General features: G+C 40.2%; 7 protein-coding genes and 1 pseudogene across 8 annotated transcripts; 2 read left to right on the top strand and 6 right to left on the bottom strand.

Moving 5' to 3' along the window:
• Positions 1-1,500: 1,500 nt before the first annotated feature.
• Positions 1,501-2,719, top strand: LOC122722248 (rxLR effector protein Htp1-like). Its single transcript, XM_043952442.1, has 2 exons — positions 1,501-2,149; positions 2,652-2,719. The coding sequence occupies exons 1-2, from the start codon at positions 1,501-1,503 to the stop codon at positions 2,717-2,719; spliced, it is 717 nt and encodes a 238-aa protein (XP_043808377.1).
• Positions 2,720-73,885: 71,166 nt separating this feature from the next.
• Positions 73,886-78,373, bottom strand: LOC122722179 (RNA-dependent RNA polymerase 1-like). Its single transcript, XM_043952247.1, has 5 exons — positions 77,936-78,373; positions 77,193-77,729; positions 75,261-77,113; positions 75,005-75,155; positions 73,886-74,902 (listed from the first exon to the last, which is right to left on the bottom strand). Exons 1-5 carry the CDS (start codon positions 78,008-78,010, stop codon positions 74,054-74,056), a joined length of 3,465 nt encoding a protein of 1,154 aa, XP_043808182.1. The 5' UTR covers positions 78,011-78,373; the 3' UTR covers positions 73,886-74,053.
• A 136-nt stretch (positions 78,374-78,509) lies between these two features.
• On the bottom strand, positions 78,510-81,581 carry LOC110604765 (annotated as a pseudogene).
• A 6,342-nt stretch (positions 81,582-87,923) lies between these two features.
• Positions 87,924-93,118, bottom strand: LOC110605292 (two-component response regulator ORR21). Its single transcript, XM_021743740.2, has 6 exons — positions 92,538-93,118; positions 91,330-91,482; positions 90,855-91,253; positions 90,662-90,738; positions 88,519-89,667; positions 87,924-88,376 (listed from the first exon to the last, which is right to left on the bottom strand). The coding sequence occupies exons 1-5, from the start codon at positions 92,725-92,727 to the stop codon at positions 88,519-88,521; spliced, it is 1,968 nt and encodes a 655-aa protein (XP_021599432.1). The 5' UTR covers positions 92,728-93,118; the 3' UTR covers positions 87,924-88,376.
• A 578-nt stretch (positions 93,119-93,696) lies between these two features.
• On the top strand, positions 93,697-95,358 carry LOC110605011 (glutathione S-transferase U10). The gene is made up of 2 exons (XM_021743301.2): positions 93,697-94,118; positions 94,890-95,358. Exons 1-2 carry the CDS (start codon positions 93,789-93,791, stop codon positions 95,259-95,261), a joined length of 702 nt encoding a protein of 233 aa, XP_021598993.1. The 5' UTR covers positions 93,697-93,788; the 3' UTR covers positions 95,262-95,358.
• Positions 95,359-97,892: 2,534 nt separating this feature from the next.
• Positions 97,893-101,064, bottom strand: LOC110605618 (receptor-like protein EIX1). The gene is made up of 2 exons (XM_021744250.2): positions 98,047-101,064; positions 97,893-97,953 (listed from the first exon to the last, which is right to left on the bottom strand). The coding sequence occupies exon 1, from the start codon at positions 100,868-100,870 to the stop codon at positions 98,051-98,053; it is 2,820 nt and encodes a 939-aa protein (XP_021599942.1). The 5' UTR covers positions 100,871-101,064; the 3' UTR covers positions 97,893-97,953; positions 98,047-98,050.
• A 2,103-nt stretch (positions 101,065-103,167) lies between these two features.
• Positions 103,168-113,522, bottom strand: LOC110604562 (phragmoplastin DRP1C). The gene is made up of 17 exons (XM_021742792.2): positions 113,168-113,522; positions 112,656-112,957; positions 112,429-112,492; positions 111,890-111,997; positions 110,998-111,099; positions 110,649-110,699; positions 110,446-110,507; positions 107,387-107,477; positions 107,209-107,273; positions 106,919-107,113; positions 106,670-106,789; positions 106,495-106,565; positions 105,620-105,845; positions 104,426-104,476; positions 103,888-104,134; positions 103,591-103,730; positions 103,168-103,458 (listed from the first exon to the last, which is right to left on the bottom strand). The coding sequence occupies exons 2-17, from the start codon at positions 112,785-112,787 to the stop codon at positions 103,333-103,335; spliced, it is 1,851 nt and encodes a 616-aa protein (XP_021598484.1). The 5' UTR covers positions 112,788-112,957; positions 113,168-113,522; the 3' UTR covers positions 103,168-103,332.
• A 136-nt stretch (positions 113,523-113,658) lies between these two features.
• On the bottom strand, positions 113,659-120,802 carry LOC110604563 (microtubule-associated protein 70-2). 2 transcript variants are annotated; one of them, XM_021742797.2, is made up of 11 exons: positions 120,200-120,802; positions 119,993-120,078; positions 118,759-118,824; positions 118,499-118,669; positions 118,222-118,392; positions 117,941-118,096; positions 117,689-117,835; positions 117,528-117,599; positions 116,896-117,435; positions 116,625-116,812; positions 113,659-114,235 (listed from the first exon to the last, which is right to left on the bottom strand). In XM_021742797.2, the coding sequence occupies exons 1-11, from the start codon at positions 120,441-120,443 to the stop codon at positions 114,196-114,198; spliced, it is 1,881 nt and encodes a 626-aa protein (XP_021598489.2). In that variant the 5' UTR covers positions 120,444-120,802; the 3' UTR covers positions 113,659-114,195. The 2 variants fall into 2 exon arrangements, with proteins under 2 accessions (XP_021598489.2, XP_021598488.1); XM_021742796.2 differs by lacking the exons at positions 119,993-120,078; positions 120,200-120,802 and adding an exon at positions 118,932-119,954.
• Between the last annotated feature and the right edge of the window lie 23,377 nt (positions 120,803-144,179).

Here is a 144,179-nt window from a genome sequence, read left to right as displayed (position 1 = left end):
TGTGTGAAATCTTTGACATATGGGGCATTGACTTCATGGGACCATTCCCACCTTCCTTTGGCAATACCTACATACTTCTAGCTGTGGATTATGTGTCCAAGTGGATTGAGGCCAAGGCAACAAGGGCTGATGATGCAAAAACAGTTTGTGATTTTGTAAAATCCCACATTTTCTCAAGATTTGGACTGCCCAAGGCTATAATCAGTGACCGAGGCACCCATTTTTGCAACAAGGTGGTAGAAACTCTCCTAAAGAAGCACCATGTTATCCATAGAACCTCCATCGCTTATCATCCTCAAACAAATGGGCTGGCTGAAGTATCAAATAGGGAGATCAAGTCAATCTTGGAGAAAACAGTCTGCCCAAGTCGCAAGGACTAGAGTGTACGCCTCAATGACGCCTTATGGGCATATAGAACAGCATATAAAACTCCAATTGGGATGTCTCCATATAGGCTGATTTATGGGAAAGCATGCCATCTACCCGTGGAACTTGAACACAAGGCCTATTGGGCTGTGAAGAGCTGTAATCTTGATGAAAAAGAGGCTGGAGTTCACAGAAAATTACAAATTCAAGAGCTTGAGGATATTCGACGAGATGCATATGAAGCTTCTTGGGATTACAAAGCAAAGACCAAAGCCTTCCATGACAAAAACATCTCCAGAAAACACTTCCAGGTTGGTGATAAAGTCTTGCTTTTTGATTCAAGGTTCAAATTATTTCTTGGGAAGCTTCGGTCTATGTGGATTGGGCCATTCTTGGTTGAGCATGTCTATCCACATGGAGCTGTTGACATATGGAGCCCACAAACAAGCAAAGTTTTCAAAGTTAATGGGCATCGTTTGAAGAGATTTTATGAAGGTTTTACTGTTCATGTTGTGGAGGAGGTTCCCTTGGATCCCCCTTCCTTAGATTGTTGAGCAAGACACTGAAGTCCAGCCCAATACAGAAAACAGGGCACTACTGGGAGGCAGCCCAGATGTGGTGATTTGCCCAAATCACCGGAGTGATTTGCCCAAATCACTAGGGCGATCACCTGACTGTAGAGTAGTAACAAGTGATTGGGGCAGTGATTTGCCCAAATCGACAGGCCATATCGACAGGGATCACCTTAGACAGAACAAGATCAACCAGGCGGTTGCACCAAATAGGTGATTTGCCCAGGTGATTTGACCAAACTACCAGCCAAATCACCAACTCAAGCATATCATCCGGAAAGGCGTGAACAGTCACGTGAACAGTACCAGCCAAGCAGTCGCAAGGAGGAAAGTGATTGGGGCAGTGATTTGCCTAAATCACTGGCCAAATCACCCTGTCAAGAACCCATAGAGCCAACATTTAATGATCAGGGCAGTTCACCTACCCAAATCACTTTAAGTAATTTTTTTCCTTATTTTTTTTACTTTTACGCAATCTTTCTATTTTCATCGCACTATTCTCTTTCTTCTTTTCCGACGCTCAATTCCACCGACAACCACCACCGGAGAATTCAAGATCACCATGGTTAGAATCAAAATGAAGGCCATTGGCGGATCATTCATGTGGAAGAAGCTAGGGCTATCGAGACCACCCAGTCCCTCTGACAGTGACGACGAAGCATGGGACACCACTCCACCAGTCCCCACCAGCACTGAAACGCCACCGGCTACTGGAGCAGCGACCGGACGCTCCGACTCACCGGCCGTCCAGACTTATCGCCAGCGCAAAAGGACGACGATGATCGTGCCACCACCTTCCTCTTCAACAATCGCAATGGAAACCCAGGGGGGCGAAATACCTCAAGAAGACACCCCTTTTGCTCCCCTCGGCAAGAAACGGCCAAGAACGCCGTCACCACCCTCACCGTCACACCCAGAGCAAGAAACAGAGACTGCCATTGCCATACATCCCGCAGGACACAAAGAAACTGATGCACCCAGCGATTTGCCCACTGATATGCCCACTGACTTGCCCGATGACTTGCCAAGTGACGCGCCCAGCGATTTGCCCACTGACTTGCCAACTGATGCGCCCAGCGATATGCCGAGTGATTTGCCCAGCGATCTGCCCAGACCAACATGCCCTGATCACATCACTCAGGCCCTAACATTCAATAAAGTTTCTGAGCAGACCGGGCTGGCCAAAATATCATCCCTTCCATACCATCCAGGTAAGTACATACATCATGGCACCCTCCGCGCACTGAGACTCCAGAACCAGGTATGCTCCCTCATCTCTGCTATTGGTTGGGAGAAATTTTTCTTCCTTCGCATGCCCTCATTCCTTGAACTCACACAGGAGTTCTTCACCACATTTTATTTTAGCAGACCTGCCATGCACAACCTGCACACACCAAGCACAGTGGGGTTCAGATTATTGGGACAGCGATTTCGCTTGTCCCTACAGGAATTTAGCATTGCCATGGGCTGTGAATGCCCTCAGTCTACTTGGGACTTCCCTGCAAAGTTCAACCCAAGTTCTGCATACTTAGAGTTAAGTGATAATCCCCCAGACACATACTCACCCACCAGGTCCAAGGACCTTTACCTCAGAAACCCCAGCCTGAAATACATCCACAGATTTCTGGCTTACACATTTTCTAGAAGGAAGGATGCTTCCAACATCCTGACCAGAACTGAGTTATATATCCTTTGGTGCATGCACATGCACAGGAAGATCCATCTTGGATATTGGGTTGCCACCCAACTATCCAGCATCATACAGTATAACAGGCTCCTGATTTTTGGCCCCTTGATCACTGCCATTGCAGTGAATCTCAAATTATTGCACCCAACACATACTGACCTCTCCCCCACCCCCAAAACAACCCCCTTGGACCTACGCACATTAGATGACATGGGGTTGCTTTGCAAAGTGGGGGATATTTTTTCAATTGCACCTGCAAGTCCAGTAACACCACGCCATGAGCGTATTTTCAGGAGGAAGAGAGCCAACAAATGCACCACCACCCAGCAGCCAGCCTCCACAGATGCCCCAGCAGATGGGACAACACAGGCAACAGGGCAAGAACCAGCAAATGAGCCACTTCCAGTAGCCCCCCAGCAGGATGCCCATCAGCCACCCGAAGACGAAGCCCCCAACCAGACAATAGAGGCTCGTCTCAATAGAATTGAGGACCGAATGCAAAAGATGGAGCACCAATTGGACCTGTTGGTAGACCATTTTCTGCCCTAGCACCGTGACAGACAGTGATTTGACCAGTGATTTGCCCAAATCACTGACCAAATCACCCACAGGCCAGGAAGTCCCTTTCCCTTTACTTCTTAAACTTTTTATATATATGCTTATACATTGAGGACAATGTGTGTTATAGGTGTGGGGGTATTGTTAGGTTATTTTTGCATTGATTCCATCATCTATTTGTTCCTTTTTGTTTCTTTTTGTTTCTTTTTGTTTCTTTTTGCATTGTTCTTACCCCTTTTTGCACACACCAGAATTTTTTTTCACACTTTCTGCACACACACACAAAATTTTGTCTTAGCTAATTGCTCTACTCAACATAGATAACAAGGTTAAAAGAGCTTCCTTATCTCATGACCCCATTGATTTGTCACCCCTTTAAGCCTAAGTTGAATCATTCACAGTATGTTACCTTCACTTAGGGAGTTTTTCTCTTGAATTGAATCCTTAAATTTACCAAGGTCAAGGGGAATAAAAATATAAATACATGGAAACACAAAGTTGGTGTAACTCCCTATGAGTTAATTTGCCCAAATCATCATAAAAAATCAGCACAAAGCACAAATCATAAACCTGTTCCAATGGTCTAAGACTATGAACTGTGCCTAAAAGCCACTTGGAGAAGTGACTGACTGAGTAACCGGGGGTGTATCACCCATGTACACAATCGCGTAAAAAGGTCAGTGATTTTTTCAAGCAAATAAATTTCAATGGTCTAGACTATGAACAGAGCTAGTAGCCACTTGAACAAGTGACTAACTGAGTAACCGAGGGTGTATCACCTATGTACACAATCACGTAAAAAGGTTAGTGACTTTTTCAGGCAAGGATAAGAATAAGTGCTGCTGAAAATAAAAACAAAAATAAAAAGAAAGAGAGAAGAAAAAGGGGCAAGTCACTCCTAGGGGTTGCATTAAGACTAACATAAAGGAATAAGTATGATTGAGTAAAAAACCTTTCTCTTGACCATGGTAGGTGAAAGGAAACAAGGAAAGGAGGGGATGACCTTAAGTGCATGTACTTTATACTGTGATAATTCAGATTAGGAGTCTAGGGGGGGCTGATTAAGTGGTATTTAGGCTCAAAAGAAAAGGGGGGCTTGATTGGCTAAGTTATTTGTTGCTTGAGGACAAGCAAAAAGTTAGGTGTGGGGGTATTTGATCAAGCATAAATTAGCCACATTTTTATTATCTTTTTTATTGCTTATTTACACATTTTTTAGCTTAATTTATGGTTTTTATCTTATTTTTACAGAAAAGGAAGAAATTGGAAAAATGGAGAAAAAGTGCAGAAAATGACAGAAAAGTGATAGGGTCAGTGATTTACCCAAATCACTGCCCAGATCAGGCTGAAGCAGAAACCTGGAGGCAACAGGCAGAAGTGATATGGGCAAGTGATTTGCCCAAATCACTCGCAGAAAATGGCCAAATCACTCGCAGAGACAGAGACAGAAACTGGACTGAATCCTAGAGAGCGATTGGGGCAGATTGGGCAAGTGATCCGCCCAAATCACTCGCAGAAACTGCCCAAATCACCTTGACAGCAGAAATTGACAGCAGAGGCGGGAAAACAGCAGGGAACCAAATTTCGATTTTTCAGAAGTCCAAATCCAACTCAATCACTACCAATACAATTCCAAGAGCCACGAAAGAGTTTCTCACCTAAGGAATTCCAGTTGCAATTAAATTCAACATCAAAAGAGGAATCACAAGCCAAATTAAAAAGGGATTTCAAAACCCTAAAAGGATGGAATTCTTCAGCTATAAAAGAGCAACCTCCAAACCAGCAAGGGGCATCTTCAGATTAGCTACTCAGCATCTTCTCCCCTCGCCAGAAACCCTGCAGCTTCTTTCCTTTTTCTTTCTTTTCATCTTTTGTATATTTAGTCCACCATGAGTGGCTAAATCCATTCTTTTCTAGTTGAAGTTGGTGAATTTCAGATTTTTGTGATGAATTGGGAGATTTAAATCTCCATTGTTAAACTTCTATTTATTTTCAATATTTATGCAATTTGAGCTTTACATAATTATTACTTGCTTTTAGAATCAATAAGGGCCCATTGTTTTTAAATTGCTTAAGTAATATTGTTTGAATGATTTAGGTCCGTAATTGCTTAGGTTGTTCAAATACACATTTAATCAAATTGCATAATCTAAACTTGACCACGCGGTTGGCAAGGATAGAATTAGGTTTCTCTAAGTCTTAATGCAGTTAACAGTTCTTCGATGCCAAAGGCCCCAAGGACGTTCCTTGGCAACTTGTTAACTAGTGTTTGATTAGCGAGCGTTTCCTAATCAAACTAGAACTAAGGAGGAATTTGGATTGTGAGAAGCATCTTCCACATCCTAAACTAATTTATTGGAATAAATAGGAGTGTTAAAGAATCAATGATCAATTCTAAACAATCTGAAATAGATCCATACTTCAACTAGAAGCTTTTCTCTTATTGATTTACTCATCTTTAAATTATTGCTTTCTTTTGCTATTTAGTATTAATCCATCAACTCAAAACCCCCTCTTTTAATTACTTGCTATTTACTTGACCTAGTCATTATTAGGAAAATCATTGGTGTCAATTCCCTGTGGTTCGACCCTATTGCCACTATCTACAAATTTATTTGTTGATTGATAATAGGATTATTTTTTACGGCTTCGACAACCGCCTATCAACAGTACCTGTTGCAACTGCTGGTGGACCACTTCCTGCCCACAGACCATCACAGACAGTGATTTGGCCAAGTGATTTGCCTAAATCACTGGCCAAATCACCCCTAGGCCAGGAAGTCCCTTTCCCTTTCCTTCTTAATTTATATATATATATATGTTCACACATTGAGGATAATGTTTACATTAGGTGTGGGGGTATTGTTAGGTTATTTTTGCATTGATTACATTATCTTTTGCTTTCTTTTTGTTTCTTTTTGCATCTTTTTACCTTATAAACACACACCAAAAATTTTTTCTTTCACACATTTTTTCTTTTGCACACATTTTTTCACTTTCTGCACACACACACAAAATTTTGTCTTAGCTTTTGCTCTACTCAACATAGATAACAAGGTTAAAAGAGTTTCCTATCTCATGACCCCATTGATTTTTCACCCCTTTAAGCCTAAATTGAATCATTCACAGTATGTTACCTTCACTTAGGGAGTTTTTTTTTTCTCTTGAATTGAATCTTTAAATCTGCTAAGGTCAATGGAAATAAAAATACAAATACATGCAAATAAAAAGTTAGTGTAACTCCCTATGAGCTGATTTGCCCAAACTATCATGAAAAAAGAAAAGAAAAAGAAAAATCAGCACAAAGCATAAATCATAAACCTGTTCCAATGGTCTAAGACTATGAACTGAGCTAATAATCACTTGAACAAGTGACTAACTGAGTAACCGGGGGTGTAGCACCCATATGCACCTTCGTGTAAAAAGGTTGGTGACTTTTTCAGGCAAGAATAAGTTTCGATGGTCTAAGACTATGAGCAGAGCTAGTAGCCACTTGAACAAGTGACTAACTGAGTAACCGGGGGTGTAGCACCCATATGCACCTTCGTGTAAAAAGGTTGGTGACTTTTTCAGGCAAGGATAAGAATAAGTGCTGCTGAATAAAAAGCTTGTTTAAAAAAGAAGGGCAAGTTACTCTTAGAGGGTTGCATTAAGCCTAATATAAAAGAATAAGCATGATGGAATCAAAAACCTTTCTCTTGACCATGGTAGATGAAAGGAAACAAGGAAAGGAGAGGATGACCTTGGTGCATGTACTCTATACTGTGATACTTCAATTTAGGAATCTAGGGGGGCTGATTAAGTGGTACTTAGGCTCAAAGGAAAAAGGAGCTTGATTGACTAAGTTATTTGTTGCTTGAGGACAAGCAAAAAGCTAGGTGTAGGGGTATTTGATCAAACATAATTTAACCACATTTTTATTCACTTTATTATTGTTTAATTACACATTTTTCAGCTTAATTTATGGTTTTTGTCTTGTTTTTACAGAAAAGGAAAAAAATAGAAAGTTGAAGAAAAAGTGCAGAAAAAGCTGGAAAAGTGATTAGATCAAAGTGATTTGGCCAAATCACTGCCCAGATCAAACTGAAGCAGAAACCTGGAGGCAACAGTCAAAAGTGATTTGGGCAAGCGATCTACTCAAATCACCCGCCCAAATCACTCGCAGAGACAGGAAGCTGAAAATTGGACTGACTCATGGAAAAGCGATTGGGGCAAGTGATCTGCCCAAATCACCCGCCCCAATCACGTTGACAGTAGAAAATACAGCAGAAGAGGGAAAGTGCAGAAATTCAAGATTTAAAATAAAGAAGTCCTAACCCCTCTCAAACACTTCAAGATCAATCCTAGGGCATCTCAAAGAGTCACTCTCAAGATAGACCTCCTCAAGAAGAAGATTTATTCACAATTAAAGAAGAGATCAAAAACAAGGACCAATCCAATTTAGGATTCCAAAACCTAACTGGATTGGGATTCCTCACCTATAAAAGGAGGCAGCCCAAACCAGCAAAGGGATCCTCTCTCCAGCTTCGGGATCACTGCAGATTCTTGGCAGAAATTCTCCTTCTTTCTTTTCTTCTTTCTTTTGTGATTTAGTCCACCATGAGTGGCTAAATTCCATCTTTTCTAGTTGAAATTGGGAAAATTCATAAATTCATATTTGTGATGAATTGGGAGATTTAAAACTCCATTATTAAACTCTTATTTGCTTTCAATATTTATGCAACTTGATCTTTCTATAATTATTGCTTTGCTTTTGGAATCAATTTAGGCCTATTGCTTTCAATTGTTTGAGTAATATATTGTTTGAATGATTTAAGTCCGTAATTACTTAGTTTGTTTAAACTAAAGTTTAATCAGTTGCATAATCTAAACTTGACCACGCGGTTGGCAAGGTTAGAATTAGGTTTCTCTAAGTCTTAATGCAGTCAACAGTTGTTCGATGCTAAAAGCCCCAAGGACGTTCCTTGGCAACTTGTTGACTAGTGTTTGATTGGCGAACGTTTCCTAATCAAACTAGAACTAAGGAGGAATTTGGTTGTGAGAAGCGTCTTCCACAACCAAAACTAGTTTATTGAATTAAAATGGGAGTACTAAATAATCAATGATCAATTCTGAACAAACTGAAATAGATCCATACTTCAACTAGAATCCTTCTCCCATTGAAATTCTCATTCATTTAAATTATTGCTTTCTCTTGCTTTTTAAGATTTAAATCATCAAAACAAAACCCCCCTCTTTTATTTACTTGCTATTTATTTACCTAGTCATTATTAGAAAAATCTTTGGTATCAAATCCCTGTGGTTCGACCCTATTGCCACTATCCGCAAGTTTATTGTTGATTGTTTAATAGGTTTATTTTTGACGGCTTCGACAACCGCTATCAATACCCACGAAGCAGGTATTACACCAGGCCCGAGTGACAATGGCCTTTATCTCTTTCCTTTGCAGCCAGTGCAGTCATTCTCTCCAAAAGCTTTCCCAGCAACAGTTTTATTATGGCATGAGCGGTTAAGGCATGCAAATTTTCGAGTTGTTCATGATGTTCTTAGATCTAATAATATTTCTTTTGTTTCTAGTAATAAATTTCATCATTGTCATGTGATAGGCGGTTGTCGAAGCCGTCAAAAATAAACCTATTAAACAATCAACAATAAACTTGTAGATAGTGGCAATAGGGTCGAACCACAGGGAATTGACACCAATGATTTTCCTAATAATGACTAGGTCAAGTAAATAACAAGTAATTAAAAGAGGGGGTTTTGAGTTGATGGATTAACACTAAATAGTAAAAGAAAGCAATAATTTAAAGATGAGTAAATCAATAAGAGAAAAGCTTCTAGTTGAAGTATGGATCTATTTCAGATTTGTTTAGAATTGATCATTGATTCTTTAACACTCCTATTTATTCCAATAAATTAGTTTAGGATGTGGAAGACGCTTCTCACAATCCAAATTCGTCCTTAGTTCTAGTTTGATTAGCGAATAGTTTGATTAGGAAACGTTCGCTAATCAAACACTAGTTAACAAGTTGCCAAGGAACGTCCTTGGGGCCTTTGGCATCGAACAACTGTCAACTGCATTAAGACTTAGAGAAACCTAATTCTATCCTTGCCAACCGCGTGGTCAAGTCTAGATTATGCAATTTGATTAAATGTGCATTTGAATAACCTAAGCAATTACGGACCTAAATCATTCAAACAATATTACTTAAGCAATTTAAAAGCAATGGGCCCTTATTGATTCTAAAAGCAAAGTAATAATTATGGGAAGCTCAAATTACATAAATATTGAAAATAAATAGAAGTTTAACAATGCAGATTTAAATCTCCCAATTCATCACAAAATCTGAAATTCACCAACTTCAACTAGAAAAGAAGGAATTTAGCCACTCATGGTGGACTAAATACACAAAAAGATGAAAAGAAAGGAAAAGGAAAGAGGCTGCAGAGTTTCTGGCGAGGGGAGAAGATGCTGAGTAGCTGATCAGAAGATGCCCCTTGCTGGTTTGGAGGTTGCTCTTTTATAGCTGAAGAATTCCATCCTTCTAGGGTTTTGAAATCCCTTTTTAATTTGGCTTGTAATTCCTCTTTTGATGTTGAATTTAATTGCAACTGGAATTCCTTAAGTGAGATACTCTTTCGTGACTCTTGGAATTGTTTTGGTAGTGATTGAGTTGGATTTGGACTTCTGAAAACTTGAAATTCGGTTTCCTGAACAATTTCTCGCTCTGCTGTATTTTCTGCTGTCATTGTGATCGGGGTAGTGATTTGGGCAAATCACTGGTCAAATCACTTTCTGCAAGTCTGTCTTGTCTCTGCGAGTGATTTGGGCAAATCACTGGTCCAATCACTTTTGCTGTCATTTTCTGCACTTTTTCTCCAACTCTTCAATTTCTTCCTCTTCTACAAAACCATGACAAAAACACAATTTAAGCTAGAAAAATGTGTAAATAAATAGTAAATAATATATTAAAAACCTGGCTAAATTATGCTTGATTAAATACCCCCACACCTAGCTTTTTGCTTGTCCTCAAGCAACCAATAACTTAGCTAATCAAGCCCCCCTTTTCTTTTGAGTCCTAAATACCACTTAATTAGCCCCCCCAGACTCCTAATCTGAATTATCACAGTATAAAGTACATGCACTAAGGTCGTCCTCTCCTTTCCTTGTTTCCTTTCACCTACCATGGTCAAGAGAAAGGTTTTTGACTCTATCATGCTTATTCCTTTATGTTAGTTTTAATGCAACCCCTAGGAGTGACTTGCCCCTCTTCTTCTCTCTTTCTTTTTATTTTTATTTTTATTTTCAGCAGCACTTATTCTTATCCTTGCCTGAAAAAGTCACTAACCTTTTTACGCGATTGTGTACATGGGTGATACACCCCCGGTTACTCAGTTAGTCACTTGTTCAAGTGGCTACTAGCTCTGTTCATAGTCTAGACCATCGAAACTTATTTGCTTGAAAGAGTCACTGACCTTTTTACGCGATTGTGTACATGGGTGATACACCCCCGGTTACTCAGTCAGTCACTTCTCCAAGTGGCTTTTAGGCTCAGTTCATAGTCTTAGACCATTGGAACAGGTTTATAATTTGTGCTTTGTGCTGGTTTTTCATGATAGTTTGGGCAAATCAGCTCATAGGGAGTTACACTAACTTTGTGTTTGCATGTATTTGTATGTTTATTTCCCTTGACCTTGGCAAATTTAAGGATTTAATTCAAGAGAAAAACTCCCTAAGTGAAGGTAACATACTGTGAATGATTCAATTTAGGCTTAAAGGGGTGACAAATCAATGGGGTCATGAGATAAGGAAGCTCTTTTAACCTTGTTATCTATGTTGAGTAGAGCAATTAGCTAAGACAAAATTCTGTGTGTGTGTGCAAGAAGTGTGAAAAAAAATTCTGGTGTGTGCAAAAAAGGGGTAAGAACAATGCAAAAAGAAACAAAAAGAAACAAATAGATGATGGAATTAATGCAAAAATAACCTAACAATACCCCCACACCTATGGCAAACATTGTCCTCAATGTATAAGCATATATATATAAAGAATGAATGAGGAAAGGGAAAGGGATTTCCTGGCCTGTGGGTGATTTGGCCAGTGATTTGGGCAAATCACCGGTCAAATCATTGTCTGTCATGGTGCTGGGGCAGAAAATGGTCTAGCAGCAGGTCCAATAGGTGCTCCATCCTTTGCATTCGGTCCTCAATTCTAGTGAGACAAGCCTCTACTGTCTGGTTGGGGGCTTCGTCTTCGGGTGGCTGATGGGCATCCTGCTGGAGGGCTGCTGGAGGTGGGTCATTTGCTGGTTCCTGCCCTGTTTCCTGTGTTGTTCCATCTAGTGGGGCATCTATGGAGGCTGGCTGCTGAGTGCTGGTGCAGATGTTGGCCTTCTTCCTTCTGAAAATACGCTCTTGGCGTGGTGTTACTGGACCTGCAGGTGCAATTGAAAAAATATCCCCCACTTTGCAAAGCAACCCCATGTCATCTAATGTGTGTAGGTCCAAGGGGGTTGTTTTGGGGGTAAGGGAGAGGTCAGTATGCGCTGGGTGCAATAATTTGAGATTCACTGCAATGGCAGTGATCAAGGGGCCAAAAATCAGAGGCCTGTGATATTGTATAATGCTGGACATTTGGGTGGCAACCCAATTGTAACGACCCCAAAATGGACCGTCACCGGCGCTAGGATTCACTCTTACCCTTTGAAGAACAAAGGCTGGCGTGACCCCAAACTTGAAGAAATGAAGATGCAAGCTTCACAAGTTCTCAAACTCCACAACTTCTCAAAACTAGTTAAAACTCACCATAAACTTATTTTTCTTTGAAAGATTTGATTAGAAACTCAAGAAAATCACCAAGGGGAAACATGTGCTTGTTCCTGACCCAAAGGAGAGCTTAAGCACCTCCATAGTCGGCCATATCCACTTAAAAAAAGTGAACCACCGCTTCACGTTCGGTGGCCAAAGCTACATGTAACACCTCATCACGTTCGGGGGCCGAACATTGAGTTTAGGGGGCCGAACATGAGCTACTTTAGGCGGCCGAACTTACACTTTAGGGGGCCGAAAGTGGCAAAACTTTCCTTAGCCTTGTTTCTTCAAAACTTATTCCTTTGCTAAAACAAAAGCTTAAAACATCTAAAAACATTTTAGAAAACCTCCACTCTCCCTTCAGGGATGCTCTGACATCCTCGATTCCACCAAACGATAGGAATTCTGATGTCTGAACATGCCGGGTATTACATTCTTCCCCCCTTAAGAACATTCGTCCTCGGATGTTCCTAAAACAAATTAGAAACATACAAAAAGGAGGAAACGAACCTCAAAACAGATATGGATACTGCTGGAGCATAGACTCCCGCGTCTCCCACGTGCACTCTTCTACATTATGGTGGTTCCATAGGACTTTCACCATCGGAATCTCCTTGTTCCTTAGCTGTCTGAGCTGTGTGTCCACAATCCGCACTGGCTGCTCTACATAGGTGAGATCTGTGTGAATCTCCACCTCAGGCTCACTCAGAATCTGAGTCGGATCTGACACAAACTGCCGTAGCATAGAAACATGAAAGACCGGGTGAATCCTCTCCATCGAAGCAGGTAAATCTAGCTTATATGATACATTTCCGATCCGCTGCACAACCTCAAAAGGTCCAATGTACCGTGGAGCTAATTTACCCTTCTTCCCAAAACGAACCACACCTTTCATCGGAGACACTTTCAGCAATACCCAATTACCCTCCTGAAATTCTAACTGTTTTCTGCGAACGTCGGCATAACTTTTCTGTCTACTCTGAGCTGTTCTGATTCTATCTCTGATCATGGGCACCACTCTACTAGTAATCTCGACTAACTCTGGCCCTGCCAGAGCCTTCTCTCCTATCTCTTCCCAACAAACAGGGGATCTGCATTTCCTCCCATACAACGCTTCATACGGAGCCATCCCTATGCTAGCATGATGGCTGTTATTGTAGGCAAACTCCACCAAAGGTAGATGCTGCCTCCAAGAACCGCCAAAGTCTAACACACACAATCGAAGCATATCCTCTATGGTCTGGATGGTCCTCTCTGACTGTCCATCAGTTTGTGGGTGGAAAGCAGTGCTAAACTCTAATCTTGTGCCCATCGCACTCTGCAGACTTCGCCAAAATCTAGAGGTAAACTGAGGTCCTCTATCTGAGACTATTGATACTGGAACACCATGTAATCTCACTATCTCATCTAGATAGACCTGAGCCAACTTATCCACAGAATAGGTACTCCGAACTGGAAGAAAATGAGCAGATTTCGTGAGTCTGTCCACAATCACCCATATCGAGTCTATTCTGTTGGACGCTGCTGGTAAACCCACTACAAAATCCATAGCTATGTTTTCCCATTTCCATTCGGGAATCGGTAATGGGTTAAGCATTCCTGCTGGTTTCTGATGCTCTAGCTTCACCCTCTGACAAACCTCACAGGTTGTCACAAACTGCGCTACTTCTTTCTTCATAGCTGGCCACCAATAGACCTTTTTTAGATCCTGGTACATCTTGGTGGCTCCTGGGTGAACACTATATCTCGCATTATGAGCTTCCCTCATAATGTCTTCTTTCACACTGCCACGATCGGGTACACAAAGTCGACTCCCATAACGAAGGATCCCTTTACTATCAAATCTGAACTCTGCACTGTTGCCTGACTGAACAGTCCTGGCAATTTTCATTAATTCAGGGTCCTCGTGCTGTCTTTGAGCTATCTGCTCCAGAAATACAGGTGTCACTCTCATCTGTGCTATCAATGCACCTGTACCAGACAACTCGAGCTGTAGTCCCTCTTCTAAGAGTTTGTAAAGCTCCATCACAACTGGTCTTCGCTCTGCTGATATATGGGATAAACTGCCTAGTGATTTCCGGCTGAGGGCGTCTGCCACCACATTCGCCTTACCCGGATGATACTGGATCTTACAATCATAATCACTGAGCAATTCGACCCATCGTCTTTGCCTCAAATTCAGCTCTCTCTGACTCAAGATGTACTGTAAACTCTTGTGATCAGTAAAGATCTTGCATTTAACCCCGTAGAGGTAATGCCGCCACATCTTAAGTGCAAAGATAACTGCTGCCATCTCTAGGTCATGGGTGGGGTAATTCAACTCATGTTTCTTCAACTGTCTAGAAGCATAAGCTATTACCCGATCACTCTGCATCAATACACAGCCCAATCCCACTCGGGATGCATCACAGAACACTGTGAAATCCTCATGACTTACAGGCAGAGCTAAGACTGGTGCTGTAGTCAATCTCTTCTTGAGCTCCTCAAAGCTCTCTTCACATTGGTCAGACCAGACAAACTTCTGGTTCTTTTGAGTCAATTTGGTCATAGGAGCCGCTATCTTTGAAAAGTCCTGAACGAACCTCCTGTAGTAACCTGCCAGTCCCAGAAAGCTTTTAATCTCAGTCACTGTCGTGGGTCTGGGCCAGTTAGCTACAGCTTCTATCTTCTTGGGATCTACCTCAATACCCTCTGCTGATACCACATGTCCCAAGAAGGAAATGCTCCTTAACCAAAACTCACACTTCGAGAACTTGGCATACAAACCATGCTCTCTCAGTGTCTGCAGAACTATCCTCAGATGCTGGGCATGCTCCTCTGCATCTCTGGAATACACTAATATATCATCGATAAACACAATGACAAAGTGATCCAGAAACTCACTGAATACCCTGTTCATGAGATCCATAAATGCTGCAGGGGCGTTAGTTAACCCGAACGGCATCACTAAGAACTCATAATGCCCATATCTGGTCCGGAAAGCTGTCTTAGGCACATCTGCCTCTCTGACTCTCAACTGATGATACCCGGATCTCAGATCTATTTTCGAGAAACAACCTGCTCCAGCTAGCTGGTCAAACAGATCATCAATCCTAGGTAGAGGATACCTATTCTTGGTAGTGACCTTGTTCAACTGTCTGTAGTCGATACAAAGTCTGAGGGATCCATCCTTCTTTCTGACGAAGAGCACTGGAGCACCCCAAGGTGAGGTACTAGGGCGGATGAAACCCTTATCTACCAAGTCCCGCAACTGCTCCTTCAATTCTTTTAACTCAGCTGGCGCCATCCTGTAGGGAGGAATAGAGATAGGTCTGGTACCTGGCAATAATTCAATGTCAAACCCTATCTCCCTATCAGGTGGTAGTCCTGGCAAATCGTCTGGGAACACATCGAGAAACTCTCGGACTACTGGTACTGCGGCTGGTTCCCTCACCTGACTGTCTAGCTCTCTCACATGAGTTAGAAACCCCTGACAACCCCTCCTAAGCAAACGACGAGCCTGAAGGGCTGAAATCATACCTCTGGGTGTACCTCTCCTGTCTCCTCTGAAGACACACTCTGACCCATCCTGGTCTCTGAGACTCACTATCTTCTCTCTACAGTCCAAAGTCGCACTATATGTAGATAACCAATCCATCCCTAGAATGACATCAAAATCCGTCAAATCTAGAACCACAAGGTCAGCTGGAAGGTATCTACCCTCTATGAACACTGGACTGAAACGACAGACTGACACTGCCACTGATGGGTCACATTTAGGTCCACTGACCCAGAGAGGATACTCTAACTCAGAACTGATCAAACCCAATCTCTCTATGGCTCTCGAAGCAATAAAGGAATGAGAAGCACCGGGGTCCATCAAAGCATACACATCTGAACACCCAATGATGAGATTACCTGACACCACTGTGTTCGACGTGTTAGCCTCCTCCTGTGTCACAGTGAAAATCCGTGCTGGGGCTACCGGATTTCCACCTCGGGAACCTGCTGCTGAAGTAGAGGCTGCCCCTCTCCCTCTACCTCTACCGCTACTCTGAGGCATGACTGAAGCTGCTGGCCGAACACCTGGCTGTACCACACTGCCTGAACTCATCTGCTGGGATGGTGCAAAAGTCATCTGAGGACAATCCCGAGCAATATGCCCTTCCTGTCCACATTTAAAACAAGCTGTAGATCCCAACCGACAAACTCCGCCATGTGGTTTTCCGCATCTTCTGCAGACTGTAGCTGTGCCAGAGCTTGAGCCACTACCTATTCCCAGACCTGACTTCACTTTACTCCAGAACTTACTCTTTGTTCCTTTTGCTCGATCCCATCTCTTGCCACCTGCGGCTGCTGCACTAGGGGCCTTAGAACTCGAAGCCTGTGCCTTTGACTGTTTCTGAATATTGGCACTAGCCTCCATTTTCCTGGCTGCATCTACTATCGTATGAAAACTCTCCTTTTCTGCTGGAAGAATCAAGGAAGAATACCTGGGATGCAATCTCATAGTATATCTCCTTGCCTTCTTCTGGTCAGTATCATAGGCTTGACCCACATACTGAAGCAAATCCAGGAACTTATCTGTGAATTCATCAACACTCATTTCATCTGTCTGTCGCAACTGTTCAAACTCTATTACTTTCATCTCCCTGGAGCTATCAGGAAAAGCCCACCCTGCAAATTCATTGGCGAACTCTCCCCAAGACATATTGTCCATCCTGGGTTCCACATAATTCTTAAACCATTCTCTGGCCTTCTTGCATTTTAACGTGAAACCTGCCATCTCAATGGCTCGACTATCATCAGCTCCCAACTCACTGGTTATCATCCTAACTGACCTGAGGTATTCAAATGGATCATCTCCCGTGTTATACTTAGGAGCATCCAATTTCAAGTACTCCGTCATTTGTACCTTACCTCCAGATGAGCTAGGTTGATGTCTGTCAACAACAGGGGCTACTGGTTCTGGTGGTAATACTGGCTCATTTGGTTCTGGGTGTGCTGCACTAGGATGAGTAGGGGAAGATGGATACATAGGATATGGTGGGTAATAAGAAGGATAAGGCATATATGGCATGTAAGGAGGATAGGGGACAAAACTCGAGTACTCCGACATACCTCCCATCTGATACTCTGGGTAGCCGAAGCCTGACGTCTGAGCGCCTCCCTGCGACTCTCCCATACCTTCCTCAAATCTGCCTATACCCATACTGTCATCCCTCGACTGCTCAATCTCCTCCTCTGATCTTCCTCCTCTTGCTGTCCCTCTTCTGCTCTCGTCCACAGACCTCCTAGGGTCTATTGACGTACCTTCCCTGCTAGATCGCTGAGACCTTGCCCTCGGCAATGCAGGAGAACGAGCAGCTGGTCTCTCACTATCTGGTGGGACTCCAGTCAATCGAGCTGATCGACGAGTTCCTCGCATCTTTATTCTATCTGGAAAACAATACATAACATAACACTTAGCACATAAACATCACATCTCAATACAGCACATGCATAACTTATGGCATGAAACAGATAGGACGCAACACCCTATCCTAGTGGACATGATTTCCTATTGTGCTTGACCACCCTCTATGAGCCCGACACTAGCGCTATAGGTCCGATCATGTGAACCTAGGGCTCTGATACCAATCTGTAACGACCCCAAAATGGACCGTCACCGGCGCTAGGATTCACTCTTACCCTTTGAAGAACAAAGGCTGGCGTGACCCCAAACTTGAAGAAATGAAGATGCAAGCTTCACAAGTTCTCAAACTCCACAACTTCTCAAAACTAGTTAAAACTCACCATAAACTTATTTTTCTTTGAAAGATTTGATTAGAAACTCAAGAAAATCACCAAGGGGAAACATGTGCTTGTTCCTGACCCAAAGGAGAGCTTAAGCACCTCCATAGTCGGCCATATCCACTTAAAAAAAGTGAACCACCGCTTCACGTTCGGTGGCCAAAGCTACATGTAACACCTCATCACGTTCGGGGGCCGAACATTGAGTTTAGGGGGCCGAACATGAGCTACTTTAGGCGGCCGAACTTACACTTTAGGGGGCCGAAAGTGGCAAAACTTTCCTTAGCCTTGTTTCTTCAAAACTTATTCCTTTGCTAAAACAAAAGCTTAAAACATCTAAAAACATTTTAGAAAACCTCCACTCTCCCTTCAGGGATGCTCTGACATCCTCGATTCCACCAAACGATAGGAATTCTGATGTCTGAACATGCCGGGTATTACACCAATATCCAAGATGGATCTTCCTATGCGTGTGCATGCACCAAAGAATATATAACTCAGTTCTGGTCAGGATGTTGGAAGCATCCTTCCTTCTAGAAAATGTGTAAGCCAAAAATCTGTGGATGTATTTCAAGCTGGGATTTCTGAGGTATAGTGTAATACCCGGCTAGACTCCGGTATCGGAATTCCTACCGTCCGGTGGAATCTCGGATGTCGGAGACCTCTAGAAGGTAGAATCATGTTTTATAAAATGCTTTCATGAATTTTAATGGTTTTAAGTATGAAATTAAATGAGTTTTTGCATGAAAAGTCCTTGGGGGAAAACCCAGGTTCGGCCGCCGAAAGTCAAGTTCGGCCGCCGAACATGCATGCGTTTTGGAGGCACGTTAGGCCCCCGAAAGCATGAGTGAGGGAAGTCAAGGTTCGGCCGCCGAACCTCATGTTCGGCCGCCGAACATTGCATGGATACGGAGGCACATTCGGCCCCCGAACGTGGTCTGGCCAGCCACTATAAAAGGGTCCCTTTGGTCCGCACGGGCGAGCTTTTTCTCTCCCATTGTCGGCCAAGGTGAGTCTCCGCCGCTCCTCCCTCAATCTTGAGTGTTTTCCCTAGATCTTTCATGGTTTTCACGAGTTTTAACTTCTATTTTGAAGATTTGTGAGCATAGAGCAAGTTTTGGGTGCTTGGAGGTTCAAGGAGCTCAATCTCTTCATCTCCAAGCTAGGATCGTCTTCCCTCTCATTTCTTCAAGAGGTAAGCTCAGATCCACCCTTATTATGTGTTCTAAATGAGTTTTATGCAAGATCTATGGGTAGAAATGCATGTTAGGTTATATGTTGAGTTATGAGTTGATATATGTGTTTTTGAACAATGTGGTTAATGTGTATGTGTTGGATGTGTTGTAGATGGGGTTTAAGGTAGTTTGAGACCCCTAGGAGCTTGTGGTATGAGTATGCATGTTGTAGAGTAGGATTTATGCATGATTGATGATATGGGAGGCAAATGTGCATGTTTGAACCAAGTTTCTGCCCTTTGGCAGAAACCAGGTTCGGCAGCCGAAGGAACTTTCGGCCGCCGAACCCCCTTGTGGAGGCAGCATTCGGCTGCCGAAGCTTGCCCCCGAAAGAGGAGTTTCGGCTCTGTCGGGCAGTTTCGGCCGCCGAAGGTGCCCCCGAACATGCATGAGTTTCGTCTCTGTCGGGGAGTTTCGGCCGCCGAAGGTGCCGCCGAACCTGCCTGACTTTCGTCTCTGGAGGGACTTTCGGCCGCCGAACCTGCCGCCGAAAGTGCCCTGTCCAGCCATTTCATGCATGTATTCTTATGGTTAATTTATGATGTTCTAGGGGGTTTTGGGGAGTAGTTTATAGTTATGTTCAGGTATGTTTGGTCCCTCATTTGAGTCCACCTGCGTAGGTTCGGACCCGAGGAACCGAGGACCCCAGCAGTGAGTTCAGCTGCTTCGGTGTTGTCAGAGTCAGCCAGAGGTGAGTGGAACTAAAACTTAATCTTTTAAATTAAATATTTTTATCATGTTTCATGCATCATGATTATGCAATAGGATGATTGCATTAGTTTCACGAATATGTCGCATTGCATCTATTATTGTTGATGTGGGTGAATGTTGGATGACCCAATTAGTCCAAGACAGGAAGACCAGGACCCCATGCTACGGCCTGGCACAGAGTAAGAAAGACCAGGCCCCAGTCTACAGGCCTGGCACAGAGTAAAACACGGTTATGGGACTCGAAGACCAGGAGCCCAGAGGAGGCCCTGGGAAAATGGTAAGTAATGTATGTTATGACAGGAAGACCAGGCCCCATTCTACAGGCCTGGCACAGAGTTAACTTGGACTATTTGGTGACGAGTTCACCCAACCCTTATGTGAATTGTTTGTGTTATGATGCATTTCATAGAGCATAGTGTTAATATGTTTTTAATAGCTCTACTCACTGGGCTTTTAGCTCACCCCTCTCCCTTTTCCCCCAGGCTTTCAGGTACAGGATATAGTGCGGGAGTCCGGATAGAGTAAAGAAGTCATGCTTATGTAATAGCTAGCAATGGACATGATCAAAATTGTAATGTAAAAGTACAGTATAGTTATGTAATGAGTTTTATGGATGTTAGTATGTGCTTGACCATAGAATGTTGTATCCCTCTTTATACATGATCTTAGAGATTTTGATGATGTTTATGTAAACCAGCTCAACACAGGTTATGTTACCCCTTGAGGGCACAGATGAGATCCCACAGAGGGATCAATGTTATGTTAATGTTTATGCACAGGTTGAGTTTGGTTGATGAGTATGCAAAAGAAAGTTTTAATTTTTATGCTTATTGTTGATCATGTATGGGATTATACAGGTTTACAGGTCTTATGTCAGGCTTGCTACGGGTCCCGGCGGCCTTAAGTCGACCCGGATCCTAGCGCCGGTAGCGGTCCGATTTTCGGGGCGTTACAGAATGGTATCAGAGCCCTAGGTTCATATGGTCGGACCTAGAGTGTCGGGCTCATAGAGGTTATAGAAGGTCAAGCACAATAGGAAAAGATCATGTCCACTAGGATAGGATGTGGAGTCCTGTCTTGCATGATGATGTGAAATGTCATGATTTTATGCATGTGCATTAATGATATGCTATGATATGTGATGTATGTGATGAGGGTTCATGTGTGCCCACATGAACCATATGATGCTAATATTGCTTGTGATGTGCACTGTTTTTCAGAAAACAGGATGAGAGGAACTCGTCGATCAGCAAGATTGACTGGAGTACCACCTGAGGATGAGGGCATGAGCGCCCGTCCTCCAACATTGCCTAGGGCAATGTCTAGCAGGTCCAACAGGGACAGAGTAGCAAGAGACCCTAGAAGGTCTTTGGATTTGGGGAGAAGCAGATCAGTAAGGGGAACAGTGCAGGGAGGAATGTCTGAGGATATGGAAGTAGATCAGAGGAGGGATGGCAGTCTCGGTGTGAGCATGCCGGAAGAGGGCATGGGAGAATCAGAAGGAGGCATTCAGGCCTCGAGTTATGTCCAGCCACATCACTACCCACCCCATTCACACCATCCAGGGTATTCGATGGGAGGTACATCGGATTACCCCAGTTTTAGCCCTTATCCCACACAGATGCCATACCCACCATACTACCCACCATACTCTCAGTACCCGATGTATCCACCACCACCCTACTATCCAAATCCAGCAAACCCTACCTCAGAAAATGTTGTACCACCTCCACCACCTGCAGAACCAGCAGCCCCAGTTGTTCAGCCACCTAGACCTAGCTCAGCCAGTGGGAGCAAGGTTAAGATGACAGACTATATGAAGCTGGGTGCCCCCCAGTTTGAAACCGGTGATGATCCGTTCGTGTACTTGGAGCGGGTCAAGGCAATTACAGACGAGATAGGGGCGGATGACAGTAGAGCCATTCAGATGGCTGGGTTCACGCTTAAGTGCAAGAAGGCACGGGAGTGGTACAAGAATTATGTGAACCCGAGAGTGGACAGCATGACTTGGGAAGAATTTGCAAACGAGTTTGCAGGATGGGCATTCCCTGATAGTTCAAGGGAATTGAAGATGATAGAATTCGAACAGTTGAGGCAAACTGATGACATGAGTGTAGACGAATATACCGACAGGTTTATGGAGTTGCTGCCATTTGCAGGGCAAGACCTTAGCACAGACCAAAAGAAGTCAAGGAGGTATATCATGAAGCTCCATCCCAGGTATTCCTCCTTGGTACAGTCAGCAGATAGAGAGAGTTTTCACGCCATAGTCGACATGGCTAGGAGAATGGAGGCTAGTGCCATCATTCAGGGGACAGTTAAGCAGTCAGTGGCACAGTCTTCCGGTTCTAAAACTCCGGGTGGGGGAAAGTTAGATCCCTCTACCCTTAGTGCAGCAGCTTCAGGCAGCAAGAGATGGGGTAAACCCAAGGGTAAGAAGAATAAGTTCTGGAACAAGGTCAAGTCTAGTCTGGGATTTGGGAGTGGCTCAAGCTCTGGTGCGGATAATGCAGTTTGTGCGAGGTGTGGTAAGCCACACAGGGGAGTATGTCGGTTTGGGACGAACACCTGTTTCAGATGTGGTCAGGAGGGGCATATAGCTAGAGACTGTCCAAGAGCGGCCCCAATGGCTCAGTCCCAGCAGACAGCTTCAGGCAGTGTAGCGCAGCCAGCAGCTCCAGCCATGACTCAGGCCAGTGGCAGAGGCAGAGGGAGAGGAGCAGCCTCTTCTTCAGCGGGTTTCAGAGGTGAAGGTCCATCAGCTCCGGCACGGATCTTCACAATGACACAGCAAGAGGCAGATGCATCTAACACCGTGGTGGCAGGTAACTTAATTATTGGTTGTTCAGATGTATATGCCTTGATGGACCCTGGTGCATCTCATTCATTTATTGCTCCGAGAGCCGTCCAGAGGTTGGGGTTGATGATCTCTGAGTTAGAGTGTCCTCTCTGGGTCAGTGGACCCAAGTGTGATCCATCAGTGGCAGAGTCAGTCTGTCAGTGTAGTCCAGTTTTTGTTGAGGGGAGATGCATGTCCGCCGACCTTGTGGTTCTAGATTTGACAGACTTTGACGTCATTCTAGGGATGGACTGGTTATCTACCCATGGTGCTACCTTGGACTGCAGGGACAAGGTAGTCAGGTTCAGAGGTCAGGATGGATCAGAGGTTGTCTTCAGAGGAGACAGGAGGAGTACACCTAGAGGTATGATCTCAGCTCTTCAGGCTCGTAGGTTGCTTAGGAGGGGATGTCAGGGGTATTTGGCTCATGTGAGAGAGCTTAATAGTCAGGTTAGAGAGCCCGCCTCGGTGCCAGTGGTTAGAGAGTTTATAGATGTGTTCCCAGACGAGCTGCCAGGTTTACCACCTGCTAGGGAGATAGAGTTCGAGATAGAACTGATGCCTGGAACCCGACCGATCTCTATCCCTCCCTACAGGATGGCGCCAGCAGAATTGAAAGAGTTGAAGGAGCAGTTACAGGAACTGGTAGACAAGGGCTTCATCCGACCGAGTACCTCACCTTGGGGTGCTCCAGTTCTGTTTGTGAAAAAGAAGGATGGATCTCTTAGACTTTGTATCGACTACAGGCAGTTGAACAAAGTCACTACCAAGAACAAGTACCCATTGCCAAGGATCGACGATCTATTCGACCAGCTAGCAGGAGCGGGTTGCTTCTCCAAAATAGATCTGAGATCGGGGTACCATCAGTTGAGGATCAGGGAGGAGGATGTGCCAAAGACGGCTTTCAGGACCAGATATGGGCATTTTGAGTTCCTTGTGATGCCGTTCGGGTTAACTAACGCCCCTGCAGCATTCATGGACCTCATGAATAGAGTGTTTAGCCAGTACCTGGATCACTTCGTTATTGTCTTCATAGATGATATCTTAGTGTATTCCAGGAATGCAGAGGAGCATGCCCATCATCTGCGGTTGGTTCTACAGACCTTGAGGGAACATGGCTTGTATGCCAAGTTCTCTAAATGTGAGTTCTGGCTGAGGAGTATTTCATTCTTGGGGCATGTAGTGTCAGAGAATGGGATAGAGGTAGACCCCAAGACAGAGACTGTGGCTAACTGGCCTAGACCCACTTCAGTGACAGAGATCAGGAGTTTCTTGGGTTTGGCAGGTTACTACAGGAGGTTCATTCAGGACTTCTCAAAGATAGCAGCTCCTCTAACCAGACTAACCAGGAAGAATCAGAAGTTTCTGTGGACCGACCAGTGCGAGGAGAGTTTTGAAGAGCTCAAGAAGAGGTTGACTTCAGCACCAGTTTTAGCTCTGCCATCTAATGGAGAGGGCTTTACAGTCTTTTGTGACGCGTCCCGTGTGGGACTGGGTTGTGTACTGATGCAAAATGAGAGGGTAATTGCTTATGCTTCTAGGCAGCTAAAGAAGCATGAGTTGAATTACCCCACGCATGACCTTGAGATGGCAGCAGTAATCTTTGCACTCAAGATGTGGAGGCATTACCTCTATGGGGTAAAATGTGAGATCTTCACAGATCATAAAAGCTTGCAGTACATCTTGAGTCAGAGGGATTTGAATTTGAGGCAGAGGAGATGGGTAGAGTTGCTGAGTGACTATGATTGCAAAATTCAGTATCATCCGGGTAAGGCGAATGTCGTGGCAGACGCCCTAAGCCGGAAGTCACTAGGCAGTCTATCCCACATCACGGCAGAGAGGAGACCGGTGGTGAAGGAGTTTTACAAGCTCATCGAGGAAGGTCTACAGTTGGAGTTGTCTGGTACAGGTGCCTTGGTTGCTCAGATGAAAGTGACACCCGTGTTTCTGGAGCAGGTGGCTCAGAAACAGCATGAGGACCCAGAGTTAGTGAAGATTGCCAGGACTGTTCAGTCAGGCAAGGACAGTGAGTTCAGATTTGACAATAAGGGGATCCTCCGCTATGGGAGTCGATTGGGTGTACCAGATGACATAGGGCTAAAAGGAGACATTATGAGAGAGGCTCATAATGCAAGATACAGCATTCACCCCGGAGCCACCAAAATGTATCAAGATCTGAAGAAGGTTTATTGGTGGCCAGCTATGAAGAGAGAAGTGGCACAGTTCGTGTCAGCCTGCGAAGTATGTCAGAGGGTGAAGCTGGAACATCAGAAGCCGGCTGGAATGCTTAACCCGCTACCTATTCCAGAGTGGAAATGGGAGAATATAGCTATGGACTTCGTAGTGGGGTTACCGGCGACGTCCAACAGATTGGACTCCATATGGGTGATTGTGGACAGACTCACCAAATCTGCTCACTTCATCCCTGTCAGGAGTGGCTACTCTGTGGACAAGTTGGCGCAGGTGTACGTTGATGAGATAGTCAGACTGCATGGGGTTCCTGTTTCTATAGTGTCAGATAGAGGGCCCCAGTTCACCTCCAGGTTTTGGCGGAGTCTGCAGAATGCCATGGGTACTAGATTGGATTTTAGCACTGTCTTCCATCCACAGACAGACGGACAGTCAGAGAGGACCATCCAAACCATAGAAGATATGCTAAGAATGTGTGTGCTGGACTTTGGCGGTTCTTGGAGGCAGCATCTGCCTTTGGTAGAGTTTGCCTACAATAACAGCCATCATGCTAGCATCGGGATGGCTCCATATGAAGCTTTATATGGAAGGAAGTGCAGATCACCTGTTTGCTGGGAAGAGGTAGGAGAGAGGTCCTTAGCAGGACCCGAGCTAGTAGAGATCACCAGCAGGGTGGTGCCCATGATCAGAGAAAGAATCAAGACAGCTGCAAGCAGACAGAAGAGTTATGCAGACATCCGCAGAAGGCTAGTAGAGTTTCAGGAGGGGGATCTGGTATTGCTTAAGGTGTCTCCAATGAAAGGAGTGGTTCGGTTCGGGAAGAAGGGTAAACTGGCTCCGCGGTACATCGGACCCTTCGAAGTCTTGCAAAAGATTGGGAATGTATCGTACAAGCTGGATTTACCTGCTTCAATGGAGAGGATCCATCCGGTTTTCCATGTTTCTATGTTGAGAAAGTTCGTGTCAGATCCGGGCAAGGTTCTTAGTGAGCCTGATGTGGAGATCCAAGAGGATCTCACCTATGTTGAGCAGCCAGTACGGATCCTTGACACCCAGATCAGGAAGCTGAGGAACAAGGAAATCCCGATGGTAAAAGTCCTGTGGAACCACCACAATCTGGAGGAATGCACTTGGGAGACACGGGAGTCCATGCTCCGGCAATATCCTCATCTCTTTTAAGGTTAGTCTCTATGTGTTTATGTGTGTATGTTATGTTGTTTGGTATGCATGTACTAGTTGAGGAACATTCGGGGACGAATGTTCTTAAGGGGGGGAGAATGTAATACCCGGCTAGACTCCGGTATCGGAATTCCTACCGTCCGGTGGAATCTCGGATGTCGGAGACCTCTAGAAGGGTAGAATCATGTTTTATAAAATGCTTTCATGAATTTTAATGGTTTTAAGTATGAAATTAAATGAGTTTTTGCATGAAAAGTCCTTGGGGGAAAACCCAGGTTCGGCCGCCGAAAGTCAAGTTCGGCCGCCGAACATGCATGCGTTTTGGAGGCACGTTAGGCCCCCGAAAGCATGAGTGAGGGAAGTCAAGGTTCGGCCGCCGAACCTCATGTTCGGCCGCCGAACATTGCATGGATACGGAGGCACATTCGGCCCCCGAACGTGGTCTGGCCAGCCACTATAAAAGGGTCCCTTTGGTCCGCACGGGCGAGCTTTTTCTCTCCCATTGTCGGCCAAGGTGAGTCTCCGCCGCTCCTCCCTCAATCTTGAGTGTTTTCCCTAGATCTTTCATGGTTTTCACGAGTTTTAACTTCTATTTTGAAGATTTGTGAGCATAGAGCAAGTTTTGGGTGCTTGGAGGTTCAAGGAGCTCAATCTCTTCATCTCCAAGCTAGGATCGTCTTCCCTCTCATTTCTTCAAGAGGTAAGCTCAGATCCACCCTTATTATGTGTTCTAAATGAGTTTTATGCAAGATCTATGGGTAGAAATGCATGTTAGGTTATATGTTGAGTTATGAGTTGATATATGTGTTTTTGAACAATGTGGTTAATGTGTATGTGTTGGATGTGTTGTAGATGGGGTTTAAGGTAGTTTGAGACCCCTAGGAGCTTGTGGTATGAGTATGCATGTTGTAGAGTAGGATTTATGCATGATTGATGATATGGGAGGCAAATGTGCATGTTTGAACCAAGTTTCTGCCCTTTGGCAGAAACCAGGTTCGGCAGCCGAAGGAACTTTCGGCCGCCGAACCCCCTTGTGGAGGCAGCATTCGGCTGCCGAAGCTTGCCCCCGAAAGAGGAGTTTCGGCTCTGTCGGGCAGTTTCGGCCGCCGAAGGTGCCCCCGAACATGCATGAGTTTCGTCTCTGTCGGGGAGTTTCGGCCGCCGAAGGTGCCGCCGAACCTGCCTGACTTTCGTCTCTGGAGGGACTTTCGGCCGCCGAACCTGCCGCCGAAAGTGCCCTGTCCAGCCATTTCATGCATGTATTCTTATGGTTAATTTATGATGTTCTAGGGGGGTTTTGGGGAGTAGTTTATAGTTATGTTCAGGTATGTTTGGTCCCTCATTTGAGTCCACCTGCGTAGGTTCGGACCCGAGGAACCGAGGACCCCAGCAGTGAGTTCAGCTGCTTCGGTGTTGTCAGAGTCAGCCAGAGGTGAGTGGAACTAAAACTTAATCTTTTAAATTAAATATTTTTATCATGTTTCATGCATCATGATTATGCAATAGGATGATTGCATTAGTTTCACGAATATGTCGCATTGCATCTATTGTTGTTGATGTGGGTGAATGTTGGATGACCCAATTAGTCCAAGACAGGAAGACCAGGACCCCATGCTACGGCCTGGCACAGAGTAAGAAAGACCAGGCCCCAGTCTACAGGCCTGGCACAGAGTAAAACACGGTTATGGGACTCGAAGACCAGGAGCCCATAGGAGGCCCTGGGAAAATGGTAAGTAATGTATGTTATGACAGGAAGACCAGGCCCCATTCTACAGGCCTGGCACAGAGTTAACTTGGACTATTTGGTGACGAGTTCACCCAACCCTTATGTGAATTGTTTGTGTTATGATGCATTTCATAGAGCATAGTGTTAATATGTTTTTAATAGCTCTACTCACTGGGCTTTTAGCTCACCCCTCTCCCTTTTCCCCCAGGCTTTCAGGTACAGGATATAGTGCGGGAGTCCGGATAGAGTAAAGAAGTCATGCTTATGTAATAGCTAGCAATGGACATGATCAAAATTGTAATGTAAAAGTACAGTATAGTTATGTAATGAGTTTTATGGATGTTAGTATGTGCTTGACCATAGAATGTTGTATCCCTCTTTATACATGATCTTAGAGATTTTGATGATGTTTATGTAAACCAGCTCAACACAGGTTATGTTACCCCTTGAGGGCACAGATGAGATCCCACAGAGGGATCAATGTTATGTTAATGTTTATGCACAGGTTGAGTTTGGTTGATGAGTATGCAAAAGAAAGTTTTAATTTTTATGCTTATTGTTGATCATGTATGGGATTATACAGGTTTACAGGTCTTATGTCAGGCTTGCTACGGGTCCCGGCGGCCTTAAGTCGACCCGGATCCTAGCGCCGGTAGCGGTCCGATTTTCGGGGCGTTACATATAGGTCTTTGGACCTGGTGGGTGAGTATGTGTCTGGGGGGTTATCACTTAACTCCAAGTATGCAAAACTTGGATTGAACTCAGTAGGGAAGTCCCAGGTAGACTGAGGGCATTCACAGCCTATGGCAATGCTAAATTCTTGTAGGGACAAGCGAAATCGTTGTCCCAATAATCTGAACCCCACTGTGCTTGGTGTGTGCAGGTTTTGCATAGCAGGTCTGTTAAAATAAAATGTGGTGAAGAACTCCTGTGTGAGTTCAAGGAATGAGGGCATACGAAGGAAGAAAAATTTCTCCCAACCAACAGTAGAGATGAGGGAGCATACCTGATTCTAGAGTCTCAGTGCGCGGAGGGTGCCATGATGGATGTACTTACCTAGATGATATGGAAGAGATGATATTTTGGCCATCCCGGCCTGCTCAGAAACTTTGTTGAATTTCAGGGCCTGAGTGATGTGATCAGGGAATGTTGGTCTGGGCAGATCGCTGGGCAAATCACTCGGCATATCGCTGGGCGCATTAGTTGGCAAGTGAGCGGGCAAGTCAATGGGCAAATCGGTGGGCAAATCGCTGGGCGCATTAGTGGGCAAATTGCTTGGCACATTGCTGGGCGCGTCAGTGGGCAAATCACTTTCTTTGTGTCCTGCGGGATGTATGGCAATGGTAGTCTCTGTTTCTTGCTCTTGGTGTGACGGTGGGGGTGGTGACGGCGTTCTTAGCCGTTTCTTTCCGTGGCCGAAGGAAGTGGTGGCTTCTGGTGGCGTGTCGGCTGCAGGGTTTGCCGTCGGGGCTATTGGAGATGTGGATGGTGGAGGTGGTGTCGGCGTCCTTGGCCGTTTCTTTTGCAGGCGATATGTCTGGACGGCCGGTGAGTCGGTGCGTCTTGTTGCTGTTCCCGTAGCCGGTGGCGTTTCGGTGCTGGTGTGGACTGGTGGTGTGTCCCATGCTTCGTCATCACTGTCAGAGGGATTGGGTGGTCTTGGTAGCCCTAATTTCTTCCACATGAATGGTCCGCCGGTGGCCTTCATCTTGATTCGAACCATGGTGGTCTTGAGTTCGCCGGTGGGTGAGTGGTGGTTGGAGAAGAAAATCTTGAAGAAGAAGAGATGAAAACAGTAAATTGCGTAAAAAGTAAAAAAAAAATAAGAGAAAAATTACTTAAAGTGATTTGGGTAGGTGAACTGCCCTGATCATTCAATGTTGGCTCTTTGAATTCATGACAGGGTGATTTGAGCAGTGATTTGGGCAAATCACTGCCCCGATCACTTTCTTCCTTGCTGTTGCTTGGCTGGTACTGTTCACGTGACTGTTCACACCTTTCCTGATGATGCGCTTGATTTGGTGATTTGGCTGGTAATTTGGTCAAATCACCTGGGCAAATCACTTCTTTGGTGCAACTGCCTGGTTGATCGAGTTCAGTTCCTGTCGATGTGGCCTGTCGATTTGGGCAAATCACTGCCCTAATCACTTGATACTACTCTACAGTCAGGTGATCTGCCCAGTGATTTGGGCAAATCACCACATCTGGGCTGCCTCCCAGTAGCGCCCTGTTTTTTGTCTTGGGCTAGACTTCAGTGTCTTGCTCAGCAGTCTTGGGAAGGGGGATCCAAGGGAACCTCCTCCACAACATGAACAGTAAAACCTTCATAGAATCTCTTCAAACGATGCCCATTAACTTTGAAAACTTTGCTTGTTTGTGGACTCCGTATGTCAACAGCTCCATGTGGATAGACATGCTCAACCAAGAATGGTCCAATCCACCTTGACCGAAACTTTCCAGGGAATAATTTCAACCTTGAATCAAAAAGCAAAACCTTATCACCAACCTGGAAGTGTTTTCTGGAGATGTTTTTGTCATGGAAGGCTTTGGTCCTTGCTTTATAATCCCATGAAGCTTCATATGCATTATGCCGAATCTCCTCAAGCTCTTGTGTAATACCCGGCTAGAGTCCGGCATCGGAATCCCTGTAGTCCGGTGGAATTTCGGGTGTCGGAATACTCTAGAAGGGTAATGAATATGTTTTCTAAGGTATTTTAACATGTTTTAATGTTTTTAAGTGTTTAAAGGATGAGTTTTTGAATGAAAAGCAACAAGGGAGAAATGCAAGGGTTCGGCCGCCGAAGGTCACTTTCGGCCGCCGAACATTGCATGGTTTTGGCTTCACGTTCGGCTGCCGAAGGTGGTCTGGCCAGCCACCTATAAAAGGGCCAAAGGTCGGTGAGAGGAGGATATTTTCTCCTCCATCTGCAGCCAGAGGTGAGTCAAGACACCCTCATGTTGACTTTGATGGTTTTCATGATTTTTCACCAAATCTTCCAAGGTTTTAAGAGTTTTGGGATGTTTTGAAGGTTTTGAGAAAAAAAGAGCAAAGGTTGGAAGCTTGGAGCGTTGGAAGAGATTTTCTTCATAACTCCACGTTAGGATCCTTCATCTTCAAGTTCTTTAAGAGTTAAGTGAAGATCCTAAGCTTCTTTGTTGATTTTTGAAGGTTTTATGGAGTTTGTATGGGTAGTATGCATGTTTAGGTTTGGCGGTGGTTTTTGATGATTTGTGTGTTCAAGCATGTTTGAGTGTTTTGTGATATGTTTGTTTGGGGTTTTAGGATAGTTTTGGACCCCTTTGTGCATATATATGTGTATATGCTAGTTGGGAGTAGTTGATATGCATGTTGAGGAGGTTTTGGGGTGAGTTTGCATGAAGCAGAGCAAGTCTCTGCCCTTCGGGCAAAGCCAGGTTCGGCCGCCGAAGGAAGGTTCGGCCGCCGAACCCTTTGTGGAGGCAGTTTCGGCTGCCAAAGCTTGCCTCCGAAAGCTTAGACTTTCGTCTCTGGAGGCAAGGTTCGACCGCCGAAAGTGCCGCCGAAGGTTGAGTTTCGTTTCTGACGAGACTTTCGGCTGCCAAAGGTGCCCCCGAAGGATAGCAAAAGGACTTTCGGCCGCCGAAGGTAGAGATTCGGCCGCCGAAAGTATGTGAGTTTCGTCTCTGGACAGGACTTTCGGCCGCCGAACCTGCCGCCGAAAGTGCTCTGTCCAGCCTTCTTTTGCATGCTTTGTGTGATTGTTTGAAGAGCTTTTAGAGGGGTTTTGGGGAGTTTTTTAAGAGTTGTTTATGGATATATCAGAGTATGTTTGACACCTCATTCGAGTCCATTTGTGTAGGATTGGACCCGAGAGTTCGAGGAGGTCATCAGAGTTAGAGGTTTCAGAGTCAGTTCAGTTTCTGCTAGAAGAGCAGAGGTGAGTAGAACTAAACTTAATCTTTTTAACTAAAGAAACAGAATGTTTTTTAGCATAGTTCATGCATCATGAATGTCATGATATATTTTAAGGTGATTGCATTAGAATCACGAAGATGGTGCATTGCATTATACAGTGATAATGAGGATTGGACCAAGGCGACATCAATAGCCCGTCGAGGGAGTTTTGAGGTCATGTCTAATCCAAGATGTGGAATGTTTGTGTTGTGTTGCATTTCATGAAAGGGTGTATTTAATGGACTGTTTTCAGTGTTTCTACTCACTGGGCTTTAGTAGCTCATCCCTTTCCCTTAATCCCAGTTTTGCAGGTCAGAGCTAGCTATGGGATGTCAGAGACAGCAGGAGTAAAGAATGAAGTCCTAGCTTAGGTTGTGATTATGTACTAGAACAGTGGACATGATGTAAAATAAAGGAATGTATGTACAGTTATGTGATGTAAAATAAAGAGATATTTGTAAAGAGTGGTAATAGATAGTAAGATAAGATGTATATGAGTTAGAATGTGCTTTTGCCTATAGTGTATGTTGATCCCTTGAGTATATGCATGTATCCTGTTTTTAAAGTTTCTTGATGAGAAATGAGTCGAACCAGGCTTAATAGATGTTGTGTTTCGAAAACCCAGTGAATTATAACTGTGAGGGAAGACAAGGATTAATTCCTTTGACCCAAGACCAGTGCAGAGGAAAGACCAGGTTTGATTCCTGTGATCCATAGAGAGGCCAATAGAGAAGACCAGGTTTGATTCCTGTGAATCTATGGTAGCCAAGTTCACTTATGATATGCTGACCCTTCCAGAGTGGGTTCTATGACACAGCGCATAGTGCATGGAGGTTACTTGGTAGAGTATCACTGGTGTATTACAGATAGCCCTAAGGGCTAGTTCAGATTAGTATATCTGAGCTTTGGGTTCACATGATTGGACCTACAGAGAGTGTTTTAAAGGTTAAGTCTGGTAGTTTTAAAGAAAAGTTTTAAAGAACGGTAGTCCAGTCGGATCATGTATGGGATTTTAACAGTTACACAGAGTTCAGGTTAGGCTTACTATGGGTATAGGCGGCCTTAAGCCGATCTGGATCCTAGTGCCGAGCAGTTTGGAACCGTTACAGAGGGGTACCGGTTTCCGGGCTGTTACAGATGGTATCAGAGCATAGGGCCTTATGAGTACGGTGTGTTGAGCCAAGTATCTCACATCGGAAAGAGGTTGGTTTAGAGGTTGTAGTAAGGCAAAGCACAATAGGTAAAATCATGTCCACTATAATAGGATATAGAGTCCTGTCTTTGATGATGATGTGGAATGCCATGAATATATGCATGTGCATTAATGTTATGCTATATATGCAGGTATATGTTGTAGGTTCATGTGTTTTCATATGAACTATATGTGTGCTAATGTTTGTTTCGTTGTGTGTTGTTCTTCAGGAGAGCTACGATGAGTGGAGTTGGTCGATCTGTGGAATCAGATCCGTCTGAAGGGTCTTATGATGAAAATCGAGAAGGAATGAATCTAGAAAGAGTGTCAGAAGACAGGAGAGAGATAGAAATAGATGTGCAAAGAAGGGATGTAGGGTTACAAGTGAATATGGATGAAGAAGATGTCCAGACTCAGGATTCCAAAATCTCAGGTTTAGGAGAGAATGATCCTTCCACTTGGAGTACAGCTACTTGGAAAGGAGTGAAGTGGGGGAGAGCTAGAAATAAAAAAGTTAGAGGCCTTAAAGGGTCAAAGCAAAGAGAGTTCTGGAATAGGGAAAAGGTTGGTTTAGGTTGTGGTGTTGGTTCAAGCTCTGGTAGGAGTAGATCAAAGTGTGAGAGGTGTGGACGACGACACCAAGGAGTTTGTCTAGCAGGGACCACAGCTTGTTATAGGTGTGGACAGGAAGGGCACATAGCACGTGAGTGTCCTACTGCTCCCTGGACAGTTCAGTCCCAGCAGATGTTGGCAGGCAGAGTGGCTCAGGCTAGTGACCAAGGAGGAGAGGTCGACACATCTGACACAGAGGTGCCAGGTATGCTCATTCATTTTCGTTTGAAGAATCTGAGGTGTATGTTTTGTGGACTCTAGTAGGATGTATGGCAAAAGTAAAAGGTAAATAGTGAAAGAAAGAGTTGCTATGCGATAGATTAGAGCAAGAAAAAGAGAAAAGTAAGTGAACTAGAACAGAGAAGAGTATAACGACAGGGGAAGCAAGATAGAGTAGGTAAGACAAAGAGCAGTGGAAGAAGCAGGAGAGTAGATGAATCAGATAAAAGTAAGAAAAAGTAAAAGAGAACAGAAAAGTAAATGAGTTAGACCAGAGTAAGAGGAAGAAGAAGAAGTAAGAATGAGTTCAGAAAGAGATTAGAGTCAGTCTGGGATTGAGTGGTTGTTGAGGCAGAGGAAAGGGTCAGCCTTTTCTTTAGAGATTCCCGAGGGAAGTTCCATTAGCTTTAGCTTGGATCTTCACCCTGACATAGTAAAGGCTAACACATTAAGCACGGTGACGTTAGATACGTTCACTTAGAAGTGCTCGGATGTGTATACAGTTTGTTTGGACCCCAGTGTTTCGCTTTCCTTGTTGCTTAGTGAGCCATTGATAGAGGGGGTTTGATGACTTCTGGGCTTAGAGTATTTTTCTTGGGTCAGTGGACCTAAGTGTGATCCATCTGAGGCAGAGTCAGTCAGTTCAGTTCAGAGTTTGGGGTGAGTAGATGCGATCCAGCTGACCTTATGGTTCTAGATTTGACTGTGTGATGTCATTCTAGGGCGGATTGACTAGCTACTCATAGTACTACCTGTGTCCACAGAGACAAGGTAGGAGAGGGCAGAGTACAGGATGGATCAGAGTTAGTCCTTTAGGGGAACAGAGTATAGAGGCGCTCAGAGGTTTGATGTCAGCCCTACAGGCTCACCGTTACTTGGGAAAGGTTATCAGAGGGTTGTTCTAGCTCTTGTGAGCGAGGTAGTCAGGACAGGGAATCAGTCTCAGTGCCCGTTCCTAGTGAGTACGAGATATTTCCCAGACAAGCTGTCAGGTTTTCCATCTTTTTGGGAATCAGAGTTTGGAATAGGAATGGTGTCTGGACGCAGAACCATCTTATTCTTTCCTTTCCCGGCAGGATGGCACATGCAGATAGAAAGAAAGAGAGAGAGAGTAAGGGTGATAAGAGTGGTAAAAGAGTTTAGTAGATAAAAGGTTTATCCGACTTAGTACCTCACCCTGGAATGGTCCAGTGTTGTTATGGGAAACGACGAATAGACCCTTGAGATTTTGTTGTACGGTAAGCAGTTAATAAGGTCACTACTAAGCACAGGTGTTCTTAGTTAGGATGAGTGAACTGTGGAAAATAGCCAGTAGGAATTGATTGTTTTGGACAGATAGATTGGAGATTTGAGTACTATCTGTTGAGAAATAGAAGTAAGGATCAAAGTAGCGCAGCGGAAGCTATGGATATGGAGAATAGGTTAAGTTCTTCATTGCTTATTTGTTTGTTTTTAACATTCGAGGACGAATGTTTTTAAAGGGGGGAAGAATGTAATACCCGGCTAGAGTCCGGCATCGGAATCCCTGTAGTCCGGTGGAATTTCGGGTGTCGGAATCCTCTAGAAGGGTAATGCATATGTTTTCTAAGGTATTTTAACATGTTTTAATGTTTTTAAGTGTTTAAAGGATGAGTTTTTGAATGAAAAGCAACAAGGGAGAAATGCAAGGGTTCGGCCGCCTAAGGTCACTTTCGGCCGCCGAACATTGCATGGTTTCGGCTTCACGTTCGGCTGCCGAAGGTGGTCTGGCCAGCCACCAATAAAAGGGCCAAAGGTCGGTGAGAGGAGGATATTTTCTCCTTCATCTGCAGCCAGAGGTGAGTCAAGACCCCCTCATGTTGACTTTAATGGTTTTCATGATTTTTCACCAAATCTTCCAAGGTTTTAAGAGTTTTGGGATGTTTTGAAGGTTTTGAGAAAAAAAGAGCAAAGGTTGGAAGCTTGGAGCGTTGGAAGAGATTTTCTTCATAACTCCACGTTAGGATCCTTCATCTTCAAGTTCTTTAAGAGGTAAGTGAAGATCCTAAGCTTCTTTGTTGATTTTTGAAGGTTTTATGGAGTTTGTATGGGTAGTATGCATGTTTAGGTTTGGCGGTGGTTTTTGATGATTTGTGTGTTCAAGCATGTTTGAGTGTTTTGTGATATGTTTATTTGGGGTTTTAGGATAGTTTTGGACCCCTTTGTGCATATATATGTGTATATGCTAGTTGGGAGTAGTTGATATGCATGTTGAGGAGGTTTTGGGGTGAGTTTGCATGAAGCAGAGCAAGTCTCTGCCCTTCGGGCAAAGCCAGGTTCGGCCGCCGAAGGAAGGTTCGGCCGCCGAACCCTTTGTGGAGGCAGTTTCGGCTGCCAAAGCTTGCCTCCGAAAGCTTAGACTTTCGTCTCTGGAGGCAAGGTTCGACCGCCGAAAGTGCCGCCGAAGGTTGAGTTTCGTTTCTGACGAGACTTTCGGCTGCCAAAGGTGCCCCCGAAGGATAGCAAAAGGACTTTCGGCCGCCGAAGGTAGAGATTCGGCCGCCGAAAGTATGTGAGTTTCGTCTCTGGACAGGACTTTCGGCCGCCGAACCTGCCGCCGAAAGTGCTCTGTCCAGCCTTCTTTTGCATGCTTTGTGTGATTGTTTGAAGAGCTTTTAGAGGGGTTTTGGGGAGTTGTTTAAGAGTTGTTTATGGATATATCAGAGTATGTTTGACACCTCATTCGAGTCCATTTGTGTAGGATTGGACCCGAGAGTTCGAGGAGGTCATCAGAGTTAGAGGTTTTAGAGTCAGTTCAGTTTCTGCTAGAAGAGCAGAGGTGAGTAGAACTAAACTTAATCTTTTTAACTAAAGAAACATAATGTTTTTTAGCATAGTTCATGCATCATGAATGTCATGATATATTTTAAGGTGATTGCATTAAAATCACGAAGATGGTGCATTGCATTATACAGTGATAATGAGGATTGGACCAAGGCGACATCAATAGCCCGTCGAGGGAGTTTTGAGGTCATGTCTAATCCAAGATGTGGAATGTTTGTGTTGTGTTGTGTTGCATTTCATGAAAGGGTGTATTTAATGGACTGTTTTCAGTGTTTCTACTCACTGGGCTTTAGTAGCTCATCACTTTCCCTTAATCCCAGTTTTGCAGGTCAGAGCTAGCTTTGGGATGTCAGAGACAGCAGGAGTAAAGAATGAAGTCATAGCTTAGGTTGTGATTATGTACTAGAACAGTGGACATGATGTAAAATAAAGGAATGTATGTACGGTTATGTGATGTAAAATAAAGAGATATTTGTAAAGAGTGGTAATAGATAGTAAGATAAGATGTATATGAGTTAGAATGTGCTTTTGCCTATAGTGTATGTTGATCCCTTGAGTATATGCATGTATCCTATTTTTAAAGTTTCTTGATGAGAAATGAGTCGAACCAGGCTTAATAGATGTTGTGTTTCGAAAACCCAGTGAATTATAACTGTGAGGGAAGACAGGGATTAATTCCTTTGACCCAAGACCAGTGCAGAGGAAAGACCAGGTTTGATTCCTGTGATCCATAGAGAGGCCAATAGAGAAGACCAGGTTTGATTCCTGTGAATCTATGGTAGCCAAGTTCACTTATGATATGCTGACCCTTCCAGAGTGGGTTCTATGACACAACGCATAGTGCATGGAGGTTACTTGGTAGAGTATCACTGGTGTATTACAGATAGCCCTAAGGGCTAGTTCAGATTAGTATATCTGAGCTTTGGGTTCACATGATTGGACCTACAGAGAGTGTTTTAAAGGTTAAGTCTGGTAGTTTTAAAGAAAAGTTTTAAAGAACGGTAGTCCAGTCGGATCATGTATGGGATTTTAACAGTTACACAGAGTTCAGGTTAGGCTTACTACGGGTCTAGGCGGCCTTAAGCCGATCTGGATCCTAGTGCCGAGCAGTTTGGAACCGTTACAGAGGGGTACCGATTTCCGGGCTGTTACATCTTGGATTTGCAATTTTCTGTGGACTCCAGCATCTTTTTCATCAAGATTGCAGCTCTTCACAGCCCAATAGGCTTTGTGTTCAAGTTCCACAGGTAGATGGCATGCTTTCCCATAAATCAGCCTATATGGAGACATCCCAATTGGAGTTTTATATGCTGTTCTATATGCCCATAAGGCATCATTGAGGCGTACACTCCAGTCCTTGCGATTTGGGCAGACTGTTTTCTCCAAGATTGACTTGATCTCCCTATTTGACACTTCAGCCAGCCCATTTGTTTGAGGATGATAGGCGGTAGAGGTTCTATGGATGACATGGTGCTTTTTTAGGAGAGTTTCTACCACCTTGTTGCAAAAATGGGTGCCTCGGTCACTGATTATTGCCTTGGGCAGTCCAAATCTTGAGAAAATGTGGGATTTTACAAAATCACACACTGTTTTTGCATCATCAGCCCTTGTTGCTTTGGCCTCAATCCACTTGGACACATAATCCACAGCTAGAAGTATGTAGGTATTGCCAAAGGAAGGTGGGAATGGTCCCATGAAGTCAATGCCCCATATGTCAAAGATTTCACACACCATGATGGGGGCTTGTGGCATTTCACTTCTATTGCCAAGGTTTCCTGTTTGTTGGCATCTTGCACATGACCTACAAAATAAATAAGCATCTCTAAATATGTTAGGCCAGAATAACCCACTTTCAAGAACTTTCAAGGCTGTCTTGCGTGGCCCAAAGTGACCTCCACAGCTGTAAGAGTGGCAGAAAGTAAGGACAGAAGTGATCTCATGGTTTGGGATGCATCTCCTTATGACTTGGTCTGCAAAATGCTTCCATAGGTAAGGCTCATCCCACACATAATACCTTGCCTCCTTCTTGATCTTGTCTCTCATGTGTTTGGGCAAATCAATGGGCAAATCACCTATGGCAAGGAAATTAACAATATCAGCATACCATGGTTCCTCATCTTGGACAGCAAAGAGGTGCTCATCAGGGAATGTCTCATTGATGGGGCATGGCTCCATTTCTGAAAGAATTCTACTGAGGTGGTCAGCCACAAGGTTCTCCTTTCCTTTCTTGTCACGGATCTCCAAGTCAAACTCTTGCAACAGCAATATCCATCGCACCAGCCTCGGTTTGGACTCCTTTTTCTTGATTAAATACCTTAGTGCAGCATGATCTGAGTATATAATCACCTTTGTCCCAAGTAAATAGGACCTAAACTTCTCCAATGCAAACACAACAGCCAGCAACCCTTTTTCCGTGGTTGAATAATTGCATTGTGCAGCATCTAGGGTGCGTGAGCCATAGTGAATGACATGAGGAGAGTTACCTTTACGTTGTCCCAATACCGCACCTACAGCAAAGTTGCTGGCATCACACATGATCTCAAATGGGAGGGTCCAATCAGGTGGCTGGATGACTGGGGCAGAAATCAGCAGTGATTTGACCAAATCAAAGGCTGTTTTGCGGCTATCATCAAACTCGAAGGGTATATCCTGCTGTAATAATCTGCAAAGAGGCTGAGTTATTTTAGAAAAATCCTTGATAAATCTCCTGTAAAAACCAGCATGTCCAAGGAATGATCGAATCTCCCTAATGCTGGTTGGGTAGGGCAGATTTTTTATGGTGTCAATTTTAGCTTTGTCCACCTCAATCCCTTTTGCTGAAACAATATGGCCTAAGATTAAGCCATGGCTGACCATGAAGTGGCACTTCTCATAGTTGAGAACCAAGTTTGTCTCCAAACACCTTTGAAGTATCTTCTCCAAGTTGGCTAGGCATTCATGGAATGAGTTGCCATACACCGTAAAGTCATCCATGAAGACTTCAATGATCTTCTCCACATAGTCAGAAAAAATGCTCATCATGCACCTTTGGAAAGTGGCTGGTGCATTGTAAAGACCAAAGGGCATCCTCCTAAATGCGAAGGTGCCAAATGGGCATGTGAAAGTGGTCTTCTCTTGATCTTCAGGTGCAACGGGGATTTGATAAAATCCCGAATATCCATCGAGGAGGCAGTAATGACTTTTTCCAGCAAGTCTCTCAAGCATTTGGTCCATGAAGGGCAAGGGAAAATGGTCCTTCCTTGTGGCTGTGTTGAGCTTCCTGTAGTCCATGCAAACTCTCCACCCATTTTGCACACGAGTGGGTACTAGCTCTCCTTCAGAATTAAGGACAATGGTAATCCCGGTCTTCTTTGGTACCACATGGATGGGACTCACCCACTTACTGTCAGAAATGGCGTAGATTACCCCAATGTCTAGGAGCTTCACTATCTCCTTCTTCACAACCTCCATCATTGGTGGATTCAGCCTTCTTTGTGCCTCACGAACAGGTTTGCACTCATCCTCCATAAGTATCCGATGCATGCATGATGAGGGTGAGATACCCTTTATGTCCTCCAATGTCCACCCAATTGCCTTCTTGTGCTTTCTCAACATATCCAGGAGCTTTTCCTCTTCTTCTTGACTGAGCTGGTTGGAAATAATTACTGGAAGTGTATTTTCAGCTGCCAAGTAGGCATATTTGAGGTGGCTAGGCAAGGGTTTCAGATCTGATGCATTCTCTGTCTGCTAGTTTTCTGTCTGCTTGCTAACTGATTTGCCTAGTGATTTGGACAAATCACTGGTCAAATCACTTTCTGTTAAGTCTGTCTGCTCACTGATTTGGGCAGATTGTCTGGGTGATTTGGGCAGATCGCTAGGCAAATCACCTGTAACCAGCTGTGAACAGTACTCCATTTGGTCTGTCTTGGTGTTGCTGTCCACTTCTTCTCTCCTGCAAAGACCTTCATAAAGTAAGTTTTCTTGATCAAAATCAAAAATTTCTTGACTTAAATTATCAATTATATCAAGGCCATAAACAGGAGAACCATCTGTAACGACCCGAAAATCGGACCGCTACCGGCGCTAGGATCCAGATCGGCTTAAGGCCGCCGGGACCCGTAGCAAGCCTGACATGCAACCTGTAGACCTGTTTAATCCCATACATGATCAACAACATACATAAAAATTTAAAACTTTTCTTTCCATATACATCAACCAAACTCAACCTGTACATAACATAAACATAATCATGACCCCTCTGTGGGATCCCATCAAAGCCCCAACGGGCGATACATCATACGTTAAGTTGGTTTGCATACTCATCATAAAACATATAAGATCATGTATTGAAAGGGATACCTTAAACATATAGTCAAGCACAACCTCTAATCCTCAAAGTCATTACATGCTTAAAACCGTACTTTTACATAACATTAATACATTAATCATGTCCACACTATCTATTACATTCACATGACTTCATTACTCTTATGGATCTCCTGGTCTACCCTGTACCTGCAACCCTGGGGAAAATGGGAGAGGGGTGAGCTACTAGAGCCTAGTGAGCAGAATGATAAAAACATTTAAATCATATGGGTCATGGAATGCATCACATCACAGCTAAAACACATCAAGGATGAACTTGTCACCAATAGCCCTCTACATAGTCCAACTGTGCCAGAACGTAGAATGGGTCCTGGTCTTTCCCTTACATAGCATAACATAACAGTGTCCAACTGTGCTAGAACGTAGAATGGGTCCTGGTCTTTCTCTTACATAGTGCCAGCGAACGTAGAATGGGTCCCACTGGTCTTACATTCCGTACCGTACATATCATATCATCATATCATGGATCGAGGGTTTTGGATCATCCAATGTTCATCCACATCAATCAACAATAAGTATGCAATGCAACATATTCGTGAATTCTAATGCAAGCTGTAACGACCCGAAAATCGGCCCGCTACCTGCGCTAGGATCCGGGTCGGCTTAAGGCCGCCAAGACCCGTAGCAAGCCTGACATTTATCCTGAAAACCTGTTTAATCCCATGCATGATCAACAACATACATAAAAATTTAAAACTTTTCCTTCAAACATCCAACTCAACCTGAACATACCCTGTACATAGTCATAATCATAATCATAATCCCTCTGTGGGATCTCAACAATGCCCCAATGGGCAATACATCATAAGATGAGTTGGCTTTCATAAACATTATAAAACATTTTTGATCATGTAATAAAAGGGATACCTCATACACAATGTCAAGCACAATATCTAATCCTCAATATCAATACATGACTGAAACTGTACTTTTACATAACATTAATACATTTATCATGTTCACACTATCTAGAACATACACAGGACTTCAATACTCTTATGGATCTCCTGGTCTACCCTGTACCTGCAATCCTGGGGAAAATGGGAGAGGGATGAGCTACTAGAGCCCAGTGAGCAGAATAATAAAAACATTTAAATCATATGGATCATGGAATGCATCACATCACAGCTAATCACATCAAGGATGAACTTGTCACCAATAGCCCTCTACATGGTCCAACTGTGCCAGAACGTAGAATGGGTCCCGGTCTTTCCCTTACATAGTGCCAGCGAACGTAGAATGGGTCCCACTGGTCTTACATTCCGTACCGTACATATCACATCGTCATATCATAGATCGAGGGCTATGGATCATCCAACATTCATCCACATCAACATAAAAATATGCAATGCAACATATTTGTGAATTCTAATGCAAGCAACCTAATTCATCACATGGCATTCATGATGCGTGAAACATGCTGAAAAGTTCATTCTTTGCTTTAAAACATAATAAGTTATTCCACTCACCTCTGGGTAGCTCTGACCAGACACTGGGGCAACAGACTCACTGCTGGGGTCCTCGGTTCCTCGGGTCCGAACCTGCACAGGTGGACTCAACTGAGGGACCAACATACATGAACATAACTCTAAACTATTCCCCAAAAACCCCCTAAAACATCATGGAATAATCATAGAAAAACATGCAAGAAAGGGCTGGACAGGGCACTTTCGGCGGCAGGTTCGGCGGCCGAAAGTCCCTCCAGAGCCGAAAGTCAGGCAGGTTCGGCGGCACCTTCGGCGGCCGAAACTCCCAGACAGAGGCGAAACTCATGCATGTTCGGCGGCACCTTCGGCGGCCGAAAGTCCCAGACAGAGACGAAAGTCTCCTTTCGGGGGCAAGCTTCGGCAGCCGAAGGCTGCCTCCACAAGCATGTTCGGCGGCCGAAAGTTCCTTCGGCTGTCGAACCTGGTTTCGCCCAGAATGGCAGAAACTCAGCTCCCCTATGCATTTGCCTCCAATCTCATCCAAACATGCATAAACCTATTCTACAACACTCATACACAAGCATACAAGTTCCTAGGGGCATCAACTAACTAAAACCCCATCTATAACACATCCAACATACATTTGCAAGCCACATTGTTCAAAAATCACATCAAAAACCCATAAGATCAACATAAGCTACACATGCATTTTCTACCCCATGAACTTGCATAAAACTTACTTAAAACATGAAATGAGCTTAAGATCGGCTCTTACCTCGTGGAGATCGAGAGAGAGACGACCTAACTTGGAGATGGAAGGGGTTGAGTTCCCTTGAACCTCAAAGCTCCAAAACTTTGCTCAAAGCTTGAAAATCTTCAAAACAAGGTAAAGACTAGTGAAAAACTCGAAAGATCTGAAGGAAAAGACTCAAGATCGGTGAGGGGTGGCGGAGAACTCACCTTGGCCGGAAATGGGGAAAAAGCTCGCCCGTTTTCGGCTAAGGGACCCTTTTATAGTGGCTGGCCAGGCCACGTTCGGGGGCCGAACGTGCCTCCGCATGCATGCCATGTTCGGCGGCCGAACTTGAGGTTCGGCGGCCGAACCTGGACTTTCCTCACCTATGCTTTGGGGGCCTAAAGGCTCTCCCGAAGGCATGCATGTTCGGCGGCCGAACTTGAGGTTCGGCGGCCGAACCTGAGTTTTCCTCCAAGGTTGTTTTTATGCAAAAACTCAGTTCCATTTTACTTAAAACCATGAAATACCTTAAAACATTTTATGAAAACATGATTCTACCCTACTAGCGGCCTCCGACATCTGAGATTCCACCGGACGGTAGAAATTCCGATACCGGAGTCTAGCCGGGTATTACACAAGCAACCTAGTACATCTCATGGCATTCATGATGCGTGAAACATGCTAAAGGTCCATTATTTGCTTTAAAACATAATAAGTTATTCCACTCACCTCTGGGTAGCTCTGACCAGACACTGGAGCAGCTGACTCACTGCTGGGGTCGTCGGTTCCTCAGGTCCGAACCTACACAGGTGGACTCAAATGAGGGACCAAACAAACATGAACATAACTCTAAACTACTGCCCAAAAACCCCCTAAAACATCACGAAACAATCATAGAAAAACATGCAAGAGGGGGCTGGACAGGGCACTTTCGGCGGCAGGTTCGGCGGCACCTTCGGCGGCCGAAACTCCCAGACAGAGGCGAAACTCATGCATGTTCGGCGGCACCTTCGGCGGCTGAAAGTCCCAGACAGAGACGAAAGTCTCCTTTCGAGGGCAAGCTTCGGCAGCCGAAGGCTGCCTCCACAAGCACGTTCGGCGGTCGAAGGTTCCTTCGGCTGCCGAACCTGGTTTCTCCCATAATGGCAGAAACTCAGCTTCCTTATGCATTTATGCCTCCCATCTCATCTAAACATGCATAAACCTATCCTACAACACTCATACACAAGCATACAAGCTCCTAGGGGCATCAACTAGCTAAAACCCCATCTACAACACATCAAACATACATTTGCAAGCCACATTGCTCAAAAACACATATAAAACCCATAAACCTAACTATGAGCTAAACATGCATTCTACCCCATGAACTTGCATAAAACTTGCTTAAAACATAATGTAAGCTAGAGATCGACTCTTACCTCTTGAAGATCGAGAGTAGAGGCGATCTAACTTGGAGTTGGGAGAGGTTTGAGTTCTTGAACCTCAAAGCTCCAAAACTTGCTTAAAACTTGGAAATCTTCAAAACAAGACAAAAACTAGTGAAAAACTTGAAAGATTTGAAGGAAAGGACTCAAGATCGGTGGGGGGTGGCGAAGAACGCACCTTGGCCGACCACGGGGAGAAAACTCGCCCGTTTTCGGCTAAGAGACCCTTTTATAGTGGCTGGCCAGGCCACGTTCGGGGGCCGAATGTGCCTCCGTATGCATGCCATGTTCGGCGGCCGAACTTGAGGTTCGGCGGCCGAACCTGGACTTTCCTCACCTATGCTTTCGGGGGCCTAAAGGCGCTCCCGAAGGCATGCATGTTCGGCGGCCGAACTTGAGGTTCGGCGGCCGAACCTGAGTTTTCCTTCAAGGTTGTTTTTATGCTAAAACTCATTTCCATTTTACTTAAAACCATGAAATACCTTAAAACATTTTATGAAAACATGATTCCACCTTACTAGAGGCTTCCGACATCCGAGATTCCACCGGACGGTAGGAATTCTGATACCGGAGTCTAGCCGGGTATTACACCATCATTGGGGAATTTCATGGCATCATAAACATTAAATTTGATAATTTCCCTTTCAAACTCCATGGTCAATGTGCCATCATGCACATCAATTTTTGTTCTTGCTGTGCTCAAGAATGGTCTCCCAAGTAAGATATCAGAGGTGGTGTTGCTCTTATCTTCCTCCATGTCAATGACATAAAAATCAGCCGGGAAGACTAGTTGGTCCACTTGCACCAACACATCTTCAAGCACTCCCTTGGGGTAGACAATGGATCGGTCAGCCAATTGGATTATAATGCTGGTGCCCTTGAGTGTACCTGCATTCAACAAGTTAAAAATAGAAAGGGGCATGACATTAATTGAAGCTCCAAGGTCACACATGGCTTTCTTTATTCCCACATTGCCTATTTTGCACGAAACCACGAACATCCCTCTATCCTTGCATTTGACTGGAAGTTTCCTTTGGATGACAGCTGAAACACATTCCCCCACACTTACCTTTTCACGTTCAGCAAGTTTCCTTCGGTTGGTGCATAGCTCTTTGAGAAACTTGGCATACCTTGGAATTTGCTTTATAGCATCAAGTAGGGGTATGTTGATTTCCACTTTGCGAAGTGTCTCCAATATCTCTTTTTCCTCTTTCTCCTTTTGGGATCTTGCAAATCTCTTTGGGAAGGGAGGAGGTACCTTGATTTTCTCCATAGGTTGCTGTTTCTGCCTTTGACTGGATTCTGCCTGGTCTGTTGATTTGGGCAGATAACTTTCTGCCTTCTCTGGTGATTTGGGCAAATCACTGCTGGGCAGCTCAGTCTGCCTAGCGATCGGGTCAGTGATTTGGGCAAATCGACTGCCCTGATCACTTTCTGGCAGAATTTCTTCCATGGCCTGTTCTTGTGATTTTTCAGCCCTATTGTCTTGCAACTCCTTTCCACTCCTCAATGTGATGGCACTAGCATTTTGCCTTGGATTTATCTCAGTTTGGGAGGGTAGCTTCCCTTGGGACTCATATTTGCTCATTGAAGTGGCCATTTGGCTCACTTGTTTCTCAAGATTTTGCACCGTATTTGCTAAATTCTTCACAATCTCTTCAAGAGATACATTGGAGTTCTGAGGTGTAGCTTGAGCTTGATTCCTTTGCTGGTAGCTTGGATATTGATTTCCCCTTGCATAACTAAAATTTGGATGGTCCCTCCAACCTGGATTATAAGTATTTGCATAGGGATCATACCTTCTTTGCCCATTGAAGCCTCCAACAGCATTGACTTGCTGGTCCTCCTCTTGGAGGGAAGGACATAGATCAGTTGGGTGGTTGTTGGCACATATTCCACATGTCTTGGGCTGCTGAATCTACTGGACTTGTTGGGTTTGACCCACAACAAGACTACGGACAGCATTGGTGAGTTCAGAAATTTGGGATGCAAATATGGATGTACTCACCTCATTTACCCTTCTTGGTGGCTGCTCTTGATCTCCAAATTGCTGAGAAGCTGCAGCCATGGTGGAAATTAAGTCCCTCATCTCTCGAGGTGATTTTCTTTCAATCGATCCTCCATAGGCTGCATCAATAAATTTTCTCTCTGAGGGTAGCAAACCTCCATAGAAGTACTCAATGAGAGATTGGTCAGAAATATCATGTTGAGGGCAGCTTGTGCATAACTTTTTGAACCTCTCCCAGTACTCGTACAAGCCTTCAGAGTGCTTTTGCCTTATGCCACTTATCTCTCGACGGATGCCTATGGCTTTTGAGGTTGGGAAGAATTTTCTCAAGAATGCTCTTACCATATCAGCCCATGATGTGATGGATCTGGGTGGCAAGTAGAATAGCCATTCTTTGGCATAGTCGTCAAGGGAAAAAGGGAAGGCTCTAAGTTTGATATCTTCTTCTGGAATACCTTGGGGTCTCATGGTTGAGCACACAACATGGAATGCCTTCAAATGCTTGTGAGGATCTTCATTTTCTAGGCCTCTGAATTTGGGAAGGAGATGGATCAGGCCTGTTTTTAGTTCAAAAGGTGCTGTCAATGGGGGATATGCAATGCATAAGAGTGCTAGGTCTCCTGCTGGTTCAGCTAGCTCTCCGAGAGTTCTCTCCCATGGCTGTGGTGCTTGGATGGGCACGTTTCTAGCTTGATTTTCAGCTTCTACATGTGCAGCAGGTGGGTCCGCCATTGCTGGATTTTCTGCCATAACCAGAAACTCAGTTTCTGGTGCAAATTCTGCAGTAGCAGGTGCGGTGGTGGAGGTTTCTGCTGGTGCAGAAATTTCTTCAGCAGGGGCAGTAGGTGGTCTGTGAGATGGTGTTGTTGATGAAGATGATCTTGAGGCTTGGTTCCTCAAATTTGCTTGCTTCCTTAAGCTCTTGGCAATTTTTTCAATCTCTGGGTCGTAAAGAAGAGTGTCTTTACGGCCAGACCTGGTCATAAAGGGAAAATACGTTAGTTTAAATCAATTCCCCAGCAACGGCGCCAATTTTTGATAGGCGGTTGTCGAAGCCGTCAAAAATAAACCTATTAAACAATCAACAATAAACTTGTAGATAGAGGCAATAGGGTCGAACCATAGGGAATTGACACCAATGATTTTCCTAATAATGACTAGGTCAAGTAAATAACAAGTAATTAAAAGAGGGGGTTTTGAGTTGATGGATTAACACTAAATAGTAAAAGAAAGCAATAATTTAAAGATGAGTAAATCAATAAGAGAAAAGCTTCTAGTTGAAGTATGGATCTATTTCAGATTTGTTTAGAATTGATCATTGATTCTTTAACACTCCTATTTATTCCAATAAATTAGTTTAGGATGTGGAAGACGCTTCTCACAATCCAAATTCGTCCTTAGTTCTAGTTTGATTAGGAAACGTTCGCTAATCAAATACTAGTTAACAAGTTGCCAAGGAACGTTCTTGGGGCCTTTGGCATCGAACAACTGTCAACTGCATTAAGACTTAGAGAAACCTAATTCTATCCTTGCCAACCGCGTGGTCAAGTCTAGATTATGCAATTTGATTAAATGTGCATTTGAATAACCTAAGCAATTACGGACCTAAATCATTCAAACAATATTACTTAAGCAATTTAAAAGCAATGGGCCCTTATTGATTCTAAAAGCAAAGTAATAATTATGGGAAGCTCAAATTACATAAATATTGAAAATAAATAGAAGTTTAACAATGGAGATTTAAATCTCCCAATTCATCACAAAATCTGAAATTCACCAACTTCAACTAGAAAAGAAGGAATTTAGCCACTCATGGTGGACTAAATACACAAAAAGATGAAAAGAAAGGAAAAGGAAAGAGGCTGCAGAGTTTCTGGCGAGGGGAGAAGATGCTGAGTAGCTGATCAGAAGATGCCCCTTGCTGGTTTGGAGGTTGCTCTTTTATAGCTGAAGAATTCCATCCTTCTAGGGTTTTGAAATCCCTTTTTAATTTGGCTTGTGATTCCTCTTTTGATGTTGAATTTAATTGCAACTGGAATTCCTTAAGTGAGATACTCTTTCGTGGCTCTTGGAATTGTTTTGGTAGTGATTGAGTTGGATTTGGACTTCTGAAAACTTGAAATTCGGTTTCCTGAACAATTTCCCGCTCTGCTGTATTTTCTGCTGTCATTGTGATCGGGGTAGTGATTTGGGCAAATCACTGGTCAAATCACTTTCTGCAAGTCTGTCCTGTCTCTGCGAGTGATTTGGGCAGTTTCTGCGAGTGATTTGGACAAATTACTGGTCCAATCACTTTTGCTGTCATTTTCTGCACTTTTTCTCCAACTCTTCAATTTCTTCCTTTTCTACAAAACCATGACAAAAACACAATTTAAGCTAGAAAAATGTGTAAATAAACAATAAATAATATATTAAAAACCTGGCTAAATTATGCTTGATCATCATGCTTGCAATGTAAGTAAATCACATAAATTACCGTTTGTTGATTCTCTTTATCGTGCTACACAGTCTCTTGAACTCATTTGTTCTGATGTTTGGGGTCCTGCCCCTGTTGTTTTTGTTGATGGTTTTCGTTATTATGTGATTTTCTATGATCATTTTAGTTAGTATTGCTGGTTATATTTTCTTAAACAAAAATCTGATGTCTTCTATGTCTTCTATGTCTTTGTTCAAATTCGGTGTTTAGTGGAAAAATATTTTGGACTGCCTATCGAAAACTTTCAATCGGATTGGGGGGGAGAATTTCAGTTTTTGTCCAATTACTTGAAACAACATGGGATTTCACAAAGGGTTTCTTGTCCTCACACTCCTGAACAAAATAGATGTGCAGAACGAAAGCATAGGCATATTGTTGAGTTAGGTCGATCTCTATTACATCATGCTTCACTTCCTTACAATTATTGGATCTATGCCTTCAATACTGCTGCCTACACAATAAATAGATTGCCCTCTTCATCCAATAACAAACACACTCCCTATGAAATTTTATTTCATGAAAAACCTACTTATGATGAATTGCGTGTGTTTGGTTCATTGTGTTATCCTTGGTTGAAACCATATTCATCTCACAAACTTGCTCCTAAGTCTTCTCGTTGTGTTTTTCTTGGCTATAGTAAACTTCATAAAGGGTATACTTGTCTTGAAATTTCTTCTGGTCGTCTTTTTATCTCACGCCATGTCTTGTTTTTTGAGCAGGAGTTTCCTTTTAAGAAGTTGAATGAAGTGAGTCCTACATCCATTCCATTACCACTCATTACACCTTTGTCAAATACACAACTCGATATCCTAGGAGCAGCTCCAAAACGTAGCTTACAAACCTCTCCTAGACATCAAAATGACGCTGCTTCCATTACTTCAGCCCCTACCCAAAACGACGCCACAACTGACACAAGTTAGGCCCACATACCAAGCCCATCACCTGAGCGCACCGTATCACTAAACACCAACCAAATCGAGCTGATCAATTTTCGTCAAACCGAACTGCTTATTCCTCCGATCCAACCCAACCTCCAATGCACAATTTCAATTACACAACCAGAACCAGATTCCAACCTATTCGACCCTAGTAGAAACAACACTTCATCTCCTCCCCCTATTCCTTTGCAAGTTAAGACACATTCCATGGTGACTAGATAGCAAATGGGCAAGCTCAAACCGCAAACTCCATGGTCTCCAAAGTTAAATAATGTGACTGCTTCTTTCTAAGTACCAAGTTGCTATACTCAATGTAACGACCCGAAAATCGAACCGCTACCGGTGCTAGGATCCAGATCGGCTTAAAGCCGCCGGGACCCGTAGCAAGCCTGACATGAAACCTGTAAACCTGTATAATCCCATACATGATCAACAACATGCATAAAAATTAAAACTTTTCTTTCCATATACATCAACCAAACTCAACCTGTACATAACATAAACATAATCATGACCCCTCTGTGGGATCCCATCAAAGCCCCAATGGGCGATACATCATACGTTGAGTTGGTTTGCATACTCATCATAAAACATATAAGATCATGTATTGAAAGGGATACCTTAAACATATAGTCAAGCACAACCTCTAATCCTCAAAGTCATTACATGCTTAAAACCGTACTTTTACATAACATTAGTACATTAATCATGTCCACACTATCTATTACATACACATGACTTCATTACTCTTATGGATCTCCTGGTTTACCCTGTACCTGCAATCCTGGGGAAAATGGGAGAGGGGTGAGCTACTAGAGCCCAGTGAGCAGAATGATAAAAACATTTAAATCATATGGGTCATGGAATGCATCACATCACAGCTAAAACACATCAAGGATGAACTTGTCACCAATAGCCCTCTACATGGTCCAACTGTGCCAGAACGTAGAATGGGTCCTGGTATTTCCCTTACATAACATATCATAACATAACAGTGTCCAACTGTGCCAGAACGTAGAATGGGTCCTGGTCTTTCCCTTACATAGTGCCAGCGAACGTAGAATGGGTCCCACTGGTCTTACATTCCGTACCGTACATATCACATCGTCACATCGTAGATCGAGGGCTATGGATCATCCAACATTCATCCACATCAACATTTAAAATATGCAATGCAACATATTCGTGAATTCTAATGCAAGCAACCTAATACATCTCATGGCATTCATGATGCGTGAAACATGCTAAAAGTCCATTATTTGCTTAAAAACATAATAAGTTATTCCACTCACCTCTGGGTAGCTCTGACCCGACACTGGAGCAGCTGACTCACTGCTGGGGTCCTCGGTTCCTCGGGTCCGAACCTACACAGGTGGACTCAAATGAGGGACCAAATAATCAAGAACATAACTCTAAACTACTCCCCAAAAACCCCCTAAAACATCATGAAACAATCATAGAAAAACATACAAGAGAGGGCTGGACAGGGCACTTTCGGCGGCAGGTTCGGCGGCCGAAAGTCCCTCCAGAGCTGAAAGTCAAGCAGGTTCGGCGGCACCTTTGGCGGCCGAAACTCCCAGATAGAGACGAAACTTATGCATGTTCGGCGGCACTTTCGGCGGTCGAAACTCCCAGACAGAGGCGAAAGTCCTCTTTCGGGGGCAAGCTTTGGCAGCCGAATGCTGCCTCCACAAGAGGGTTCGGCGGCCGAAAGTCCCTTCGGCTGCCGAACCTGGTTTCTCCCAAAGGGCAGAAACTTGGTTCAAACATGCACAAACGCCTCAAACTCATATCATCATGCACTTAGCTCAACCAAAACATGCACACAAGCTCCTAGGGGTCTCAAACTAACTTAACCCCAACTACAACACACATACACAAGCATTTGCAAGCCACATTGTTCATGAACATACATTTATACCCATAAACATAGCTATAACCTAAACATGCATTCTATCCCCATGAACTTCATAAAACTTGCTTAAAACATGATATAAGCTAGAGATCAACTCTTACCTCTTGAAGATCGAGAGTAGAGGCGACCAAACTTGGAGTTGGGAGAGATTTGAGTTCTTGAACCTCAAAGCTCCAAAACTTTGCTCAAAAGCTCAAATCTTCAAAATAAAGTTAAAACAGATGAAAAACTTGAAAGATCTAGAGGAAAAACATCAAAGATCGGTGAGGGACGGCGGAAAGCTTACCTTGGCCGAAAATGGGGAAAAGCTCGCCCGTTTTCGGCTAAGGGACCCTTTTATAGTGGCTGGCCAGGCCACGTTCGGGGGCCGAATGTGCCTCCGCATGCATGCCATGTTCGGAGGCCGAACTTGAGGTTCGGCGGCCGAACCTGGACTTCCCTCACTTATGCTTTCGGGGGCCTAAAGCACGCCCGCAACGCATGCATGTTCGGCGGCCGAACCTGAGGTTCGGCGGCCGAACCTGAGCTTTCCTCCAAGGTTGTTTTTATTCAAAAACTCATTTCCTTTTTCATTCAAAATCATCAAAAACATTAAAACATTTCATGAAAACATGGTTTTACCCTTCTAGAGGTCTCCGACATCCGAGATTCCACCGGACGGTAGGAATTCCGATACCGGAGTCTAGCCGGGTATTACATTCTCCCCCCCTTAAGAACATTCGTCCCCGAATGTTCCTCAACTAGCACATAGCATGGTAATGAACATAACATACATAGAGATCTAACCTTAAAAGAGATGAGGGTACTGCTGGAGCATAGACTCCCGTGTCTCCCAAGTGCATTCTTCCATGTTGTGGTGGTTCCAAAAAACCTTCACCATCGGGATTTCCTTGTTTCTCAGCTTCCTGATCTGGGTGTCTAGGATCCGTACTGGCTGCTCAACATAGGTGAGATCTTCTTGGATCTCCACATCTGGCTCACTAAGAACCTTGCCCGGATCTGACACAAATTTCCTCAACATTGAAACATGGAAAACCGGATGGATTCTTGCCATTGAAGCAGGCAAATCTAGCTTGTACGACACATTCCCAATCTTCTGCAAGATTTTAAAGGGTCCGATGTATCGTGGGGCTAGTTTACCTTTCTTCCCAAAGCGAACCACTCCTTTCATAGGAGACACCTTGAGCAATACCAGATCCCCCTTCTGAAATTCTACCTGTCTTCTGCGGACGTCTGCATAACTCTTCTGTCTGCTTGCAGCAGTCTTGATCCTTTCTCTGATTATGGGTACTACCCTGCTGGAAATCTCTACTAGTTCAGGCCCTACCAAGGCCTTTTCCCCAACTTCTTCCCAGCAAACAGGTGATCTGCACTTCCTCCCATACAAAGCTTCATATGGAGCCATCCCGATGCTAGCATGATGGCTGTTATTGTAGGCAAACTCCACCAAAGGTAGATGCTGCCTCCAAGAACCGCCAAAGTCTAGCACACACATTCTGAGCATATCCTCTATGGTATGGATGGTCCTTTCTGATTGTCCGTCTGTCTGTGGATGGAAAGCAGTGCTAAAATCCAACCTGGTACCCATGGCATTCTGCAGACTCTGCCAAAATCTGGAGGTGAACTGGGGCCCTCTATCGGACACTATCGAAATAGGAACCCCATGCAGCCTGACGATCTCATCAACATACACCTGCACCAACTTGTCCACAGAATAGCCACTCCTGACAGGGATGAAGTGAGCAGATTTGGTGAGTCTGTCCACAACCACCCATATGGAGTCCAATCTGTTGGACGTCGCCGGTAACCCCACTACGAAGTCCATAGCTATATTTTCCCATTTCCACTCTGGAATAGGTAGCGGTTTAAGCATTCCAGCCGGCTTCTGATGTTCCAGCTTCACCCTCTGACACACTTCGCAGGCTGACACAAACTGTGCCACTTCTTTCTTCATAGCTGGCCACCAATAAACCTTCTTTAGATCTTGATACATCTTGGTGGCCCCGGGGTGAATGTTGTATCTTGCATTATGAGCCTCTCTCATAATGTCTCCTTTTAGCCCTATGTCATCTGGTACACATAGTCTGCTCCCATAGCGGAGGATCCCCTTGCTGTCGAATCTGAACTCACTATCATTGCCTGACTGAACAGTCCTGGCAATTTTCACTAACTCCGGGTCCTCATGCTGTTTCTGAGCCACTTGCTCCAGAAATACGGGTGTCACTCTCATCTAGGCCACCAAGGCACCTGTACCAGACAACTCCATCTGAAGGCCTTCCTCAATGAGCTTGTAAAACTCCTTCACCACTGGCCTCCTCTCTGCCAAAATGTGGGATAAACTGCCTAGTGACTTCCGGCTTAGGGCGTCTGCCACGACATTCGCCTTACCCGGATGATACTGAATCTTGCAATCATAGTCACTCAGCAGCTCTACCCATCTCCTCTGTCTCAAGTTCAAATCTCTTTGACTCAAGATGTACTGCAGGCTCTTATGATCTGTAAAGATCTCACATTTTACCCCATAGAGGTAGTGCCTCCACATCTTGAGCGCAAAGATTACTGCTGCCATCTCTAGGTCATGTGTGGGGTAATTCAACTCATGCTGCTGCCTAGAAGCATAAGCAATCACCCTCTCATTCTGCATCAGTACACAACCCAGTCCCACACAGGATGCATCACAAAAGACTGTAAAGTCCTCATCACTAGATGGCAGAGCTAAAACTGGTGCTGAAGTCAACCTCTTCTTAAGCTCTTCAAAACTCTCTTCGCACTGGTCGGTCCACAGAAACTTCTGATTCTTCCTAGTTAATCTGGTCAGAGGAGCTGCTATTTTCGAGAAGTCCTGAATGAACCTCCTGTAGTAACCTGCCAAACCCAAGAAACTCCTGATCTCCGTCACTGAAGTGGGTCTAGGCCAGGTAGCCACAGTTTCTGTCTTCTTGGGGTCCACCTCTATCCCATTTTCTGACACCACATGCCCCAAGAATGAAATGCTCCTCAGCCAGAACTCACACTTAGAGAACTTGGCATACAAGCCATGTTCCCTCAAGGTCTGCAGAACCAACCTCAGATGATGGGCATGCTCCTCTGCGTTCCTGGAATACACCAAGATATCATCTATGAAGACAATAACAAAGTGATCCAGGTATTGGCTAAATACTATGTTCATGAGATCCATGAATGCTGCAGGGGCGTTGGTTAACCCGAATGGCATTATAAGGAACTCAAAATGCCCATATCTGGTCCGGAAAGCTGTTTTTGGCACATCTTCCTCTCTTATCCTCAGCTGATGGTACCCCGATCTTAGATCTATTTTGGAGAAACAACCCGCTCCTGCTAGCTGGTCGAATAGATCATCGATCCTTGGCATAGGGTACCTATTTTTGGTAGTGACTTTGTTCAACTGCCTGTAGTCGATACAAAGTCTAAGGGATCCATCCTTCTTCCTCACAAACAAGACCGGAGCACCCCAAGGTGAGGTACTCTGTCAGATGAAACCCTTTTCTACCAGCTCTTGTAACTGCTCTTTCAACTCCTTCAACTCGGCTGGGGCCATCCTGTAGGGAGGAATAGAGATCGGCCTAGCTCCAGGCACCAACTCTATCTCGAACTCTATCTCCCTAGCAGGTGGTAGACCTGGAAGCTCATCTAGAAAGACATCCTGAAATTCTCTGACAACTGGCACCGAGGCTGGCTCCCTGACCTGACTACTAAGCTCTCTCACATGAGCCAAATACCCCTGACATCCCTTCCTAAGCAACCTACAAGCCTGAAGAGCTGATATCAGACCTCTAGGTGTACCCCTCTTGTCTCCTCTGAAGACGACCTCTGACCCGTCCTGATCTCTGAACCTGACTACCTTGTCCCTGTAGTCCAAGGTAGCACCATGGGTAGATAGCCGATCCATCCCTAGAATGACGTCAAAGTCTGTCAAATCTAGAACCACGAGGTCGGTGGAGAGGCATCTTCCCTCAACAAAAACTAGACTGTACTGGCAGACTGACTCTGCCACTGACGGGTCACACTTGGGTCCACTGACCCATAGGGGACACTCTAACCCAGAGACTATCAGACCCAACCTCTCAACGGCTCTCGGAGCAATAAATGAATGAGATGCACCCGGGTCCATTAAAGCATACACATCAGAACACCCAATGATGAGATTACCTGACACCACGGTGTTGGATGTGTTAGCCTCCTGCTGAGTCATGTTGAAGATCCTGGCTGGAGCTGATGGACCTTCGCCTCGGGAACCAGAAGAAGAGGTTGCCCCTCTCCCTCTACCTCTGCCACTGCCATGAGTTGTGGCTGGAGCTGCTGGCTGTGCCACACTACCAGAAGTTGTCTGCTGGTGTAATACCCGACTAGACTCCGGTATCGAAATTCCTACCGTCCGGTGGAGTCTCGGATGTCGGAGACCTCTAGAAGGGTAAAATCATGTTTTCACAAATGTTTTCATGTTTTAATGATTTTTAAGTAAGAATGAATTTGAGTTTTTAAATGAAAAAGACCATGGAACCTTTACCAGGTTCGGCCGTCGAAAGTCATGTTCGGCCGCCGAACGTGGATAGGTTTTGGGAGCGCTTTTGGCCTCCGAAAGTTTGGTTTGAAAGAAACCAGGTTCGGCCGCCGAACATGCATGAGATGTGGGGGCACGTTCGGCCCCCGAACGTGAACTGGCCAGCCCTTATATAAGAGCTCCATGGCCGAAACGGGTGAGTTTTCTCCCCATTTTCGGCCACGGTGAGTTCTTGCCCCTCCATGGTTCATTTTGATGATTTTCCTTCAATCTTTCATGTTTTAACAAGGTTTATGTCGTTTTGAAGAGATTTGAACAAGTTTTGGAGCTTTGAGGTTCAAGAACTCAAAATCTCCCACCTCCGAGTTTAGGACGTCTCTCTCTAGATCTTCAAGAGGTAAGAGCCGATCTTAAGCTCATTTTATGTTTAAAGTAAGTTTTATGCAAGATCAATGGGGTAGAATGCATGTTTAGCTCATAGTTAGGTTTTTGAGTTAATGTTATGTTTTGAGCAATGTATGTTGGATTGTGTTGTTGTTGTGTGTTGTAGTTGGGGTTTTGTAATACCCGGCTGGAGACCGGCATCGGAATTCTACTTTCCGGTGGAGTTCGGGATGTCGGAAGTCTCTAGAAGGGTAGGATTTATGTTGTACTCCAGTGTTATGATGTATTTTAAGGTTTTGAGTTGAATTGATTTGAGTTGGTTTGAGGTTGGCAGAGAAAAGGCTATGGAGACTTTTGCCAAGTTCGGCCGCCGAAGGTAAGTTCGGCAGCCGAAAGTGCCCAATGTTCGGCTTCCGAAGCTCAGATTCGGCCCCCGAATGTTGCATGGTTTTGCATGCGATTCGGCAGCCGAAGCTGAGTTGGCTAGCCAGCTATTGTGCAATCCTTAGTCAGCATTTTGGACAGGTGTTGGCTCCAAACCCTGTCCAGAAGCTTGGCCACGTCTCCTATGTTGTACAGCTCCTGCAAAAGTGGGTTGTTTTGTTGGTTTTCACAAGGTGGTGAAGGGGTGAAGCAAAAAGCTTAGGTTTGAGAGGTTATGAGTTTGAAGAGAGTTGATCCATTTTCTTTGTTCAGATCGTTCATCTTCTTGACTACAGGAGGTAAGTGACCATCTTGAACATGTTTTACGGTTTTACAGACGTTTTATGACGGTTTGGGTAGAGATGCATGCTTAGGTGACAAAGGGTGTTGTTTTTTATGGTTTAGCTTGTACGCATGATTATGTGTTCTGTGTGATGTGTTTTGTTGGGGTGTTTAGGTAGTTTTGGACCCCTTTGTACAGATACAGGAGTATATGTGTGTTGAGGAGTTGAAGTATGCATGTTTTGAGAGCTTGAAGGGATGGAAGAGCTTGTTTGCCATCGGGGCTGAGTTCTGGATGAACTCAGGTTCGGCAGCCGAAGGTTCATTCGGCCGCCGAACCTCTTGCATGGTGGCTTAGGCTGCCACAGCTTGCCCCCGCGAGTTTTGAATGTTCGGCTCTGTTTGGGGGATTCGGCCGCCGAAGGTGCCGCCGAAGGTTAGAGACTTTCGTCTCTGGAGTGCCTTTTGGCCCCCGAAACGTGCCCCCGAAAGGGTTCGGCCGCCGAAGCTTGAGATTCGGCCGCCGAAGGTGCTTGAGTTTCGTCTCTGGAGAGGACTTTCGGCCGCCGAACCTGCCGCCGAAAGTGTTCTGTCCAGCTTTCTTTTGCATGCTTTGCATGGATCTTAGAGTGAGTTTCAGGGGATGCTTGGGGAGTTTCATAGCGGTATTCATAAGCTTGTTTGGTCCCTCATTTGCGTCCATCTGTATAGGTACAGATCAGAGGAACCAGAGAGAGCAGCAGTGAGCCTGCAGAGTCAGTCAGTCCAGATAGCCGGAGGTGAGTGGAATTAAACTTAATGCTTTTAAATGACTAATGGAATGTTTTAGCATATCTCATGCATCATGATTATGCCTTAGGTTGATTGCATTAGTCTCCACGAATATGTTGCATTGCATTGTTATTTGTTGATGTGGGTAAATGCTGAATGATCCCATAGTCACAGACAGGAAGTCCAGGAGCCTTTGACTACGCCCTGGCAAGTATAGCAAGTCCAGGAGCCTTTGACTACGCCCTGGCAAGTATAGCAAAGACCAGGAGCCTTTGACTACGCCCTGGCAATGGTAAGTACAGAGGTGTTATATACACATATACATATATGACAGGAAGACCAGGTGCTCGATTCTACGCCCTGGCACAGAGCTACTGGGACTATGTGGTGACAGGTTTACTCTTGATGTGGTTTGTCTGTGTTATGACGCATTCCATGAGATCATATTTTACTGCGATGTTTTACTGTTCTACTCACTGGGCTATAGAGCTCATCCCACTCCCTTAACCCCAGTTTTGCAGGGTCAGTATACAGTGTACAGGGACAGTCCAGCAGGATACAGAAAGAGTAAAGAGATGTGTAAGAGTGTAGAGTGGACATGTAATGTTAATTGTTAAAGAGAGATGTAATAGTTCTGTTTTCAGTTACAGATGTGCTTGACTTAGTAGTTTGTGATGTAAATCTGTTGTATGTACATGATCTGTATATATGTTTTCCTGTATGTGAAAACCAGGCTTAACAAGTATGAGTTAACCCATCTAGAGCAAGCTCTAGCCAGGGGTACAGAGTACAGAGTACAGAGTACAGTGCATGCACAGGTTATTATTTTCACAGAAACATGTATGATCATGTATGAGTTTTACAGGTACACAGAGAGTATAGCAGGCTTGCTACGGGTTCTGGCGGCCTTAAGCCGACCTGAATCCTAGCGCCGGTGACGGTCCATTTTGGGGTCGTTACAGGTTTTAGGTAGTTTGAAACCCCTAGGAGCCAATGTGTGTATTTTTGCATGATTTGGTGAGTTATATGCATGTTGGAATGGAAGGGAGATGAGTTTTGTGCAAGGGAGCCAAGTTTCTGCCCTTTGGCAGAAACCAGGTTCGGCAGCCGAAGGAACTTTCGGCCGCCGAACATGGCTTGGGAGGCAGGCCTTTCAGCTGCCGAAGTTGCCCCCGAAAAGAGACTTTCGTCTCTGTCTGGGACTTTCGGCCGCCGAACCTGCCTGGGTTTCGGCTCTGGAGGGACTTTCGGCTGCCGAAGGTGCCGCTGAACATGCCCTGTCCAGCCTTCCTTTGCATGTTTTTGCATGATTGTTTTGAGGTATTTTAGGGGGTTTTGGGGGGATGTTTTAGAGTTATGTTCATGTATGTTTGGTCACTCATTTGAGTCCACCTGTGTAGGTTCGGACTCGAGGAACCGAGGACCCCAGCAGTGAGTCAGTCACTTCAGAGTCAGTAGAGCTTCAGCAAGAGGTGAGTGGAATAACTCTTATGCTTTTAAATAAATAAATCAGTTTTAGCATGATTCACGCATCATGAATGCCATGAGATAATAGGGTGTTGCATTAGACTCACGAATATGTTGCATTGCATATTATGTTTGATGATGTGGATGGATGTTGAATGACCCATTAGTCCCCCTATGCTATGATGATGATGATACGGTACGGAAGACCAGTGAGGCCCATTCTACGCCCCTGGCACTATGTAAGAGAAAGACCAGTGAGGCCCATTCTACGCCCCTGGCACAGTTGGACCATGTTATGTTATGTTATGTAAGAGAAAGACCAGTGAGGCCCATTCTACGCCCCTGGCACAGTTGGTCCATGTAGGGGACTATTGGTGACAAATTCATCCTTGATGTGATTAGCTGTGATGTGATGCATTTCATGTTATCATATGTTTTAAATGTTTTACTATTCTGCTCACTGGGCTCTTGTAGCTCACCCCTCTCCCTTAACCCCCAGGCTTGCAGGTACAGGGTAATCCAGGAGGTCAGCAAGAGTAATGAAGTCTTATGTTGTAATAGATAGACAGTGGACATGGTAAATTGTATAATGATGTAAAGTTAAATAGTTATGTTATGTATAATGACATTGAGGCTTAGAAGTGTGCTTGACCATAGTTCATTGTAATCCCTTGTTGATACATGATCTTAATGTCTATTGATGTTTACGTCTAACCAACTCAACTTATGATGTATAGCCCATTGGGGCATTGGTGAGATCCCACAGAGGGATTAATGTTTAAGTTATGCTATGTTTAGTGCATGCACAGGTTGAGTTTGGTGTATGATGAATAGGAAAAATTTTAAATTTTTATGCATGATTGTTGATCATGTATGGGATTGAGCAGGTTCACAGGTTACATGTCAGGCTTGCTAAGGGTCCCGGCGGCCTTAAGCCGATCTGGATCCTAGCGCCGGTAGCGGTCCGATTTTCGGGTCGTTACAGAGTGGTATCAGAGCCCTAGGTTCATATGGCCGGACCTAGAGTGTCGGGCTCATAGATGTTATAGAAGGTCAAGCACAATAGGAAGATCATGTCCATTAGGATAGGATGTGGAGTCCTGTCTTGTTTGATGATGTGAAATGCCATGACTTTATGCATGTGCATTAATGATATGCTATGCTATGTGATGTATGTGATGAGGGTTCATGTGTGCCCACATGAACCATACGATGCTAATGTTTGCTTGATGTGTACTGTTTTTCAGAAAACAGGATGAGGGGAACTCGTCGATCAACAAGATTGACTGGAGTGCCACCTGAGGATGAGGGCACGAGCGCCCGTCCTCCAGCATTGCCTAGGGCAATGTCTAGTAGGTCTAGCAGAGACAGAGCAGTAAGAGACCCTAGAAGGTCTTTGGATCTGGGTAGGAGCAGATCAGTTAGAGGAACAGTTCAGGGAGGGGCGTCAGAGGACATGGGGGATGATATGGATGTGGAGCAGAGGAGGGATGGCAGTCTGGAAGTTAGCATGTCAGAAGAGGGAATGGGAGAGTCCCAGGGAGGCACTCAGGCCTCGGGATTTGTTCAGCCACCCCACTACCCACACTTCTCACAAAATCCCGGGTATTCGATGGGAGGTACATCGGATTACCCTAGCTTCACCCCTTATCCCACACAGATGCCATACCCACCCTACTACCCACCATATTCACAATACCCAATGTATCCACCCCCACCTTACTATCCAAACCCTACCTCAGAGAATGTTGCACCACCTCCACCACCCACAAAACCAGTAGCCCCAGTTACTCAACCTTCTAGACCTAGCTCAGCCAGTGGGAGCAAGGTCAAAATGACCGACTACATGAAGTTGGGTGCTCCTCAGTATGAAAAAGGAGATGACCCGTTTGTGTACCTTGAGAGGGTGAAAGTGATCACAGATGAGATTGGGGCAGATGATAGTAGAGCCATTCAGATGGCCGGGTTCACACTCAAATGCAAGAAGGCCCGTGAGTGGTTTAAGAATTATGTGAACCCGAGAGTGGACAGCATGTCTTGGGAAGAGTTTGCAAACGAGTTTGCGGGATGGGCTTTCCCCGATAGCTCGAGGGAGCTAAAGATGATAGAGTTTGAGCAGTTGAGGCAGACGGATGAGATGAGTGTAGAAGAGTTCACAGACAGATTCTTGGAGCTGTTGCCATTTGCAGGGCAAAACCTTGACACAGACCAGAAGAAGTCAAGGAGGTATATCATGAAACTCCACTCCAGATATTCCTCCTTGATCCAGTCAGCAAATAGGGAGAGCTTCCATGCCATAGTGGATATGGCCCGGAAAATGGAGGCCAGTGCCATCGTTCAGGGAACAGTTAAACAGTCAGTGGCACAGCCTTCTGGTTCTAAGACCCCAGGCTCTTCTTCTTTTAGTGCAGCAGCTTCAGGCAGCAAGAGGTGGAGCAGTACCACCAAGAAGCAGAAGAAGAACAAGTTTTGGAACAAGGTCAAGTCTAGTCTGGGACTAGGGAGTGGCTCAAGCTCTGGCGCGGATAATGCAGTTTGTGCAAAGTGTGGTAGGCTACACAGGGGAGTTTGTCGGGCTGGGACAGCAGCCTGCTTCAGATGCGGGCAAGAGGGACACATGGCTCGGGAGTGTCCTAAGGCAGCTTTTGGAGTACAGTCTCAGCAGACAGCTTCTGGTAGTGTGGCTCAGCCAGCAGCTCCAGCCATGACTCAGGCCAGTGGTAGAGGCAGAGGGAGAGGGGCAGCCTCTTCTTCAGCAGGTTTCAGAGGTGAAGGTCCATCAGCTCCAGCACGGATCTTCACAATGACTCAGCAGGAGGCAGATGCATCTAACACCGTGGTGGCAGGTAATTTAGTCATTGGTTGTTCAGATGTGTATGCCTTGATGGACCCTGGTGCATCTCATTCTTTTATTGCTCCGAGAGCCGTACAGAGGTTGGGGTTGATGATCTCTGAGTTAGAGTGTCCTCTCTGGGTCAGTGGACCCAAGTGTGACCCATTAGTGGCAGAGTCAGTCTGCCAGTGCAGTCCAGTCTTTGTTGAGGGAAGATGCCTTTCCACCGACCTTGTGGTTCTAGACTTGACAGATTTTGACGTCATTCTAGGGATGGACTGGTTATCTACCCATGGTGCTACCTTGGACTGCAGGGACAAGGTAGTCAGGTTCAGAGCTCAGGATGGGTCAGAAGTTGTCTTCAGGGGAGACAGGAGGGGTACACCTAGAGGTCTGATATCAGCTCTTCAGGCTCGTAGGTTGCTTAGGAAGGGATGTCAGGAGTATTTGGCTCATGTGAGAGAGCTTAGCAGTCAGGTCAAAGAGCCCGCCTCAGTGCCAGTAGTTAGAGAGTTTCTAGACGTTTTCCCAGACGAACTGCCAGGTTTACCACCTGCTAGGGAGATAGAGTTCGAGATAGAACTGATGCCTGGAACCCGACCGATCTCTATCCCTCCCTACAGGATGGCGCCAGCAGAATTGAAAGAGTTGAAGGAGCAATTACAGGAGCTGGTAGACAAGGGCTTCATCAGACCGAGTACCTCACCTTGGGGTGCTCCAGTCTTGTTTGTGAGGAAGAAGGATGGATCCCTTAGACTTTGTATCGACTACAGGCAGTTGAACAAAGTCACTACCAAGAATAAGTACCCATTGCCAAGGATCGACGATCTATTCGACCAGCTAGCAGGAGCGGGTTGTTTCTCCAAAATAGATCTGAGATCGGGGTACCATCAGCTGAGGATCAAAGAGGAAGATGTGCCAAAGACAGCTTTCAGGACCAGATATGGGCATTTTGAGTTCCTTGTAATGCCGTTTGGGTTAACCAACGCCCCTGCAGCATTCATGGACCTCATGAACAGAGTGTTTAGCCAGTACCTGGATCACTTTGTTATTGTCTTCATAGATGATATCTTAGTGTATTCCAGGAATGCAGAGGAGCATGCCCATCATCTGAGGTTGGTTCTGCAGACCTTGAGGGAACATGGCTTGTATGCCAAGTTCTCCAAGTGTGAGTTCTGGCTGAGGAGCATTTCATTCTTGGGGCATGTAGTGTCAGAAAATGGAATAGAAGTGGACCCCAAGAAGATAGAAGCAGTGGCTAACTGGCCCAGACCCACTTCAGTGACAGAGATCAGGAGCTTCTTGGGTTTGGCAGGTTACTACAGGAGGTTCGTGCAGGACTTCTCAAAGATTGCAGCTCCTCTGACCAGATTAACCAGGAAGAATCAGAAGTTTGTGTGGACCGACCAGTGCGAAGAGAGTTTTGAAGAGCTTAAGAAGAGGTTGACTTCAGCACCAGTTTTAGCTCTGCCATCTAGTGATGAGGACTTTACAGTCTTTTGTGATGCGTCCCGTGTGGGACTGGGTTGTGTACTGATGCAGAATGAGAGGGTGATTGCTTATGCTTCTAGGCAGCTGAAGAAGCATGAGTTGAATTACCCCACGCATGACCTTGAGATGGCAGCAGTAATTTTTGCACTCAAGATGTGGAGGCACTACCTCTATGGGGTAAAATGTGAGATCTTCACAGATCATAAAAGCCTGCAGTACATCTTGAGTCAAAGAGATTTGAATTTGAGACAGAGAAGGTGGGTAGAGCTGCTGAGTGACTATGATTGCAAGATTCAGTACCATCCGGGTAAGGCGAATGTTGTAGCAGACGCCCTAAGCCGGAAGTCACTAGGCAGTCTATCCCACATCATGGCAGAGAGGAGACCAGTGGTGAAGGAGTTTTACAAGCTCATTGAGGAAGGTCTACAGTTGGAGTTGTCTGGTACAGGTGCTTTAGTGGCCCAGATGAGAGTGACACCTGTGTTTCTGGAGCAAGTGGCTCAGAAACAGCATGAGGATCCAGAGTTAGTGAAGATTGCCAGGACTGTTCAGTCAGGCAAAGGCAGTGAGTTCAGATTTGACAGTAAGGGGATCCTCCGCTATGGGAGTCGATTATGTGTACCAGATGACATAGGACTAAAAGGAGACATTATGAGGGAAGCTCATAATGCAAGATACAGCGTTCACCCCGGAGCCACCAAGATGTACCAAGATATGAAGAAGGTTTATTGGTGGCCAGCAATGAAGAAAGAAGTGGCACAGTTCGTGTCAGCCTGCGAAGTGTGTCAAAGGGTGAAGCTGGAACATCAGAAGCCGGCTGGAATGCTTAACCCGCTACCTATTCCAGAATGGAAATGGGAGAATATAGCTATGGACTTCGTAGTGGGGTTACCAGCGACGTCCAACAGATTGGACTCCATATGGGTGATTGTGGACAGACTCACCAAATCTGCTCACTTCATCCCTGTCAGGAGTGGCTATTCTGTGGACAAGTTGGCGCAGGTGTATGTAGATGAGATTGTCAGGCTGCATGGGGTTCCTGTTTCAATAGTGTCAGATAGAGGGCCCCAGTTCACCTCTAGATTTTGGCGGAGTCTGCAGGATGCCATGGGTACCAGATTAGATTTTAGCACTGCTTTCCATCCACAGACAGACGGACAGTCGGAGAGGACCATCCAGACAATCGAGGATATGCTTAGAATGTGTGTGCTGGACTTTGGCGGTTCTTGGAGGCAGCATCTACCTTTGGTGGAGTTTGCCTACAATAACAGCCATCAGGCTAGCATCGGGATGGCTCCATATGAAGCTTTGTACGGAAGGAAGTGCAGGTCACCGGTTTGCTGGGAGGAAGTTGGAGAGAAGGCCTTGGCAGGGCCTGAGTTAGTAGAGATTACCAGCAGGGTGGTACCCATAATCAGAGAAAGAATCAAGACTGCTGCAAACAGACAGAAGAGTTATGCAGACATCCGCAGAAGACAGGTAGAGTTTCAAGAGGGGGATCTGGTATTGCTTAAGGTGTCTCCAATGAAAGGAGTGGTTCGGTTCGGGAAGAAAGGTAAGCTGGCTCCACGGTACATCGGACGCTTCGAAGTCTTGCAAAAGATTGGGAATGTATCGTACAAGCTGGATTTACCTGCTTCAATGGCAAGAATCCATCCGGTTTTCCATGTTTCTATGCTGAGGAAGTTTGTGTCAGATCCGGGCAAGGTTCTTAGTGAGCCAGATGTGGAGATTCAAGAGAATCTCACTTATGTTGAACAGCCAGTACGGATCCTAGACACCCAGATCAGGAAGTTGAGGAACAAGGAAATCCCGATGGTGAAGGTCCTTTGGAACCACCACAATTTGGAGGAGTGCACTTGGGAGACACGGGAGTCCATGCTCCAGCAATACCCTTATCTTTTCTGAGGTTAGTCCCTTGTGAGTTTTATGTGTTTTGCTTGTATGATATGTGTATGCCATGCCATGTGCTGGTTGAGGAACATTCGGGGACGAATGTTCTTAAGGGGGGGAGAATGTAATACCCGACTAGACTCCGGTATCGGAATTCCTACCGTCCGGTGGAGTCTCGGATGTCGGAGACCTCTAGAAGGGTAAAATCATGTTTTCACAAATGTTTTCATGTTTTAATGATTTTTAAGTAAGAATGAATTTGAGTTTTTAAATGAAAAAGACCATGGAACCTTTACCAGGTTCGACCGCCGAAAGTCATGTTCGGCCGCCGAACGTGGATAGGTTTTGGGAGCGCTTTTGGCCTCCGAAAGTTTGGTTTGAAAGAAACCAGGTTCGGCCGCCGAACCTCATGTTCGGCCGCCGAACCTCATGTTCGGCCGCCGAACCTCATGTTCGGCCGCCGAACATGCATGAGATGTGGGGGCACGTTCGGCCCCCGAACGTGAACTGGCCAGCCCCTATATAAGAGTTCCATGGCCGAAACGGGTGAGTTTTCTCCCCATTTTCGGCCACGGTGAGTTCTTTCCCCTCCATGGTTCATTTTGATGATTTTCCTTCAATCTTTCATGTTTTAACAAGGTTTATGTCGTTTTGAAGAGATTTGAACAAGTTTTGGAGCTTTGAGGTTCAAGAACTCAAAATCTCCCACCTCCGAGTTTAGGACGTCTCTCTCTCGATCTTCAAGAGGTAAGAGCCGATCTTAAGCTCATTTTATGTTTAAAGTAAGTTTTATGCAAGATCTATGGGGTAGAATGCATGTTTAGCTCATAGTTAGGTTTTTGAGTTAATGTTATGTTTTGAGCAATGTATGTTGGATTGTGTTGTTGTTGTGTGTTGTAGTTGGGGTTTTAGGTAGTTTGAAACCCCTAGGAGCCAATGTGTGTATTTTTGCATGATTTGGTGAGTTATATGCATGTTGGAATGGAAGGGAGATGAGTTTTGTGCAAGGGAGCCAAGTTTCTGCCCTTTGGCAGAAACCAGGTTCGACAGCCGAAGGAACTTTCGGCCGCCGAACATGGCTTGGGAGGCAGGCCTTTCGGCTGCCGAAGTTGCCCCCGAAAAGAGACTTTCGTCTCTGTCTGGGACTTTCGGTCGCCGAAGGTGCCGCCGAACCTGCCTGGATTTCGGCTCTGGAGGGACTTTCGGCCGCCGAAGGTGCCGCCGAACCTGCCCTGTCCAGCCTTCCTTTGCATGTTTTTGCATGATTGTTTTGAGGTATTTTAGGGGGTTTTTGGGGGATGTTTTAGAGTTATGTTCATGTATGTTTGGTCCCTCATTTGAGTCCACCTGTGTAGGTTCGGACCCGAGGAACCGAGGACCCCAGCAGTGAGTCAGTCACTTCAGAGTCAGTAGAGCTTCAGCCAGAGGTGAGTGGAATAACTCTTATGCTTTTAAATAAATAAATCAGTTTTAGCATGATTCACGCATCATGAATGCCATGAGATAATAGGGTGTTGCATTAGACTCACGAATATGTTGCATTGCATATTATGTTTGATGATGTGGATGGATGTTGAATGACCCATTAGTCCCCCTATGCTATGATGATGATGATACGGTACGGAAGACCAGTGAGGCCCATTCTACGCCCCTGGCACTATGTAAGAGAAAGACCAGTGAGGCCCATTCTACGCCCCTGGCACAGTTGGACCATGTTATGTTATGTTATGTAAGAGAAAGACCAGTGAGGCCCATTCTACGCCCCTGGCACAGTTGGTCCATGTAGGGGACTATTGGTGACAAATTCATCCTTGATGTGATTAGCTGTGATGTGATGCATTTCATGTTATCATATGTTTTAAATGTTTTACTATTCTGCTCACTGGGCTCTTGTAGCTCACCCCTCTCCTAACCCCCAGGCTTGCAGGTACAGGGTAGTCCAGGAGGTCAACAAGAGTAATGAAGTCTTATGTTGTAATAGATAGATAGTGGACATGGTAAATTGTATAATGATGTAAAGTTAAATAGTTATGTTATGTATAATGACATTGAGGCTTAGAAGTGTGCTTGACCATAGTTCATTGTAATCCCTTGTTGATACATGATCTTAATGTCTATTGATGTTTACGTCTAACCAACTCAACTTATGATGTATAGCCCATTGGGGCATTGGTGAGATCCCATAGAGGGATTAATGTTTAAGTTATGCTATGTTTAGTGCATGCACAGGTTGAGTTTGGTGTATGATGAATAGGAAAAGTTTTAAATTTTTATGCATGATTGTTGATCATGTATGGGATTGAGCAAGTTCACAGGTTACATGTCAGGCTTGCTAAGGGTCCCGGCGGCCTTAAGCCGATCTGGATCCTAGCGCCGGTAGCGGTCCGATTTTCAGGTCGTTACAGCTGGGGCTGGCCCATAAAAGGTGCTCTAGGACACTCCCGAGCTATGTGTCCCTCCTGTCCACATCTGAAACATGTATTAGTCCCAGCTCGACACACTCCCCTGTGCGGCCTTCCACATCTCTGGCATTCTGTACCATCTGAACCTGAGCTCGAGCCACCGCCGAATCCCAGACTGGATTTCAACTTACTCCAAAACTTGTTCTTCTTCGGTTTCTTGGTGGTGTTATCCCACCTCTTCTTACTTGAACTCTGAGAAGAGAGTCCTGGCCCTCCTCTGCCTGGGGTCTTAACCCCTGAAGACTGGGTCACTGACTGCTTCACTGACCCCTCAACTATAGCCCTCGCCTCCATCCTTCGAGCCATATCCACCACAGTGTGGAAACTTTCCCTCTCAACTGACTGAATCAACGAGGAGTACCTAGAATGCAGCTTCATAACAAATCTCTTGGCTTTCTTCATATCTGTATCTAGAGCTTGCCCTGAAAAAGGCAATAGCTCCAAGAATTTATCTGTGAACTCCTCTACACTCATGTGTTCTGTCTGCCTCAGTTGCTCAAACTCAATCATCTTCAGTTCTCTGGAACTGTCTGGAAAAGCCCATCCAGCGAACTCATTCGCAAATTCCTCCCATGTCATGCCGTCTAGTCTCGGGTCCACATAACACTTGAACCATTCCCGTGCCTTTTTGCACTTTAAGGTGAACCCTGCCATCTGAATGGCCCTGCTATCATCCGCCCCTAGCTCATCAGTTATTGTCTTCACTACTCTCAGATACTCAAAGGGGTCATCCCCTGACTTGTATTTGGGAGCATCCAGCTTAAGGTAATCTGTCATCTTTACTTTGCTCCCACCGGCTGAGCTAGGCCTAGAAGGTTGAGTAACTGGTGCTGCTGGTTCTGTAGGTGGTGGAGGTGGGGGTGCAGCATTCCCCGAGGTGGGGTTTGCCAGGTTAGGATAGAAGGGTGAGGGTGGATAAGCTGGGTACTGTGTGTAAGGTGGATAGAAAGGTGGATAAGGCATGTAGGTAGGGTAGGGGTTAAAGCTGGAATAATCCGACGTACCTCCCATCGGATACCCTGAACCCTGTGGAAAGGGTGGATAATGGGGTGGAAAACCATACCCCGAGGCCTGAACGCCTCCCTGAGACTCCCCTGTCCCTTCTTCCTCCATGCTCACATCCAGGTTCCCATCCCTCCTCTGATCCTCTTCCATAACCTCCCTCACATCTACAGAACTTCCTCCTCTATCTGTTCCCCTTCTACTAGCATCAAAAGACCTTCTAGGGTCCCTTGACACTCTTTCTCTGTTTGCTCTACAAGACATTGCCCTAGGCGTAGGAGGACGGGCGCTCGTGCCCTCATCCTCAGGTGGTACTCCAGTCAATCGTGCAGATCGACGAGTTCCTCTCATCCTGTTTTCTGAAAAACATACACATCACAAAAACATTAGCATCATATGGTTCATGTGGGCACACATGAACCCTCATCACATACACATCATTCATATCATAGCATCAATGCACATGTATATAATCATGGCATTTCACATCATCATACAAGACAGGACTCAACATCCTATCCTAGTGGACATGATCTTTCCTATTGTGCTTGACCTTCTATAACATCTATGAGCCCGACACTCTAGGTCCGATCCTATGAACCTAGGGCTCTGATACCATTCTGTAACGACCCGAAAATCGGACCGCTACCGATGCTAGGATCCAGATCGGCTTAAGGCCGCCGGGACCCGTAGCAAGCCTGACATGAAACCTGTAAACCTGTATAATCCCATACATGATCAACAACATGCATAAAAATTAAAACTTTTCTTTCCATATACATCAACCAAACTCAACCTGTACATAACATAAACATAATCATGACCCCTCTGTGGGATCCCATCAAAGCCCCAATGGGCGATACATCATACGTTGAGTTGGTTTGCATACTCATCATAAAACATATAAGATCATGTATTGAAAGGGATACCTTAAACATATAGTCAAGCACAACCTCTAATCCTCAAAGTCATTACATGCTTAAAACCGTACTTTTACATAACATTAGTACATTAATCATGTCCACACTATCTATTACATACACATGACTTCATTACTCTTATGGATCTCCTGGTCTACCCTGTACCTGCAATCCTGGGGAAAATGGGAGAGGGGTGAGCTACTAGAGCCCAGTGAGCAGAATGATAAAAACATTTAAATCATATGGGTCATGGAATGCATCACATCACAGCTAAAACACATCAAGGATGAACTTGTCACCAATAGCCCTCTACATGGTCCAACTGTGCCAGAACGTAGAATGGGTCCTGGTCTTTCCCTTACATAACATATCATAACATAACAGTGTCCAACTGTGCCAGAACGTAGAATGGGTCCTGGTCTTTCCCTTACATAGTGCCAGCGAACGTAGAATGGGTCCCACTGGTCTTACATTCCGTACCGTACATATCACATCGTCACATCGTAGATCGAGGGCTATGGATCATCCAACATTCATCCACATCAACATTTAAAATATGCAATGCAACATATTCGTGAATTCTAATGCAAGCAACCTAATACATCTCATGGCATTCATGATGCGTGAAACATGCTAAAAGTCCATTATTTGCTTAAAAACATAATAAGTTATTCCACTCACCTCTGGGTAGCTCTGACCTAACACTGGAGCAGCTGACTCACTGCTGGGGTCCTCGGTTCCTCGGGTCCGAACCTACACAGGTGGACTCAAATGAGGGACCAAACAATCAAGAACATAACTCTAAACTACTCCCCAAAAACCCCCTAAAACATCATGAAACAATCATAGAAAAACATACAAGAGAGGGCTGGACAGGGCACTTTCGGCGGCAGGTTCGGCGGCCGAAAGTCCCTCCAGAGCCGAAAGTCAGGCAGGTTCGGCGGCACCTTCGGCGGCCGAAACTCCTAGACAGAGACGAAACTCATGCATGTTCGGCAGCACTTTCGGCGGCCGAAACTCCCAGACAGAGGCGAAAGTCCTCTTTCAGGGGCAAGCTTCGGCAGCCGAATGCTGCCTCCACAAGAGGGTTCAGCGGCCGAAAGTCCCTTCGGCTGCCGAACCTGGTTTCTCCCAAAGGGCAGAAACTTGGTTCAAACATGCACAAACGCCTCAAAATCATATCATCATGCATTTAGCTCAACCAAAACATGCACACAAGCTCCTAGGGGTCTCAAACTAACTTAACCCCAACTACAACACACATACACAAGCATTTGCAAGCCACATTGTTCATGAACATACATTTATACCCATAAACATAGCTATAACCTAAACATGCATTCTACCCCCATGAACTTCATAAAACTTGCTTAAAACATGATATAAGCTAGAGATCGACTCTTACCTCTTGAAGATCGAGAGTAGAGGCGACCAAACTTGGAGTTGGGAGAGATTTGAGTTCTTGAACCTCAAAGCTCCAAAACTTTGCTCAAAAGCTCAAATCTTCAAAATAAAGTTAAAACAGATGAAAAACTTGAAAGATCTAGAGGAAAAACATCAAAGATCGGTGAGGGACGGCGGAATGCTTACCTTGGCCGAAAATGGGGAAAAGCTCGCCCGTTTTCGGCTAAGGGACCCTTTTATAGTGGCTGGCCAGGCCACGTTCGGGGGCCGAATGTGCCTCCGCATGCATGCCATGTTCGGCGGCCGAACTTGAGGTTCGGCGGCCGAACCTGGACTTCCCTCACTTATGCTTTCGGGGCCTAAAGCACGCCCGCAACGCATGCATGTTCGGCGGCCGGACCTGAGCTTTCCTCCAAGGTTGTTTTTATTCAAAAACTCATTTCCTTTTTCATTCAAAATCATCAAAAACATTAAAACATTTCATGAAAACATGGTTTTACCCTTCTAGAGGTCTCCGACATCCGAGATTCCACCGGACGGTAGGAATTTCGATACCGGAGTCTAGCCGGGTATTACACTCAAGCTGTCAAAGATCCAAATTGGCGTGATGCCATGATTCAAGAGCTTAATGCTTTAATTCAAGCTGGAACTTGGAAATTCATCCGTCGAGACAAGGCACAGAATATAGTTGGTTGTAAATGGGTGTTCAGAGTTAAATAGAAATCTGATGGCAATATTGATAGATATAAGGCTCGCCTTGTTACTAAAGGATATCATCAACGTCCCAACATTGATTACTTTGAAACCTTTTCACCGGTTGTCAAACCAACTACTATTCGAATAATTTTGTCCTTAGCCGTCTCAAATGGTTGGTTAGTGAAGCAATTAGATGTTTCTAATGCTTTTCTGTATGGAGATTTGGATGATGAAGTTTACATGGAGCAGCCTCCAGGTTTCACTGATACATCTAAACCATATCATGTTTGTCGTCTACGTCGTTCATTATACGGTCTTCATTAAGGTCCACGTCAGTGGTATAAACGTATGTTCTCAGCCTTAATCAATCAAGGGTTTCGAGTCTCTCATGCAGATTCCTCTCTATTTTGCTATATTAAGAACAATATCAAGTTATTTATCCTTGTGTATGTGGACGATATTATCATGACCGGTACATGCAGTCATACTTTGAATCATATTATTTCATCTCTCAAATCTGAGTTCATGTTGAAAGATTTGGGCACATTGGAGTATTTCCTTGGTATGGAGGCAACTTGGACCGCTGATGGACTTTTGTTAACTCAACAAAAGTATATACTTGACTTGCTTCACAAAGCACAGATGGAAGACTGCAAGGGAATCTCCACACTAGCAACCCCAAAAGACAAAATGTCTGCTATACAAAGCCGCCCAATGAGTGATCCCACGTTATATCAAAGTATAGTAGGTGGATTGCAATACTTGAGTTTAACCCGACCCGAAGTCTGTTATTCAGTTCATAAGGTTTCTCAGTTTCTTCATGCACCTACTGAGGATAATTGGTGTTCGGTTAAACGTATATTGAGGTATCTCAAGCACACTGTTGGTCATGGTCTTTATATCTCCAAATCGGCAAAAATAAGATTTGAATATCTATACTGATGCTGATTGGGCGAGTGACATTGATGATCGCAAGTCTACCACAAGTTATGCTATTTTCATGGGCACAAATCTCATATCTTGGAATTCCAAGAAACAACAAACAGTTGCTTGTTTGTCAACAGAGGCTGAATATCGAGCTATTGGTCTTGCTGTCAATGAATTAACTTGGATTCAGTCAATGTTGTGTGACATTACTTTCCATTCCACCAAAACTCCCAACTTGTAGTGTGATAATATTGGCGCAACATATCTTTCTATCAATCCTGTTTTCCATATTCGGACGAAGTACTTGAAAGTCGATTTTCATTTCGTTCATAATAAAGTGCAAAAGAATGAAGTCAAAGTGCAGTTCATTTGCTATAAAGATCAATTAGATGACATTCTGACTAAACCATTATCCAAAATGTGGCATCAAACTCTAATGCAACACTTAACAATTCGTCATGTCCCTACAACGCACGAATTGAGGGGGCGTGATAAGGTTTAGAGTTGTGATAAGATTTAGAGTTATGATAAGATTAGAGTTGTGATAAGGTTTAGAGTTATGATAAGGTTTAGAGTTATGATAAGGTTTAGAGTTGGTTGAGATAATATTTGTTATCATACAATCTGTATCCAACTCAACCACTAGCTAACTGTTAATAGACCTGGTATACACTATATAAATGTATTCTATACAGAAATACAAATAACATATAGAATTCTCAATACCATAAACCTTCTATAGCAGGCAATCATTAATCCAAAATCAAACACTTCCACACTAACAAGTTTTTATCTTACAACAATTACAATCATCACATACTTAGGTGATTAGTTCTATGTTTCTCAACTTAGAGCTGATGGATAAAAAGGATCTAAGAATCCATCTAATCTTCAATCTCTGAGTACCAATTCAATGAGACTGAGTCGCTGAACTGGTGTGCCAATGAAGACAAATCTGGAGAAACAGTATTACTACCATCACCTGCTCTGCCTCTCTTGATCTCAATAAGCTTGTCATGGACACACCATGGAAAACTCAGGAAATGATCTCTATCCAACCCTTCATTATACCTACCCCAAAAACTTGGATGGTATGTCACATAGTACCAAGCTGATGCTTTTGCATATAAATCATCAGTTTCTGTCTCATTGAACCAGGCTCTTGCTTGATTCCTCAATGACCTTGCAGAAAACATTATCGTGTCGAAATCCCTTTTCTTGTCGAAAGATTTCCAAGTACTCACAATCCATCCACTGATTATTTCAGCCTCGGTTTTTATCCCATAATAATCCATCATATTCCCCAACTTGTTATCATACTGACTTTTGTAGTAGAATGCATCATTTATATAATTCATATATCCTTCTACTTCCATGTCAGGATCATAACACTGAACTGCCACTTGCATAGTGAAGGATCTTATAGGGCTAGTACTAGGTGCAATGTCCTTTACAGCTCGAAAAAGCTTTCCAATTATACGTTGCGACTCATATTTCAGTTTGTCAGGCTTTTCCATGAAGTCTGGATATTTTTTTACACGAAGATGTGGTGGAATTTTGGCTGGCACGCCAGTCTTGGGGAAATCAACTGCAATTGAGGAGAGCTTGGCAAGCTCAATGCATTCTTTACTCTTAGCCTTGGAAGGCTCCTTATCTGCAAAGACAATGTGGGCATGACAAATGATTCCTAAGCTGTCATTAAGTATGTAGTCTGCAAAGTAGTCCTGGACTTCCTGCATATATAAATATGTTGGAAACATTAGAAGAGAAAAGATACAGAAGAGATATATAGATCTTAAAATTCTACCAGGCAGGTCTATTGAAAAATTAATTACCTCAATTGTAACATCATGATCCAGAATCATACTTTTGGCTGCTGTATAATCCATAGGTGGGTAACGAGAAGGAGGAATAAGGTCAGGGTCCCAACAGACAAAGTAGACATCTCCATCAAGATCACTTCCCGAGCATTCATTCGTATGAGGTCTAATTAAAGATGTGAACTAGATTTCAGCAATTAATTTTGGATAAACAGTAGAAACCTCATGACAGATTATATATAGTACAAACAGGATATTTGAGGAACTTTACCTCTTTCCTTTCTGTGGAAAAACGATACAGTCCACCATGTGATGTAAAGCAGGTACATCCACAGCCTTCAGGACACGAACATCTCCAGGATGTAGGCACGGATTTTTTGCGACCACGACCTTCCCCTGAAAGATCTGATGCAGTTCATCTGTTTCATTGCAGCTGATGAACTGCCTATTGCTGGCACAAGAATACTGCACAAATACTTGACCATATTCCAGTGTCCCAGTTTCATCTAGACATCCCATCATTACTCTGCCTTTCGGAATAAATATCCTTGTTTTGGTCCTCAAATCAAATAATTTTGCAGCACGGAATGTTTGCAGCATCATTGAAAGAAATGGCTCTGTGCTTGCCTTGTAACCACAAGAGAACATTTCCTTGAGAATGTTGGTGTTCTCTCCAGGGGCCATCATTTTAAGTGCCTCCTCTGCCTGTAATGGATCTGTCAAAATAGCATCAAGTTGAGCTACAGCCTCTTTTTGCTTCCTTTCAAAATCACGGTCCCTGACTCCAAGAGTAGACAAAAGAGTGATCACTTCTCGATTAAGGAAACAAGCTTGATACTTGCTCCATCCTAGAACATCTAGGCTGGTGTTGTTTGATTTGAACTTGGACATACTCTTCCTCAGTGACAATTTCATTGGTGAAGTTGGATCAACAGCTACAACACCCTTATAGCCACCATATCTAATCTGAAAAGCTGATGGAGTATAGTTCCTGAAGCCAAGTTTTTGGGCTATGCTATGAGCCAATTCTGAAGAAATTTTTCCGATTCCATCAGAGAATACATAGTTAACTCCATTATTATTAACTTCTATATCAGGAATTATTTCAGTTTCATGTCTATAAACATTGAAAGTTTCCCTTGATGAACTGAAAGATTGGCCAAGCCTAGCAGCATACTTAGCCACATTCTTTATTTCACGAAATTCTCCCATCCACTTTCTGATGTCTTCTGCGGTAAGTCCAGGCCTAGAAGCAAACATCCAAACAGAATTTTCTCGCAGTTGACTCGATGAAAAGCCGAGAAACTCGAACTTCTTATCTCCAATGACTACACCATTTCTCAGTACTGACAGTATCCTTTCATAAATTCCAGTTCGCCTTTCGTCATTTACAGAAGATGTTCTACTAGATAAATTTGTTGAATAAAGTCTGTCTAGATTCTCATCAACGAATGAAACGCGAATAAAATTCTTGATATCATCAGGATATTTGCGCAAAACTCGATTGGAGAGGTTCACTTCTGGACCACAGAAATATACTTTAGCAGGAGTTATCTGAACCCTGTATACATACACCAACCCATCGTCTAAGGCAGCAACAGGTGGCCCTGGAAGCCTGCCAGAAGTAATATATTTCATGTACTGCTCACTGAGCCACCTTACAGGATCATAGCAGCACTCATTCAAATGGCGCAGTTTCTCAAGTGCATGTTCTATGTATGCAATTTCTACTCGGTGTGGATCAACCAAACGAAAGAAATCGGCATCGAGTGCAGGCCCAGGAAGACAGCCATGCTGAACTAAAGAATTAACCTTAAACAATATTTCGTATGGTAAGTGGAGGCCGTTTGGTGAACTCACAATGGGGACAAGATCTGAGTTGCAAGAGAAAGCTGAACCTGTCACCAAATGGAATTGGCTTTCGTTTTCTTTGTAGTGTGCAAAATTTTGCTGAAAATTTGGAAGTCTACCCCTGAGTGGAAGCTCCAAGCACAAGGCAGAGGATTGGCCAACGCAGCAGGATGGAGTAAAATCAACTTCCCGGACCCACTTGTCATCAGCAGCTTCCTTAAAATAGCACAGAGCAGATGTGTCTTTCTTATAAATCTTGGGAACACCATATAACTGTCAAAGGATAGAGACACCATTGAATTTTGGATAGGTTACTATGACGTATGAGGTCTAAAAAGTTAAATTGACAAACCTGAATGATAAGAAATTTCTTGGCTCCACCATGAGGACGACGTACATCGATCTGCCAGATATTCTCATAGGAAAGCTCAAGCTTGTAATCAGTGGAAAGAAAAGAGAAAAAGAAGAAGAATTTTCTGAGTCCAAACCCAAATTTAACTGAAACATTTTCCTGTTTCCACAGAAGAGAGAATATTTCCTTGGAAATCTGGCATCCAAAGTTCAACGTAATGTTATCTATGCATTGCACAAAGTTCCTTGGCATTGGAACAATGTCATGGTGGGCGTCCCGAGCTTTCAGATAAGAATTCTCATACCACAGGTAATCCTCAGCTAATGATTTGATGGTTTCAGCAGCTTCTACGTCAGTGAACTGAACGTTAGCATGTGTTCTTGAACCTGAACTTTTGGGCAGCGCAACCTCCACAGCGAGCACGGTTCCTTCTCCTGTATATTCCTCCAGAAATTCTTTTATGTCTTCTGGATTCTCGACAGAAGGAAATCCGTAGAGACTGATTGTCTTGGCCATTTTGTGTTCAATCAATTTAAACTGCAGTGATTCACATACCAAGTTAATATCAGCTTTAAATGCACATTTAATGAAAGCATCCAGAAACTAAATAACGCCCAATATCCACAAGAAAAATCTAAGTAAAACAGAAGAAATAGCCATAGATGAAACCATGGAGTGACAGAGAGAGCAATAGAGGAATTAACAGAAATGTGTAGCGTTGGGAAGGAGAGGAGTCTTCCTACCAGATAGTTGCAGAGCTTATGAGCACACCAGTCAATTACACAGAGAAAAAGCTCTACGATTGCCATCAGCCACATACGGAAGAGCAAAAGAAGAGATTAGAGAAGACTGTTGCTCGACTTCAAGAATAAGTCTCTAGCACTAGAGATACTTCAGAGAAGAGAGGAATTGCGCAGATTGTTGCTAAAGTAGATGTTGGATCAGCTTTATAACTGACCAAAAAGTGTGATTGATGATTGATGGAATATAACTTTGGAGTATGCCTTGCATCGCAAACTAAGCCTTTTTCAAATCTTCAACTTGTACAAGGATTCATATTTCTCTATGCCCCAGTAATTTATGTTGTTACTTTTCAATAATCCCATTTGCAATTTGTTATTACAAAATTATTTATTAATGAAAGCAATTCTTTAGAATTCAATTCTTTTCTTGCATTCCAAACAAAATCGTAAAATTAATTTTTTTTTATTTTATATAAAAAATTATAAAAAATCAATTGATTTGAATTCTTCTAAAATTTTTTATTCTAAATAAAATGATTAAGAACATTTCCATTCATGTCAATGACAAGGGAACTTAAACGGCAGTAGAGAACATAACTAGTCAACGTTGATTAGCATGTGTTTAAATTATGACTCATACAACAAGTCTTATACAGACAGCAACTATCTTCCATATGTATGACTTCTATAATTAGCAGCCACCTTGTTAAACTATTTTTGGGTTCAATCCTCCAATTCAGGCAGTATAAAATCTTGGAGAGCTACAAGCTTTGCTTGACCACCATACTCTTCAGGCAAGGATTCTTCACCAATTTCCTTGATAAATTTTTTTCTTTCTTCTTCATTGCTGACTATAACAATCTGCATTCATCACCACAAAGCAAAGCAAACTTTAAACCCAGTTAATCTAGCACCGTAGATTTAACATCACATTTCATTTTTAAAGCTCAGTTCTTAGCCAAAGGGAATCTAAAGTGACCCAAATGCATTTGCAAAAATGACACAATCATAATGTAGCTTACATCAGATATTCTACAGACTCGGACAGTAGAATTAGATTTCTAATCAATATAAATACCTTTTCCAGTGTCGCTTTCTCAAGGAAACGAGAAAGCATCCTCCATACACTGACAAAGAACCATGGCATACTTAAAATGAAGAGCTTTGCTAATCGTTCAGGGTAGTAAGCCTGCATCAATAGAATTCACAATGATATAAGATATATACAACCTTGACTGAAGATGTATTAAAAGAGATTTGGCTCTAACGAGTATAGTTCTCACAAAAGACTCACCAGAAATTGGTATATAAGTCTAGTGCTGTATAATTTTTTCACTATGACATAGATGAAGTTTTACTAGCCCTTTTCGTCATGAAACCTTTGTTTCTCTATGTTGTATCTATTGCTAGAGAGAATATTTTAAAGTTATAAAAATAACAAATAGAAGAGTTTACCTGCAAAAGTTGAAAGCCGGTGATTAAGCCACGCACATCAACGTTCCTATATGTAATTTGTTGCAGATCAATAATAACAATCGACTTCTCATTCCCTATTTCTCTTCCTTTGAATGAGCTGAAATGTCAATTACATCCCTTAAGAAACCAGTTTCTGTATTCTAGGATTCATCCTTATAAAAGAGTAAATGGATCGCAGTCTCAACTTAGTTATCTTGGATTGCTAGATCTACATGCTTATGCAGTCTCAGCTTGTAGCTGTTCTCACATGCATGCACTTGAATTTTATAATATTGAGTTTCTGAAATTTCAAAAATAAATCCATCATCAGCTCAATTTCTTCTTTAAAGTAACTTGCACAACATTTTAAGTAAATTGCAATGAACTACTTCAGTAATATCAAACACAGTTTTCTTTTTACCAAGAAGCCAATAGTCAAAAAATTTATAAATCGTCTGCTATGAACTGCTTCAAAAAGATAAAGCTTCTTCAGCTAAACCCTAGAATGCCTACTAAACATTCATAATATGACATCATTTAGATGTTCACGCAAATGACTCCAGATAAAAAAGATGAGCCTGTATGCAAATTTCTAATCACATTAAGCATTATTTAGAGTAGTACCTTGCAATTGTTTTGTCTAGAAAATGAACCACGAACTCTGTACCAAGAGTGAAGAAAAATTAGTTAGATGTTCACTTCCTAAGTATTAACATGATAATGAAAGGGAGGAGCTGAGCTCTTATCCCCTATACAAATGTCCCATATATTATTTACTAACCGTTGGTTCGACGCTTTCATTGATTCATTCACTAGCCTAATCTCTTCTTTTATTTTTTATATTGATGGGCTCTATCTTTCACAGATTTCAAATAAAACGGTTATAATGAGAGGATAATCTTCCAGAAAAATCGTGACCACACTAATATTATTTCCATCGGGCAGTGTGATCATAAAGCACATAACAACTACACACTACCGACAGAAGAGTTAATAATGGAAGAAATATTGCATCAGAACAAGAAAGAACTGTGACCCCCATGGCCAAACAAGCGATCCGGTCCAAGCAGAGTCCCAATCATCCACCCACTTTTATGTCAAAACTTTATTTGTTCATGATATGGCCAATATATGTGACATCTAGTTTAACAATCACGGCCAATTTGATTAACTACAACAAAAAATCGAATAGCTTGGATGCATTACAAACTAATCAACTGTCACAAAAAGAATACAGTTATGGAGTTGAGCTAATTACTCTTGAATTGTAGATGATCCTTCGAAGGAAAATGCTTGCTTGCTTAGGCAATCATCAGTGCATGTCCCTCTTTCGTTAAACTCTGCAAATATATCTTTTTTGTGTCCAGTTCATCTTGAACTTCAGAGTCTGCTATAAACCCTTTAGGAACAAACGCAGCCCTCCATTGCTGCCATTGTACAAACATCTTTGCTGCCTTTTCTGGGTCCATTGACCTCGCAATTAAGAATCTAATCAATGTTATGTCCCCATAGCTCTGCAGATCCAAACCCATAAAATGGATCACTAGAATGAACACAATCAAATACTCACACATTCAGAATCAATGAAGACCTGAAATAAAGATGCGAACTTGGAACTCAAATGAATCATATACACATTACCCACACAGAACTATACAACTGCAAGCATTAAGAGAAGTACCTCAGCTGAAGAACCAAGCTTCTCAATTGATTTCCTCATCTGAGTCACCGCAATTTCTTTGGTTTTCTCCATCTGAGGCAGTGGAGTCGAGTCTGGATAGCAAATCAGATGAAAAAGAGAGAGGGGAATCGACTCTCTTTGAAAAGGGTCAACATGTGAGTTTAAAAACAGCAATTTGGAACACACACACAGAGAGAGAGAGAGCTTACTTTGACAGCACAGGAAGAATCGGTACGAGAACAAGAGAATGGGGCATAGGGAACTTGAAGGAGGGTGGTTGCTTGGTTGGTGTTTCAGTTAATGGAGTTTGCTGTCGAATTAATGACAAAGATCAAGTAGCTTATATATTTATTAAGCAACAGTTCTTTTCCCTTCATCTTGGTGGTGGATTGACCAAATGTCCCGTTGCAGAAGCAGCCGTACGTAAGAGACAAGTGTACTAATAACTAATCAGAAATCAAAAAGCCATTTTCTTACTATTTCTTTACCTGCTTGCCTGCATTTCAAATTTTCTCCTTTGGCGGCTTTGCTTCCTTGGCTTAAGATGACCGTTTTTTCTCGAAGTCGTCAGATTCTAACAGCCAATGATATTTACTTTATTGGAATATTATACTTGAAGATTTATTATTTAGCCCATTAATTTGGAGAAACTCATTTATTAGTATTTTCGTTATGAAAAATAAAGTAAAACTGTGAATGGTAAAAATTTATTAGTTTGTTATTTAAATTTATAAAATTATTTATTAATTAATTTATTTATATTTTAAATATTTTTTATAATATTTAACGATTAAAATTAATAAAAAAATTAATTAATGAATTTTTTAAAGTTACATTAAATTTTTAATATATTTTTTAAAGTTAATAAATTAATTAATAATTTTTTCTATATTATAAAAATTAAATAATAATATAATAAAAAAAATTTCTATTCTATATTGTTTATGCAGCATCAAAAATTAGTTTTTTCATTAAAAATTGTCTTTAAATTTTTTTAAAAAGAAATTATAATTATAAACCAAAAACACTCAATAATTTCTTTTTTTAATATTTTTGTACTTTATAACGAAAGAGTATATTTATATATTCGATAAAAATTAACTTGCAACACCAAAAAATTAAATATAGAATTCAATTTTTTTAAAAAATAAAATAAAATATAATTAGATTTCAATTATTGTCAAAAACCTAAACAAATCAAACTTACCCCTAATAATTTTACAAATACAAATGATGAAATATCAAATTTAAAGTCTAAGCCTAATGAACAAAAAAAAAAATCATCACGAAGATGATGTAAACTCCGGGCTTTTTATAAATTTAGGGGCGGGGGAATTAAAATTTGCTGATTTGGGGTTGGGGAAAAGTTATTGACGGATTTGGGGTTCGCCTGCCACGTGGCAGGCGAAAAGAGAGTCTGGCGCTTCTTTGAGAAGCGCCAGACCCTAGCGCCTTTCAAAGAGGCGCCAGATTAAGTCTTGGCGCCTCTTTGAGGGGCGCCAGCGTGGCCTGACGCCTCGGGAAGCGTTGCCCGGCGCTTCCCAGGTCACGTTGGCGCTTATTTAAGAAGCGCAAGCCTGACCGTGGCGCCTCGGGAAGCGCCAGATCAGGCTAGCGCTTCTTACACAAGCGCCAGGTAAGGCTGGCGCTTCTTAAAGAAGCGCCAGCCTGACCCAGGCGCCTCGGGAAGTTTAGCCTGACGCTTCCCGAGGCTCCAGTCTGTGTCCCGAGGCAGGCTGGCGCTTCTTAAAGAAGCGCCAGAGTCAGGCTGGCGCCTCGGGACACATACCTGGCGCCTCTTTAAGAGGCGCCAACCCCCCCTACCCCGACCCCATAAATACCCCCCTCCACCACCATTTTCCTGCTCCCTTTTACAAGACTTCATATCCACCATTTTACTCTTCTTCATATTTACCTATCCTTTGACTTAATACCCCTCCACCACGAGTCTTGATTTTCTTCTGTTCTTTCTCATATTTTCCCTCTCCTTTTATTTATTTATTTTTTGATAATTAATTTGCACACTTTTTTATTTTTTTTTTTCTGTTTTAGGTAACTTATGGCTTATATTTATGTTGTTCCAAAAGTTTTACGAGGTAAATTAGCTAAAAATAGAGTGAAAAAATTGTGGAGAGAAATATATAAATTAAGAGTAGATTCTGAAAATAATTTTTTCAACATATTTTATGGCTTAATTATTATTTGCAAGAAATAATTTGCTCTGGTTATAATATTCGGAATATAGAAATGATTAATGTTTTGATCGAAACAGTTCCGTTATGTTATTTTAAAATTTTAAATTTTATTTGGTCAAAACCTGAAATTAAAAATTATTCTGATATAGTTAATTATTATTTTTGTGTTTATGAAAAATTGGATTATGAACCTTGGATGCGTCTGCAACACAATCTTCCTATTTCGCAAAAAGAATTCTGTAAAAGAGAGAATAGAAGATTAAGAGGTACGTATTTAGTTAAATTTAATATTTAATGTAATGTATGTTTTTAACTTTATATTCACTTATTAATTTCAGGAGGAGGTGAACGTACCAGTTATAAAGCGAATCTGTATGACTATTTGGAACAAAAAAGGGGAAGAACATTTAAATCTGCTAAACGTTCAAGCGAAGGTCGCAAATTTAGAAAATGTAAAAATAAATAGAAAAATGAAAATATATGTAATGAGTTAGTATTTTAAATTTATATTATCTTTTTTATTTTAAAATATATATTTTGTTATGTTACATATATTTAATGTTAATATTTTTATTCAAAATTTTTTTTGTTAAAATTTGATTGGATAATAACTTAAAAACTGCCTTTATAATGAAAAGTATATAATATAATATGGAAGTAATTGTTCTTAAATAATAAAGTTTAAAATTTAAAAAAATATATTTAATTTAATTGTAATTAATTATAAATGCATTGAAAAATTAAAGTACATTAAAAATTATACTTTTCACATATGTAAAATATTAAACTTTTAATAAAAGAATTACATTGTAGTAAATTATAAGGTACATTACTATATAATTAATGAGAAAAAAAAATTAAATAATTTTTATAATTAATAATAATTAATTTTTTGACTCATTTTAAAATTTTTATTTGAATTATTATAATCACAATAACTATAAGACCAATAAATAAATAAAGAATTATAATTTAAAAATTTGTCATTTATTAATTAATTTGAAAGCAAAAAAAAAAAAATTGGCCATGCATGAACGCCCTGGCAGAGTTTATTAATTATAAGACCAATAAATAAATAAAGAATTATAATTTGAAAATTTGTCATTTAATAATTAATTTGAAAGCAAAAACTAAAAAAAAAAGTAGGCCATGCATGAACGTCCTGGCAGAGTTTATTAATTATAAGACCAATAAATAAATAAAGAATTATAATTTAAAAATTTGATATTTATTAATTAATTTGAAAGCAAAAAAAAAAAAAAAAAGTTAGCCATGCATGAACGTCCTGACAGAGTTCGTGGCGCCACTTAAAATAGCGCCACTTAAAATAGCGCCACGAACTGTTCATGGCAGAGATTCTCTGCCATGAACTCTCTTCATGGCAGAGAATTTCATGGCAGAGAATCTCTGCCATGAAGAGACTTCTCTTCATGGAGAGAAGAGTTCGTGGCGCCACGAACTGTTCATGGCAGAGATTCTCTGCCATGAACTCTCTTCATGGCAGAGAATCTCTGCCATGAAGAGACTTCTCTTCATGGAGAGAAGAGTTCGTGGCGCCACTTAAACTGGCGCCACGAACAGTTCGTATCTTCATGGCAGAGATTCTCTGCCATGAAGAGAGGGGCTGAACTGGTGCGCTGGGACGTGAAGAGAAAAGTCCCGAGGCGTGAAGAGAAAAGTCCCGAGGCGTGAAGAGAAAAGTCCCGAGGCGTGAAGAGAAAAGTCATGGCGCCACTTAAAGTGGCGCCAGAATGCTGTCCCGAGGTGTACAACACTGGACGCCTCGGGACGGCTACAAAACCATCCTGGCGCCACTTTAAGTGGCGCCAGAATGCTGTCCCGAGGCGTACAACACTGGACACCTCGGGACGGCTACAAAACCATCCTGGCGCCACTTTAAGTGGCGCCAGGATGCAGTCCCGAGAAACCTGGCGCCGCTTTAATTGGCGCCAGGTTTCCAATACATCCCCTCCTTCCTCACGTCATTTACTGTCCCCCTCACAAACCCTCCTCACAAACTCTCCTCACATTTACTCTCCTCTACTGTACTAAAGTAACAATTTTCATTCCCATTTTCAACACACCCTCCTTTCAATTTTAAAGAAATTGTGAAGGTTAGTTATATTATTTAATATGTTTATTTAATACTTCATATAGTATAATATAATTATTAGTATGCATCATTTTTTATTATATAATATATTTATTTCAATTGATGTTAGTTTTAATTTCTTAATTAATACATAAGAACCATTGATTAGAAAAAATTAGACTTATCTTCATATTTTATTTTATTTCTTAGGTTGCTTCAATAATTTAAGGTTATTTAATTTTTTTGTATATTATAAAATAAGATTATATATCTCTATGAGGGAAAGGAAAACATGAAAGATAAAATATGTCTTGAATAAAATATAAAATAAATAATAGAAAAATTTTTTTTCTAATTTGTGTTTATTTACAAATCTGCTGGGTAAAAAATTTGTAATATAAATTTAATTAAAATTTGAAGAGTTTTAAATAATAAATTAAAATAAAATGTCTGAAATGATGCGTACATTAAAAATTTAAGAAAATTTAGGATACAATTATCCTTATTTTTTCAGAAAATTGAACTTTACATAGTATTTATATTTTATTTTATTTATATATGTAAAATATAAATTATTTTTTATACAATAACTGTTTAAATGTTAGTTCAGCGTGGCCTGACGGCCCTAGCGCCTCTTTGAGAGGCGCCGGCGTGGCCTGATGGCCCTGGCGCCTCTCAAAGAGGCGCCAGATTAAGTCTTGGCGCCAGATTAAGTCTTGGCGCCAGATTAAGTCTTGGCGCCTCTTTGAGAGGCGCCAGGGGCGTCAGGCCACGCTGGCGCCCCTCAAAGAGGCGCCAAGACTTAATCTGGCGCCTCTTTGAAAGGCGCCAGGGTCTGGCGCTTCTCAAAGAAGTGCCAGACTCTCTTTTCGCCTGCCACGTGGCAAGCGAACCCCAAATCCGTCAATAAGTTTTCTCCAATCCCAAATCAGCAAATTTTAATTCCCTCGCCCCTAAATTTATAAAAAGCCCGTAAACTCCAATTACAATATGCCAATATCGAGGTCTCCAACCCTCCAAGTTTTCAGTGGGTCGGTTTTTCCTATTGAATCTGAGAAGCTTTTGACATAGTTTGTTTTGGAGCTTGTGCTTTATGCCAGTGATGAGCCTTGGGCTTTATATTTGTAATTAGATTATGCTATGTTTATGTTACATATTATAAGCATAAGTATTTCAAATATACTGAATTGAAACTAAATCTTATTTATATTGAGTGTGATTTATTAAGAGGTAAAGTGATTTTAGCAAGTATTTTCGCTATGTTTATATTTTTAATCAACAAAATCTATTATCTTTGAGAAAATGAAAAAAAAAAAAAAAAACTATCCATATAGATTTTCCACATTTATATTTATATTTATATATAACATCCCCATGGACAACTCATTGTTCCACCTCTGGTTCTGTGTATTGTATAGGTATAAATATGGTATCTTGGATATTCAAGAAATAATATAGTTTTTACAGGAGCAGTATGCAGAGGGATATAAAGATTTTGTTAGTATGGTCTTTAATTAAAGACTTACATGTTTCTATTTCTTTGCACGTTGACCTTTGTTGCGATAATTTTATTCATACCATCTTGCCGCTAATCGTGCTAAGTGCTGCAGTTATTCAAAATTCAATTTAATAAAAATTCAATTTTATTTATTTAATTAAAATTATCTAGTTTTATATTTATTACTTTTAATCTAAAACTCATTAGATTTATAAATGAATCGACGTATAAATTATTTAAAATTTAATTTAATAAAAATTTAATTTTCCTTAATTTGATTATTAAATGACTAAATTTAAATTTATTAATATTGCAGCATGAATTTAAAATAACTTAGTTTTTTATCTTAAACTTTTTAAGATCCTCTTACCTCCATTCATATATACCTCACCCTAAATATCTAGAGATTGATATTTATTTTATTCATTAATAAAAAATAAATATTCTTGTAAATATCTTCCTAAATCATCCATTTGAAATTAAAAATTTTATAAAAATTTATTTCAATTGATTTCTTTTTTAATAATTCAATTGAAATGATAAAATTCATAATTTATATATATATATAAAACTATGCCATTCAACTAAAATTTATTGATTATACTTCGTAAGTAATGTACATAATCGTTTAGGATGGATTTAATTTTGGTGTGATGTGCAAGAGCTGATTTCGAATACTGATTATGGTAAATACTAAAAGAAAAAAAAAAAAAAAAAAAAAAAAAAAAAAGCGTTGCTGGCCAAAAAAATAAAAGGCCTGATGAAGCAATTAATTTAGTGCAGCTACTGGAACGTTCGAGGAAAGAGATTAAATATTGACAAGGCGGAGGCAATAATAAAACCTCGTAGTGCTTGGGCCTTGAACTTTTCATTCTAATTCCGGATCCGCGGCCAAAATCTTTTTCTGAATCCTAATAACCCTAATTAGGAAGTCAGCCACTTTTACATGCACAGTGCAGGGAACCATACCTCTGGAATAGTGGAGTATATGGTTTGACAGCAATAGAATGCAACCTGTGTCACAATTTCTCTACTGAACTACTCTACTCCATAGGGACATGATGAGCTGCAAAGGAATCCCAAATGCTGCCAGGTAAAATATTATAATATGTAAATCAAAGAAAGAGAACAGCACTTGGTGAATGAATTGCATAATATAAACAAATTAGCATTTCATCATCACCGTACCCAAATAACTACACATCTACCGGTAGGCAAGACGCCATCATGTGGGACTTCATTTCAAGCCGTTGAAAATCTAACGCAACTTATTTTTCCTACGGACTAATGGAAAGGAAAGGAAACACTACTTGATACATGTATAGCGCTCCGCCCCAGCGCTTCAATGGAATTACACAAAGTAGATACTGAGGAGGATCCACTTTGCCTGAAGACAATGCAGTGGCCGGAAATTAAATCCGTAATAAATTATGGACTTTGAATTGATTCCGTGCTAATACCAAATAAATTGTACTTTCCATGACAATCATGCCCCCCTGGATCCACCGCACAAATAAAGCCTGTTGCCAAAAAAAAAAAAAATGAATAAAATAAATAATAAAAGAGAAAAGGGAAAAAGATTCAATCAACATCTTAGAACTTCTTATGGAAATGCATGTAAAACAAGGGCAAATTTAAGTCAAACTTAAGTGACCAAATTACCTATTCTGTGAAAACGCTCATGAGATCATTTGGAGGAAGTTGCTCCAACACTGGGATGCCAATTCTTGCAATATCTGAGTATTCCGTATTTGGCTCCTGCTTCACTTTACTGCCACTGTTCTCTACATAAATTTTTCCGTGGTTCAAGTTGTTACTTGGTGCCTCGAATTCTTCCACTGCAAACCGGCTTGGAAGGCAAGTCCCTTTACCAACAAATCCAAGGTTCCTAAGTGGTCCTTGATCCAGAACTTCAGCAGACTTTGCACCATAGGTACCCTGGACATCACATATATTAGAAGCAAGCCCTGGTAAATGTCTAGTAGCTCCAAATGTAATGGCTGAAGTTTGCACTTGATGAGTGATGCCACTGTCAGCATTAACAGAACTTGATGAAGCAGAAGGAGATATGGAACCAGGGGCTGCATACCCAACGACAACTGTAGTTTTTAGATTCCCATCTGGTGTCTGCCCAATATTCAATGATGAATTATTTGATTGAGATGACAGAAGGCTGTAATCAACGAGAGTTTTCCTGGTAAAGTTACAATTCTGATTGACTGAAGCAGGACTATTTCCTGCCTGAAAACTGGCTGATGACTGAGAAGGGACCACCAGGCAAGATGGCTGCACATTGATTGAACGGCTGGGCTCTGATAGTGACTGCTGCTGTGGCTGTTGCTGATGTTTCTGTTGCTGATGTAATATGTCCATCAACATGCTACCATTTTGAGTAGTCATACCTGCAAGATTGGTATTACAAGTCCAGGCTCCAAATCCTGAAGCAACATGTTCAACAGATACCATATTTTGTGGGAAAGCTTTAGAAATGTTGGATTGACATTTTCCTAATGGTTGACCGAATGCGACACCATGTTCAACAGGAATACACTTGGAACCCTGCATGGGTGCTTGTAAAAGAGCCGGTTGGTCCAAGGTTGTAACTAGGCTACCTGCTGGTCGACCAAAAAGCTCAGCATGCAGAGCTGCTAAAGTTTGTGGAGGAATCTGACCGGAGGCAGCCAAAGCTTGAATGTCAAATCTTCCAAGTGAATTAAGTTTCACATTGGAGTCCAAGGGGCCACAAAATGCATTTGAAACCCCGCCTTGTTGAGCAACCCCACTTAATCTCTTCAGATATAGTCTAAACTTCTGCACATTGATGTCACAGTAATTCCAATTAAAGAACATACATGCAACAAAACAACGATATTAACACAACTTCATCCCACCACAGAAAAGCAATTTGTACTATATCAGCCTTGAACAGTAATCCAAAAGAGAATAGAAAGAATTACGTAAGAGAAAGGAGAGAGAGGTACAGAATGGGGACAGAAATTGAGAAGAAGAAGAGATTCTTGAATTATTTCTTGGATAAAATTCTTGTATTGTGAGTATTTCAGTTCTACTTGTATGAATTTCTCTGGCAAGCATAGCTGTTCCCTCCAAATTATAATTGCTATAGCTATCATACAACTGAATAACTACTTTCTGAAATATCTATTCTAATTCCCACTAAAATAATTCTTCTAGAATTTTCATTCAGCTCAACTCAGCAAGTCAAATTGCATTCCACCCTTTGCATTTTTTTGTTCTCCTATAATAAGTGAAACAGTTCCACATAGACAATCCTAGGGTTAACAGAAAAAGCATTTGATGGTTATTGAAATATCTTACAGCAAAATGCATTAGGAAATTTACAAGCATCATTAATCCAATTTGAGTCACTCTTATTGAATTTCCAATTCATTTCAAAATGTCCCTTAAAAGTAGTTTCCCTAGGCTATCATATTAGCATAACACTGCTGGATGGAACTTAAGGCAGAGATCATATTAGAAGTGTAGGACAAGTTTTTGTTAGAGAATAGATCTGTCCCTGATGTTTTTCCTGCAAGGCATACACCCATACAACAAAATTTTATCAGAGAGCTCTGCTAATCAATTATTTTGTTTTTCTTTTAGCATTTTTCTTCAGTAGTGAAAAGTCATTGTTTTATATTACCATGTGCTCATCTATGGAGCTGCTCATAGCTAATATCAAACAGATACCAAAAGGAAAAAAAGGCTGCCAATAGCTAATATCAAAAAAGGGAAAAAAAAAAATGAGCGGGAGTATAGGAAATTTCGATGTAGTTTAGATCCAAACCTGCAAATGACTTGCAACATTTTCCCTGGTTAAACCAGGTACATTCATCAATTCTAGAATTCTCTTAGGTACAGCCTCTGAAATGGAAGTAAAATAGTTCTAATCAGGGGAAAACAAAAACAGCATTCTTTGCTTCTAACATCTAAAATAACTTCAAAAAAGAAAAGAAAAGGCAAAGCATTGAAGACCATACTGTCAATTCCAAGCTGGTTTACAGCACTGACAAATTGTTGATGAAGCTCTACAGACCATACGACACGTGGCTTCTTTGATGTGGAGGGATCATCATTTTCTGGTTCACCATCATCTTCATCTTTGGAATTGCTCCTCTTTTTCTGAACTTTCAGAACTCCTTCTGCTCCTTCATTAATAGAAGAAGCATATTCAGCATCATCGTTTCCTCGTTTATTCCGGTCATTATCTTCCAAGGTTCCAGAATGTTCAAGTTCTTTATTTTCATGCCACTTTTTCCTAACAACATGCTGCCATATATTCTTGAGTTCTTCTTCGCGTATAGGTTTAATCAAATAATCACAAGCTCCATGTCTAATCCCCCTCATTACAGCACTTGTTCTTCCATCAGAAGACATCACTGCAATACAAATTATCATGAATGGATAGGTACAAATTTGAAAAACCCTTAGAGAAAAGAAAGATAAAACACTCACTAATAACTGGAAGGTCCATTTCTAGGCCCACATGCTCAAGAAGTTTATATCCATCCATATCAGGCATGTGAACATCACTTAGCACCACATCAAAACAGCCTTTCCTTTCCCTCAGAAGATTCAAAGCTACTTTGGCCTGGGAACAAGTTGTAACTGCAACCGTCAAAAACAAGACGTTAGGCCTAGTTAAATGCTATTTGTAGTCGTAGTACAGAGTGTGCGTGTGTATATATATATAAAGACTTCATTTCTCTTGTGAGACTGAAGCAGAATACAGAAAACAATTAGCTGTCTGAATTTTTAGCTTTGTTAGGGTACTCTGTGTAATGAAGGATGCAATAGTATGAAATTTGATAGTGGCTTTTTTTACCAGTAATAATGGAAGATAAATATACTTATTGAATGTATAAGATATTTTAGCTCATTTGAACATAATTTAAATTTTAAAATCAAAATTTAAGCAGTATAATGCAACTTAAATAAGAAAACAAGAAAACCTAATCTAATTAATTAAACTTTGTGGATAAATATGTAGAGTTTTAGGCTAACAAAATGCCATAAATCACTAACTAGACTAACTTCTTATTTAAATAGAATCAATATATCAACAAATAAAATTTAGATTGGCAATTTTCACTATGCTAACGTGCCATGGCCTGGACCTTCTCTCTGGAAGGCCACTCAGAAGGGGTGCCAACGAATTAGGTAACACCAATAACATCCGCTGCATGTCACATGTGTCTGTTAAACTGGAGGAGGTTGACAATGACACCGCAAAGAGCAAAATGATAAAGCACAATTTTAGAGGAGGGTAGGGCCCTAGGGGTAATAAATTAATACACTAGCCAATAGTCGTTATCAAATTCACACCATTCAGTTCAATAGACTTATGCCATTAACCTTATGCCTATTCCATTCCCATCTAGTAATTCCCTATATAAAATTCAATATCTTTTTTGGACGATTTCTTGAAAAGAATGATCATGACAATGCCCAGCAGTTAAGATAGTCTCATTAATATCATTACCATTAGCACAAGCTATTAAACTGGGCCATTCTGCTCCAGTTTTCTTAAAACAACATAACGTTGAAATGCACGCGTTCACATTTGTGAAACAGCAAAATACAGAATTTAGTAACAACCAAACAATCTTAGTAAAAAAAATATAGAAAAATTACCAAAACTTTAAAATGAAGACTAGACTAACCGTGATAAAGGCAACGGCGAAGCATCTGCTCAACAATCCTCAAGCAAGTAGCGTCATCATCCACAACCAAAACACGCAAGCCCACTGGAAACTGATCAGAAACCACCGCATCAGCAGCAGCACCACCACCTTTACAAGAACCATAATCACTGGCAGTCGCGCTCAACGCCACTCGCTGCAAAGCAGCCATTACTAGGAAAAACACACACCCAAACAAACAAGTGACAGTGTAGTGACACTCCTTAGCAAAGTGATCAAATTCTAATCACATTCTATAACAGTAAATTGCACAGATAGAGGGCTAAAATTCAGCATACTGGCCAATGGAGGAGCGGAAATTGGAGGGAAATGGAGCTAGATCTATGGGGATAAACCCTAGCAAAGGGAGTAAAATTGGAGAAAACAAGCGGAGAAAGAAAGATTTTATGAGATATTAATGATGAGATCCGTTGGGAAGTGAAAGAAAATTGGAAATTTTGCGGGATTCTGTTGATTGAGAAGCGTTGAATTTGAGAGGGAGAGGGAAAGAAAGGGAAAGAAGGAGTGAGATAACGCGAGGGAAGAAATGTGGAATAATAAAAGTAATAATAATAAAAAATGATTTTTTATTATTATTTAAGGATAATTTTGAAGGGAAATAAATAAATGGAGGTTTTTCTATGTCTTTTGATGAAGAAGCAATGTCGTGGTCCCCTACCAGATTCCCAGACCAAAGGCAGTGGTTAGTTGGCTGGTTCGCGTGTGTGCACTGGCGGGACTAAGGGTTTTTTTTTTTTTTTTATCATGCATTTTATAGCATTTAAATCTTTTTTAAAGATTTAAATTCCTTTCTAAAGGAGTATATAAGGAGAGGGGTGTAGCTCGAATTCAAAATTCTAAAATCAACGCCATGCCTCATTAGCCAATCATATTTTAGACAAGGCGAGAGAAAGGTAATTAATAGAAGGCAGAAGGAAAGTAAAGACTAAAGAGGGATAATACTAAAAAGAATTATAATAAAAATTATATATTTGAAAAAGGATAAATTCAGGAAAATGTATACAGCGGTGACACATATTTTTCATATTAAAATTTCATTTTTTTCAGAAAATAATTTGTAGATTTTTAATAATATTTATATATATATATATATATAAAGAGTAATATATATAGATTGGATAATAGCTAGTTGCTATCCACAGCCTTGAAATTAGCCTTATCCAAGCAAACCAATATCGACTTGGGTGTCTGGTTTTGCACTGTTTATGTTCAATGTTGAAGCGAACAGGGAAATGTGCTGTATCTTCTTCACGGCTACCTAATCTCGCAAAGCTCAGCCCTCCTCCTCTCCACACAACTCTACATTCAATTCCCAAAATTAGAGGAATAAAATTGAGCACTCAAGAACAAGTTTCAAACATTCGTTGCCGTGCAAGAAGAAGAGTGAGATACGAAGAGGATGACGATGAAAAAGAAGATGATGGATATGGATACAATGAGGAGATTGCTTTGTTGGAAAACTATACTCAATCTGCAAGAGAAGAAGTCCTTCTTGTTCATGCAATTGTTGATGACCAAGAAGTAGAAGTTCTCATTTTCAAGGTTAGCTCCTCAAAATTGTTGCTATTATTATTAGGAAATTTATAATTTACTCCATAAGTTTTATTATTAATAACAATTTGATCCTTGTACTTTAAAAATTAAACTATTTAATCTCTTAATTTTTCTTTTATTACACATTTTAGATCCTTTCATCTATCTTTTAGTTAGTTTTAAAATTAAATTACTATATACCTCTATATATTATAATTATTGATTTTTTTAATAAAATACTTATAATCTCTATATATTAATAACAAAAAAAAAAAGGAGAAAAAAACTAGATTTGAAAGATGGATATGTAATTAGTTAATTTGTTGGTTACAAATGGCAGGGATTCTCATCGAGCTTGAGCTACGAGACTTCACCAGATCCATCAAGGAGTGTCCTTCCGGCGACGGCGGTGATAAAATCCATAGATAGAGTTAAGGGGCCTTTTGACCCCTCCAATATAGAGTATATAGAGAAAGCCCTAACTTGGGAAGCCTTCAAAGCCCGTTTTGCTTCACCATGATTGATTTGTAAAATTAGATCATGTAAGATTTACATGTTTTGTGAAAATCGTTGACATAATTCAATTTAATCTAATTTTTTTTAAACTCTAAATTATTTTGAGAGTAGTTCGGACAATAATTTTAAAAGTAATATTTAATTAAAATATTAATATTTAGAGATTGAGAAAATAAATTAAAAAATATATATTTTAATCACTACTAAAATAGTAGCAATTATTAAAATAATTAACAATTTTTAGCTTGGTATTTATGGATGCAGTTGATTGAGGCTGTGGACAAAGTCATGACACAGCAGGGAGAAGAACAAGAGAAAACAGCAGATGAAGTGTTTGAGAAAATGAAAATATTGGAAGAGGGAATGAGTGAATTCATTCCGGTAGGCATTCAGGAAATAGATGTCAAAAAAATTGGATTATTAGACATCTTGATGAGCACAACTTTTGGGTCGTTCAAGGTTTATGAAGAAGTGATTTGCGTAAAGATTCTAGTTCCAGAAAGAAACCCATTGTTATACAAATGGGTGCTGGCTTTGAAACAAGTTCCTTTGGTGAAAGAGTTGCTCTCTCCGCCTGACAAGCTTGCGCCTCTTCTTCAGCGTTATAGACAGAATGCTCTAAAATCTTCTAATTAGATGTTAGAGTGGAATTGTCGGCTTGATGGGTCTCATTTCAACAAGATTGTACCTTTTGTTCGCAAGGATGAAATAAAAAAGGAAAAGAATTTCAATAGGTCCCTCAGATTTCATTGAAGTTTATATAAATCTTTCTTTCTTTCTATTGATAAATCTTTCAAGGATTAAAAAAAAAAAATAAAACTTGCCTTTTAGTTATCATTGAAAATAAACTTAATAGCTATAGTGAAAAAAATCAAACTTGCCTTTTAGTTATCATTGAAAATAAACTTAATAGCTATAGTGCGTGGCTTTAACTAGAGATGCAGGTGTGGAATTGGATTGCTGTTCATTTTAGTGGAGAATTGGATTGCTGTTCATTTTAGTTGAGAATTAAATGTCTTTGGCAGGAAATTCAATTTTCTCAACTTTGGCAGGGTTCCAAAAGTTATCATATCTATATAAATATAATAAGGGAGATTTATAATTTAATCCCTGAATATTATTATTATTAACAAGTCAGTTTCTGTATTTTTAGAAACCTATTAAAACGTAAGGACGTTTTAATAGATTTCTGAAAATGTAGAGACTGACTTGTTAATAATAACAATATCCAAGAACTAAATAAGAGATTTTATTTGAGGGTAAAATTAGATTTTAAAAATTTTTTCTCGCCTCCTTTATCTAATTTTAATGGAAAAAAAGACGAAATGACTATTTCGTTGATAGAAAGAAAATATAAAAACGTTTTAATAAATTTTTAAAAATATATAGACTGACTTATTAATAATGACAATATTTAAAGACTAAATTATAAATTTTCCATATAATAATATAGTTTAAGCAGTCTAAGTCTTGGAAATTATTGTTTATCCCTTGAACAACTCCATAAACCTTTACAAGTCTAGCTTAAAAAGTAACTTCTCCGACCCCTACTTTACTCTAAAGACTTGGAAAAAGGAAGACATCACTTGTCTTAGGCTCCATATTTTCAATGTTTTGCTACCTTTGTCCGACCCATATTTGAGTTCTTCCATCAATTTAAAATAATCAAGTTAATTCGTTCAAATCAAAATAATAAATTATTTAAATTTTATTAATTTTAAATTAAAACAAATTATGTCGATTTAAATTAAAAAGACTCAAAATAAATTAATTTCAATTTGCCACTCATCGTCATGCCTTCTCAATAAGAAAATAATGTGACTTGGGATTGAGAATAAAAGAATGTAATGATATTAGAATAATCAACTGTATTATGAACTGTTACTGTTACGAGTTCGGGCCTCCACACCCATTTATACGCAAAAGGAAATTTATTTAAAATTATTTCTATAATAATTAAACGTTAAACTTAGAATTGAATTTGATCAGAAAGTTTTCCTCTGTGATTTTTTTATAATTCAATATTTTTATTTTTTTCTCTTCTTTAAATCTAATTTCTTCTTTGTCTTTTTCTATAAAAAACGATCTGCGTCAATTGACTATCGATAAAGAAGAAGAAAATATTGTTGTCCCTATTAAGAGTTTCAAAAATATTCTGATCGTCACTTATGATTTATGTATGGTGAAAATATTTTTTACATACAATCGAATTAATTTTTAGAATATATAGATCTCTTTGACAGATTTATGACATTTTTTAGAGAGGGTATCTATTATAAAATTAAATGTAAAAAAATATTTGTTTCGATTTTTTAATAATGTTGATTTTGAAAATATAGGGAATGGAGGCCATTGGTTATACAATCGATTCCTACTTGTTTGAAAGGAGATACAAGATAATGAAAATTTTCTTCATATCTCTCTAGCTAACTCATTCTAATTTTTGGGTTCTGATTATTGGTCGGGGATTTTGTTAGCCACTATAAAGAGTATGATATAAAAAATGTTTCAGTTATGCCGTCGGACCCTATGAAAGTTAAAGTTTGTTTGGACATTCGACAACTTTTGAAACGGCGGAAGAAGTTTGTTGGAGATGATGATACTGTGTTTACTGTGAAGTTTCAATACGAAAAACTGACTATTTTTTGCTATCTATGTGGGAAACTGGGTCATGTGGAGACTTTATGTGATTTGTAGCTGAGGTTGAAGAAAAAATATATCAAGTTTGGTTGGGGTGATTTTCTCAAAATACCTGTTCGTTGGAACCATAGACTGATAAGTCTGTGTCTGCGTGATTCCGGCAATTCTGCTCTACCAGAATTTGTGGCAGGTTTGGCATCAACTAGCAATTTTGAAAACACTAATTTGACAGCACATAATAGACAATTCTCCTTATTTGGCAATTCTCCTTATTTGGTAAAAGTCAACCCATTGTGAGTAAGGAGTCTTTATTTGGCAAAAGTCAACCCATTGTGAATAAGGAGACTAAGGACCATATTATGGACAAGGACAAGTGTTTTATTATGCAAAAGTCAATCCATTATAATACTACTCTAACTGCTCATATTTTTACTACAGAATTTATTAGGCATAATCGTCTCTCTATTTGAGATAATATCTCTCGTTATTTAATGAAATTTTATTAATACAACCGGTACCTTGCTCCAAAAAAAACCTTTAAGTTCATTTTTACCAAAGTATAATTTTTATACATTATATTATATCATATTTTTTTATTATTACATAGAATAATAAAAATATATAATATAAGAAAATAAGATCTTTATTTAATTTTGCCACATCTGCCACAGTCCAGCAACCTTCCACCCTACATTAAAAAGTAGAATTAAAAAAAAAAATAGATATATCATATAATATTTTTTTTCAAGGTTTTAATGAATATAGAAGACAAAGAACTGACCTTGTTATGCACTTTCCTCAAATTTGCATATCTGAAACATCCTCTTTAGCTGATTTGCTTTAATTGCAACAGCTACCCAGATCTTATCATAGACTCTGTCAACTAACTGAAACCATGCATATCTCCAAGACTTCTTGAAATACAAAATGCTACAAACTCCAACATATCCTGTCACGAAACCCATTCCCAGACCACTAGAGAACCATGGCATGTCAATAATATTGTCCTTCCTCGTATTCTCAGCTTGTGTAGGAAATTTACCTTCGTCCCCTGGACAACCTTGTAGGGGAGGGCCACAGAGTCCATTGTTGCCCATGTAGATGGATTTATCATCCAAAGTTTGGAGTTGATTTCCAGTAGGAATTCGGCCGGATAAGTTATTGAATGACAAATTCAAGTGACTCAAAAAGTTTAGATGAGAAATGGCAGGAGGAATAGAGCCAGAAAGATCATTTTCAGACAAATCAAGTGACTCGATCATATTCAAGTCGCCAATGTTCCAGGGTATATGACCATCTAACCTGTTCCTGGATAAATTCAAGTTTTGCAGACTTGAAAGATTAAATAGCTGTTTTGGAATCTCTCCAACAAAATTATTTCCTGAAAGATCAATTGAACGGAGAAATTGAAGTGTACGAGTGTATTCAAGCTCTCTTCCCTTGAGAAAAACCACAAGCTTCTCATCATAATCGCCATTATTGGATTCAGTATAACCCTGAGTGCTATAGACCCAGTATTCTCTTTCCTTTTCATAAACAACCATTGCTGTGAAATTTCCAAAACAAGCAGGAATGCTTCCTTCCATCATATTGTCCGCCAAGTTCAATATGCGAAGAGAAAAAAGGTAGCAAAGCTGCAAAGGGATCTCACCTTTCAACTTATTGGAGTGAAGGCTTAGTATTGTCAGTGAAGATAAGCTCTCACCTATCCATGGAGGAAAAACACCAGCAAAAGCATTCATACTGAGATCAAGAAACTGCAAGTCTTTGAGGTTCTTGAGTGACATGGGGATCTCTCCATGCAGACTATTGTTTTGCAAATGTAGGGACAGGAGCTGCTTTATGGAACCCAAAGAAATTGGAACGTCGCCACTCAGCATATTATTTGACAGATCGATGAGATGTAAAGCTTGCAAATTTCTCCAACAATGGGGAAGTTCTCCTGACAGCTGATTTTTTGAGAGATCAAGAACAGTCAAACTCTCCATCCTGCATAAAGAAACTGGAATGGTACCATTCAAATGGTTGTTGGAGATCATTAAAAATTCCAATCGTGGCATTCTCTTGCCAATCATCTCAGGAATCTGGCCGTGAAGCAAGTTGTCAGAGATATCCAACACGGTTGCATCAGAAGGAAAATCAATAACAGGACCCTCAAACTTGTTTGAATTTAACAATATGGTACTATATCCATATTCACTGAATTTTTCCAACTTTGGCAGGGTTCCAAAAATTTGATTATGGGATAGATCCAATACCATGAAAGAGGAGGAAATGTTTCCAAACCAATCAGGCATGCTGTCTGAGATGCTTGCATCCGACATCATTAACGTTTCGATATGCTCTTGTCTTTTGAGCCATTGTGGAAACTGGGGTCCTAATTTGCAGGATGATAACCTAATCGACACAAGTTGGAAAGGGGCCACCCAGTTGGGGCCAATATCAAAAACTAATGAATTCTTACTCATCCTCAAAAACCTCAACCTCTTGAGTTTTGAGAAATGAAGTTCGGACACTATCCCATCCAGTGAATTATTGACGACATCTAAAGTTGAAAGGTTCTGAAGTTGTCCTACTGACACTGGAATTGGACCCCGAAGAGTATTGTAAGAAAGATCAAGAAGCTTTAGATTGGAAAGCTGGCCAATTGACACAGGAATTGGACCCGAAAAAGCGTTTTTACAAAGATTAAGAAGCTCTAGGCTTTTAAACTCTCCCAAGTTATTTGGAAGAATACCAGAAAATGAATTATTGAAAATATCCAAATACACTAAATTATTCTGAATGCAACTCTGTGAGTCGCCTAAAGGTCCAAAAATCTCACCGCTGAAATTGTTGGATTCCATGTAGAGCTCACGCAAATTGCAAAGCTTTCCAAACGTTATAGGCAGATTACCCTCCAGAGAATTCACAGACACATCAAGGAAAGCAAGCGAATTAAGATCACCAATCTCATTTGGAAGAGACCCTCGAAAAAAGTTCCCACTAAGATCAAGATGCTGAACGTTGGTAATATTAGAGAACCAGCTGGGGATTGTGGAATGGAATTTGTTGTAACGGAGATTGAGAACCTCAAGAGATGTGAGATTGAAGTGCGAAACGTGACCACTGTTATAAAGTCCACAATCATGCAAAGAAAAATCTACTAGAGAAGGAATCATGTTTACTGATTGTAACCAATTTTCGTGCTTGTCAACGAAAGCCACACCCTCCATGTTAAAGTATTTCAGGGAAGAAAGAAAAGCTACAAAATGGAGGTTGTCAGTTGTCAATCTATTGCCACCGAGGTGAAGATATTGCAAGTTTGAAAGATTTCCAAGATAAGGGGAAATCTTTCCTGTTAAGAAATTAGAGAAAAGGTCGAGCTTAATAACATGACCAGTAATGTTGTGACAACTGACTCCCTCCCATCTGCAGCAATCGTCTCCTGACCACGATGACAAAGAGATTGAGTTGCTTACCAAGCCTGCCTTGAAGGTGAGAAGAGCGTCCCTTTCATATTTGATACAACTTCCATTCGAATCACCCCCAATGCAACTGAAGAAAAGGCTTTGAGATAGAATGAGCATGCCAAGAATCTCAACAACAGTGACAGTTTTTCCCATGGCTTCCCTGTCCAATGAAGAGATATTTGGATTTTACGTGCTAATGGGATTCTATCATATAACAGAGCTATCATGGCTAAGCTTCTCGTGAGAACACGGCCTCACATCAGTCCATACAATTTCCTATTCGTCAACCTTTTAAGTCCCTTTGTCTTGTCCTCGCTTGTTTATTTCAAACATTGTTGACCCATACATTACTCCATAGACTTTAAGTCACGATCTCTCACTAGACTTTTGCCCTTGGATTTGGGTTTAGTTTCTTATAATTTTATTTTATTTTTAAAAAAAATTTCAAAATATTTATATTTAATAAAATTTAATATAAATATAATTAAAAAATTAATAAAAATATATTTTTTAATATACATAAAAAAGTGAAATGAAGAAAAATCATGTAACGGATAAATTACCATTTATTTCATAATCACTCTTAATGGGCATATGCAAGTGCATCGCAGATATAATGAGCACAACGTTATAAATAATGAGACCTTTGGTTATCATGGAACAAAATGGAGTATTCAACCCTATTTAGTTCTTCTTCTACCTTTGTGATTAATTATATTTCCTCCCTTTTATAATTTTTATTTATTTTATTATTTTAAAATTATTATTTATTTTTTATATTATAATGATATATAAATCAAATATTATAATTTTATTTTATTTTTAAAAAACCTTTTTATTTAATAAAATTTAATATATTTAAGATGTATATAATTAAAAAATTAAAAAAAATTATCGTGAGAATAAAATGAACAAAAATTATAAAATTATAAGAGGGTAACTTGATATTGGTATTTGTTTTTTCAAATTTGACATAAAGGCTTACCTTGCTTACAATAAATCAAGACTACTTTGTTTTATTAAAAAACTTTTTTTTATAAAAAAAAATACTTAAAATTTTTACAGAAAATTGATACATTTTTTAAAGTAACCATTTAATGAAAGTATTAGATTAACAAAAAAAAATTGACGCTTCATAAAAAATAAAATTTAATATTTCTAGCAAATAATTATATAAAGTATTATTCTAACTTAATAATGATTACAATATTATTATATTTTTATTATTAGAAGTAAATAATTCAATTTCTTATTACTAAATTAGTATGATATTAATTTATAACAAATATTATAATTATATAAATATCTAATTTTTCATTAATCTGATATTTTTTGAAGTTCTTATAAAAAGTTCATTTTTTGTAAAATTTGCGTTTTTCCAGCAAATTATTTTACTTTATTTAAAATAAAGCAATTATGAAATCCACATAGTAATAAAAGACATAATATATGATTAAAAATTTTACTGTAAAAACAAGAATATGAAATCAAACATGAGCCGATTTATAATTATTAATAATGATCACTTTACACTTTTAAATTTAATAGATTTTTTTAGAAATAAATTTAAAATAATTTTCCTGTATTATTTGAATGAAGATCACTTAGATTTTCTAGCGTACATGGAGTAAAATCAGTGAAAATAATCTAAAATCTAGCATGTATAGAGCTTCATTATATTATCAAGCACAAAAGAATATGCAATTGGCCAGTATAAGAATTTCAAATCTTTTAATTATTTTGTGATTTTATTCAAATCATTAAAGGTTGATTATAAATTTTATTGTAATTGTAATGAGAGAAAGTGTATTTTATTAATGTAACAATGGCATGTTTTTAATCTTATTTTATTATACTCTGTATAACATATATATAAAGATTATTGATAAAAAAAATTCAAAACTTATAATAATATAATCCTAAATTTTAAAAGTCAGTGCAATTTAATTTAAAATCCCTAAAAATCATCCTTCATCACTAAATTTTCAAGATCAATACCATTGCAGACAACGAGACTACGATTTCTATTTCCAATGATGTTGAAATAGCTTCAATTCTTATAATGAACATAGTGAATTTATCACAATAAATACTTGACAAAGTCTTTGGAACAGAAAAAATCAATAGTGTGAGATTTTTTGTAATTTCTATTAGAACGGATGTCAAATATAAAAAATTAAAGTTGTAGTTTTTGCACCAAATTAAACGGGATAAGTGAAAATTTATAGAAAATTTAAAAATTTTGATTTGAATTGTAACAACTTTTAAATATTAGAATTAAATTATAAAATAATTAAAAATTTTGAATTTTCTACTAATAGTTTTATCTAGATATCAAATGAGTATAATAAAATATGTCATGTAGCAATGTATGTCAACAAAATATATTTTTTTCTAATTTAAGTTTTAAAATTAAATATCAATATAATAAAATTTGTGATTTTGGATAATTTAACTAATTTTTAAAGATTTGAATTAAATTTAAAAATTGTAAAAAATTCTGTACCTTTCAGGTAAATAGGCCTATGTAATTTGGTTGTCTATATAGCTTGTAAATTGAAAAAAATAATTAAAAAAATAGAAGAATGTAGGGGATGAATATTGTGGCAAAAGTATCATTTCCATGCTACCGAATCAATCTCATCTCTGGCTGACTTGTATAATTCAAGCCTTTTTGCTATGGCTGCTCTCTTTTCCATGAGTTGTGGGTCCTCATCCAACATTGCACCCAGCCGTTCTTTCTGCCCAAAAAAAAACCCTCCAATCAACACAAACTTTGGTATTTATTCAACATTATGGTATTCTATGAAAGATTTAAATATCGGACGTTGTCAAAAAGATATCCAAGAACAATACAATTCTGATGGAATTACCTCCCTTCTGCCAACTTGTGCATAGAATTGATTGAGCAGGGACCTCCTAGCCTCTCGGACCTGACAATAAACAACCGCTTTGGGGATAGAATTCTTCAATGTATCACATACCATACCAATATAAGAATTGACATTTGATCCTGAAAGAAAATTTTGCATACACGTCACTACTTCTCATTCTAGTTTTTCATAATAGCAGAAATTTGGATGTCATAACAAGATTACTAGCAGATTCCACTAAACTGATTGTTTAGTAGTTCAGATTAGAGAATGTCATAACGAGGCCGGAAAGCATACCAATCTTCCTGAAATGATAATCAGCAAAACGGTCTGCAATGGGTCCTGGTGCATTTGAGTTTGAGTTCGTGTTTGTGCTCTTATCCCCTTCAAGGTGAATCTTCCGGAAAAATTCCACTGTTAGGTAGCTAGATTCCATGTCCACAAGCCTCAAAACTGTTCTCCTGCTTTCATCACGGAATCTTTCCAAAGCTTCATTTGCAGCAGCAGCAATGTCAGATTGAAGAGTTGGAAATCTCTTCAGCTCCTGGAATTACAATAAAGTACATTTGGTACAGATTGAAGTAAGTTCTTTAGGTTTGGCATTCGTGAGATTTTTGTGTGAGATTCGAGATGAAAAGAAAAAACAGCTTACTTTCTGAACTAGTATCATAACAGAAAAATAAATTAATTTGAACTCTATTAAGAAGGAAATCTATTTCTTTCTAATCTAACGGAACTGAAGTTTCTGCAGTGTCAAGGTGTTTGATTAATTGCAGAGAATTATTTAGGATGATATCTAAGTGGAAAAGGTTATCTTTAATGAAAGCTTGCTTACCTCCGTTTCAGCTATTGACTTCCGTACAAGTTCCTTCAGAATGAAGTGCACCTTAGGAAGACAACAGAAAATAATAACTTGAGAAAAAAATAACGATCATGATAATAGCGACCTAAAATAACTAATAAGTCACACATAATGATGCATGGAGGATGTTTTCTTGTAAAACCATTACCTCTACATTGAAAACAATAATGATGACAATGTTACAACTCCTAGATTTTTGCAAGTTCCAGTTTGATCCATAAAAGAAGACTTTCATACCTGCCCTTACAACATCCATCACCTTTTGCTATGTATAATACATGGATTAACAACTATTCTTCTACATTTTATGCCTTCTCAAACAAATAGTCCTCTTTAACAAGCAATAAAAAAATAACAGCCCTTTAGCTGGAGCATTATCCTTCATCAATGTTGCCGAAGCTGCTGAATGTTTCCTAACTCAGATAATCGGTAAATGCATCATCTTAAACAAGCAAAATCAAATAGATTTCACATCGTCTGAGTAATAGTCCTCTCAATGTCAACTCAATTTACAATTCATTTTCAAATGGAAGTACCAAAAATATTAGTAAATATCTCCTCCCAATGAAGCCATATGCCCCTCCGATCTCCCAATGGACTCGAGTTATTTGCCAGATGATTTCCTTCCATTCTAAATTATTCCCTCCATTGATTTTTCTCGTCTACAGAAAATATGATTCATTTCCCCATATAAAATACATTTAACAACAAGCGGTCACCACTATTAGGGAAGAAAAGGCCCAATAGAGGAACAATTTCAAGCTTGACAGATCTTCTAGTTTGAAATTTCTAGAAGTCCATAAATCTTCACATGCAAACAAGCATTGGTATCATTTATGGCACAACTCAGAAAAGTGAAAATGCTAAATCATTTCAGGAGACTTTAACAATGCTGTTATTAATGTAAGCTAATTATCCCTACAAAAAGGGAAAGGACATAATGATGCACTATCGACAAAGGAAAGCAATGATGCATGCACCTCATGTATGAAAAAATGTCCATGGTAGAACAGATGTAGAACAGATGTAAACGTTTTCATCTAGAAAATGGAATTAATAAACATATATAACAAGTTGCAAAGAAGAAAATGGTGCATAGGAATCAGCACAAACTGCATTCACCCCAATCTTCAAAATCATTACATATAGCCCAAGTAAGATCATTACTGCATCCACAGAGGCCTCGGCCGGCCCTTTGAAGTAGCTTATAGATCCATCAATTAGCCTCCTATACCCTTGCTCTGGAGCAATTAAATGTGGCTGATAGCCATCAGCTTCTGAAACAACTTTTTGCACATTTTTCAAAGAGAGATGACGATCAAAGGGCAGCTTTTTTAGAGCAGCTGGTAGTTGATGATCAAAAACCCCATATATTCTATCACCGCCAGGGCGCCTGAAAGTTATTTTTATTTTGATAAAAGGAGAAATTTTATTAAGAAAATGAAGGAGAGTACCAACGGTGGAAGACAAAGGATCCTCCTTCAAAACTCCAGAAACAATTACAGACAAGAACATGAAAACAAGCTAAAAGAGTAACACCCTCCAATCAGGTTGATAGCACAAAAAACCAACTAAAATAGAAACTTATATCTCAACTATATAACAATTTCCAGGTCCAGAATAACTGCATGTAATCATGCGATATTACAACATTAAAGGCTTCCTGCAAGTATCTTGTATTCCTTGGTCATCTGTGGAAAGAATTCTTAAGTTGAAAAAGTAAAATTGAGTTTCTTTCACACTTTCTCCCATCAATTTTCTGTTGCATAAATCATCAATTCCAAATAATAATTAATTTTCCAAGATCCAAAACTGAAGTTTTCTTGACCAATCTGCTTGACCATATATACAGGTTTGTCCCAAAAATATCATTTTCCAATATGACATGGAAACTAATAGTCTAATACAGGGATGTTGATTCAGAATGCTCAAAAACAAAGAGTCGATCATTATCCGAATAAATTTCTGGTTTCTATTAAATTATTTGTACAATAAGAAGAAAATAAGAACAATTGAGGGGAAGAAAATGTATTGTAAATTACCCTCCATCCAGGTGTTCCTTAAATACACGGTCAAAAGCACGACACAATTCTAGGATCGTGTAAAGTTGAGCCTGGAAAAAAAGGTAATGTGCTTCCAGTAAGTCAAATAGGAGCATTAAATTATTTAATTCACAACTGAAGAAATCTAATATCCGCAAAAAGTCTCATTTTTTACCCCCGAGTCCACTGCAATGGGCCTGCCAATGCGGTCCAACTCTGCATTAAGCTCATCAATGGTCTTATTAATTAAGGCAATGATACTTGGTATGCGCTGTCTGATAACCGTCTCCAAATGCTAATTGGGAGAATAATTTGCAAAGTGTAAAAACATTAGTATATGACAGGTCGCAAAAGTCAGAGCCAGTGAAAATAACAAAATAGTACAAAGGAGGGCCTTTATGTAAATTTAAAGTGATGATAAGACCTTGGATAAAAGCTTTGCAAGATACTCCGCACCCATTTTACTTGCCAAATGTCCATATTCAGGGCTTGTTTCAAAATATTCACGCTCCTTTCGACGGGCAGCAATCATGTCAACATTCTTGTTGATATCAGCTTGTGAACGATTAACAATTCCAACCCAGGGATGTTGCAGTCTATAAGACCTCCCTTCAAGAACCTTAATCATTCATGCAGGAAATTATCACATTTATGAGTCATGTTAATGAACTGCAGAGTTATAGCAATTAATTCATCAGGAATAAAAGTCTGTACATCCAGGGCATTGGTTCCCTTGTCCATAAGGTCAAGCTTTGTCAGCACACCGAATGTCCTTTCACCTAAAGACACCAAGTGCAACAGGAAAGTTATATCTCTGTCTACAAACGATTAACCAAATACAACAGCTAGAACGGAAAAGATTTAGCATTGAACATCCCCAGATTTTTATTACCTGAAGGATCGACTTCTCTGGCAAGTTTTATAGCATCTGAAGTAGCAATATCTTGATTAGCAGGAGAAATAGCCAATATGATGCAGTTGGGCTAGCAAATAAGGGAAATGTATAAGACAAACAGAGTATACAAAAATATGCAACTGCAAAACTAGTGTATCACATAAAACATTATTTGACCTATAAAACCAAAATCATTAAGCAAATGAGATAAATAACCAAGAGGGATAAATGCGCTTTGATTGAAGAGGTAAATACTCGTTATTCTGAGTGAACAGAAAAATGGGATACATATTTGACATTGTAACACATTTGAATAACAGAGATTTTGTAGTGCTTAAAAGATAAAAAAAAATGCACATATGTTGGAAATCGAAATCCCTGTCATTACAGCTCTATTTATAACAACAGTCATCAGTATCTAAAAACAACAAAAATTAAGCCTTAATCACAAACAACATTTCTTACATGGAAAAAAAAGATAATCTTTTAACAAAGGAAAAACAGGTCAGGAAGAAAATCCTATATAGGCCGAATTACTCTTAACTAGTTAAACATTAACATAGAGTGAAATTCAATTGTTCTAGAATAGGCATAAAATTATTCAGAAATGAACTTGCTAACTGAATTCTCTGCTTCAATTAGTCTCACTTGGTAGAAAGTTGTGATGCAGTCCCTTCATATACTAATTCATTTTAAATTAATTAAGTCTTATATATTCCACATAACCTCATGTATATGAACATATAACCTTTATGTAATCAGATAGATTTGTGGAAAAATTTGTGTGTATTTTCTATTGAACAAGCATGTTTATATACAGATCATCTATCAATCAATTAGTATCGATTAATCCTATGATTTTTCAATCTATTCTAATTATATACAAATTATATTCGCAATATAACACTCACCTCAAATTAGAGCAAAAATGTTTATCATGTCCAGCTTATTACAAAGATATTTTATTCTAAGCTCATTTAATGTTTTGCTGAGTAAATCACCCAATTGCACTCATGTCCTCATATGACTAGTGAAAATTAAATTTTCTTAAATATTCTCGCAGATAAAATGGCAATCAACTTCAACATGCACGATCATGTTCATGGTATACTCAATTGGAGGCAATATAAAGAGTAGATTATCACATCAAGCGGGTAATTAGGGCTGTAATCAAACCGAGCCGAGTCGAGCTTTAATAAGCTCAGGCTTGATTAGAAAATAAATTTATAAGCTCGAGTTCGACTCGAGTTTCATTTATAAGCTCGACCTCGATTCATAAAATAAATATTAAACTCGAGTTCGGTTCGAACTCGATTCGTAATAAGCTCGTTTATCACATTAACGAGCCAACTCAAACTCTATTTAAAAAGCTCGAATTTAAGCTCATTTAGGCTCGAATTTGAGCTCGATTATATTATAAACAAGCTCAATATAATTTAAATTTATTTAAATTATAAATAAATTTAAATTATAAATAAAATTTAAATTATAAGGTCATAAGGAGACTTTTAAATTAAATTTTTTAATTTAATTAAAATCTCTCAAATCCAAAACTAATAAAAAAATATAGAAGGATTGTCCTTTTATAGGGAAGTCACAATCCTCCATATCCCTTTAACTTTCGATGTGGGATTGGTGTTAGCTAACTCACGAGCTTGTTCGCGAGACTGCTCATGAACTTGTTCGCGAGCCTGTACACGAGCTTGTTCGCAAACTTGTTCACGAGCTTGAAAACAAGCCAAGCTCACAAGTTTAAACGAGCCAAATACTGCTAAGCTCAAGCTCGGCTCATTTATTAAACGCGCCTAAAAAGTGAGCTCGAGCTTGGCTCGTTTAGAAAACGAGCCGAGCTCGATCGAACTTTTATCGAGCCGAGTCTTGAATAGCTCATGAACAATTTGGTTCATTTACACCCCTACGGGTAATACAACATCCACACTAACTTTACACTAACTTCTTTCAACAGTTGATTTATCATAAAATCTGTGCCATGACTTGTATTTTGACTTGGCACGGGTTTGGATATGATATTATGCTTTTTACTTTTTCAAAATACTAAGTTTTCTCCAACTTATGCTTTTTACTTTTTCAAAATACTAAGTTTTCTCCAACAAACACGTAGCAGTTTATAGTGAATCTTTTATCAATTCAGGATCCCACCCAATTAGTATTCGGAAAATAGTCGATCGTAGTATTCCCATGATCACTGTAGAGTATACCAAGTCTAGATATTCCTTTTAGATAATATAAAATTTATTCCAAAACAGGCCAATATTTCACAGTAAGTGCAGACATAAACCAACCTTTGTCACTATAGTCTAATATATGCTAGCATACATTTTTCGAGTACACATTAAATTTGACATCTAGCATATATTATATATAATTTAATTTTTTTTCTCATTAAATTTATTTTTTTTTCCTTATTTCTAGCAAACACAATATCTGGCCAACCAACCTCCTATATCTCTTTAGGTCATCATAAGTATCTCCATCATTTTTCGTTTCACATACATTACAAATGATTGGTATTCTACAAATTCAGTTCTCAACTTTTCAGTTTCTGCAAGCAAGTCAAAGTCTCTAAGAAAATTCTCTTTTTAGCCTTTAAGGCTTTTACTCCAAAAAATACTTAAAATTGACCTAAGTCTTTGACATGAAAATGCACGTCATCCAGTCACTGGTCTTTAAGAATCGGCCAAAAACTCACCTATGCCACTTTCTAGGGTAGTGGTGAGACAAAACGATCATGTGACCTACGCAAACAGTTTTCTTGGAGAGGAAACCCAGATTCTCAGAACAAGTCAAATGGCTTTGATACCATTAATCAAATAGATTTGTGGGAAAAATTGTGTGTATTCTCTATTAAACAAAGATAGTTATATATAAATTACACGATCTTGTTAAGGTAGCAAATCACTCTCCTAAAAATACTCTATTAATCAATTAGTTCTATAATTTTGCAAGCTATTTTAATTATGTACAAATTATATTCACACTATAACACTTTCTTTGAATAGATTTAACATCATTCACCACTGATGCTAAATTCTCACCTTCTCAACATAAGAACCGACCATATTTTCAATATCTTCAACTATACTCTCCGGCTGTCCCTCTGCAAAACCCAAATTTATATCATTGCATAAAAGGAACATGATCCAGTACACATATAAATAAATAAATAAAATTTAATGAGAAAAAAAAAATTAAATTATATATAATGTATGCTAGAAATAAGGAGGGTCACTATAGTTACCTACAGCAACCTTTGTCAACCCAGGAAGATCTATGAGGGTCAAGTTGACAACTGAAACAAAAACCATGCAGATAAGACCACAGAATCTGACTAAAGAGTTTATGGAATTATGTAAAGAAAAATGAATTATAAAACTAAAAAGGCAACAACAAATAAAAGTGCCAAATAGAAAGACCCATTATTAAGCTCTTTCTTGGGTTCAAAACTGATATTTTAGGAGAAATTCAAGTTTAGCACATGCATCATAACAATTTGAAACTTGAAAAAACATCATTCTCAATATTTATGTCACTATTTAACTACATAACTTCATTTAGGTTGCGGTTAGGAAAGAAGTATGAATACAAACCATTTGGAGAATATATGCTCAGGTGAATCGGAATATTAGAGATTTGTTTCGACTTTCCAGTAATACGATCAGTTTCATCTGCAATCTCCTTACGCACAGCAGCTACATAACAGAAAGAATGCTCATTTTAAATAGTGAAAGTTGTAGACTAATTAAACAATGCTTTACATTACATGAAAACATGACACTCATCTAATTGATGAATCAGACTCTTCCACTTGAAAAGACAAATCAAAGAAAACATGTCAAACAATTCAAAATTGAAAACAGATTAACACCATTTCGAGGGAGGCAACCAACTAACTACAAGCCCTGTGGCTCAATTAAATGGTTTATTCATTGAATTAGCAATACTGAATACTGATATAAATGGAAAATTTTCCATTTTTTTCCATCTTTATATTGTTGTAACTTATACAATTTTGACTATTCTAAAATATTCATATAATTTTGACTTTTTTTTAGCATGATCGCATATGTGGAAGACTTTATTCTCCAAATTCACAACAATAAATTGCTCAAAAAGGACACATAAAGATATCCCATATCTAACACCATCTTATCAATATTTGTTGATATTTATTGGAGGAACTTCAATTTATCATTGAATCATAGATAAAAAAAATAAAAATTAAAAAATTAAAAAATTAAAAAAAAACCAGCACCTCTTCAGTCATAACATACTGATTCTTGATAAAATTTTATAGAAGTTTAAGGTTTTGAGCCTCAAACATAAACTGATCTAGTAATAAGTAGATAAACTAGAATTTATTGAACATATCCAATGCACAATGTGGGATTCAGTTTGCTTTAGTTGAGAACAAACATGGTTTTCATCGTAATAAACTATATATAGTACCATGTCATGATCTGAGGAAACATCGAGACTTACCAAAATCTGTAAACCTCTTCTTTGGTGCATGAAGAAATTCTGCATATTCAGACTTCCCATCCTCTATCTTATGAAGTTGCAACACCAACGGTCTCCGCGTTACAATTCCTACCGGTACAAAACGGCAAAAGATTAAACTGATAACAAAATAATGAAAAAGAAAAGGAATTGTCAATTAAAAATATAGCAATGGCTTTGACTGGATAATGGAGATCACTCCATTTTGAAAAAGAAAGAGATTATGATTCATGAGTTAGCTCCATTTGACTGCTTAAATATTATTAGACAAATGAGGAAAAAAAATTTAAAATTGTGTTCCTCAAATTTTATTTAGAAGCAACAAGAACGAAAAACACCACTCCATAGAACTGCATTGATATACATGTAGCTTAATTCAAATAGCCGCTCATTTCCCAGTTAACCGAAGCACAATAACCGACATTTGTTTCTCCTTTAGTTTCTTCCGTTAAAAATAAACATCAACTGAAAATCAAAACCAACATTGAAATACACAATCAAATAATTCCTATCGAAATTACCAGATCCACGAGGCAGGAAATCTCTTCCCACAACGCTTTCCAACACAGAAGATTTCCCAGAACTCTGAATTTTCACAATAGAACAACAAATATTAGCAAATTAATCATGAAATCGGAATTCCTGAAACAACGAGCAAATCAGAAAAATATCATTCCCATTGAGAAAAGCATTCAGACCAGAAATTCAAACGGAAAAAATGAGAGAGATGGAGAGAGAAGGAAGACACCTGGCCACCAACAACAGCAACAGAAGGGAGAGCTTCCCAGAGGGACATGCCTTCACCGCCATGATCACCTAAGACAGTGCAAGCTCTTTGGATTCTGTTGACTAATCCAATCAAGCTCTCCATTGTGGCCATTTTTCAAACGGGATCTAGAGCAAAAGGAGAAAATCTTCGTGCTTTGAGTACAAAAGCAAATGTGAGATGAGAAGGAGGATTTAGATCAAAGAACGTAAAGCAAGGATCAAAAATTGAATGGGCGCTTGGATCATAAGAGAGAGTGAATAGTTTAGATGTGGACGTAGAACCTGAAACATTAACATACATACAGTAAATGGCAAAAACGGTCAGGGAAGGTTTTGATTTGAATATTTGTTAAACTTTGGAGCTAAAATGTGATATTTCTTTTTTTTTTAGAGGGTAAAATAAAAGAAGTAATAATATATATATATTGAAAACTTAGGACGAATAATGGAATTCCTCTGTTTTATAGGGCTGTTTAGGACAAATAATGGAACCTAAATGCGATGAAGCTTCTCATGATTTTTGTACGATCAGTCTGATGGTCAGGAAGAGACTCATTGCAGGTTTTGTTTTCCCTCGGCCTCGGAGTCCAGAGAAGCTCGACATGTGTAGATCCGTAGCGTTTTGTCGTGACTCCATAGAACTCAGATTCTATAATACTAACAGTTTTAGAAATAATCAACTGTTTTAATCATTTAGTAAAAAGTTAACATATAAACTTTTTGTAATCGAGTTTGGAAACACATTCGTCAAGACATTCATAATGTTATCATCCATTTAAAAGAAATTTAGGATAACTATGAGACAGTGACTTCACAAATGGCAGTTCACGTATATTCTTTTATCAACTTACTTGAATGTCCATCAAAAAATATAAAAAACATATATATATTTTTTCAAAAAATATTTTCATGAGGCTAAATCGGACTATTTTTCTCATCAACATTAGCAATCACTGGCAAAATTTGCAAGGAAACAGATAGAATAAGTTAAAATCACTCGGATAAAGATTTATAACCAACAATAAACTATAGATGAATAACACAACCACAAGATCTGTGTTTGATCTGATTACAAAAATATTAACAAACTTTAACCAATAACAATCACGCTAGCTGCAGAATACAACAAATATAAACTGCAAAATGGTAGACAACTTAGAACCCAATAAGCTACCTATACAACCACACCATCACTGCCCACTCAAAAGAAAAACCTGACAAAAGGTTAGCCCAAAGTCAATTTCTTCCCATTTTTATATCTTTTTTTTTTCTGTTCGCTGATCTCTAAGCAGAGGAATAACAGTCTATGTCAGAAGCATGCCAATTTCCTTCCTCTGATACTGTTGTCTTCCTGATTTACTTTCTTTGCAAATTACAATGTAACATGGGTCATCAGCATGCGAGTTACAATTTTGTAATCAATCACTGGCGCAAGAGGAAAATAAAAAATATAAAAAAGAACTAAAAAACAAGGCCTATGCAGTTTTATGCCTCACTGATTATAAGAGAGGAATTTATTGTCATTGCGTGTTGCGTGTTAACCCACCACGTGCCACATTCCTGCACAAATAGGAGGATCTATTAGCTTTTGAAAGACTAATTCAGAAAGCAACTTATTTAGTGATGATAAAGAAGATAATACTATGAAAATGTGCAAGAGCCAAAAAAAATTCAGCAGTGAAAACCCCCAGTATTTCATGCTCTCATAAGTCTGTATACGTTTACAATATTACAGAGCTAAGACCTAAAATTTAAAACATGTACTTGTCATAATGTTACAGTTTCTGTTAGCTTTTGAAAGACTAATTCAGAAGACAACTTATTTCGTGATGATAAAGAAGATGAGAATATGAAAAATGTGCAAGAACAAAAAAGCTAAGCAGTAAAAACACTTAATGTTTCCCGCCCTGATAAGTATAATAGGATACCTCAAAGCCAAGGCCTAAAATTTAAATCACATACTTGTCATAATGTTATAGGGATGGTATCTCCAAGTGAAAATTTTTTTCCTAAAATATGATTATCTAAAACAAATATTTTCACCTTTTTGTACTTCTTTTGTAAGTGGGTATCGGTAAAATACTTAAATTTAAGGTAAATAAGGATTCAGGTATACACGTATAGTTAGAAACAGTATAGCATAGCAGTGGAATATTAAATTCTTAATATTCTTTTCATTTAAACAGAAACACAAGCAAACAGCCAGAATATGGTTGCCTCATAAATAACTTGCTTTATTCTCTATCATCACGGGCTTTGCTATAAAGAACACGACAACCTAGAATCCTAGATGAATCAATCAGGTCCTAGTCCACTTTGTAGTTTCAAGACAACCTCAATCTAGAATGGATAGGTTGGTAAAAATAAAGCAGAAATCATAAACTAAGGCACAGAGAACACCGTCAACATATCTAGCTCATTAGTGGAACTCATTACCGCAGAAAAGATAAAGCAAGCACTAAGATTGTTGTACAGGGGAGAGAGGGGGATAAAAAACAAAGTAAACAACATATCTAGAAACTATGGGAAACTGCCCCAATCATTTCTTTCATCCTGCAGTGACTTGTTATAAAGTACCAGTAGCTCAGGGTATAACTACAAAACATGATACAACATGCAAGGTCAGTGAACCAAGAAAATGAATAAACCACACTGGATGAATTGTATTTATCACCTCCTTAATCATTGTGAAGCAATAGATGAAACAAAATCCCATATCGACTTGGAGTCAAGGGCACTAGAGCCTCACAAGGCCAAGTATATTCCCTACCACTGAAGGGCCCTTTCCAAGAACAAAGTAGTGAGCCTCAATGGCCAAAGCAGACAATACCAAGAGGTCTCAATAAGACAGTTCAATTTAAATTGATTTGTCATCATTTAGAGCTAGAGAAAGTGAGGCACAACCTCACATTTCCACCAAACTGGATATCCAGCCTATCCCTTCAAACTCCCTCGACTGGCTGAGAGCATCAGATAGATGATGATACAAAATCCCACATTGACTAGAAGCCAAAGAAGCAAGAGCCTTATAAGGCCAAGAACACCCCTTCCCATGAGGGCCCATTTCAAGGACAAACTCTTGAGACCTCAATAGCCAAAGCAGACAATGCTTCAAGATATGCATACAACTCCATTCAAATGGGACTGATTTTTATGAAGCAGCTTCATATTATGGGCTTTTGTTTCCTTGTGTGTAGGGATCAAACAAGTTCTTCCAAGTAGTCTCACCATGGACCAGCCCTAAACTAGACCACATAAATCCAGTTCCAAGAAGGTTTAGAACTGGCAGTTGCAATTTTGATTCATTCTAGGTTTGATGTGATTTTTAGACCAAGTTATTTTTCTTAAAAAAGAAGGGGGATCAAACCAGATCACAACATAATGCTTAACAGCCGAGTCTGATCTTATTCAAGGTTAAAGAAGGGGGCCTGAGCCCGACTCCTGAGGTCCTGGTTCAAGCCCTTGAACAGTTGACCAATTCCAAGCCCAACCTGGACCACAGCTGGGTTTACTTCCAACTTCCATGAAGATTTTCTTCAAGGACAGAATAATAAAGCCATTATAAAGATGAAGATAAAGCCTTTAGGAATGATCTTGCAATTGTGAATTACATGGAGAGAAAAATAGATGAATTTTGGTGGAGTAAGAACTTAATGGATAGAGTTGAAGATTTTACAATATCCAGATAGTCATAATAGTATAATACCAAGTATATAATAGTATTAATGTAATAATTCTTAGTAAAAACTCCATAGCTTTTGCTATATTTGTTCCACCTTTGCAAAGAAGATTATACCCCCATTTCCCACTAAATGAATGTGTTGATCATTGCAAATTATCATGCAGCCAACATTAAACGCATGCCAACACATAGAATTTAAGTCATGCAACAGCTAGTTTAGTGCCGAAGTATGATTTCGAAAAAAGAAGAAAGCAAAATCTAATGAACCTTCCAGGAAGCAGCTGAGCAGCAGTGACAGGCCCTTTAGAATTACCAAACCGTTTCGCCCTATTCTCGTGTTCTTTCTCTACACGCATGGCAGCAACTTCCTTCTCCATGGAAGCTACTTCTCTTCTCATCTTCTTTGCCTCAACTTCCATTGCTTTAGTTAATGTTTCTACTTTCTTTGCTAACATCTGAGAAATTAATGATCAGACAAAATGCTCAACCAGATATGTAAATAATATGATCATAACACAGATAGGAGAAGAATATCTACCTCAATTGCGTCATCCTTATCTTTGAGGCTTTGATCTTTTTCATGACCAGCTTTCCTCAAAGCTATGACCTCTTTTTGCAGCAAATCATACAATATCCCTGGAATTCTATCCTCAGTCTCTGCTGCCGGGAACTCATTGGGCTTCTCATCAGGATTTCCTTTCCAAGAATTAGGTTCGTCAGCATCCTTGGTTCTGTCAGAAGGTTGGTTAAATGAACGATGGGGGCTGGTGCCATTAAGGAGCACCCTACTACCCCTATCCAAAGATCTGGTGCCGCCATCAAATGATTTTGACGTTCCTTTAGCATGCTTAAGCACTGAATTGGTACTAGAGGATAAGGAAGATCTCAAATGAGATGTTGGTGTTTTCTTGGACAAGAAGCCATTGGAGGTCAATCTTGAGATGTTATCAGCCCCACCTAAGGACTGGCGACGAGAAGGCCCATTGCTTACACTTCTTCCCTCTGGTGCACTCCTATTACTACTGGACGACCCTCTCAAGCTTCCTTCTAGCACTTTGAGCCTCAACTGGTATTTTTCCTGAAAATTGCAAGATCATAATTTACCTTCATGACCACGAGAGACAATACTGCATATCGCAGAAATGTCAGCTAACAAAATGAAAAAATTACTTTCAATTGTGCCTCAGACTTTGCAGTTCGCTCAGTAATAGCAAGCTTGTCACGAAGTTGCTGCATTTCTCCCTGTAAAAACAGTAATATTTGAGTGTGGAGAAGATTGAAGACAATGCCAGTAGCCAATAAACAAGGTCAAGTTACAGCTAAAAATTAACCTGCAAAAATCTTCGTTCTTCAAGCCATTGTTTGACAGGCATGACTTTGTCATTTGCGTCTTTCCATTCATTTGCTACCACTGTGGCCACTCTGTTTGCTGTTACTTTTGCACGGGCCAGCTCTCGGTCAAGAGTTTTTCTTTCCTCCTGCAAAATGGGATAGCAAACAAATCATATTCAGCTTGCACTCAGAGCATGTCAACTAAATGAAGTACAGCAGGCTTGATTTTTCCAATTTGCATTGTGTATTACATTCATCTCCTGAACTTTCCGTTGGTAATCCCTCACAGCATTTGCAGCTGCTCCACCAGCAAGAACTGCTTCTTCCAGTTCCCTCACAGTTTGGGTAAGCTTTTCAACCTCTGCAACTTTTTGCCTATGCATTTTGTCTAAAATTTTATTTTCTTCCTGGCATATACAAGCAATAATATGTGAATTATCAAAATTGTACATGCTAGGAAGATAAAAAATTATATTTCAATTCTGAGACATTTGGAAATGGGAACATCATCGAAGCAAGAATCTTAAGATACCTGACAAATTTCTATCTGTTTCATTAGCTCTTGGTTCTTATTTTGGAGATCATCCACCATAGAGGCCTTAGCCAATGCAACTTGAATGGTCCTCTCAGCTTCAAGTAATGCAGCTTCTTTTGATTTTGTCAGACGATCCAATGCCTTGTTGTCATCTTGAAGCTTTGTGATCTGCAAGCAAGAAAAGGAATTTATTAATGAAACAGAATCAACAATCACCTAATATAAACCATTCTTAATTATGAAACCATCATAATCAGCTCAACACGTAACATACCTCTTGGCGAGCAAGCTTAAGCTCAGCCTCCAAAGGTGCAAGAATGGCTTCAATGGGAGGCATATCATCATCCTTCTGAGCAGCATGAACTCTTCGAAGAGTTGCTTCAGCTGCAAACTGAGCTGCCATGGAAGCCTTCTTCTCATCATTGATTTTCTTTATTTCAAGATTCTGCAAATGATTTTCAATTTTAAATAAATATAGCAATACAGCAGCAATCAGCAAAATCTATTGAGTTATGAACAGGATCCAAACGATACTTTGCTTTCTAGAAGAGATTCTGTTAACTTGAGCTTTTCTTCCACTTTCGAGAGTTCATCCGTGAGCTACAAAATGATAGAAAGGGAAATGACAAAATCAGGATCATTTCAAACCACATAATTGTCAAAACGAAGAAACAAAAGAACATGCTGTTAAATTAAATTGTACACACCAAGATTTAGACAATCCAAAATCCCCACAGGATAAAATTGCACATGCAAGACATAAATAGAATTATTAAAAAGAACTGTTAAACTCATGAACTTCAACAATGAGAAGCCCATCATAAAGGAGAAGGTTGCACATCAAATCTAATAATCCCAAGTGCAGTACATTAAAAGAAATCTTCAAAGAAAACCTGAATATACTAAAGAGAAACCATAAACATCAGTTCCAGGTGAACGGTGAAAATACTAAAATCAATAACTACAACAGAGTTCGAAATTTCAAGGCAGGCTGAGATAAAAACAGGTACGTATCCATGCAAAGCTACTGCAAAAGCATACAGAAATATTTTAGTTTTCCAACCTTTAATTTAGGCACAAAAACCACAATAACAGAAAATTATTTAAAAAAAAAAAAGAAAAATAAATAAATTTGACCCAAGTAACTATTAGGACCAGTACTTTCTTTTCTACGCTTGCAGAAAAATCCACGTAGCATACTGGCCAATCTACAGCCGTACAAAAAGAAGAAAAAAAGACATGAGATAGATTCTGGGAAACATCACACTTAGTTGTGATGGCTTATCATTGACATTGTAGGATTAACAAGCAATATTGACAAAGAATGTAGAAATCGTGCCAGACAAAGCTGATATGGGCAGTGTATTTGTAGGGAAATGACATCCCAACAATAACAAAAAGAAACCCTATTTGTTTTCACCAATTTGGAGGAACAATAATCTACATCGGTGCTGAATATATAACATTGCATTGTTGGGAAGGTACAAGGATCTACATTTTCCCGCTAAGAGAAGAAAAATCACAGACAATATCCTACAAGTGAAAAATCCAAACTCCATCGACTTCAAAGCTTAACATATAATCAAGAGGCATAAATGATATAAACCATTAGCTGATATCTAAAAGATAATGACCAAATTACTTGCAAGGAGAAAACTGCCAATGAAAATCAACAATCAAGAACATTAAGGTAAGACCGATTAGTAAATGGAAACCCTGAAGAAGAAGAAGAGGGGGGGGGGGGGGGGGGAGAAGTACAGAGAATGACCTCTTCGACAGCCTTCTCTCTTAGTCTCTCGGAAAGCCTCAACGCCTTGATCTCAGCTTGTGCTTCTCCCAATTCTCTGTCTTTATCTGCACCAAAAATCACAGACGAAAATAAAAAAACTTCAAAATGTCACCACAGGCAAAATAAATCGAGCTCGAAACCCAGCGAAATACAGCGAAAAACCACTAGATCGAACCACATTCAGACCTCTAACTTCGTTCTCAAGCCGATTAAGCTCAACCTTAACCGGATCCGAGCCGTGCAGCAAAGTAATGAACTCATTATCAGCATCAAAGCTAGGCCTAACCGAGGTCCTCCTACGAGACGAACTCTTCAGCCCTTCCTTAAACGATCCAGAAACAGTAAGTTGCTGAGCAGGCGTTACAGAAGCCGCAGCAGCAGCACCATTGACCTCGAAATCCACCGTTCCGTCGCCGAAAACCTCTGCCATATCCGATCTGATCCTCCCTGGCCCGCCTTATCCCTCACATCCAAATGCACCAAGATCCAAATGCCAGCCTGTTCAAATCACACTCTACACACATACAAAACTACCAATCCACATAAGAAACCACTTCGATTCTCTCCTTGTTTCAGAGAAATTGAAATAGTGCCTGCAAGTAAGCAGCAGCTACTACTTAACCACAGATTGAGATTGAGATTGAGATTGAGAGAGAGAGAGAGAGAGACGAGCAAGTGTGCTTTTGTTCGAGTGTTTCTGTTTTGGCTTTTTCTCTCTCTGTCTATCTAAAAGATTGTGATTTAAAACTGGCCTTTCTCTTACAGCGAAAAGAGAGAGAGAGAGAGAGAGAGAGAGAGAGAGAGGGATTTGATTTTGGATTATTTAAAGAGAGAAATGTAAGAGCTGAGAAACGCTTTGCTGTTAAACAGTGACAGTGCTACTTAACTAAGCGACTGTATTATTGTATTGTTATGGAGATAATTATATTTTTTTATTTTTAATTCAATTACGGCTTGCTTTTTTTTTTTTTTTTTTTTCAAAAAGGAGGATTATGGGGATTGCGTGGTTTGGGTTTTAGGATAAACAGGATGCGTACAGCGCACACCAGGTCTGAAAAATGGCACTTGGTGGGTTTCCGTGTTGGATGGAAATATCAAATATAGAGAGTAGCTTTTATTTGAGAAATATTTAAGGAATTCAAGTAAGGAAATTTTTTGTTCGGAAATTATATTTTACGTATAAATTTTAATGAACTCTTTTCTTTTTTTTTTGAGACAATGAAGTTTTACTATTATTATTATTTCTTGAATGGGATTGTTTAATTGTTTTGGTTTTGTTAGCCAAAACTAGAGGTTTGCCGACTTTATCTGAACTTGAAATATAATATCTTACTATTTTGAATATCAATTGACTGCTATTAATATCTCAGTATTGTTTTAGGTTAATTATTTAACATTTTAAAATAAGTTTAAAAAATATTATAATTTTATTTTTATTAAAGTATAGAAGAAATATTATTATATTATTAAGTTATTAATTCTCCTATTTTCAAACTTTCAATTAAATAATATTATTATTAACTCTCATGCATGCTTTTTTATTTCAAATTAAAAAAAATAAAGTGGATTAAATTATTTAATTTTAAAAATGATAAAAAAAAAAAAAAAGAATTGGATTATTGTAAATTTGACAGAAAACGATTGTGTTATCTTTGGAGTCCTCCAAGAGAAAATGAATACTGATAGTTGTTACCAATTGCAGAAAATATTAGCAAAATTGGAGTTGTTGGTGCATACTCCACTGTGTAATTTGTATAATAGTTTGGTGAAATCTCTATATTACGACATAAAATAAAAATCATAAAATAGAAAAGAAAAATACCTACGCATAATAAAAATTAAAACATTTAAATTTTTAAAATGATTATATATCTAAATTTAGTTAACATGATGAACAATTGACTATTTAATATTTTAGTCTATTAAAATGAAAAGATAATATTCTTCGGTATTTGCACACCTTCCTGCTTCATCCTTTCGAGAATTCCAAAAAAAAAATCATCCTAAAATCAGCTTGATCTCCAATACTTGTATTCATAGTTCAGACAAGCATGGACTATACAAAATGCATAGGATGGTCTAGTATGAGGGTTAGCATTTAGTCGGTTCGGTTTAAAATCGAACTGAGCCGAATAAATTGAAAATTAAAATTTTAGTATTTTAAAAAATTGAATCGAATCGATCTGATTCAGTTCGATTTGATTTGGTTTGATCGATTTTAATTTTTAATAAATTTTTTATTTTTTACACTTTATTTTTAATATTTTAAAATTTAATTAAAATATTTTAATCTTAATATAATTTAATTTATCTATATTATTAAAAATAATATATTATTATCACTAATCGGTTCGGTTTAATTTTTTCAATTTTTTTATCAAAATCGAACCGAACTGAAATAATTAAATTTTTTAAAATTAAAAATCGAACCGAATTGAATTGAATAAAAAATTAAACTGAATTTTAAAATTAATTCAGTTTGATTAATTTTTTTTATTTTGACCGAATACTGTTCATTCATAATTGTATAGGCTTAATACGAGCGTTTAATAGTTGGTGAGATTTGATTACATATTTAGGGGTCAAGGAAAAAAGAAGTCTATTTTGAGAATTGAAATCGCTAATTTTATTATTAAATAAACACTTAATATTAATTGCCAAAATTTGTAATTAATTTTAACATAATATATTCTATTTAAGAGTTTTTTTTTAAATCATATTAATAAATAAAAAAATCATACATAATTGAAATATATTTTTAAATCGAATGTAATATATTTATTTAACTGTCATACCGTCGAATAAATATATGTCAAACAAATATTTTATTCGATATTTAAAATATCAAACAATCAATTTGTCATTATAAGTGTTGGAGATGCTGAATAAAAATTAAATATTTAATATTAAATTTTTTTCTATAAAATATTATTTTTATTATATAAATTATTAGATAGTTTTTTCAACAAATTCAATCAATAAATGAAATGAAGTCTTTTAATTTTTAAAAATAAAAAAATTAATATTAAATATTTATTTTTTAATAATTAAATTTAAAAAAACCATTTATTTTTACCTACATTCCTTTTTAATTATAATAATAAAAATGAATTCAAATAAAGAAATTTAGTGATTTTTGTGGTTTTTGAACTGGTGTCCAATAAGACGGACTTGTTTCACATTTATGCTGAAAGGACCTTTTATTAACATATCAAGTGATTTATACAACAAACATAATTTTTCAATTTTAGAGTAACAAATTTAATATTAAATATTTATTTTTTAATAATTAAATTTAATACAATAAAAAAATATAATATAAATTTTATTTTAAAAAATATATCACGTCACTGTTTAAACGAGCAGCTTATTGTGTTTGGATAAATGGAAAGAAAATAATAAAAAAAAATAAAAAGAGATAATGATTGGGAGGAAAAATAATTTATTATAGTTGTATTTAGATGAAAGAAGATAAATATTAGAAAGAAAATAGTTTTTTTGAATGATAAAGTTATAATTATATACTTAAATTTTCAAAAAAACTTATAAAATATATAAATATTTTAATCATTTTTAAAAAATCCGTCCAACTTTTTCTGGAGGAATCAGTGGATCGAATATAAATTTTATTTTTCTATTAAAATTTTATTTTTTCCTCAATTTCATCTAATTTAAATATGTATTGATAAAAAATAAAATTATTTTCTTTTAATTTTTACTCCATTGTTATTTTTCTCAATCTAAATACAGTGTAAAAGACCCAAATAATTTACAAAACCAATAAATTGATTGATAATGAATTTGATAATTTAAATAAATTTAATTTAATTCAAAAAAATTAAGTTATTTAAAAAATAGATTTTAAAAAATTGACCAGCAATCATTGTCATATATTTCAACGAAATGAAAGGACAATTGGAGAGCAAATCATGGAAGCTCTCAATTTGCAAATAAATTTAAAATAATGGATATGGCCAAACACAATATGTCCATTTTATCAGAAATAGCATACTGGTAAATTTCACCCTTTTAAAAGCAAGAAAAACCAGAGCCTTGTCCTTCTTAACATGATGCTGCGACAATTGCGGCTTTTGGTAGACAGCATGTGTGGTAAATTTCACCATCTTCAATTCCATTGATTTGATGAATTTTTCGGTTTCACCCAAGCATCAATTTATGAATCGGATCGAATTAATTTAAAATTTTAATTTAAATTTATATTTTTCATCGTTAATTTTAATTTTTTTAAAAATTCATAATTGTCCTTTCGTTTTTTAAAGCTCAGCCACCATTGAAAATGGGCGGATAGATTAAAAAAGGAAAAATTACTTTTTAATTTTTGAGATTTAATGTAATTAATAATTTTATCCCTCTATTTTGGCGATCCAATACTTAAGTCCTTCACTTTCTTTTCTGTTTAAATTCGTAGTCCTTCCGTTCAAAATAGCCGTTTGGAACACATGAATTGATAAAATTAACCCTCTAAAAATCCTGCTATTTCAAAATCACAAAACTCAAATCCAAATGCCTCTTTTTCTTCTTCTTCCTACCCTTTCTGCAATTTCTTCTTCTTCCTATCCTTTCTGCAATTTCTTCTTCTTCTTCTTCTTCTTCTTCTTATTTCTTCTTCTTCCTACCATTTCTGCAACTTCTTCTTCCTACCATTTCTGCAACTTTTCTGCAACTTTTTCTTCTTCTTCCTACCCTTTCTGCAATTTCTTCTTCTTCCTATCCTTTCTGCAATTTCTTCTTCTTCTTCTTCTTCTTCTTCTTCTTCTTTCTTCTTCTTCTTCTTTCTTCTTCTTCTTTCTTCTTCTTCCTACCATTTCTACAACTTCTTCTTCCTACTATTTCTGTAACTTCTTCTTCTTCTTCTTCTTCTTCTTCTTCTTCTTCTTCTTCCATCCATTTCTGCAACTGAAGAAAACATGAAAGAGAAAAAAATAGAGATTTCACATTGAAAGAAGGGTATTTTTGAAAAAAATTATAACATCTCACCTTTGACTTTTTGACCAAACGGTTTAAATGGACGGAAGGACTACGAATTTGGACGGAAAAAAAAATGAGGGACTTAAGTGTTGGATCGCCAAAATAGAGGGACAGAAGTGTTAATTACGTTAAACCTCAGTGACTAAAAAATAATTTTCCATTAAAAAATATTAAAAGAGAAAGCAAAAGCTGCAAGACTTGGCCTTTTGATAATGTTGCTATTCCTTTAAGAATCAACATCAAAAGGAAGAACCAAAACCCTAAATTTATAACCTAGCTCTTTATTAATTAACACGGACTATTAATTTTAATTTTAATCTTCTGACCTTAGAAACGGATTTGAAGTGAATGTGCGGTTTGAAAAGGTTTTCTGTTCCCTTCAATAACATATATTCTTACCTTTTCTTCTCTCTTTTCAAAATAGCAGAACCAAACAATGCCTTCCATAATGTATACAAACAGATAAGACGCTTGTTGCTTAGTGTTCTATTGACAGTGTGAACGTGATACTGCACCTACTGCTCTGTACGATCTCTATATAAGAACTTTCCTTCTCACTTTCTCTCCCTTTCCCTCTCCATCTCATGGTAGAGCATTCGGTTGGTTCGGTTCAAAATCGAACCGAATCGAATAAATCAAAAATTGAAATTTTAGTATTTATAAAAATCAAATCGAATCGATTTTGATCAAAAACCGAATCGAACTGAACCGGTCTGATTTAGTTCGATTCGGTACTGTTTGATCGATTTTGATTTTTAATAAATTTTTTATTTTTTACATTTTATTTTTAATATTTTAAAATTTAATTAAAATATTTTAATCTTAATATAATTTAATTTTTTTATATTATTAAAAATAACATATTATTATCATTAATCGACTCAATTCGGTTTTTTTGATTTTTTTCTAATTAAAACTGAATCAAATCAAAATAACTGAAATTTTTAAAATTAAAAGCCAAACCGAATCAAATTGAATAAAAAATCGAATTGAATTTTAAAATTAATTCGATTTGATCGATTTTTTAGTTTAAACCAAATAGTGCTCGCGGTCATCAATCCCCATTTTTGTTTCTTGGAAGTTCCCTTGAATCTTCAGCATTAAAATATTAATGATCTCTCTGGAACTCCATTTTCATGTTTCATAATATCTCATTTGGTAGGTCAATTTGAGATTTTTTTTAAATAATTTTGGATGTTATTAGAAAAAAGTAATTTAAAAATTTTGTTTTGTTATTTTATATTTTTATAACTAAAATATATTAAATTAATTTGTAATTAATTTTATCTTCATAATCAATGAATTTGAAATTATTATATATTCTTCCTTTTATCTTATATTTGAATATAGGGAAAATAAATAAGGAAAGAAAATTAGAGAAGAAGATAAATATAAAAGTTTTAAAGGTAAGAACTTGAAATGATAATATTAACTTATTTGAAATTCATAGCCAGCTTAATGAAAATCTTTAACGAATAGTCACTTTTTATTTTTAAATTTAAAAATTCAAAATTCTTTTATTGACGGAAAAATATATTTTAGTTTAAATTTTAAATTTTAAAATTTTTTAATTTATATTTTATATTTAAAATTAAAATTTTAAATTAAGGATTATATCAGTATTTACTTACGCATAAATATATATTTTTTTTAAATCCAATTAAAAGATCCTTCTGTTAATATGTATTAACAGTTTCTATTAGTTTAATGTGAAAAGACAATATTACCCTTCGTAATTAAAGAACCGGGCATCATATCCCTATCTCTCCTCTTTCATCTCCATTTATCCACCATTTATCAACTCAAAAAAATAATTAAAAAAAATATTTACTCCTCTCTCCGTTTTCTAAATCCAAACAAAGTCTCACGGTTTCAGATTTTAGCACTGTCTTGAAATCGAGCGGCACCTAATTTGAACTCCTTTTAAGTTAAGTCAACCAATAAATTTAGGTATATACTTGCACAAAAGAATATTTGAGTTAGAACCTCCCGTCTTGTTATCATAAAAACGGGGTTAAACCACAAATATCCAATCAAATATCAACAATGAATAATCATAACAACACTAGCACATCAAACATGGCAACTCAACACCGAGATTTAACGAATGAGCTACTTATTTTATTCCAATGGCAAAATAGTCATTGCACAATTATATCAACGGTCCTCTCGCCACTTGTAGATTGGGGGATGATCTACAAGGAGTGGACGTACTATCTAGGGACTCCATAGGCCTACGATGGCTAGCTGGACCTAATCCTCACTGGTGGCCAACTAGTCACTCCCCCCTAAAGAGCCTTAGAAATAAATAGACTTGTTCCAGGAGGAGACATCAACATGTCTCATATGATACCCACCAAAATAAATACATGGAAAAGAATTACAACAAATTGTCTTGGCTCTTATCTTCCTAATAATTTATACTAATTTATCCCATTATTGTTTCCTAGGAACTCCAATGTTGGAAAATTACAGTTTTGGTCCCTAAAAACTCTATGACCCTGACACTCCCCATTTAAACAGTCGACGTCCTCATCGACTGAGGGTGACAACGGTCTTGAATCTTTGCTTGAACATTTGACTCTGTCTTCTCATTTTGATAGAGCTTTATATGGACGATTCTTAGCGCCACGATTGTTGTTTGACAGACTATTGGATGTCGGACGCGTTATTCTCGTCGAAATTTGTCGTGTTGATTGGATTTCTCCCACTTCAATTTTTTGCAATGAGGGCTGGCAGTTGGTCTTCAATCTTCGATACGATCGAACTAAGGTTGTGAATTCTTTTTCTAGCGTTGTTGTTCCCTACTTCTAGGTGATTGGCGATTTTGCAACATCTCCCCTGACACTGGTAAGCACCCATGGGCAGGGTGTTGCTCCAACCCCACGACTCTGAGTTTATCCTCGCCACCTCCTTTCAACTCTCCACATCCGGGTTTGCTTTCGCTCTTCTACCTCTATTTCCTTAGCTTTCACACGTTATCACCAACTCCCAAACTGCGGAATCTGTCGAAAACCATTAATATGCATGAAGCTCAAAAGAAACCCATCAATAGCAAGGTTATACTCAAACAATTAATAACCAAAGTATACAAAAACAAAGATAAATAATAATATTCTATTAGTTATTCAACTAGTTCGCTGCACCTACTTTCTAATACTATGAAGAAAGGAAACTGCTTTTATTGCAAAACAAGGAAACTAAAATAGAGCATAAAATTCTTAATTCTCCTTCTCCTACCAAGTGGTTCCCAAAAGTAAACCATAACAATACATCGTTGACAACTAACTCATCCGACCACTTATTCTTGTTAGTACTCCACACACCCCTTTGGGAGTTGATATTTAGGGGCAACAGTCTAGACAATCTCACTTCGAACTCTTGGACTCCTCCTTATGGGAATACAACATGTTTCTGCCCCCAACATCACTAAACAATTTGCGGCAGGAATAGGGATCATGCGAGCAGCTCGAAGGAATTGTATTCCAATCACCACTTTGAAGTCATCGAGTGGAGTTATTGTGAAATCCATTATTCCCTTCCACATGCTCAGTTGACACGATACACCAAGAGCCATTCCCCCCATGTCCAGAGCCTTGGAGTTAACCGCCTTCACCTTCCCAATAGTTTTCTGCACCATCAACTTCAACCTTATGGCTAAAGTATATGCCATAAAATTTTCAGTAGCTCCTGTATCCACCAAGGCCTCTATTTCTTCTCCATTAATCCATATGTCTACGTACATCAACCCTTTCTCTACAGCACGCCCCCTATTTTGCCTTTCCACAACTTCTATGGAGCGCAATGCACCTAACTTGTGTGGATCTTTGACTTCAGCACCAGGTTCCCCTTCTCCCGCATCATCCTCATCTCCTTGGATCGCCCTCAGTACATTCAAGGCCTTTTTATGAGGACACTCTGTAAAACGGTGTGGCCTGTTACATAAGTAACACCTTACCGGTTGGCGTTGGACCACTGAGGCCTTATTTGAGACACTCTGTGTTCCCTCAACATGCGGACTTTTCCCAACATTACTTGCTTGGTATGTGTTTGCCCCAATGGCGCGCCAATCACTTTGGTCCACTCCCCCACTTATTGCCTTGGTCCACTTATTTGAGCGACTACCTTGGTCGATTGAGGAACTAAGCTTCCTTCTAAACTCATTGCCAACAAAGTCATCCAAGCTTTCTACAGCGGCTACAGTTGCGTTGACTTCTCTCACTTGTTGCCTCATCAACTCACTTCGAGCCCAGGGTTTCAACCCTTTCATAAAGTTATAAAATTTATCCTCCTCGTCCATGTTTTTTATATTTAGCATTAGTGCTAGGAACTCCCTCATATAATCCCTAACTGAACCAGTTTGTTGCAACTCCTCTAGCTTCCATCGGGCATTCAGAGACACATTCTCCAGGTAGAATTGAGCCTTTAATTCCTTCTTAAAGAGATCCTAAGAATTAATTGCATATTGACCGCCCCTTGCATCTGCCACTCTATTCCTCCACCATAGTTTTGCATCGTCTATCAGATACAAAGGTACCACCTCTAACCTTTCCTCCTCAGATTTACATTTTGTAACCTTGAAGAATAACTCCATATCAAAGAAGAAGTTCTATACCTCTTTAGCACCCCGGACCCCTCCAAAAGCCTTTGGCTATGGAACTTTGGACTCAGTCAACCTAGAGGCTTTTGGTGTTGGCTCGCTAGCAACTCTCATTAATACCTTCACTTCACTTTTTAGAAACTGTACTTCATTACTAATGTCATTAACTGACTCTTTAACACCCTCTTTGAACTCATCAACCGTCCCTGTGAGCTTATCATGGGAAGCCGAAAAGGACTTAAATTTTCCCATAATCTCTCTCCCATGAGAGGCCACTGCCTCCAACTCAACAACTCTGCTTTCCAAGTTACCCAATCGGGCATCACGAGAACATTTCAGGCGCCAGGAGGCCTCAAGCTCTATTGGCCTACCCTTTCCCCGAAATCGCTCACTATGATTTTGGGTGGCCTCATTCTCTATTGGCACACCCTCACCTCTACTTTTCTTGGCGGGATCTTGGATGGCCTCAAGCTCTATTGGCACATCCTCATCCCTACTTCTATTGGCAGGATTTTGGATGGCCTCATGCTCTCTTAGCACATCCTCACCCCTATTTCCCTTCATAGGATACTGGGTGGCCTCAGACTCTTTTGGCCCACCCTCAGTCCTAAAGAATCTGGCTACCATTGCTAGAAGGTATTCATTTTTCTTTTCTAGGTCGGCATTCATCTTTTCTAGCGCCTTAATGCGCTTATATCACTGCTCAAAAGCAAGGGACATCCCATCCTGGGTTGGGCACTCATTTTGTAATGACCCGGAAATCCGGACCGCTACCGACGCTAGGATCCAGATCAGCAAAAGGCCGCCGGGACCCGTAGCAAGCCTACTATGCATCCTGTACAGTCGGTATAATCCCAAACATGAACAACATCTCATAAAACAATTAAAAACTTTACCTTTACACAGCTTGACCTGTGTATGCACATGACTGAACTCATAGAACCCCTAGGGTCAGCATACCCTAAGTCAAACTCGGTCCAATACAAATATAAACATAAGGAAAATAAAACTCATGTACAAAGGGATTATCCAACTCGGGCCAAGCATAATACTAAAACTCTGATCATATTACATGAAATCATTTTACAATACAACTCTTTTACATCATTACACAAGCTTACATTACATCATGTACAATACTATTCTATTACATATCAAAACTATAGCCATAGCTTGGTGACTTTCTGAACTATCTCTGACCCTGCAAACCTGGGGTTAGGGGAGAGGGATGAGCTATAAAGCCCAGTGAGCGGAAACCAAACAAGAAATACAGTTCATTTTAAAGTATGTTATCATGGAATGTATCACATCACAAACATATCACATCAAGGATGAATTTGTCACCAATAGCCCTCTACATACCGTAATATGTCCAACTATACTAGGGGCAATGAGGCCACACCTAGTATTCGCTTACATAACTCATGTTATAACATGTCCAACTACACCAGGGGCGATTAGGCCTCACCTAGTGTTCGCTTACATTTATCATAGTGCCAGGGGCGACCTGGTCTTTCTATCTCATATCATACCATGTCATATCATATCATTTCATTATCGTACTGAGGGCTAAAGGATCATTCAAGATTCATCCACATCAACAACATATTATGCAATGCATCATATTCGTGAATACTAGTGCAATACAACCTACTACATATCATGGCATTTTATGATGTATGGATCATGCTCTGAAAACATTTAATTTCTTAATTTAAAACATTAAGTTTAGTTCCACTCACCTCTGGCAGCCGCTGGACTGACTCTGCAACTGCTAACACTAATGGCCTCCTCGGTTCCTCGGGTCCGATCCTACACAGGTGGACTCGAATGAGGTGCCAAACATACTCTAAACAACTCATAAACAACTCCCCAAAAACCCCTAAAACATCATAGAAACATGCATACAGAACACTCATGAAAGGGCTGGACAGGGCACTTTCGGCGGCACTTTCGGCGGCCGAAAGTCCCTTCCAGAGACGAAAGTCATGCAGGTTCGGGGGCACCTTCGGCGGCCGAACCCTCTCTCCAGAGACGAAAGTTAGGCACTTTCGGCGGCCGAACATCACCTTCGGCGGCCGAAAGTCTGCTCCAGCTCCGAAACACAACTTTCGGGGGCAAGGTTTGGCGGCCAATCCATGCATCCATAGGCAGGTTCGGCGGCCGAAACCACCTTCGGCGGCCGAACCTGAGTTCTTCCAGAACTCAGCCCTTGTGCATACTAGCCTCCCAACCCCCCAAAACAAGCATTCAACCTCTTGAAACATGCATGAAGGAGCTTAATAACTAGATTAAACTCCAAAAACAACATCAAAAGCATATATAGATAGCTTATGACCCACATAGGCCAAAACTATCAAAACAACCCATAATCTCACTTGCTCTTTCCCAATCATGCATACACTCTCCCACATGCATAAACTAGCCTAAACGTTCAACATAACATCACAAAAACATACATTGGGCATAAAACCCACATAAACCCTAACATGCATATCTACCCATACTCAACTATCAAAACATCATTAAACTTACTAAAACTTCTTTAAAACAGTAGAGAAGCAAGGATCTACACTTACCTCTTGAAGATTGAGGGTTGGTGTGACCCAAAGCTTGAGATATGGAAGACCCAAGCTCAACAAGTCTCCAAGCTCTCAAAACCTTAATCAAAACTTCAAAACTTCAAAACTTCAAAACAAATGGTAGATCTCATGAAAACTTGAAGGATGGGTAGAGGAAAACATGAAAACGACCAAAGGAGGACCAAAACTCACCTGAGCTCGAGAATGGGGAGAAAACTCGCCCATTTCCGATCTGAGGACTCTTTATAGTTGGCCTGCTGAACCACCTTCGGCAGCCTAACGTGCCCCCTAAACTCATGCATGTTCGGCGGCCGAACTTGAGATTCGGCGGCCGAACCTGGGCTCGCTCAAACAATGCTTTCGGAGGCCAAAGGCGCTCCCGAAGCCTTCCCATGTTCGGCGGCCAAACTTAACCTTCGGCGGCCGAACCTGGCAAAAAGCCTCCTTGGTCTATTCCTTTAAGAACTCAATTCTTTTTCATTTAAAACCATGAAATCAGTAAAAACATTTTAGAAATCACATTTTACCCTTCTAGAAGACTCTGGCATCATCAAAATTCTAAATTCCAACGGAGATTCCGCCGGAAGGTAGGGATTCCGATGCCGAAATCTAACCGGGTATTACATTCTTCCCCCCTTTAAGAACATTCGTCCTCGAATGTTCAAACAAATAGGCACAAACATAAACACAACATAAGCACAATCATAACAATACATAAACTCTAGTCTATAGAGAAACACGGTATCACTGGAGTAGGAACTCTCGTTCTCCCTGGTGCACTTTTCCATCTTAAGGTGATTCTAAGGGATTTTCACCATCGGGATTTCCTTGTTTCCACACTTTCTAACTTGTGTGTCTGCGGTCCGTACTAACTGCTCAACATAGGTGAGATCCTCTATGATCTCCACCTCTGGTTCTTTCCAGAACCTCACTCGGACCCGACACGAATTCATATACCGTGGAAACATGGAAAAACGGATGGAGCTCTTCCTTTGAAGTAGGTAAATCTAACTCGTAGGATACATTCCCAATCCTTTGCAGGATTTCAAGGGTCCAATGTATTTGAGAGCAAATTTACCTTTTTGCCCATAACGAATCATCCTCTCTTTAGGAGACACCTCCAGCAAACCTCAACATGCTTCCGCGGCGCACTCTGACAAAACTCTTCTCGCTTCTGAAACCTTACATGCCTCTTGCGGACAACTTCATAACTCTCCTGCTGACTCACAGCAGTTCTGATTCTTCTCATTCTTTGGTTACTGATCTTCTTCTTACTGCACTAAGGGACGGGATAGTTGTCAAGTGGTTTCCGGTTGAAGGCATCTATCAAAAATATTTGCCTCACCCGTATCGAACCTTGAAGTCATAACCACTACGCAGTTTTTACCCATCACCTATACCTCTTGTTCATCTCCCTTGACTCAAGATGCATTGCAAGCTCTATCGATCCGTAAGGATCTGTCATCATACCTTATACAGGCATCGCCTCCACATCTTGTGTGCAAGGATTACCATTTCCATCTCTAGATCATGTGTAGGATGACTCAACTCATGCTTCTTCAGCTACTTAGAAGCATAAGTAATCATCCTACCATCTTACATTTACACACAATCTAGTTCCACCCGGGACGCATCACCAGACACTGTGACATCTTCATTACTGGCGGACAGAGCCACCACTGGTGCTGTCATCAACATTTCCTTCGGCTCTTCAACGCTCTCTTCACACTGAAAAGACCACACAACCCTCTGGTTCTTCTTGATCCATCTGGTCATAGGAGCGGCAACTCTAGGGAAGTTCTGGATGAACTTCCAGTAGGTAACCGGCCCAACCCAAGGAGCTCTTGATCTTTGACACGATAATGGGCCTGGGCTAGTCAGCTACAACTTCAACTTTCTCGGGTCTACCTCACTTTTCTCTTCTTTCCCGACATATCATGACCCAAGAAAGGTATGCTCCTCGACCGAAACTCACATTTGGAGAACTGGGCATTCAAGCCATGTTCTCTCAGGATCTGCGATCCTGACCTCAGATAATGGGCATACCCTTCTGTATTTCTGGAACTCACCGAGGTACCGTCAATGAAGACAATAACGGAGTGATCTAGAAACTGACTACAACTCTGCGTATGAGATCCATGAATGTTGTAGGGGCGTTCATTAACCCGAACGACATTCCTAGAAACTCATAGTGCCCATATCTGGTTCTAAACACTGTTCTCTGTACATCTTCTTCCTTGATCTTAACTGATGGTACCTAGACTTCATATCTATTTTGGAAAGGCAACCAGCTCCTGCTAGCTGGCTCAAAGTAGATCGTCGATCCAAGGTAACAAATACTTATTCTGGGTAGTGACTTTGTTCAACGACTTGTAGTCGATACAAAGTCCTAGGGATCCATCCTTCATCCTTATAACAATACTGGAACACCCCAAGGCGAAGTGCTCAATTAGATGGGAACCCTTGTCTACCAACTCTTGCAACTGATCCTTACAACTCTTTCAACTTTGTTGATACCATCCTGTGGGGAGAGATAGAGATTGGTCCAATTCCATGCATTACTTCTATTTTGAACTCTATCTCCCTGACAGGCGGTAGTCCTGGGAACTTGTCTGGGAAACATCTACGAACTTTTCTGATTACGGGCACTGAGGCGGCTCCCTGACCTGACTGCTATGCATTCTCACAAAAACTAGAAACCCCTGACAACCTCTCCTGAGAAACATACGAGCCTATAGGGCCGATAACAAACCTCTAGGTATCCCTACTCTGTCCTCTCTAAGGACTACCTCTGATCCATCCAGACCTCTGAACTTGACCACCTTGTCTCTGCAGACTTAGGTAGTACCACTAGTAGAAGAACCAATCCAACCCTAGAATGACGTCAAACAATCAAATCTAGAACCGCTAGGTCAGCTAGAAGGCATCTACTCACAACATACTCTGAACTATACCGGCAGACTGACTCTGCCACTGATGGATCACACTTGGGTCCACCGACCCAAAGGGGATACTCTAACCTATAAGCTATCAAGCCCAATCTCCAAAAGGCTCACAAAGCAAACAAAGAAAGAGAAACATCAGGGTTCATAAAACATACACATCAGAACATACCAGAGTGAGATTACCTGATCCCATCGGGTTCGATGTGTTAGCCTCCTGCTGGGTCATAGTGAAGATCCGTGCTGGAGCTGATGGACCTTCACTTGGGGAACCTGCTGAAGAAGGAGCTATCCCTCTTCCTCTGCCTCTGCCCTGCGCCATGGGTGGAGCTACTGGGTGAGCTACACTGCCTGAAACTGTTTGCTGGGACTATGCCAACAAGGTCGCAGTGGGACACTCACGTGCCATGTGCCCCTCCTGTCCGCACCTGAAGCATGCCGTAGTCCCAATCAAATAGACTCCCTTGTGCGGCCTACCGCATCGCGTACATCTGGAGTTACCCGAACTAGAGCTCGAACCATCACCTAAACCCAAACCAAACTTTATCTGATCCCAGAACTTGCTCTTCTTGGTTCTTCTGAGGCCTCTGCCTCCCTTCTTCCTCTCTGTGACAGCCTCGCTCAGAGGGGAGAGATTAACATCACTTGTCCCCGGAACTTTGGAACCCGAAGACTGTGCCACATACTGTTTAACTGTCCCTTGAATGATGGCACTAGCCTCCATTTTCCGTGCTATATCCACTATAGCATGGAAACTCTCCCTTTCTACTGATTGAATCAACGAGGAATACCTGGAGTGAAGCTTCATAACATATCTCCTAGACTTCTTCAGGTCTGTGTCAAGACCTTGTCCTGCAAACGACAACAGCTCCAGGAACCTGTCTGTAAACTCATCTACACCCATCTCTTCCGATTGCCTTAGCTGCTCGAACTCGATCATCTTCAATTCTCTAGAACTATCTGGAAATGCCCATCCTGCAAACTCATTGGCAAACTGCTCCCAGGATAAGCCTTCCAACCTTGGGTCCATATAGTTTTTGAACCATTCTCTTGCCTTCTTGCATTGCAATGTGAACCCTGCCATCTGAATGGCTCTACTGTCACTTGCTCCCAACTCATCAGTTATCATCTTCACCGTTCTGAGGTACTCAAAAGGGTCATCACCTAATTCAAACTTGGGGGCACCCAACTTTAAGTAATCTGTCATATTTACTTTACCCCCAACTGATGAACCAGGTTTGGGTATCTGGACATCAGGGACAATTGGCTCTGCTGGTGGAGGAGGAGGTGCAGCATTCTCTGGGTTAGGGTTTGCTGGACCTGGGTAAAAAGATGAGGATGGAAACACGGGGTACTGTGGGTACGGTGGGTAAAAGGGAGGATAGGGCATAAAGGTGGGATATGGGTTATAGCTAAAGAAATCCGATGTACCTCCCATCGGATACCCCGCCCCTTGCGGGTAGGGTGGATACTGTGGTGGAACAAAGCCCGAGGCCTGAGTGCCTCCTTGGGACTCTCCCATATCCTCTTCTAACATACTCATGCCCAAACTGCTATCTCTTCTCTGGTTATCCTCCTCTGATTCCATCACATCCACTGATATACCATCATGAACTGATCTCCTCCGACTTGCATCAAAAGACTTTCTAGGGTCCCTTGATGTGCCTTCCCTGATTGTCCTACAAGATCTTGCCCTCTGCAGAGCAAGGGAATGGGCATCCATGCCCTCATTCTCTGGCGGAGCTCCAGTCAATCTAGCAGATCGACGAGTTCCTCTCATCTTGACTTCTGAAAACATAACATATCACATAAACATTAGCATCATACGGTTCATGTGGAAACACATGAACCTACCTCACATACATCACACACATAGCATAACATTAATGCACATGCATATCATCATGGCATTTCGCATCATCATACAAGACATGACTCCACCTCCTATCCTAGTGGACATGATCTTCCTATTGTGCTTGCCCTTCTATAACCTCTATGAGCCCGACACACTATAGGTCCGACCATGTGAACCTAGGGCTCTGATACCATTCTGTAACGACCCGGAAATCCGGACCGCTACCGGCGCTAGGATCCAGATCGGCATAAGGCCGCCGGGACCCATAGCAAGCCTACTATGCATCCTGTACAGTCGGTATAATCCCAAATATGAACAATATCTCATAAAATAATTAAAAACTTTACCTTTACCCAGCTTGACCTGTGTATGCACTATGACTGAACTCATAGAACCTCTAGGGTCAGCATACCCTAAGTCAAACTCGGTCCAATACAAATATAAATATAAGGAAAATAAAACTCATGTACAAAGGGATTATCCAACTCGGGCCAAGCACAATGCTAAAACTCTGATCATATTACATGAAATCATTTTACAATACAACTCTTTTACATCATTACACAAGCTTACATTACATCATGTCCAATACTATTCTATTACATATCAAAACCATAGCCATAGCTTGGTGACTTCCTGAACTATCTCTGACCCTGCAAACCTGGGGTTAGGGGAGAGGGGTGAGCTATAAAGCCCAGTGAGCGAAAACCAAGCAAGAAATACAGTTCATTTTAAAGTATGCTATCATGGAATGCATCACATCACAAACATATCACATCAAGGATGAATTTGTCACCAATAGCCCTCTACATACCGTAATATGTCCAACTATACTAGGGGCGATGAGGCCACACCTAGTATTCGCTTACATAACTCATGTCATAACATGTCCAACTACACCAGGGGCGATTAGGCCTCACCTAGTGTTCACTTACATTTATCATAGTGCCAGGGGCGACCTGGTCTTTCTATCTCATATCATACCATGTCATATCATATCATTTCATTATCGTACTGAGGGCTAAAGGATCATTCAAGATTCAACCACATCAACAACATATTATGCAATGCATCATATTCGTGAATACTAGTGCAATACAACCTACTACATATCATGGCATTTTATGATGTGTGGATCATTGTAATACCCGGCTAGAGTCCGGCATCGGAATCCCTGTAGTCCGGTGGAATCTCGGGGTCGGAATCCTCTAGAAGGGTAATGCATAGGTTTTCTAATGTATTTTAACATGTTTTAATGTTTTTAAGTGTTTAACGGATGAGTTTTTGAATGAAAAGCAACAAGGGAGAAATGCAAGGGTTCGGCCGCCGAAGGTCACTTTCGGCCGCCGAACATTGCATGGCATTCGGCTTCACGTTTGGCCGCCGAAGGTGGTTTGGCCAGCCACCTATAAATGGTCAAAGGTCGGTGATTTGGATCACTTTTTCCATTTTTGCCAACCAGAGGTGAGGCTGAGGTTCTCCTTGGGTGATTTTCATGTTTCCTTCAAATCATTCAAAGTTTTAATGAGTTTTATGTTGTTTTGGAGCTTTTTAGCAAAAGAGCAAAGTTTAGAAGCTTAGGGAGTTTGAGAGAGGATTTCTCCATATCTCCACGTTAGGATCCTTCATCCTCTAGTTCTTCAAGAGGTAAGTATAGATCCATGGCTTCTAACATAATTTCTAAAGGTTTTATGGAGTTTTTATGGGTAGAAATGCATGTGAAGGTTTAGTAGGTTTTATGTGAGTTTTGTGTATATGCATGTTAAGTGATGTGTTTGAGTTGTTGTTTGGGGTTTTAAGTTAGTTTTGGACCCCTTTGTGCATATATGTGAGCATATGCTGGTTGAGTTATGTTTGATGCATGTTTGAGTGAGTTTGGGAGGAGTTGTGCATGAGGCAGAACAAGTTTCTGCCTAACTGGGAAATCCAGTTTCGGCCGCCGAAAGAGGGTTCGGCCGCCGAACATGCTAAGGAGGTGGTTTCGGCTGCCTAAGGTTGCCTCCGAAAAATGGGACTTTCGTCTCTGGAGGGAAGGTTCGGCCGCCGAAAGTGCCGCCGAAGGTTGAGTTTCATCTCTGGACGAGACTTTCGGATGCCGAAGGTGCACCCGAAGGAGTAGTAAGAGGACTTTCGGCCGCCGAAAGTAGAGGTTCGGCCGCCGAAAGCAGGTGAGTTTCGTCTCTGGAGGGGAGTTTCGGCCGCCGAACCTGCCGCCGAACCTGCCCTGTCCAGCCTTCTTTTGCATGTTTTATGTGATTGTTTTAAGGTCTTTTAGACGGCTTTTGGGGAAGTTCTTAGAGATGTGTTAGAGTTATGATAGAGTTGTTTGACACCTCATTCGAGTCCATTTGTGTAGGCTTGGACCCGAGAGATCGAGGAGGTCATCAGAGTTAGAGCTTGCAGAGTCAGTACAGTATCTGCTAGAGGAGCAGAGGTGAGTAGAACAAAACTTAATCTTTTAATACTGTAAAGGAAATGTATGAGCATAGTTCATGCATCATGGATGCTATGATTTATACAGGGTGATTTCATTAGAATCACGAAGATGTTGCATTGCATTGTTTATTGATAGTGGGGATTGGACCAAGGCGACATCAATAGCCCGCAGAGGGAGTTTTGAGGTCATGTCTAATCCAAGATGTGGAATGTTTGAGTTGTGTTGCAATTTTCATATAAAGTGTGTATGAATGAACTGTTTTTAGTGTTTCTACTCACTGGGCTTTAGTAGCTCATCTCTTTCCCGTAATCCCAGTTTTGCAGGTACAGAGTAGTGGGGAAGTGAGAAGCAGCAGAGTGTAGATTTCAGTATTGCATGTGTAATAGAGTAGTGTGGACATGATGTAATATTAAAGAGATTTGTAAAGTGATGGAATAGATAGTAAGTCAATGTGCTTATGAGTTAGAATGTGCTTTTGCCTATAGTGTATGTTGATCCCTTGAGTATATGCATGTATCCTGTTTTTAAAGTTTCTTGATGAGAAATGAGTCAAACCAGACTTAATAAATGATGTGTTTCGAAAACCCAGTGAATCATAACTGTGAGGGAAGACAGGGTTCAATTCCCTTGACCCAAGACCAGTGCAGAGGAAAGACCAGGTTTGATTCCTGTGATCCATAGAAAGGCCAATAGAGAAGACCAGGTTTGATTCCTGTGACTCTATGGTAGCCAAGTTAACTTATGATATGCTAACCCTACAGGGTGGGTTCTATGTTTACTGGCATAGTGCATGGAGGTTACTTGGTAGAGCATCACTGGTGTATTCCAGATAGCCCTAAGGGTTATTCCAGATTAGTTGGTCTGAGCATTAGGTTTATATGATTGAACCTACAGACAGAGTTTTTAAGGTTAAGTCTGGTAGTTTTAAAAGAAAAGTTTTCATGACTGTCAGGTTATGTCGGATCATGTATGGGATTTTAACAGTTACACAGAGTTCAGGTTAGGCTTACTACGGGTCTAGGCGGTCTTAAGCCGATCTGGATCCTAGTGCCGAGCAGTTTGGAACCGTTACAGAGGGGTACCGGTTTCCGAGCTGTTACAATCATGCTCTGAAAACATTTAATTTCTTAATTTAAAACATTAAGTTTAGTTCCACTCACCTCTGGCAGCCGCTGGACTGACTTTGCAACTGCTAACACTGATGGCCTCCTCGGTTCCTCGGGTCCGATCCTACACAGGTGGACTCGAATGAGGTGCCAAACATACTCTAAACAACTCATAAACAACTCCCCAAAAACCCCTAAAATATCATAGAAACATGCATACAGAACACTCATGAAAGGGCTGGACAGGGCACTTTCAGCGGCACTTTCGGCGGCCGAAAGTCCCTTCCAGAGACGAAAGTCATGTAGGTTCGGGGGCATCTTCGGCGGCCGAACCCTCTCTCCAGAGACGAAAGTCAGGCACTTTCAGCGGCCAAACATCACCTTCGATGGCCGAAAGTCTGCTCCAGCTCCGAAACACAACTTTCGGGGGCAAGGTTTGGCGGCCAATCCATGCATCCATAGACAGGTTCGGCGGCCGAAACTGAGTTCTTCCAGAACTCAGCCCTTGTGCATACTAGCCTCCCAACCCCCCAAAACAAGCATTCAACCTCTTGAAACATGCATAAAGGAGCTTAATAACTAGATTAAACTCCAAAAATAACATCAAAAGCATATATAGATATCTTATGACCCACATAGGCCAAAACTATCAAAACAACCCATAATCTCACTTGCTCTTTCCCAATCATGCATACACTCTCCCACATGCATAAACTAGCCTAAACGTTCAACATAACATCACAAAAACATACATTGGGCATAAAACCCACATAAACCCTAACATGCATATCTACCCATACTCAACCATCAAAACATCATTAAACTTACTAAAACTTCTTTAAAACAGTAGAGAAGCAAGGATCTACACTTACCTCTTGAAGATCGAGGGTTGGTGTGACCCAAAGCTTGAGATATGGAGGACCCAAGCTCTACAAGTCTCCAAGCTCTCAAAACCTTGATCAAAACTTCAAAACTTCAAAACAAATGGTAGATCTCATAAAAACTTGAAGGATGGGTAGAGGAAAACATGAAAACGACCAAAGGAGGACCAAAACTCACCTGAGCTCGAGAATGGGGAGAAAACTCGCCCATTTCCGATCTGAGGGCTCTTTATAGTTGGCCTGCTGAACCACCTTCGGCAGCCTAACGTGCCCCCTAAACTCATGCATGTTCGGCGGCCGAACCTGGGCTCGCTCAAACAATGCTTTCGGAGGCCAAAGGCGCTCCCGAAGCCTTCCCATGTTTGGCGGCCGAACTTAACCTTCGGCGGCTGAACCTGGCAAAAAGCCTCCTTGGTCTATTCCTTTAAGAACTCAATTCTTTTTCATTTAAAACCATGAAATCAGTAAAAACATTTTAGAAATCACATTTTACCCTTCTAGAAGACTTTGGCATCATCAAAATTCCAAATTCCAACGAAGATTTTGCCGGAAGGTAGGGATTCCGATGCCGGAATCTAACCGGGTATTACACATTTACCCAATCAAACAACTCTTCAACCCTTTTATCCACGGCATCCATTTGAGAGTTTTTTTTCGTCATTCATTTATATTACTCGCAGATCTTTCTTGCTCTGATACCAATTGTCACGGTTTCAGATTTTAACATTGTCCTGGAACCAAGCGGCACCTGGTTTGAACTCCTTTCAAGCTAAGTCAGCCAATAAATTCAGGCGTACACCTGCACAATAAAATATTTGGGTTAGGACCTCCCGTCTTGTTATCATAAAAACGGGGTTAAGCCACAAATATCCAATCAAATATCAACAATGAATAATCATAACAACACCGGCACATCAAACATGGCAACTCAATACCGAGATTTAACGAATGGGCTACTTATTTTATTTCAAGGGCAAAATAGTCATTGCACAATTATAGCAATGGTCCTCTCACTACTTGTAGATAGGGGGGATGATCTACAAGGAGTGGAGGTACTATCTAGGGACTCCGTAGGCCTATGATGGCTAGCTGGGCCCAATCCTCACTGGTGGCCAACTAGTCACTCCCCCCTAAAGAGTTTTAGAAACAAATAGACTTGTTCCAGGAGGAGACATCAACATGTCTCATATGACACCCCCCAAAATAAATATATGGAAAGGAATTACAATAAATTATCTCGGCCCTTATCTTCCTAATAATTTCTACTAATTTATCCCATTATTGTTTCCTAGGAACTCCAATGTTAAAAAATTACAGTTTTGGTCCCTGAAAACTCTATGACCTTGACACAAAGGGTGAGAATGGATCTCAGTTTATCTATATATTAAAGTTAATTAGTTAAATCATCGGTCAGCTCTAGTATGTCTGATTAAAATGCTTGAATATTTTCTTAATAATTTATTTTGAAATTTTGAGAGAGAATAATTTCAATTTGGATTAATTTTTATAAACAACTATTCTTTTTCTATTCCTTTTATCTCCATGTTTCCATATATGCTCAAACAATGGTAAATAAAATTCATTTCTCTATTACTCTCAAAATCAAAATTTAAGCTCTAATTCTAATTTAGTTCATTTTGGATAAAAGGCATTCCACATCAATAATTTCATTAAAAAAAAAACAGAATACTATGCTTTGAAATTGAAAAAAAAAAATTTAAAAATTATATATACCGATAGTCATAAAAATATATATTTTGCTCCAATTTTAGAACATGGTATTCTCTTTGATCTAAACCCATAAAAATCAATTCATTATGCTCCTCCTCCTCCCTATTAATTTCACTGCCCGGTCAAATCCCTATAGAATTTGTTGTCAATTCACTTCTTACAATTGTTCCAAGCCTTGATGGAAGATGGACCAATATTCATTCTCCTTTTTCCTCTATCAAAACCCTCACATCCATCCACTTTCCCCAAATCGCTTTGCTTCTCTTCTCTAATTTTCCTTTGCATTATCATCTATCAACACTCTCAAGAGAAATTCAGAGAGAAAGAGAGTTTTTGCTTTGGCAGAAACACAAAACATATAGTTAAACAAGAGAAATAAAGAGATTATAAAATTGTGAGAGAGGCATATGAGAAGAATGAGCAAAATTTTTGTTTTCTCTGTTTATAAGGAATTAAGATTAATTTTATAATTTTAAAATATTCTCTCTCATTTGATTGAGAAATATAACTATCGACTAATAAAATTATTAACAGAAAGAGTAATTAATTATATTTCAATAAAATTAAAAATATTTTAATTAGAGATAAAAATTATAAAGACCCACTCATTAATATTGTTAAAATTTAGAAATCCTATAATAATTTTCTAAAATAAATCATATCAATCATGCAAAAGACTAAAGCGATGCATGCATTGTAATAAAAATCTTGAAATAGGGTCCTAGTGCTCTCTAATACCAAAACAAAAGATTGTGAGTGCATGTTCCTTCCCATGGTCTTTGCGTAAGTCTTTTGTCTCAAGTTAGAGTTTTATTGTGGGGCCTTCATTTTATCTTCTGTGGGTCTGTTGGTCTAAAGATGAATCAACCTTAACAATATTATAGTTTAATAACAAAATGATATTATAAATATCTAAATATATGGTTGTGATATTATTTAGATAATTTTATTTTTTTTCTCTATCCTTGCGGTAGAAAAAATAACAATTCACCTGAAATCTTGAAATTTTTTAAAAAACGTTCACGATCCGTAGGACTTCTACC

Source organism: Manihot esculenta, chromosome 17 (genome assembly GCF_001659605.2).
Source record: "Manihot esculenta cultivar AM560-2 chromosome 17, M.esculenta_v8, whole genome shotgun sequence".
NCBI lineage: Eukaryota > Viridiplantae > Streptophyta > Magnoliopsida > Malpighiales > Euphorbiaceae > Manihot > Manihot esculenta.
The sequence above is the reverse complement of the archived record's forward strand: the minus strand, read 5'-3'. Positions and strand labels throughout refer to the sequence as shown.

Bases quoted from the DNA above. Each gene is read 5' to 3' on its own strand.
- LOC122722248 (XM_043952442.1), top strand. From the start codon at position 1,501: ATGGTTAGAATCAAAATGAAGGCCATTGGCGGATCATTCATGTGGAAG. The intron at 2,150-2,651 runs GTAAGTACATAC...GCACATGCACAG, and splicing joins ATCCCTTCCATACCATCCAG to GAAGATCCATCTTGGATATT.
- LOC122722179 (XM_043952247.1), bottom strand. From the start codon at position 78,010: ATGTGGCTGATGGCAATCGTAGAGCTTTTTCTCTGTGTAATTGACTGG. The intron at 77,114-77,192 runs GTTTGTCAATTT...ATCCTTTGACAG, and splicing joins AGAAATTTCTTATCATTCAG to TTATATGGTGTTCCCAAGAT. The intron at 74,903-75,004 runs GTAATTAATTTT...TTATATATGCAG, and splicing joins ATCATGATGTTACAATTGAG to GAAGTCCAGGACTACTTTGC.
- LOC110605292 (XM_021743740.2), bottom strand. From the start codon at position 92,727: ATGGCTGCTTTGCAGCGAGTGGCGTTGAGCGCGACTGCCAGTGATTAT. The intron at 90,739-90,854 runs GTATGGTCTTCA...CTTCCATTTCAG, and splicing joins AAACCAGCTTGGAATTGACA to AGGCTGTACCTAAGAGAATT. The intron at 89,668-90,661 runs GTTTGGATCTAA...ATCAATGTGCAG, and splicing joins ATGTTGCAAGTCATTTGCAG to AAGTTTAGACTATATCTGAA.
- LOC110605011 (XM_021743301.2), top strand. From the start codon at position 93,789: ATGTTGAAGCGAACAGGGAAATGTGCTGTATCTTCTTCACGGCTACCT. The intron at 94,119-94,889 runs GTTAGCTCCTCA...TTATGGATGCAG, and splicing joins TAGAAGTTCTCATTTTCAAG to TTGATTGAGGCTGTGGACAA.
- LOC110605618 (XM_021744250.2), bottom strand. From the start codon at position 100,870: ATGGGAAAAACTGTCACTGTTGTTGAGATTCTTGGCATGCTCATTCTA.
- LOC110604562 (XM_021742792.2), bottom strand. From the start codon at position 112,787: ATGGCCACAATGGAGAGCTTGATTGGATTAGTCAACAGAATCCAAAGA. The intron at 106,790-106,918 runs GTCTTATCATCA...TCTCCCAATTAG, and splicing joins TTGCAAAGCTTTTATCCAAG to CATTTGGAGACGGTTATCAG. The intron at 104,135-104,425 runs GTAAGCAAGCTT...TTGTAATTCCAG, and splicing joins AGTCAATAGCTGAAACGGAG to GAGCTGAAGAGATTTCCAAC.
- LOC110604563 (XM_021742797.2), bottom strand. From the start codon at position 120,443: ATGGCAGAGGTTTTCGGCGACGGAACGGTGGATTTCGAGGTCAATGGT. The intron at 118,825-119,992 runs GTCATTCTCTGT...ATCATTTTGTAG, and splicing joins GAGAGAAGGCTGTCGAAGAG to CTCACGGATGAACTCTCGAA. The intron at 116,813-116,895 runs GTAGATATTCTT...TTAATTTCTCAG, and splicing joins ATAAGGATGACGCAATTGAG to ATGTTAGCAAAGAAAGTAGA.